Source organism: Labeo rohita, chromosome 9 (genome assembly GCF_022985175.1).
Source record: "Labeo rohita strain BAU-BD-2019 chromosome 9, IGBB_LRoh.1.0, whole genome shotgun sequence".
NCBI lineage: Eukaryota > Metazoa > Chordata > Actinopteri > Cypriniformes > Cyprinidae > Labeo > Labeo rohita.
Genome location: NC_066877.1, coordinates 1,491,258 through 1,635,436, shown reverse-complemented (window position 1 = coordinate 1,635,436; position 144,179 = coordinate 1,491,258). Strand labels below are relative to the sequence as shown.

Sequence of the window (144,179 nt, the reverse complement as noted above, 5' to 3'; positions counted from 1 at the left end):
AGAGTGCAGGTCAGTGGCCGCTCTGCACGTCAGTGAGGACCCCATGTCATCTGGTGACGATTCTCATGAACGGTACTTTCTCCTTCTATTCTTGCTCTCCTCAGCCTCAAGGCTATATTTACAGGCCTTACCCCTCAGCCCCTGCACTAAATCTACATAATCTCTCTTTATAAAAAAAAAATGCTTTGTTTATGGTTCCTCACTCAGCTGTGCTGTTGTGTGGGTTAGTCTAGGGGCCTCATTCTGGTCTCATTTCCCTATAAGGTCTCTGAAGTCATCTCTGATGCAACTCTGTCGTGTTGAACTAACTCCCCCTCGATTAAGCTGCTCTCCAGTGTGGGCTGAGCTAGCTGGGGCTTTAACCATCTCTGTATTTTTTTCTCCACTCTTCCTGTGGCAGCCGAGGGGTGGAGTGGACTGCACCAGGCAGGGGAGGACAGCCAGAGACTCCCAGCCCTGCAGCGTCGCACTCTGATCCACTCTGGGAACACAACAGGAGTCGGGATCAGGAAGACGAGGAGGGCTCCGCCACCCGTGGGCTTCTGAAACGGCGTGTAGAGACAAAGGAGCATCGGGAAGATCAGATCCGTCAGCAGGAGGCCGAACAGATCGACTTCAGAACCGTGCTTGGCCGCAAGGTCACCACTAAGAGCGTCTCTGAGGAAGACCTGAAGGAGATCACGGCCGAGCAGATGGACTTCAGGGGGAACCTCCAACGGCAGATCAAGCCCAAGACCCAGACAGAAGAGGAGCGCAAAGTCAACTCTCCACAGCAGTTGGACTTCAGAGCGGTGCTGGGAAAGAAAGGAAGCCAAGGCCTGAAACCTGGTCTTGGATCCTTAGTGAAAACGCAACCCAACAAAACCGAAGCTGTTGACTTCAGATCGGTGTTAGGCAACAAGAAAAAACAACCAACGGAGAGGAATGGAGAAACCCAAGGTGATAAAGACACCCGAGGAAAGGAAAATGATGTGAATTGTGTGGATGGAGGGATAAAAGAAAAAACAAAAGCAGTTGGAAAGAAAGAGCCCGTTTTTACGCAGAAACTGAGGGACGTGACGGTACTGGATGGGGAACGTTTGCATCTACACTGCCAACTTTCATCTGAATCTCCGACTAAAGTGACATGGACGCTTGATGGAAAACTCATCAAACCATCCAAATTCATCGTTATTGCGAACGAGGGTCAGTGTTGCATCTCACATTTGATATTGCGTAAAAGGACTAATTTGTTGACATCTATCATGGATGAAGTTTGGCATTGGGGCGTTTATCAGGGGCTCTATTAGTTTACATGGTTTTGTACATATGGTAAAGCATCAGCAGATCAGAAGTAATCACAGTATGACAGTTCTCTAAACAAAAATAATGAGTACCTGATATTTCAAACAGTTGACTTTCGGTTCACTAATGAAAATAGATCCAAACCTGGACCAACTTTGCTGCTGAGAAACACAACAGTTGGCTGGAATGCCACAGACACAGGCAAACACTCTTAGAACACCACATATCAGATATGAGTACCAGAACTGTTACATAACTGTCTTTAAGTAGTGGTCACATCACACTCTAGTGTCAGCCGTAGTAACATGGCAGCAGTGTAAGGATGTAAGCTTTCATGATGCAACATGATGTTTAAAATAACAAACTACTTTTGAAGAGAAAAGTAGTTTGTAGGTGTAGATTGAGAGCTGCATCTCTGTGGTTTGGACCCCTGTGTCATTAACAGCATTCTAACCCTTTTTCAAAAGGAATGTATGTTTCATAAAGACTTCATCTGACTCAAATATATCAATGTTGTGACCAATACAAGTAGACCTGTGACCTTGAAAAATATCTGATTGAACGTGCATGCAATCCATATTAATATTGGAGAAATGTTCTGCTTTGGGAACTGCTGACAGCATCTGTCATTTGCCCCATAGACATATAGAATAACCATTAAATGTGTTTGTGTATGTGTGTGAGCAGGTGGTAAGTGCTCGCTGACCATTGATAAAGCTCTACCTGAGGATGAAGGACAATATGTGTGCAGGGCGGAGACCAACGAGGGCAACACAGAGTGTTCCTGTATGGTCCTAGTGGATGGTGAGTGTATCTGAGTAAATGAGTTTACGGCATGCTTTTCCTGTATCCACTCTATGAAACTTAATAGGCTCTCTGAGAGATGGGGTGTACTGTCAAAAGTGTCAGAAATGTAGCTTTTTCAAGGTTTAGCAATTTTTTTAACATAAAAATTTTACATTTCAATTTAAATTCCCCCATCTAAAATAGACCACTATGTAAAATCTGGGCATTCTTTGAAAATATTATAGTTTCATTCTTTCCGTTTTGGGCTGGGCAGTGTGTTTGACCATCTCCCTAGAGTCTCTGTCTGAGCTCTGCATCTTCCGGTAATTACTGACCAGATCAACTTGCGTTATGTTGCTTGCATGTCCTAAGATCTCACTTTTTCACTTTGCATAACATATCTTTACAGCTGTCTTTTTGTCCCACATGACATGTTCTGACAGTCATCTCTGGATCTCTATTTAGCTTTACAGGCCATGTTCCCATGACGATCTCTAGATTTTTGTCCTGGACATGTCCCTACAGTTGTCTCTGTCTGTCTGTTCTGTTCTGTTTCTTTTCTTTTTTTTTAGGACTTTACAACTGTTAAATATTTTTGTTTCACTTTAGAGGATGTGTTTAGCTGTCTTTTGGATCTATTTATCCAACTTAACAAGGCATGTCTTGATTTACAGACATTTCCCCACAACTGTTTCTAGGTCCATTTGTCCAGGACAAAATATTATTACACTATTATTATACTATTATACTATTCTAATAGTCATCTCTGTTTCTGTTCTGCTTTGCAGGACATGTCCCAGCAATTATCTCTAGATCTGTCTGTCCCAACTGCAGGACATGTCCTTACAGCTGCTTATAGATCTATTTGTCCCGCTTTACAAGACTTGACTCTACAGCCATCCTGCATGAGATGTCCAGCATGTTATATGTAATGCATGTCTAGCTTATCCATCGATTGCAGATGTCTTTGCCCAGTTCATGACAACAGTCACCTGATCACTATGTCCTGCTTTGCAGGTCATATCCATGTGGTTGTCTGTAGATCACTCCATCTCTATAGCTACCTCTTTCTCTCAGTTCTGATTTCCAGGAGATGTCTTTACATCTGTTTATACAGTAGATCTTGTGTCTAGATTTCACAGTCCTGCTTTACTGGGCATGTGCCTACAGTTGTGTTTGGATATCTCTGTTCTGCTTAACAGGCCATGTCCCTGCAACCATCGCTAGATCTTTGTGTCCTGCTTTACAGTACATGTCCCTACAGCCATCAAACAATCTCTCTCTATCTCATTTTAAAAGACCTTAAATGTCTTTGCAGCTGTCTCTAGATGTATCTGCATAGCAGTGACAAATGAAAGACACCTTGACCTGGAAAAATCTATATTTTTAATGGAAGCATGTTGATATTATTTAATTTCTTTAATATTATTAGTTACATAAACACACAGCTTATCCTAAATAGGCGCTTACCGTTTTAACGGCAAAATTCAACTTTTTAACCTCAGGTTTTGGCCTTTGTTTTGTCTCTGCAGTAAGTGGCAATCATAAAATGGTAATAACCTCTCAAAATAATTATTGATGTAATCAGCCCAGATAGTTTGGGGACTTTTTTGGTTTGTAGAAGATGAAGATGAAGATGAATAATATACTGCTTTCATGATGGTCACATGAATTTGATTCTAGTTTTTTTGTTTTCTTTCTGTATTACTCTTTCTGTCTGTCTGTGTTCAGATCCCACTGTCTCCACACCAGCTGATAAGCGGAGCAGGAAGCCCTCTACCCCGACCACAGAGAGTGAGTTTCCAAAATATGTACTTCCTTTTTTATATCCCAATATGGAGTGGCGTGGGAGATGTGAACCTTTCCCACTGCAGAAAGTTTGCGCACACGCACACACATTGTTATGTTGCTTGTAGCTTTTATAGACGACATCACTAGGGATATATCACTGAGAATAATTACTTTTTAATTACTTTTTAAGTCCACAAGTTAAAGAAAAAACCTTTCTGCAAAGGTTTTCAATTATTTGAGATTATATTTAGTGGGTTGCTACTATTGTTTTTTGTACAAATATGCTTAAAATCAGATTAAAAACACAAACAAACAAGGACATCCGTCTGCATGTTGCCTCATTCGTAATTATCTGCAGATTCAAGGAAAGATGTAAACTTTAGTGAACAAAATAACGTTGTGGGCTGGATGGACTATTATCAATAAAGAGTTAGTCCTCGCAGTATTTGCTTTAGTTTTGTATAGTCCAGAAGTTGTAGTACTGTATAGTATAGTAGAGCATAGACTAGCATAGTATAAAGCAAACCCTAGAGGAGGACACTGCTTACTTTTAAACCAGTTGTTGACTTCTCACACTCTTCATCAGATGAGATGTTTGACAAGACTGCTGGAGAGCTGACTTTGACTTATTTTATGTGTTAAACAAACTCAATGAGCAAGAAGTAGACAGACAAAAATGAGGGGTGAACAAAGGTTAGTTTTAGAGATATAAAGAGAGAATATAACAGTGTTTCTGAAAGTGGAGAGAAAGAGAAAGAGAGAGAGAGATCATGACTCTTACTGCATGACTGCTTGGCAAAACCCACTTGGATTTCCATGTATGGGCTCAGTCAAGACTCTCACCCTCACTCCACAAGGAGTGTTGTATGAGTTTTCTAACATCAGTGTTTTTAGCATGCCTATCATTCTTCAGAATGTTTTGTGAAGGTTTTGTATACTAGTGAGTCTACTTTTCGCCTTCTCTCTAAGCAGACTGTTATGTTTTGCACTGTATGTTTTGAACTATATCTTCAGAAATGGCTGAAAATGAAACTGGTGAAAGTGATGATGTGTGCACTTATCCCAAAAGTGAAATCTCCCATATGTCTCAGGAATATTAATGATTGTTTATTCTTAAAAGAAAGAAGTGAGGCTTCAAATGAGTAATATTACACGAGTAGTAGAATAATATTTACTCAACAACAACAGCCATTATAAAAGTTGCTAGGCAATTCAGTCAAAAGAACAAAGTTTTTTTTTTTTTTTCAAATTCTTCAAATAGATGTTATCTTTATTAACAAACCACATATTTGTGGTCTTAACAAGTACATTCTCACCTATAAAACTCTTAAAACTACATTTCGTGACATAAAAACAGTATTGTTTATAAAATTATAGTGGATTTGGGCGTCTGCCAAGATACTCGCTTAGAGAAAGAGCGGTTGGAGTTCAGATATCACTGGAATATCGCAATCCTCTCAGCCAATCAGATTTGAGGACCAGAAAGAACTGCTGTATAAAGGTTCATATATTTCTAAAGGTTCATGTTGTAGCATGTACTACAGTCAAAGTCTATCATAATTATTTGTGAGTGTTTATTTGACTTGGACATTCTAGGGCTGTCTAATGTTTCAGATCAATTACTTAATCATTTGGATTAATATTCTGCCTTAAACATGTAGCTGTCTGCATAGACAGTACACAGCTACAACAGGAATACATACAGTAGTCGCATACATTTTTGCAGCTTCAATATAAGCTTAAATGTCACAGGGTCAGTCTTTAGGAGATAATGATTCATGTTTGATGCTTTGTTTCAGAGGGGCATTTTACTTACTAATTTAGAAACTATATTCAAAATAAAAAACTGTGCCAGAGTTATTTGGATATCTTGTGCTGAGAATAAACAAGCAAGAAATCGATGGCTGACAATAGAAGGCTGAGAGTGATTTTGTAGCATCTGAGGCTTCGGCAGGTCTTCCACCATAGAGGTTACATTCAGTCATTGAGTTGTTTGCAGTCCTGGAAAGTCTGTGATTAAAAATCACGAAGCTATAAAAATAAGCAATGGTGTCTTGGATGATGGAAAAATCTAACCTCCAAAGCACTTCTGAATCACTGGTGGATATTGAACCCAACTGGTGTCCTAAAGAACCTAGTGCTTTCATAACCTGTTCAGAAACAACCACTACTGAATTCTGCTGTGCACATCACGTTCGCTATGTTGTGTTATGGGCCTGTGCCAAAATGGCTTCATTCTGTTTCTCTCTGTTATTAGCTGTGCTTGTAACAAGCACAGGCAAACATTGCTATTACCGTTCCACCAAAATTCACGGTCATTTGAAACCCAACTAACTGTAGAATATGTTAAAATTCTTTGGCATGCATCACTCTGAAGAAGCAGAATGCATTTTTGTACATTTTTCCCAGATTATTCTGCTGAAGGAACTCCCTCTCTTGCTCATGTGTTCTACTATGTCAGATTTTATACAGAACTTTTAAATAAAAGTTCTCATTTCTATTATGTCTCACCGTACATCACCATGCAGAAGTTTCAGTGAAAACATTATGTGTTTATTTCTTTTTGTCTGTCTGGTTATTTTCAGAAGTGGTTGACAGTGTGGAGTGGTGTTATATTGGGTGATTTGTTGAAGCAGTGGAGGGCAGAGATTATCTGTTACTCTAAGTACCTTGAAGTTGTCAGGCAGATACGTTTGATCCTGTGACCCCAGACAATGTAGACTAAACATTATGAAACATGGAAGTGGGATGCTGCTGCTCTGTGTGTGTGCGCATTTGCTCTGACATTGCCTTTACTCACCGCCTCTGTATTTGTCTAATAAACCTGTGATTTACATTTATGTCTTAAACACCTAACCACAAAGCTTACTGGATTTAGTAGGATCTGTATGTTAACTGTTAGTGTTTGTCGGAGCATTGTGAACATGACATGTTATGTTACCAATGATCTAAATGTATCTAAATTTTATCATTTGTTGAAGTACAGTAAGAACCAACTTGAATGCTAAAACAGACAGGTTACAGATAGTATAATCAGCATGGAGAACAAAGTAAATGAGAAACATCTTCATTTGACATCATTATTACCTGCTACCACGTGCAATGACTTATATTTACTTTATTTATTAGGCTAACCTTATCATTAGCTCAGGCATGCGGAACAAGTAAGGAACATTTTCCTTTGCACATTTACGCATTGAGTTGAGATTGCATTTTTAATCTGATATGAGCAAAAACAAGGCAATTAAGGATTGAGGTACTGTTTGTTTAATAGGCTGTACAGTTTTAAGGCCTTGGGTCACATCTAAAGTGTACAAGTGCATTTTTTTTTTTTTTGTACACTGGAATTTTAGTTTTCTTGGCTGAGCACCCAGAAGTAGAATACAAGCAATTGAACGGGCTGTACTTCCAATTCTTGTAGCCTTATTGTGATTTCAAACTGTTTATCCCAAATAAGTAGTTTTGTTTATTAAGTTAACAATGGTGATTTGTTGCTTGTATATTTGTTGAATGTTTACATGAATAAGTACTGTTAACCACTTAGTATTGCTTCCCCTTCCTGTAGACACAAAAAAACAAGAATGTGAGAGCAAGTCTTTCGATAACTTTGCTTTAAAAAGTATTGAATATTCAGCCCTAATTTAATCTAATCTTTTTAATAATTTGGACAAACATTTGGACAAACTATTAAATGTATGGACACAATGACAGCATTAAAAATGTGAAATTATTTACATTTGCACAGCTTTACAAACACAAATTTTTGTCAATACTTCATATTATATTTATATTATAAATATATTCACATTTGTTGTGTCTGCTTAATGTGTTAAATAATGTTATTGGCATATGCAGTTATATATGCTGTGCAAACATACAACAATAACAATAACAAGCAAATAAATCTATGTGCATCATGTAACTAAAATGTCAAAACAATTTACCTTAAAGGGGTCATCGGATGCAAAATTCACTTTTACATGATGTTTAAAAATTAATGTGTTGGCAGGGTGTCTACACAACCACCCTATAATGCTAAAAATTTTTTCAAAACCCTCACTCCCGTCTTACCTTAGACCTGCCCTGAATGAGCTGAGTGAGCTGTAAAGGCCCCGATATACTTTAAACGAAGTTCGTTTTCGTTCTTTGTTTGGTGGCAAAAAGAAGTTTGAAAAAGCGACGGTGTACTGTATTCAAACATTCTGACACCCCCACATTGGTGTAGGCAGGGTGTAGATTAATGTAAAAATGTGTTGCGCTGCTTGCGCATATGCCCTAAACACAACAAAGATGCAATAATGAAGTCTATCTAGATTTGAGATGGCTACCAATGGTCAGAATATTATAGACAAAAGAATAATGATTAGCAGCAGTTCAGAGTCAACTTATCATGTTTGCAGTACAAAAGAACCTTCAATACAAAAGAGTCCTTGGGAAAACTTCAGCATGTTGTTTAAGGTGTGTTTTTCCACATCGCTTTGCATAACTAGTGCTTTGTTGCAATTTCTTTCTAGGATTTAAATGCCTTCTCTGAAACTTTAAAGTCTCTCCGCAAGCAATCGTACATGTGTGCGTACATTTCGACACTCCAGTGTATTCATATTGCTAGTAACTTTGTGTTGTTGTTATTGTTTTGGATGTTGTTCTCCCATCTGACCTCCATGGAATGAGTAATAAAACTGGGAAAAAAAAATCTCCCATTAAAGAAGGTGGAGTTCCAGAACACACCCACCGACTGCGTAATTGGCATGGACCAAAGATGTTTAGGAGCCAAAACGAACTCCCCCTGTAAGTTTGCTTTGGTGTGCTGTTTCGAACTGCCGAAACGAACTCAAAACGAACTTCGTTTCAGCCTGATTTTGTTCAAAATTACGTCATATCAGTTCGTTTTTCGATTTAGTTTGAAGTATATCGAGGCCTTAACAGTCCGCCATTGTTTCGAAGCTGGAGCAAGGGAAGACAAAAATGGCTCCTAAGCAATTGAGGTGTTCTGTTGGTGGATGTAATAGTGAACATAGTAGTCATCATTTACTCCCGACATCTGAGCAGCTGAGGACGCAGAGGATTAATGTTATTTTTATTTTTGAAGGAAATGCGCCGATCCCCAATCTGCCTAAATGCGTCAAAGTTTGCACAAATCATTCGTAATGCAGCTTCACCTACAGAAGAAGTGAGTGTAAGGGTTAAATGCGTCTAAAGTAGGGCTGTACAATTATGACAAAAATCATAATTGTCAATTATTCCCTTGAAATTGTAATTGCGATTATTAATTATGATTATCACAATTTACATTGAATGATGTTTTGAATAGCTTTGAAGCAAAGCTATTTTTTTATATTGCTTGAAGCAACTGCATGCCACATTTTTATATAGTTTTATCTCACACACATCTTAAGCAAGCAGAATAATGTATGTGGATTTTTTTTTTTTTTTTTGTAATTGCGCCTTTAAACGATTACATAATTGTGGCATCTGTAATTGTAATCACGATTAGAAATTTGATTAATTGTGCAGCCCTAGGCTAAAGTAAATATTACGGCTTGTCACCCCACAGAAGAGAGCAGGGCAGGGTGAGCAGAGCTCATTAGCATTTAAAGGAACATCTAAGACTTTTTCTATGTACACAAAAGGCCTATTTCTCTCAAATATTGTTCACAAATCTGTCTAAATCTGTGTTAGTGAGCACTTCTCCTTTGCCGAGATAATCCATCCACCTTACAGGTGTGGCATATCAAGATGCTGATTAAGACAGCATGATTATTGTACAGGTGTGCTTTAGGCTGGCCACAATAAAAGGTCACTCTAAAATGTGCAGTTTTGTCACAAAGCACAATGCCACAGATGTCGCAAGTTTTGAGGGAGCGTGCAATTGGCATGCTGACTGCAGGAATGTCCACCAGAGCTGTTGCCCGTGAGTTGAATATTCATTTCTTTACCATAAGCTGTCTCCTAAGGTGTTTCAGAGAATTTAGCAGTACATCCAACCGGCCTCACAACCGCAGACCACGTGGAACCACACCAGCCCAGGACCTCCACATCCAGCATCTTCACCTCCAAGATCGTCTGAGACCAGCCACCCGGACAGCTGCTGCAACAATCAGTTTGCATAACCAAAGAATTTCTGCACAAACTGTCAGAAACCATCTCAGGGAAGCTCATCTGCATGCTCGTCATCCTCATCGGGGTCTTGACCTGACTGCAGTTCATCGTCATAACTGACTTGAGTGGGCAAATGCTCGTCTGGCATCTGGCACTTTGGAGAGGTGTTCTCTTCACGGATGAATCCTGGTTTTCACTGTACAGGGCAGATGGCAGACAGCGTGTATGGTGTCGTGTGAGTGAGAGATTTGCTAAAGTCAATGTTGTGGATCAAGTGGCCCATGGTGGCGGTGGGGTTAATGTATGGGCAGGTGTATTTTATTGATGGCATTTTGAATGCCCAGAGATACCGTGACGAGATCCTGAGGCCCATTGTTGTGCCATTCATCCACGACCATCACCTCATGTTGCAGCATGATAATGCACGGCCCCATGTTGCAAGGATCTGTACACAATTCCTGGAAGCTTAAAACATCCCAGTTCTTGCATGGCCAGCATATTTACTGGACATATTTACCGGACATGTCACCCATTGAGCATGTTTGGGATGCTCTGGATCGGTGTATACGACAGCGTGTTCCAGTTCCTGCCAATATCCAGCAACTTCGCACAGCCATTGAAGAGGAGTGGACCAACATTCCACAGGCCACAGTCAACAACGTGATTAACTCTATGTGAAGGAGATGTGTTGCACTGCGTGAGGCAAATGGTGGTCACACCAGACTGGTTTTCGGACCCCACCTCCCCGAGCCCCGCTGGACCCCCCAATGTAGCAAGAACAAGTACACACACACACAACCTTAAGACCAATTATCTGTTCATGTGTTTCATGTGCCACTTTGATTTGATTTATGTATTGATATGTGTGTCTAATCCAATGTAAGTAAGACATTATAAGTGTGACTTGAATGTCCAAAAGTATCCAAATATGTTTGGTCCCACCGTACATGTGCTAAGACCCCATTGCCTCAGCATCCAAAATTTTGCAGTGAGTTGAATGTCTGAAGATTTTTATTATATTTGTTGTGCTGCAAATTATTTATTATTAAAGTAAGTTAGGGAGATCTGGTCAACTCCAGTATTATCTCTGTTTATAACTTCAGCTTGAGATCTGTTTTGTCCAAATTTTGGGGATTCAGGTGAAAGCTCACTGAAAGCCCATTTTGAGCCAGAAGCAAAAATAGTTTTGTATTGGAAAGAGGATGTTTTCATTTCCACGGCTATAGAGAAAAAGAGAGAGGAATGGGAGAATGGCCTCTCGGAGAGGGATGAGATTGGAATGTCTTACAACTGACAGAAAAACTCCTCCACAGTTTGACATTACTTTAGTTCAGAATAGCTTCATTGCCACCGCTGCAGCTCTAGGCTTGTGTTTGTTGGCTTTGCCATCACATTGTTTCATGACAGCGATCAGATGTAAAATAAATAGTGCCAAAAGCTATTTCCTGGATTCTAGTTGGAGATATTTTTAGTATGACCAAAAAAGGCAAAGAGCAAAGAACCTTAGCAGCTGATCTGTCCTAGTACATCCAGAGAAAAACATCTCTCCTTTCCTCTGATTCTGCCCTCCCTTCTTCCCGTTTTGTAAACGTGAGCGTGCATGTTGTCTCAAATACCCTACATTCTATGAGTATATCTACTGGTTGATGTTAACATGCATGTGTTTGTGTGACTTGAAACCTGAAGGTATATCAAATGCACAGTAATTAAGGATAAAGTACAGTCAGCTGGTCAACATCATGCTTACAACCATTCATAAACTAAGCAACAGCTCTACCATGTTTCAGCCTGCTGGACAGACTGCAGCTCTTTTCCAGCTAATGCTGATGTGATGTATATATATATATCCACAAATCTGACTTGTGATGCAGCCTGAAATGAATATCACATTGTGTTGGTTCATTTATGCCAGAAGAGAACTTGATTTGTTGGGTGATTCATGATCAGTTCTCTGGACTGAGATTATATGTTGATCTTATTTTATTTGTTATCTGTGATGTGATATCTGATCTGTGTTTATTTCTTGTGTTATTCACTACAGATGAAGCCAAAATAAAGAAACCCCCACCCAAAACGCTTCCTAAACAAGGTAGGGTCAAATCATCATCTGCAGAAGAATATTGAATATATTTGAAAGATAAATTCCCGGGTTAAGCAACTTTGTGTATATTTCTGTGACATCCACTTGATTACAACAGAAAAATAGGAAAAAAAAAAAAAAAAAAGAAAAAAAAACATCAATGGGGTAATAAAAATCATGTTTATGTTCAATAGTAAAAATACTTTCAGTACATTTTGGCCAATCACAGATGCTACTGAAAAATTTTATCCTGGAACAGTCCTTTTAGCATTTAAATCATTTAAGCCTTACATTTCCAAAAGTTGTGTATATAAGTGACGAAAAAAATAAAATAAAATGTATTTTAATTTGCTTTAGCTTGTTCGTCACACATGATTTGATATGTTGCATGAGCAGCACAGGTGATCTACTCACAACAGAACATACTTCAGATCTCACTGCTATGCCACAGTTTTTGTTTTTACACAATCTGCTGTGCATTTTTTCAATACGTTTCTGACTAGACAAATGGATCTTCAGCAAACTTACAGCCCGAACTGTCTGTGTAACTGGATTATGTGTGTCAGGTGCTCCTCCTCAGATCCAGCAGTTTCCTGACGATATGAAGATCCTGGCGGGTCAGGAGGTCAGTCTGCTGTGTAAGTTCACTGGAGCTCAGCCCATCAGCTGCACCTGGCTCAAGTTCCGCAAACCAGTAAGAGTCATTTCACCTTTTAACATGTGCAGAAACCCTAAGCAAAAGAGAAAGGCTGCTGAATGTTTTCATTCTTAAACACGCAGATGGCACATGAATTCACTCACCAGTCACTTTAAATACTTTAAACATTAAGTTGTTTTTGCTATTTAAACTGGACTTTAGACTGGGAGTGGCTGTCTGGGTAGGCAGCTCACAGCTTTTTAGAAATAGCCATCATCCTTAATGACCAAACACTGCAAGCACTTGCGTATCACTCTGTACACATGGCTCAGACACAAAATTTTAGTTGTAAATGTATGTTTTTACTCCCATTTATTCAAGTTAGTTGATTTTCCAATTGAAACTGAATATTTAGAGTAGCCTACCCTTACCAAAAAGAAGTATACTTCAAGTTTATTTCATTAAGTATACTTAAGTAAAGTTCAAGTATATGATTAAGTATACTTTATGTAGTAAGTAAACAATGTCAGTGCACTGGTAGTATACTTGCACTGGTAGTAAGTGTACTATTTCAATACTCCTTGGGACTAAATTGGCACATTTTCTAGTGTGTGTATGTATGTATATATATATATATATATATATATATATATATATATATGTATGTATGTATATATATATATATATATACACACACACACACACACATTTAAATATACTTTAAGTATAAACGTAGAAAACTTTGAGTACACAACTAGTTTTTATCTGTTTTAGTTTGTACTGCAACTATACTGAAAGTGAACTTATAGGTATACTGATAGTTTACTAATTAAATAGTTGTAGCAAGTATAGTCTCAGTAAACTTCTAGTTTAGTAGTTTTGTACTGCAAGTATACTCGTACATTTTCTTTAAGTGAACTTTACACCATACTTTAAGTATACTACTATGTCCCTATCATGAATAAATTTGTATATGTTTTGTTATATGAATATCTGAACATACAAAATATCAAAAGAAAGATCAGGGTATCTGCTTGTAAACAAAAACATTTTATTCTAGCTTTATGCATTCTTTTTTACATTCTTTTTTATAAACACTTGAATGTAGATAAGTTTCATAAATAATAATAAAAAAAGAAATAAATAATATTTTGAACACAAAGATGAAAAAAGACTATGAATTGGATTCAGAATGATAATCAAAACATAGATAGATCAACACCCCAAAGCTTGACAGTCATTATAACCTTTTCATGGGTCACATTTTATTTCATAACATTACAGTTTTGATGCTGTTTTGATAATTGATGATTGTGTTAAAAACGCGTGAAAGCATCTGTTGGTTTGGTTTCTTAGGTTTTGGAAATTCTGTACAGAAGATCTGTAATAGCACCCCCTACCATATAGCAATGAAAACATGGATTCTCAGAGAACAATATTGCTCAAATATATTTTAGACTTTTTCTAAGTCAAATATACTTAAATGTCATTTCAAGTATATTTCTGAGAAGTACATAAAAGCACATTTCTGATAAGTACATAAAAAGTAGACTGAAAGTATACTTTCCTATTTTTAGTTTAAAAGAAGTATACTAATAGCACACTTGAATAAACTTTTTTTTTTTCATAAGGGCATGTCTGCAGTAGCACATGTATTCATGTTGGTAATGCAGATCCTCTGCTCCTTCAGATTCAGGAAGATCAGGGCATTTCGATAGTGAGCACAGACACCAGCAGTCAGCTGACCATCACAGAAGGACAGCAGGAGCACTGCGGCTGCTACACTGTTGAGCTCAAGAACAGTTACGGCGTGAGACAGGCCGCCCTCAACCTCACTATAGTCGGTAAGTTCGAATGGTAGTTAGCACTTGAACATCTGGCCATATGCGTATGGGAGTCATTACATGAGTTTCACAATATTTGATAAAGCACAAAAATGTACTCTCAAATACCAATTAAAAGAAGGAGGTATTCAAACAGGACGGGTTATTGCATATCCAGCACATTTGCATGGAAAAACTATTGAAAAACAATGCATTTGTCAACAAGAATGTGTTCGACCCTAGATGAGGTTTGTTAGAAGGCCAGAGGGAGGGATATTTTATTGAAAATGTGATCAGCAAATTTTAATGTAGAAATACAGTGCAAATCATATAAAATGAACAGTGCGAATAGAGATAATAAAATAAATGTACAGGCCCCATGTGGCATTAAGATAAGCTGTTTATTTCAAAAACATTTCAGTGATCTATCTCAACAAATTTGTGAAGTATATCATCATGGCATGCACATTTTACATTTTACAAGGCTGCTTGCAGAGGTGAACGATACCCTACAGATACCTTAGTAAAATTATAAAGTACTAATTTTCAGTTTCGTTTGATTAAACATCCAAAAGTACTTGATAGTTAATATCGTTAAATATTAAAACTGAAAAGTCCTAGAACCACGTCCATTTACTCTAGTCAATAAAAAAGATTAGTGCAGACATTTAATGTCTCCACTAATCTTGTACTTTCATAATATTTATTTTATATGTATCAATTTACATTACTGATAATTAAAGTTTGCACAAAAAAAAAAAAAAAAACTGTAACAAAAAAAAAAAGAATTGTGTAAACATTTGGTGATAGGAAGAATAAATGTGTTAACAGGAACACTATGCAAACATACTAGTTTTATATCATTTGAAATTATAAGTGGAAATTGTGCTGCTGACTCGAAAAACAGTTGCAATCGTATCCAGATCGGGAACCGATTCAACCAATTCAAAGAAAGGTTCTTTCTTGCTTTTTCTTTCTTTCTTTCTTTCTTTCAAATGTAGTGTAGAAGTTTAAATACTCTGATAAAAATGTAAGGTAAATGTAAGGTAAATATACTTCATTACCAGTGTTGGGGGTAGTGCATTACATAATCAGATTACTTTTTTTTCTAAGTAAATAGTAAAGTAACTATACCCAGTACACTTCTCATTACTGTCCACTACTGACTGCTTACAGTCAGTAAAAAAGTGAAGTAGTGAAATGAAAGAGAAGCAACAGTGACTATAGATAATCTCACCTCGTATTGAGGCTAGCAGTAGCTTGTAAGACTGCATAATATAAACCTGGTTACTAACTTTAGCACTCTGATAAATCTGTAATGATTTTTATTTTTTAAATGTCAGTAGGAATACCCCTGCACCCCATCTATAACTGAAATTCACACTTTTGATCACCATTCACCATTGATGGTTTTGACTTTTGACCTTAGGCCTTGGCCTTGGTTTTGCATCTTTAAAGACTAAAATTACACTATACTTGTAGACAATTCACTGTTTCCTCTGTGACAACCACACAATCTGGGCTGAAATGCTGGCTACCATGTAGTCCACATGTAGATGATCTGACACTTTTTAGGACACAATGTTGAGACAGCTTTTTTTTATCTTGGTCTTCACAGATAAACCTGACCCCCCTGCCCGCGTCCCAGCAGCCTCAGACATCCGAAAGTCCAGTCTCACGCTGTCCTGGTATGGGCCGACATATGACGGCGGCAGCGCCGTCCAATCCTACAACCTGGAGATGTGGAACTCTGTGGGCATGAAGTGGACAGATCTGGCGTCCTGTAACAGCACCTCTTATAACGTGCAGAACCTTCTTCCAGAGAGACAGTACAAGTTTCGAGTGAGAGCAGTGAATATTTATGGTGTCGGAGAGCCTAGTGCAGAGTCTGAGCCCGTGCAGGTGGGGCAGGCTGAAGAGGGTGAGCACCACCTAGTGGATATCAGTAGTAATATTGGAGTTGCAAAGAATGGATTACAGTGTTAACTTTGGTTTAACAGTTTAAAATATGTTTTAACAACAATCTGTTGATTTTACAGAAAATAAGGAGGATGAAGTTGAGCATTCGGATGATGGTATGTCCCATGTTTGTGAAATTTAAGTTTTAAAATTGTAACTGTCAATTTTCTTAGTAGTGAATATAATGACATTGTGCATTTTAAACAGCTGCATAGTTCATATTGCTTTCATGTTTTTACTTTTATACATTTTATTGTCAGTTTTAAATCAATTATAGGCACTTTTCAAACCATTTACTTTATGAATATAATGTCAAGTAAATGTAAAAATTAATATATTTATATAATATAATTTTTTACAAAATGAATGACAGCTAGTTTTAGGGTCATCTTTTGAAAACACAGACATCTTCATGCTGATGTGTGTTTCTCTCATGCTAGTAATCGGACACATATAGGCCATAAAATGCATGTGCTTCTTTGTTTTGTGCTGTTAGAATGTGCAAAGACGGTTCATTCTGTACTTCAACTGCTTATTACTGATATTTTCTGATAATATCAAGTAATAGTGTCAGTAATTTATTACAGGTTTTCAAAAATGTTATCCACTGATGTTTTTCAAAGTTTCATTTTCAGTAAAAATGAAAAAAAATAAATAAATAAATAAAAATAAGGTAAATATTGCAATTTGACTGATTATAGACAATCCAGAATGACAGGGATCCATTTCCTCTCTTTTCACCACAGAATCAGAGAAGGAACCGGATTACAGAAATGTGACGATCAGGACAGACATAAAGGTGAAGGACCTGTATGATGTGGAAGACAGACTGGGCACGTGAGTATGACAGCAGATTAATGAAATGGCGTGAATGATTTCATATTATCATACTGTAAAGAAACCAGGAACAACATATCTACTTTTCTTTTGTTCTATAATCTGTCTAATCAAAAGTAAAACAAACATAAGTCTGTTCAACATTTTGAAAGAAAAACAGGATCTGAAAGATTGCATTTTTTCAGTATTATTTCTTTCTTGATTTTCTTTGTTTTGTTTTTTTTTTTCAGAGGGAAATTCGGGACTGTTTTCAAACTGATAGAAAAGTCCACAAAAAAGGTGTGGGCTGGGAAATTCATAAAAGCATATTCTGCCAAAGAAAAAGAAAATGTCAGACAGGAAATTGCAATCATGAATGACCTGCATCACCCAAAGCTTGTGCAGTGTGTTGATGCTTTTGAAGGAAAGACTGACATTGTAATGGTGCTGGAAATGTAAGTGTATATGTGTTTTATGACATTCAGTCATAGATTAGTGAATGTAAATGTAATAGTTTTCTAGTTACTTGACTTAAAAATGAATATATCAAGCCTTTTATCAACTCATCAGCTCCCAAACAAGAATGTTATTATATTAAAATCACCTTTAAAGTTGTCCAAATGAAGTTCTTAGCAATGCATATTACTAATCAAAAATTAAGTTTTGATATATTTACAGTAGGAAATTTACAAAATATCTTCATGCAACTTGATCTTTACTTAATATTTTGACCCATACAATGTATTTTTGGCTATTGCTACAAATATGCTACATAAGACTGGTTTTGTGGTCCAGGGTCAAAAATGTCTTGATCAAGGGCAGTTTATAGATCAACTTTTGTTTGTTACCTGCAGATCAACTATTAGACCACACCATCCTCACACTAAAAAAAAAAACACTTTCTGTTTTTATCAGTAAGTGAACAGTCTGTAAAATAAAAAAATCCTCTGCATGTTCATTTTATTCTGGTGAAGTCACTACAAGCACATCTTGTCATTTTGATTCCTGCACTCACTAGGATGAATTAAGGTTAAGAAGTCCCAGATAATTTCTAAATGAAGTCAAATAGCACATAAATTGAGTTTTATCAAGGATAATTACATTCTTGTTAGAGCTTGTCAATATTTTACTGGATGTCAGCAGTTTATACAGTATTTAATTGTGTCTGGTGTATTGGCTGAACGCTGGTGTTCTTCAGGGTCTCTGGAGGGGAACTGTTTGAGCGAATCATAGACGAGGACTTTGAGCTGACGGAGAGAGAGGTGATCAAATACATGCTTCAGATTGTGGATGGAGTAAATTTCATCCATAAGAAAGGCATCGTCCACCTGGACCTCAAACCTGAGAACATCATGTGTGTCAATAAGACCGGCAGCAAAATCAAACTCATTGACTTTGGACTGGCACGCAGACTGGGTCAGTAGAAACCCCTGTTTTTTATGGGGTTTTAGTATTTTGATGATGTAATTGAAAACATTTATTTATTTACTATTATATATATTATTTATATATTACATATTTATTTAGGTAAATTAGTATTTATCAATTATTTAACATAAAACAATTATGTATGTTTAGAATTGGTAATTTAAGATTTACTGATGGTAAGTCACAATAGGTATAGAATTTTGAAAATTAAAAAAAAAAAGAAAAAAAATCACTAATAATTTCAACTGAAAAGCCATTTGAAGTCACTTGTTTGTTTAACATATTATCTATAGTTTTAAAATTGATTGTTTTGTGTCTTTCGTATGGCTGTAGAGAATGCCGGCTCTCTGAAAGTCCTGTTTGGCACCCCAGAGTTTGTGGCTCCAGAGGTGATTAATTATGAGGCCATCAGTTACGCAACAGACATGTGGAGTATAGGAGTAATCTGCTACATCCTGTGAGTACACAACCATCATGAAGAGAAGTTTCTTTTATGACCAATGAATCATACCCAGATCCTTATGGATCTGCAGACTTAATCCCATTTTCTATACAATTCAGTTGTATAGAATGTATGCTGTATGCAATTGAATGCTGATACTGAGGCAAAATCTGCAAAATTATGTAAAATAAATGTAAACTTGAGCTGAGAGTACTACAGTCTTATTGGTAACTGGAAACCTAATGAAATTATTCAAAGAATTAATAAATAAATAAAATATATGGCAGCCCTGTAATTCATCCAAGAGTTCCCTTCCTACAACCAGAATGGGTCAAGCCTCATAATTGACGTTTTCTAGTTTGGTAAAAAAAAAAAAAATAAAAAAAAAAATATATATAGATATATATACTGAAAAAAAAGTGCTAATGTAATGTCTTTTGAGATTTTAAGTTTTGAACTGATATATAATTTCTTATTATTTCTAAAACGTGATAGGGAAGAAAGTTTTTAGTTCTGACAAAGGTCAGAACTCATGTTATGATGACAATTTTTTTGAAGTTGCACTCTTGACATATATTAATCTATTACTTTTCCTACATAATTTGTAACACAAAAAATATGGTAAAATATCTATTTAGGAATCTTAGACCTTTCCAACAATGTATAGTTTGTCATGATTAGATTAGGATTTATTTCTAATTATTAATATATTAATTTGTATACAGTAAATGTTAGTATATTTTAAAATGAACATCCTTTATATTATTTCAACAAACTGGACTGAAGCAACTTAGGTTCCTTAGGTTTTTTTTTTTTTTTTTTTTTTTTTTTAGAAAAAAGGTTCAATTGTAACGACCAAATATGATGTACATACAGTATATCAAATGTCAAATGTACTGCTATACTGTATGAGGTATAAACCTGATGGTTTTTTTTTTTTCATTCATTGTTTCTCTTTAGCGTCAGTGGTTTGTCTCCCTTCATGGGGGACAATGATAATGAGACACTGTCTAACGTGACTTCAGCCACGTGGGACTTTGAAGACGAGGCATTTGATGAGATCTCAGATGAGGCCAAAGACTTTATCAGTAACCTGCTGAAGAAAGACATGAAGTGAGTGCTTCACTTTTACAACGCCGGAGTCTTGATTCGGAAAAAAATAATAACTGTTGCCTTGCCCTTGAGTCATTTTGAATGTTTGATTGAATTGATTTCCTCCATCTTGCATCATGCATCGGTTCTCCCTGAGGTGCAGCAGTAAGGTTCAATTCTCTGTCAGAGATCATACATTTTCTTTTACAGTTTCGTCAGTTTATTTTTCTCAGAGCTCTTTCTCAAAGCAGTTGACACACAGTTACAGATCAGTGTTTGTGTGTTATTGTCTGCAGAGCTCGCCTGAGCTGCGATCAGTGTTTCCAACACCCCTGGCTCAAACAGGACACCACCAACATGGAGGCTAAGAAGCTTTCCAAAGAGAGGATGAAGAAATATATTCTGAGAAGAAAGTGGCAGGTCAGGAACTAGAATGATAACAATCTGACATGTTTCTGATGTGTTAGTGAGTAAAGCCATAACTAAACATTCTGCACACTGTTCTCCAGAAAACAGGACATGCGGTACGAGCTATTGGTCGACTGTCTAACATGGCATTGATGGCGGGCGTTCATGCCAAAAAGAGCTCCCCCACTGAAGGTGCACATCATTTCTGAGCTGTAATTGCAGATAATATTATATTGATTAAATAAAATTGCACTGAAGTGTAAAGTACACTTTCATGATGGTTTCTTAATGTTCTTAATATAACTTTTAAAAAGTGTGGTTTTAATAAAATAAAAACAATTCAAATTATTTTTTCTTATAGTACAATTTAAATCATTTTGTTTTAATAATCTTTTGACGTGCTCTAAAGAAGTACACTTATCTTGATGTGTTGACTCACATACTAAAGCATATGTGACACACTTATATAGTTTATTGTAATTATAATTTTAACTGAACAGAATTGTAACTGTAGTGTTATTCAATACTTAAAAATTATATTTGAAATGTATTTTATTATATTACATCATTACAGCTTAAATGTGTAATTACAAATATATTTGAATACATGACATAGAAGTTTTTTTAATACAAATTACATTAACTTATTTATATTTTAATTTATATTTTAGTTTACTTTAAATGCTTGCCAGCACTTTCATCACTGCACTTTAACCATATTTTAAAGAGATGTAATTATGAGACAAAAACAAGTTCTTAAGTCCTATTTAAATAAGTCCAAATACACATTATAAATTATATAATTGAATATTAGCTCTTAATATAAATTTATAATTATAATGTATTTTCATTGAATTGAAAACAACATGCAATGAATTGTCCGAAAGCATTACATCTAGTTCGAACTTACAGTAAGAATATTCTTTTAAAGTATTATTTTAAAGTACTACTACTTTTTCACAAGGGAGATGACATTGTTAACCTGGTTAGTACTGTTAAAACTACCCATCTTTATTTATTTATTTATTTATTTATTTTTAACATATGGATCAGTGAAGAGTTATCATACTGTATGTCTTGTGTTTTTCTGCACTCTTTTTGAGGTTTAAAACTTTATTACTGAAATTTAACATACAGATGAATATTATTAATATCCGAAATATTCCTTTCTGTCATAGCAGAGGATAAGAGTTTTCCTGCTGAATTGGAAAAGAAAACTCAAATGAAACCTACATTCAGCACTGTTATTAAAGACGTGGAAGTGGTGGAAGGCAGTGCTGCTCGATTCGACTGCAAAATTGAAGGTAAAATTAAACAACTAAGTACTCCCTGTAAACCCTAACATAACATAACATTTAATACTAACTCATGTCTCCCTATGATAATCTTGTGCAAACACACACACACACACACACGCACACACATACATCTTTACTTTTAATACTTAGATGTAAGGAAATGGCATTAAATTAAAATTAACTTTCATTTGGTAAATTCTGGCATTGCGTTTACAGTATATTACAGTTTTTTCCCTTGAAGTGATCCACTGGCAGCATGGTTGCCAGCTTATTACTGTTTTTCTACAGTTTGTTACCATAAATTAATTACAGTTTATTACTGTTAAATTACAGTTAATGCTGTTTTTTTTTTATCTGACATATTTAACCCTTTAAACCCCACAACAAAATCCTCAGTTTTAAATGAACTCTTACATGTGTCCACACTGCAGAATGTTTTAAAGTAGAGCAAGGTAAGAGATAATTAAGTGACGAATTAAGTGATGATTGTGCATTAGTGCATTAGGGCTGCTGACCCTTGACCTTTTACACTTTAACATTTCTTTGGTTGCCGTAACCATGTGTTTATAAACATATGTTTATATTGTGGCAAAAAAGCTTAGGAAAAAAAAACAGTGTTGTCGGTTATGTTTTGAAAATAACATATTGTTAAACACTTGGTTCACTGATTCACTTTGTTCAGTGTTTTTTTCTTTTATCAAAAATATTATACACATTATTTTATTTTACCCCTGTGATACTAGAGCATTAAGCAGTCTGTTATTAAAGATCGTTAAACACATCAGTTACAAAATAATTTATTCATGCTGCAATACATGCTAGTCATGGATGTTGTTGTACTATGTTTTGTACTATGCTGGTACCCAACATGCATTGCAGCATGAAGCTTTCAATTGTTGTTGTTGTTGAGATTCATATGCTGATTCTTGATGTCGTTCTGCCTTAATAATGTAGTGAAGGCGCAAAACTGTGCTTCATGAAGTGTTGAAACTTATGGAAATCAGTTGTTTTTAAATAGTGCTTAAGAGTGCATATCAAACTGCTAAAGTCATATGATTTCTGGTAATGAGGCATCAGTATGTCATAACTGTTTCAAAAATTTCAACGGTTTACCTTTGGGAGGCAATTTCTGTGGGTCATGCGAGTTCATTTAGAGAGGCAAACCGTATGGTTTTTACCTGATCTTGGATCAGTTTCATCAATTTGTAGACATTTTAACGAGACATTTCTTTAATTAAAAGTCTCTTACTGGTCTTTATATAGAAGCTGTCCATAAAACAAACTAAGCAAGCAAGCGAAAATTAATATAAAATATTTAAGAAAAACATACTTTACAGACACTTCCTATTTAATTGTATCTTTTTTTTTTTTTTTATTGCATTTAATGTACTATACTTTCAGTAAAAAACAAACAAACAAACAAACAAAAAAAATTGCAATGGGTTTTTAAAAGCTGTTTTTATGCATGTTTATACATAGCCCAAGTGTTTGATGCATTTACGCGTTTTTGACCAGTAGGCGTGACCACCAGCGAATCATTTTGTGAAACAATTGGTTCAGTTGATTCGAAGCTTCGAAAAGGTTTGTTTCTCCCATCACTAAAATGATGTAGCAGTACTTCAGGTTTTCCGAATTCACTACACTGACTTATTTCATAGAAATTAGACTCTGAATGAAATCAGTGAATCAGACCTGTAGATGTTACTTATGACCACTATAATATAACTATAACCAACATTATTTGCTCAACACCTTTTATGTCACAACAAAAGCATCTTAAACATGCAGGTAAAGTTCAGATCAAACTAATGTTCAGATTTCAAGGGTCAGGAGCCCAACTAAAGGAAACACTAATCTCCACAATGGTAACATCAAACGAAAATAAAATATGAACAATCTCTGTAATTCTCAGTAAGAACTTTTGTAGACGTCCGACAGAAATAAAGTCGATCTGGTAATAAGTGAAGCTGGTAATGCTGTTTGTGGACTTGTTTAAAACTTCAGGTGATTTTTTCCAAGGCTGTGGCTGGAAGTCAGTTATAGCTTGTGTGTTTGTTTCTGTTCTTGTTTCTCTTTTCCTCAATGACTCAGTTGTTCATCTGTGAGTCTGAATTCACTCTTTTGTTTTCATTTTCTCTGTCAGGTGGACTAAATTAATAAACTAATGTAGGGAATAGTGAATGAGGGTGTAAGGTGTGATTTAAAACTGCCTCTGGGTGTCGACTTTGTATATTGCAGTAGGCTATTTTCTTGAAAATGACAAATATTACCCAGCATGCACTGTTTTCAATGTATAGTACTGTTTTAATGGAAAACGGTATGTTACTGTCAAAATTTGGCCGTTTTTTACAGCAATATTTAAAAGTTTAACTATGTAAATGCCTTTTATTTAAAAAAATAAAATTGAATCTGTTAATATGATATTTTGTAATTACTCTACTCTTACTGTACTCTTAGGTTATCCTGACCCAGAGGTGGTGTGGTATAAGGACGACCAGCCGATAAAAGAGACACGGCATTTTCAGATTGATTATGATGAAGATGGAAATTGTAGTCTTGTCATTTCTGAGGTCAACGGTGATGATGACGCAAAGTACACCTGCAAGGCCATGAACAGCGTTGGAGAGGCCACCTGCACCGCTGAACTCATCGTGGAGGTGATGGGAGGAGAGGAAGAAGAAGAAGAAGAAGAAGAGTAGAAGACAACCTCTATTGTCATGTTTCTCTTTTTCACTTGGTGCTTTTATTCTCACTGTCTTTCGGACTTTCAGATGATGACAATGATGATGAGGATTATGAAGACCTCAGATCGCCTTTTGCTGCACTTCCTTCATTGCACTTTCAGTTTGTTCTTCTTGTATTTATGCAACAGCCAAAGTCAGATATCAGATTTATCACATAACAATATTACACACATTCCAGTGGTTGCTTGCTCTTCATTGTCGTGTTTTTCTCTACAAGTAGGTTACTTCCAAACAAACATTTCTAAACTCACATGTGTGTTTGTGTGATCATCGCACGTGACTGTGTGAACTGAGCAGCACTTCCTGTCTGTTAGGACAGCTTTATTTAAGCACTGTAAACTCATGTAAGGTTGTGTGTTTTTGTTTGGATACGTTTTCCTCCTTTCACCATCTGTCATATAGCAGCACTCAACAGATATTTGGAGACACATGTTTATTTTATTTTATTAGGAATGTCTGTAGATTATATTTCTTGAAATGTTTTTAGATATATACGCGTTGGATAAAGTGCAGGTTGCATTGTAATGAAAACACTACAAATGTCGTTATTCACTTTTAAAGAATAAATTTTGATCACAAACAATTTGTAAACTGTGTTCACTTAAAAAAAAAGTCACTGAGGTTGATGAGTCACTGAACGTTATTAAATATTTCTGTCATATTCCAGTACTGCTTTTATAAAATTAATGAAAATATTAAAGGACACAATTTTTCATTAAAACATGAATTATTTTACTAAGCAAATTCCAAAATAAATGAAGTACAAAAATTAAATGACTTCTTCCTATTAGAAGAAATAGACCCTGACATGTAATCTAAGTTACGCGTTATGTATTTATTATTATTATTATTATTTTTTACTATCCTTATACAACATAAATAATGTCCTGCATTTAGCATTAAATTACCTATAGCTGAAAAAAAAAATGCACTAGACCAACTTTCTCAACATTTTTTTTTCTATTGTTAGATATATTTTCTGGGATGAAAACATCCTGAAATATAGCCAGGGGCAATAAGTTCAACTTTGTCTCGACTCTATCGAGTGGGCAACTTAATTAAAACAGGCCCATCCTCTGAAGCAACTATAAGTACACTCTTCACCAGATGGCGCTGTGGTGTCACAACTTACTACTTTTTCCCCATTTGTTGTCTAAAGGATGTTTTGGACATAAAACAATTCTGCAATTCTGCAACAGTGTGACAAGACTTTAATCTACTCTATGATAATTTAAAAGGATTTAAGTTTCCTAACTGAAGAATCACCAATTAACCCAGTTCTGACAGGACATGTATTCAACAAAACATTTCAGGTCCCACTGTAGAGTTTGCTGTAAAATGAGAGACACTGAGCACAAGTGGGTTTGACTCCTGTCTGGGCCACAGCAAACATGGTTTAAAACGAGATGCATCCCTCTGCCACTCAATACAATGTGGTCTCTGTGTTTTGTCCCTGTATGGAGTATATGGAGTTTAAGAACATTGCTTCCTTCATCTGGCTCACAGACAAATTTAGCAACATCTGTCGTGCAACAGAGATTTTATTATTCCTCCTTTATTTTTGGCATTTTATAAGTCCTTGTAGTGCCTTTGGGCCTCTGAGGGTCTCCCTCAGCATCTTCGGTTTCAGCAGCTGTGGGCTGCCTGTGTCTCTTTTCTCTTTTGTATGAAGTCTGGTCTGTCCTACTGCATATAGAGTTCAACAATGCATTAGCACTCATGTGTCTGAAAGCACAGAAAGATTTTACTGCATCAATGTGACAGAGTTTTCCCAGCGTTTAACCATGCAGTATCAAACACAGTGCCATCACATGACTCATAATGGTGATTAATGAGGAAATGGATAGTTGTAAAGACATAAGTAAATTGCTAGCAAACGGTGTAGCCATATTTGAGTGCTAGGGTTGACTAAACTCACTTTTAACAAATATATATGTAAATATATACCCTTTCGGTCACACTTTATTTTAAGGCCCAGTTCTCATTATTAACAAACCATTAACTATGGCTTTTGCCTCAATAAACTCCTAATTTGCTGCTTATTAATAGTTAGTTAAGTTCAGGTATTAGATAGGATTAGGGATGTAGAATATGGTCATACAGAACAGGTGCTTTAAAAGTACTAATACACAGCCAAAATGTTAATAATAGATATACTAATAACTAACTAGTTAATAGTGAGAATTGGTTCCTATTCAAAAGTTTTACCAGACTTCTTATCTGGAAGACAAATCAGCACCGGATATTAAATGTTACATTGTGCAATACAAGTGACTAACTGTGAGATAAAGACACTATGAAAAGTCACAGTTACTATATTTTTAATATTATTTTATTTTATAAAAATACCTCTTTCCCAACAAGATTTTTAAATAGTTAAAAATTAAAATAAATTACAAAAATTTAGGCTACATCAATAAAAATAAATAAATAAGGCTACAAAATAAAATAAGGGTACAATGTAATAATTTTAGTATTCATAAAACAGTAATAATTTTAATAATTTTAGGGTACAATGCATAATGTTGCTTGTCTTTCCACAGGTGTCTCTTACTAACTTGCCTCAAGCTGTATATAGTTTAAATATTTGTGAGCTATATGTTTTAATTATTTATGCACCATATTTTGAAATGTGTCCTGTTTGTGCAAATTCAGTTTCTCCAGTTTCAGTTTTTTTTCTACTTTCCCCCCTGTTTGCAATCTATTCTGTTGCCTAATGTTTTTGTCCCCTGAAAAAAAGTAAAGAGAGCGAAGAGAGCTATTGACCTATATCTATTTTATTTGCGTATGTTGTAAATAGACTATAAATCAATAATTCAAAGGACTGTTGACAATGTTTTTTACGATGATTCAGTCAATCAGCTACGCCTCCCAAGATAATTTCATGTATTATTCATAAGCAAAGCCTTCGCCTTAGTAGGATTGGTAAATCTGCTTGCGGGGCGGAGTTGAAGCGCCAGCGCCTGTAGTTGTCCGCTGAAGTGCGTTTCAGAGTCTGAATCATGAAGAACAGAAGAGCTCAATGGGAGTGGTGCGGACATTGTGCAATATGCGAATAGGACACGTTATTTGCGCTCTTGTTGCTTGTGTGAAGTTATAATGCAGCTGCACACGGATCCTGCTGCTGCTGACCTCCATGAAGTGTTCAAGCTCAGATAAAGTCGGACAGATAGTGATAACGGATACCGGAGACATACAGGACAAACCCGCAGATTAAGAGTGTGACTGTGATACTGAAGGAGAGATGGGGAACGCAGGGAGCATGAACCAACACACTGACCCCAGAGGACACCACATGCCCCTCAAACTGCCCATGCCCGAGCCGGCCGAGCTGGAGGAGAGATTTGCGCTCGTTCTGGTCTGTAGTAATGATTTTAAAACTATCAGCCAAAGAACTAGAAAGAAATCTGCACTTTCTTTTGACTTTCTTTGTTGCACTTCTATTTTATTCGGTTCTACTCTATTCTATTCTTGGTAGTGCACATTAGTTCTTCTTTTATGTATTAACAAAGTATCTAGTTTGTAGATTTTTACGTTGCCATTTCACTTTTGGATGCAATTCTGCTCCATTCTGTTAACTTGGCAATAGTTGTTTTTTTTTTTTTTTATTTACATTTAAAAATATATATAAATTTGTTAGACATTTAAATAGATGTTTACTTTGCCATTGTACATTTTGCTGAAATTCTATTAACTTGGTAATAATTATTTCATTTATTTACATTCAAAAATAAGAATATAAAATGGTTTACTTTGCCATTTTACTTTATTCTATTCTATTCTATTCTATTCTATTCTATTCTATTCTATTCTATTCAGCTGGCCACTGTTCTGTTATTTACACTGGTCTGTTGAAAGTTTATAAATCAGTTTTGTGAATGTTTATTAGTCATATAACTGGCCGTGGACGGTCCCATGGTAGACGGTAACCGATGGTAGTACCAGTACTTCAGTATATACTATGGTATTGAATTTAATTATCATATTCATATGCCATAGTATTATTAACTGGTATTTCAAAGAATACAGTGGTACTGCCATGATACAATGTCCAAAATGCTGTGGTACTTTTTGTTTGAATTTCAGGTGTGTCTGTCTAGGGTTTGTGTTCAGAGATGTTTAGTAACCTTTTGTAAATAACTTCAGCTTGGATGAAATAACAAATGCAAATGAATTGCGTTCATTATTATTTCAGTTTAATGTAATTTTGTTCGTAAAGATATTAATAATGGTACTGGCTTTGAGCTGAAAGTGCTGCTAGATGAGTGAATGAAGTTTGCTTATTACAGACTTCCACAAAAGTTTTCTAGAGAATCAATTAACCATATGTCAGATACAGATTAGTTTGTCATTTAATATTGTTTATTATTTAATATCACCATTGTCAAGACATGTCATCACTGGTTTAAACTCTGGCATCATATGCCATTGTCTAGAACAGCTGTTTCCAAACATTCCCTACTTATCTGTTCTTTGTAGCTTAATGCTGACGTGAATATGGTAGAGGAAATGATGTCATGAAGTTGGAATCTACGATTCTTTGCCTCCGTGTGTGTCTGAAGAATGCAAGGAATGTGTTAGATTAGTATGCAGCTACCTGAAGTGTGCTGTGTGTTGAGTTCTGGCCGTCTGCTAGGCCTGGTTTTATGGGGACATATAAATGTAGGTCAGACCTAATGCTTCACTAGCACTAGACAAACCCTTTCAATTAACACACACTCACACAGACTATTCAGAGAGCTAGAGGTTTCTTCAAGGAAAGCGGCTAGTGGCAGAATGGGGGGAGTTCAGTCAGTCCCTAAGGAAATGGAGTTGGTTTGGTTCTCTTTCTTTCACAGACCCTAAGGCTGTGGTTATTTTACCAATTGAGGAGGCCAAACGAGTAGTTTCCATTCAATATCCTCAGGGAGAAAACACTCTCTTTCTCGCTTTTTTACTTTCTATTCATTTGGCCACCTTCTGTCTGTGAGTGTGTAACTTGCTGTCTTTATTTGTGGTCGTTTAATAGCAGTCACAGTGTTCTTGTTGTGGTAATTGCCCCGAGAAACAGGCAGATGAATCCTGGTCTGTCATGGCTGACGTCACTGTCTGGTTCGAGCAGATTGGAAGCTCTTATTCCTAATCTGTGTTTCGAGATCACCTGCCTCTTGATACACATCACACAGAGGACTGCTTGGAAACGTCATTGTCTTGACTTGCTATCATGATCTGCATCAGTGCCTTAACCATGTAAGCATTTTCGCATGTGAGACTAGTAACACAGTAGAATACTTTAGTTACTTTAGTTACTTAAATCTAAATGCTTAGGTGTGGCCAGTGTGATCAAAATTTTAACAATGCCAGTTAAAGGCATCAGTGATGCACATCAAATAGTAAATCAAAAGTTATAAACTGAACAAAAAACAATTTCATTTTTCATTTTGCCTTCCAGTTAATCTCAGTCAAACTGCAGTTGGGTTATTTTGATTAAGTAAAAATAACTAAAAAATATGGCTATCGAACAAAATAAAACAATAAAACTATGATAACATAATAAAAACACATGATTTTAGAAAAAAAATATCTAAAAAAATTAACTCTTCATATATTGCATAGAAAATCTCAACTGCTTGGTTGTTTATAATATTCCATAATTAAAACCATATTATTGACATTGTATTTCAAGTTGATATATTGTACATCTAACTTTACTTGCAGACGTATACTCATGTAAAGCAATATGTTTGCAAATTTCAGCTCTGTGTTTATATTATTGCAAGATTTAAACTATGTAGTTGTAAAGCACTATATGTAAAGTTGAATATATAAGTATATTCAACTTGAACCGCATACAGTATAGTTACATAAAGCTACGTAGTAAATCTCAACTGCTTAATTGTTTACATCATTTCACTACAGTGCATGATGATATTAAGATAGTAAATATTAAAGGGGTCATCGGATGCCCATTTTCCACAAGTTGATATGATTCTTTAGGGTCTTAATGAAAAGTCTGTAATACACTTTGGTTAAAAATTCTCAGTGGTTGTGTAAAACAACACCCTTTTTACCTTTACTTTGAGCTCTGCAAAAATCCCTCATCCCATTCTGAGGGATTGTTCCTTTAAATGCAAATGAGCTCTGCTCGACCCGCCCCTCTCTTCTCTCTGCTGCTCTGAGAGATTGTTTACTTTAGCCACATTTAGCACGTTTAGCCACAAACTTGCTAACTATCACGTTGTTAGAAAAGGTGATTGCAGAAATTCATAAAAAAAAACCTTATACTTCTGCTGTAGGTGAAGCTGGATCATGAATGATTTGTGTGAACATAGACGCATTTATGTAGATTGGGAGGCGCGTTCCCTTCACAAACAAATGTAATCCACTGCATCTTCTGCGGCTCAGATGTCAGGAGTAAATGACGACCACTATGTTCATTATTACATCCAGCAACACAACACCTCAATCGAAGATATTCTTGTCTAATTTACATCCCTGCTCCGGCATCAAAACAATGGAGTGGCGTGACGGCACACCGACAGGCATTGAAGAATGACTCGATTTGAAAAAGCGGTTATTATTTTTACAGATTAATTAAAAACCACTGTATGGATTTTTGTAATAATTGGGTAGATGTGTACATACACTGCCAACACACATTAATGTTCAAACAACATGTAAAAGTGAAGTTTGTATCCGATGACCCCTTTAACATGTCAGAAATCAAAACCTATTTATTAAAAGCGGTAATTATTTATTATTATTTTACATTAGTAAAATGATGAGTAACTGCTAATGACACACCAACAATTTTATTCCCAACACCTCCTAACTGATAATCCTAGTTCACATTTCTTTTTCCAATGATATTTACTCCTAGACTTTTATGCTTAAATGACTGTAAAGCAGCCTTCTGAAGAGCCCTTATGCAGAGTCTAAACTATCTGTAATACAGAGCACACGTCTCCCTGGGAGAAGTGTCCTGTCAGAGACTGGCGGGTGCTCACAGAGATGATGCCTTTTTTCTTGGCAGGCTGTGGTTGAGACATTAGGAACACTTTAGCACTGTAATCGCAGCTTTGAGTGGTATTTACTGCTATTAAAGCCCTGGTGCATGCCAACCCACTGCCCTTTTTCAGTAGTTGCCTTACTGAGTGAGAAAGATCCTTGTAACAGTCGACTTCTGCTTGAGTGCTGCTTTCATCCACGGGTCATTCAGAGAGGAAAATCTGATGAGTAGTAGATATAAAAAGAGGGTTTGATCTTTAAAGTCTAATATAAAGGTCTTGAACCTAAATTACTTAGGGGTCACAAGTCAAGTAGTGTAATCTTCACTGGGGTCAAGTTGGTCAGTTGCAACAAGCACATCTCTGAATTATGACAATTTGTGCAGTTATATAGATAGCTTAGTTCATCTGCACACAGACTCCGACCTAGGCTACAATTATAATTGCAACTTGAAAAAAATAAATGGGTCATCCCGTGTCAACTCAACCAGAGGTCCCAGGCTCAAATTTTTGATCTTGCTATTATTTATTCTGAAGAAAGATAGACATGCATAGTGATGCATGCAAACTTCAGAGAAAAACTTGAAAAGTGCTGTTTCTCCATTTTTGAATGGTCACCATTGGCACATAATGCAACAAATATTGCTGAAGTCAACAGATTTTACTAATAGAACTACTAATCTCTGTGTAAAAATAAAATAATTATGCTGCCATCTTTTTCAAGTCATTTTTGCCGCCCTGTATATTGCCATTTTGACCTCCCTCTACAAATTAGTGGATTACTCAGTAAATAATTATCCATGACATTTAATATTCTGGCTTTCATCACTATACATGTCTATCTTTTTTCAGAAAAAAAAAAATTAGCAAAATCAAAAATTTGAGCCGGGGGAAGTTTTTGAAATTTGGTTAATTTGACATGGAATGTTTACTGTTTAGCATTCTTTGAAGCTGACCTGTGTAGTATCATTAGCTTCATTGTCGTTCGTTTGGGCAGTAGAGGTGATATTTCTTAATCTGCTTTTATGATCTTGCTTGTTCTCAGACTTCATGAGTAGCCTTTGCCATGTTCTAACTTGTTTCGTGGTGATGGAAAGATGTTTTGAGTCCAACTGGGTCAGAATGATTTTCAGCTCATAATGTTTTGTGGAGTTGGCATTTTTTTTATTCCATTAGTTAGATCCTGACATTAAATGCTAGATTTTGAAGTCTCAGGGATTCTGTGTGTTTAGGGTTTTTTAGGTCATACTTTGGTTTTGGCTGAAAGTTGTAGAAAACATTGATTGTCCAATTTAGGAGATCAGACTTATTCTAAGTATATCATAATTCACAAATTTTATGAGAGTTTTGCAATTTTTACAACTTGACTTATTTAGTCTAAAATACAGATTTGACCCCAAATGTAATATATACTGTATGAAAATAGTAAAATAGGTAAATGGTTGAAAGTCAAGCTACATAGTTGATGATTTAGCCTTGTTGATTTTAATTTCCATTTTTTTTTTTTTCTTTGATAATTGGTATTTATTTAAAAAAAAAAAGTGCCATGGAACACAAAAGAGTGCAGTTTCATGTAAAGTGCCATAAGCCGCTCACCCTCAGTCAACATTATCATCTAATATATCTATTACTCATCTAATACAGTAAAGGGAGTGTCTTTTAAACTAATGTCCACTGTGAAAACCCTTTTATTCTTGTTGCATGTTTCATACTGCAGTACTATTCAGAAATCAGAGCTCACAGTAACACAATATGTGACCTCAGCCATGAAAATGAGGCTTTTTGCTATTTGACTTTGTGTGTAGTGTTTTTTGATGTTACCATGTTTTCTCTTATACCAGTTTATTCTGCAGAGACAAATATAACAGGTCTAGTGGAACAAAAAGATAGCCTTCACTTTTAAAAGCATCTAGTGTTAGAACTCTAAAGGTATTTTAAATCTGCTATTGGTTTGGATAAATAGGTAGTCCTTCTCTAAACTCACTGCAGTAGTTAGTTGGAAAGTTAAAAAAAGTGGTTTGATAGTGAAACAGTTTGGCTTACATATCACACATTATAGGAGAATATAGGAGGATATATTAAAATTACACACACTTCACTCTTTATCAGTTCAAACCATCTTATTTTAAGTTACATAGTTTTTTTTAACAGTTTCAATAATTGTACTGGTTAACCCGGTGTAGTATCTTGTTTTTTGTTGGTTGCTTGGTATCAGTTTCATTCGTTATCCAGCGGCCTTTTTTCTTTAGAGTAGCTTGGCAATATATATGTTTTTGGCTGGAATAGATTCAGCTGGAGAGTGGATATCTCTATTTAAATGTAGCCCCAGCCATGTTTGTGATTGAGCAAGGTCTCCCAGACTCAAAAGTGCAGCCGTGCATTAGAGTGGTTACCATAGCGGTCTCACGCTGCTGTTCACCATTTCTGCATGGTAAAGAACGACGGTGGGTTTCACTATGGCTTTAAAGAGGAATGTGTCTCACAATGCAGGTTTATTGCTTGTAAAAAGACAGTCAGGTTTGCCATGAGCAATTAATCTAAGAGACAACAGGTTAACCCTTGCTTCAAAACACAAGACTGACCTTGATGAAAACAAGTCATTTAGACTTTTAGGTGGAATTTAAGATTAAAAGGTGAAAGATAAAAATAATATTGTACAGATTCATTTTCACCCTTTAAAAATGACCTCATGAGCTTGACTAAAGCCATGCACAGATGGCTCCGTTTATAAGTGAATTGTGGTGTTTGTCTACCTCATCTTACCCACACATTATGCAATGTGTCGCTGAATCTACCATTGTAAAGTCAGACGTTAGATTTCCTATCAGCTAGAAAAATCTAGACCACCAAGCCCCCTAATATGAGTCACGTGTTGGCTTACTGTCTAAGATTTCTCGTTGGGCTGCAAGAAGGTGACTTATGTCTGTAAAAATGCAGTAGTTTTTCCATGAATCCCTCGATGGAAACGCTGCAGTAACACCCTCTCTTGCACTATACTGCCTCTTATAGGATTCTGCTGGAGTGAATAGGATTGTATTACTCATTTACAGTACACAGATCACTACACTGAAAGAGCTTGATTTAAGAAGTGGGTTAATAGGATATTTGTTCTTCTGTAATATTATGCCTTGAGTCTTTTTTGAGTCTGATTGTGAGGTTGTGTGTGAATATTACAGGGTTAAACATCCAAAGCAAAAGATTGCTTAACAATACTTTTAGCCTGATCGGAGTTACCCAAACTGGAATTTGTGAATCCCTGAGGGTTTGTGAGAGAAAAACTGTAGGGGGTCTGTGAGTTGATGAAAAGCTAATTATTAAAGTCAAATGTAATGTTTTTAAATGAAATAAAAAAGGGGGGTGCACAATAAATAAAAATAAAACTGAAATGGCAATGCAGCTTAGACGTTTTACCGTTAAGAAATTACTGTCAGGATTTACTAAAAATACAGAGTGAAAATTTAGCAATGAAAAGGCAGTCATTTTTGTGGTGGACCTTACTGAATATGCATTTTTAGGAGTTTTACTTTCAGATGCAAAATTTATGGGAGGAGAGTAAAGGAATCATGCAATATGATTTACTAAGGTTTGCGATAATCAGTGTACTGTATTTGCACCATCATAGAACACCCACAAAAAGCATCTTAAAGGACAAGTCCACTTCCAGAACAAAAATTAACAGATAACTTACTCACCCCCTTGTCATCCAAGATGTTCATGTCTTTCTTTCTTCAGTCAATAAAAAGCTATGTTTCTTGAGGAAAACATTTCAGGAATCTTCTCCATATAATGGACTTCAATGGTGTCCCCAAGTTTGAACTTCCAAAATGCAGTTTTGCACTATTGAAGTCCATTATATGGAGATAATTTCTATTTTTTTCCCTCAAGAAACAATTTCTTATCGACTAAAGAAAGACACAGACATCTTAGACAAGGTAGTGAGTAAATTATCTGTAAATTTTTGTTCTGGAAGTAAACTTGGCTAACATGGCTATGATTGTAGCTAATTCCCACTGATCTTGGTAAATTTCATTGGTAATTATAGAAATGATCCAGCTGTGTCTGTTTGCGTTGATCTTTGCATTGTCAGTAGATCACCAAATTTCCACTACCATCAGTGCTTTATGGGACAATCGGTCTCACGTTAGTTTGTGCTGTTTAGTAAATCTGGCCCTTGGTCTACTGTGCTGTGTATATGTTTCACAGTGAAGCACAGCACTGTTCACGTGAGCAGCTCACAATCCAGTCTTTTCAGCAACTCAGAGTATCTCAGTTCATGCAGTAAATGCAGCAAACTTCATCTCTGCATGTGCTATGAGTTTAAAGTGGTTGCCTCATCAACAAAAGTACCACTGCTAGTGACTGCTAGTGGGATCATTGCACACACAAAATGACATTTGCATTTGTCTGGATGTTTTGCAAGAGATGCAAATGATGCTTTTCTGAAGGCACTTTATTTAGATACAAGCAAACGTCAAATTATAGTGTAACCAAGAGCACGCACGGATTTTAAGGCCTATTCACACCAAGATCGACAGCTATAAAGATTTAGAGTCCACACCAGCATTCTGTTTATTATAAGCATGTGTTGCTGATATTTCATCTCCCACTTAAATGCTCAAGCTCGTTTCGGTTGAGTTTGAATTTTATTAGACATAAAAAGTGGCAATACAGCTGTATTACACTTCTTTGTCAAGGATAACACAATAAAGTACCAAGACATTTGATTCTTGCTATTAGAAGAAAACAAAACAAAACAAAAAAAATTCTAAAAGTGATTTCAACAATTTTATTCCTCATTATTGTTAACTTGTGGTGTGGATTCTGTTATTATAAAATTAGAACAAGTAATTAAATAATTAATTTTCTTAATAACATATTATTACATTATATTTAACGTTATCATCCTTGGCGTGAAAAGGGCAGTGTATGAATAGGTACTTTTTTTAGTTGCAGAAATGTAGGTAGAAGTATATATTTCCAATGAACCTGGGTGGAACAGATTACATAATTTTCTCTTGAAAGAATTCAGTGAGAAATGTTTGAGCTCATATTATGTTCTCTTCTGACTGCAGACTTTGGCAGATGTGAGCACAGTGTTGAGAAGTCTTGAGAAACCCATCTGAGATTAGTAAGGTCTTTTTCTCCATTTGCTCTCAAATTGATCTCATTATTGTCTAGAAGAAACAATTGAGATATTAAAGAGATCTAGTTTGTGATTGTCGTCTTTCTTTGAGTACACGTTGTACTGATTTTCGTATCATGGTTATCACAGTTACCTCATTCAACTGTGATTGTGGTTGATGCATTTGATCTCTCAGTTTGATTGTCTTCATGTTTAATCATCTGAAGAGAAGGAAAGGCCGTTTTTTTCGAGCGGTGTGCGGGCCACACAGAGTGAGCCGAGTCTTGAGCCCGGTATTAAAGGATCAGTCAGCGTGCTTTTGTTAGCCAGATGCTGTGAATTAAACACTGAGGCTGTTTTTCCTGTAAAGAGGGGGCGATTTCCCCCCTATACGGGCTTTACAGAATCCCCTCTGAGAATTTAGCTCTGGTTAAAAATAGAGAGAATGATCCTAATGAACAAAGAAACTTCACAGTCAAACTGAAGTTGTGTTTGCTGAGTTATGAAAAAAGTAAGAAGATTTTCAGACAATATCTCTATTTTTGCTTGAGTAACAAAAAAACGAGCAACGTTTGTGTAGGCTCCTACAGTAGCTTACAATCTTGACATCAAAAAAGCTATTGATAATTTTCCCCTTGGCATTTTCCACAACATGACAGAATAACAATGTATTGAGTGCTAAATAGTGGTTTTTCAGCAACACTGAAAGAGTTAACTGAAACAACCTTTATTTTTAATATGCTTTATACAGTATAAATAGCAGTTTCAAAGCAGCTTTGTATTAACAGAATCAATGATGCAAACCTCAACGTAACTTACAATGATATTAAACCACTGTTTTGACCAACAAAAAACATTATTTATCCGTTACAACATATAAAAACACACTGATCCAGCCACTGTTTAACCTCGTTCTAGGAACGCTGTGCATGGCTGACTCATGTCTGTGCGTAGGTTTAATCTTATTATGTTCACTTGTTATCCAACAGCTTCCCAAAAGTCTTGTGTTCCTATTATATTCTAATTTTAGTTTGGAGGACACAATTCATACACATTATTTTGAACATTTGACTCATAATCTTCTTCTGTGACACCCTTCCCAGTGTGATAACTAGCCCCATCTCCTTTATATGTAAATGCGTACTACTACTGTACTTAATGTCAATTGTTCAATTGAAGAATAAGGCCATTATATGTCAAACATGCTGTTGAACAACAATGGAGACGGGGAACATATGTACACGAAGCGTCAAGAGTGACCACTGGTGCAAGACAATACGTGGAAAACAGTAGATGACATCAGCAGAGTACATCATAATGAGCTCATAACTATGCCATAATACTGTAATATTTGTCATTTAACAATCTTCTTGTGCTTCAGACAACAACATTTACAGTGTTTGCAAAGCAGAATTGTATTAATATTCTAGTTATGGAGTTTGTTATAAAGCTGTAAGTCCATTAAATGATTTAAATCCACAACATGTCCAATTAAAGGATTAGTTCACTTCCAGAATAAAAATTTCCTGATAATGTACTCACCCCTATGTCATCCAAGATGTTCATGTCTTTCTTTCTTTAGTCAAAAAGAATTTAAGGTTTTTAAGGAAAACATTCAAGGATTTTTCTCCAGATAATTGGACTTCAATGGGAGTCAACGAGTTGAAGTTTCAGAGTAGCTTCAAATGCTCTTCATAAGAGTTTTATCTAGCAAAAGAATTGAAAAGTAAATTTATATACTTTTTAACCACGTAGGGTAGGGCGAAAAACTTCATCTCATTTTCTCCTCCAGCTTTAAAATTGTTCGACATTGTTATTTACTTTTTTTTGTAAAGAGCGTTTGACTTTCTTTGCACTTTCACTTTGTAAAAACAGGTCAGTACTTCCGCCTATGTCACACGTGCATGATTACGTAATGCATGAAATCAAGCTAGTGGAAGACGAGCATTTGTGGCTAAAAAAGTATGTAAATTTTAATATTGTTTTTAGAAAATGATGATGTTTTACCAGTTCAGACACTGATTCCTTGGCTGGCATCGTGTAGAGACCGTTTGAAGCTGCACTGAAACTGCAGTTTGGACCTTGGGCACCATTGAAGCCCACTATATGGAATCCTGAAAAATTCTGAAATGTTTTCCTCAAAAACATTAAATTCTTTTCGACTGAAGAAAGAAAAACATGAACATCTTGGATGACATGGGGGTGAGTAAATTAGCAGGAAATTTTTATTCTGAAAGTGAACTAATCCTTTAATTTAGTGGAAAGACTCCATTTAAAGTGTTCTGAAGATTATTTCAGTTTTAGGTGTACTTTTTGTATTTGTTTTTTGTAACCTTAATACTGAAATTTGAAAGCCTTCCACTGACTGAAATGATAAACATTGATGTCACTGTAGTAGGTAATTGAGAATTGAGAAACTGCATTTGCTAACTTAATTGTTTTGGCATTGGTATGAAAAAAAAATGTGTTTCCACAAAAATATAAAACAGCACTGTTTTCAACATTGATAATAATAACTGTGACCCTGGCCCACAAGACCAGTCATAAGTAGCATGGGTATATTTTTAGCAATTAGCAAATAGCAATATTTTGTAGATTTTTCTTTCATGCCAAAAATCATTAGGATATTAAGTAAAGATCATGTTCCACAAAAATATTTGGCAAATTTTCTACCTTAAATATATCAAAACTTGTATGCTTATGCATTGTTAAGAACTTCATTTGAACAACACAAAAGGCGATTTTCTCAATATTTTCTCAATGTCAGCTAAATTTCACTAAATTTAAAATAATTTACCCTTATGACTGGTTTTGTGGTCCGGGGTCACAAAGGGTTCTTAAGCAGCAAATCAGCATAGAATGATTTCTGAAGGTTCATGTGACTGAAGTAATGGTTACTGAAAATGAACAGTTCACTCTTCTCTGCTTTGCCAACACATATATTTGCTAGAATATACAAGTCTATTTTTGTAAATGTGATTTTTGCTTTTTTGTGTGATTTTTTTTTTTTTTTTTAGTTCAGTAAAGTATGAAAATCTATCAATGGATAGTTTACAGCATTTTCTACTGTTTAAGCAAAGTTGTGTTTGCCTGCTTTGTTTGTGTGATCAGTATTGTGGTCACAGCCCTGTTCTCCTGCTGACTCTTAATGAATCTAAATGAACAATAGCTGCTCACCCTTCAGCAGACGCTTGAAAACAGCTGTGGGTCCTGTGCAGCAGCCAGACAAACACACACTTTTTATTCACTCTCAGAGCTGAGCCTGGCACGAGCCTACAGTACCTTTCACTCCTCTCTTCTGTCTGTCCATCCATCCGTCCATCCATGGTCCCACAGGGTCGTTTAGGGTCTTTGAGGTCTTTGTGGCAGACTGTTCTCTGAGCTAATTAGCCGTAGCAGGGAAGAATATCAACTCTAGCTGGAGGGAAGAGAGAAAGGCCAGTGATTTTTGTTGAAGTACTAAAATAATTAAAAATAAAATTTAAGATATATATATATATATATATATATATATATATATATATATATATATATATTTTTTTTTTTTTTTTTTAATTTTTAAAAACCGAGTTATGTGTTTTTGTAAATAAACTCAAAAATGAAAACTGAAAAAATAAAAAAAGCTAATATACTGATACACATATACACATAATATTTAAAGAAGTATTAAAAACTATTGTCAAAAGTGTTATTAACTAAACTAGTATGAAATATAAAAACAAAAAAAAAAATGTTTTATTGTTTAATTGTTTTCATTAACTGATATAAAATAGAAATATTTAATGAAAAATTGTAAACAACCAAAAAAAAATGGAAGTGTTGCACTAGCAACTACATGAAATATAGCAATATTATAATTCATAAGTCTATGACATTCTGGGTTTTAGTATGACCAAAATGAGATGTAACTTGAGTTTCAAGTCCAACGCAAATATAAATGAAAGTGAAACAAGTTTTCATGAGGAAAAAAAAAATAATCATATGCATATCAATAAAAATGGTAGTATAAAAATAACATCTAAATTAACTTGTTTCGTGCAAGTTAAAAATATTTATTTAACATCGCAAAAACAACCTAAAGACTTTTTTCCAACAAAACACATTTTTGTGATTTCTAGTATAGTACCACCTCAGCAGCATTACAGCAGGTGTGTTGATTCCCGTCACCTTCTGATAACATCACACTCTCTGATAGCAAGCGGCAAACCTAAGAGACCTTATAAGACCTCATAAAATCTAAGGGTCCACTTCACCCCGTTTTACAGCTGTTTTATTGCCACGAAAGACCTGCGCGATCAGTAGACGTTATAAGTAACTGTGTACTGATTAACTCTAAGTGCCCCACATTGTCGACTGGCTCTATTGTCTCATGTATTATGTCACTTAGTGTTTTGAGCACGAGGAGATGATGTCACGGGCCGGTCTGGCATCTTCATTAGTGAACAGTGACTGCTCAGACTGGATGCTGGGCTTTCTGCCCTCATCATTGTCATGCAGTGCATTATGGGAGCTCTCAGGATGACGGCGTCGGCCAAGGTGACAGCTGCGAGAAACTCCAGCGTGGCCTGAGCTCCGTGCACAGATGGCGTGGAAGTGTGTGTGGGTGTTTTCTTTGGCCAGGCGATGTGTTTGTGAATCCAGATGTTACTCTGACTGTACAAAAGCATCGGAGTACTTAATTACTCTAAGAGAGAGGGATGAAGAAAAGAGGGAATACAATTGTTGAATAACTGGTTTGTATAGACCCAGCTTGACAAATGCAAGTTCCTGTTATCTGATCTTAGGGAGGTTTGTTTTTGTGCCGTTTCAGTACAGATATTTGGTGTCCTTGTTCTCACAATGCAGCATAAGAGAAACAAGGTTTGTCTGAGTTAGAAGTCTGCCTCACATTGCAGCTTATTCTGGTCAGGAACTGTCTACGTAGACAGCAAGAGACTGTCTGACGAACATGTAAAGCAAACAAAATGCAGTTTGCTTTTAAAAATGACAATTGACATACATGTGTGTCCAATGATACCTTGTTTAAAAGAAACTAAACTGATTTGACCTTTAGATCTTGACTCACATAGGGTTGCCAGACATGCAAATTTCTATGAAAAGTATTCTGTTTAAGAGTAAGTGTTTTCACAATACATGCTTCTCAATACAATTCAGCAAAACTGAAAAAGCGTACCTATACATATGAATTGCTGCAGTTTCCTGTTGAAATTAACACTAGAGGCAGTAAAACTCTGACAACTTCTATTCCTTTTCACACAAAGTATGATTTACAGGTCCACAGTTTTGATTAATAAAACCTAATATTCACACAATTACATGAAGAATATTATTATGTTATGACTTCAAAACAATTTTAACATGCTGCTAGTTTTGAAAACTGATACTTTTGATCGTTAGCTTCACAGATACAGCTTCACATGGGTTTTCTTGTATGTTTGCTTGGTAGCTCATGCAATACGGCACTGCACTTGAGTGATGAATAGCTCCGGTAGGGGAGAGTGGGGTAAGATGAGCCATTTTTTACTTATGTGGTCCTCAAGATATGGGACAATGAGGCAGAAGTACGATAAAAGTATCAATAGTATTTTCAGGATGTTTTCTATCATTTTAAATTATCAGAATGTATCTGTGACAAAACTCTATGGCAAAGGTTCTTGTAAATAAAATGTTCCTGTGGCTCAATTTGCCCCAGTTTAGGGGTGAGTTGACCCGAGTCAGTGAGTAAGATGAACCATCTGGGTAAAAACTGACCATCTGACTGAATCTAATTCAAACCCATGTGAAATTTGTGAAAGATATTTTACCTCTTTTTAAAACTGGCTTAATAATCAAATTTAATTTTACAAACAGTCATATTTCTTTTCTTAAAGCTAACCAAAACTAAATAAAACCAATCAAATTAAGTTTAATTTTCAGTCTTTATTTGTTTGGATTTCTGAAACAATGTGTTGAACACCAAAGTTTTAACCTTCCCAAAAACAGATTAGCAGAGTGTTTGTGGAGTAAAATTAAATAAAAACTGAATTAGAATGTCACTGAAAGTAATAAACATTTTAGTCAAAAGATTCTTGGAATTGTAGCTTTTCTGCAATGCCGAACAGACCATTAGGGACTACAGGTGGACAGATATATTTGATTATAATGTGATGAAAAGCGTTGTCTGGCTCTCAGAAAAGGATTTGGAACACTTGTACACTCTCCATAAATAAAATACAAATAATATGTATATATGATAAACTAAACCAGTTGTGTAAAGTCACATTAAAATACCAGTTTACACTTTATAAATTTGGTGGGGTAAGTTAAAGTGTTGGCTCAACTTACCCCACAGCATTTGGCTCACTTTGCCTCATAGCTGGCATTTTAGGGGGAAAAAAACCAGCTAGCTTACCAATTCAGGCTAATATTTAGCTAAATGATTTGCATGATTTTGCTAATCATTTTGCTAAATCACCTATATGCATCATAAAATATAGTTAGACCTGGATACATTTACTTTGATGTAACAGCCATTACATCTGTTATGCTAAAATTTTACTTTGACAAGCCAAAAACAGTTTTTAAAATAATGCCTTCCACTCCTCCCATGTGTTTCTCCTTTTCACAGTCTGGAGAAATTATGTGTGATTCCAAAATACATGGTCACATGACAGTAAAAGTGTACAGTTACCAAGATACAGGGGTTAGATCAATTTACCAGCTGGCTCAACTTACCCCACTCTCCCCTACTAATCCAGTCAATCTACAGTTTTAACAAAACAGTTCAAACCTGCATATAAGGAAGTTAAAATAACACAGTTTTTATATCTGTTTTGCATTTGTTAACACTATCGGGTAGGTTTAGAGTTGGGTTTTGAGTAGGGGATATTTCCAACATGATAGAGCATAATCTTTTAGCGTGCCAGGGTGATGTATTGAACCTGTGTTTTAGCACCACTGTCTGGATATTTCACCTTGAACCTTCTGTGAAACATGAAGTAAGGTCCATAAAAAAAGGTGTTGCAGAAATATTTAAAGGCACGTATTTCCAATGAGCCTGGGTTACACAATAGCAACATTTTATTAGCTGGTACTAGTAATTTACCAGTAATTTATACAGCAAATATTTGTGACTATTTATTTATTTATTGTCTATTGGCTTGTATTTAAACTACAATAATTAATGCAGTATCAGATGTCCTGTCCATTACTATGGTTCAAATTTCAATTCAAATTCAGTTTCACATTTAAACACTGTTGTCAATCCAGAAGTTTTTCCAGTGTGTGCTTGAAAAGTTTGATTTGAGTTGTTAATCTGTTATAGGTTTATACAGAACATGAAAAAAGAATAGTCCCTTTATAAACACTGAAGCTGTCAATCCAGTTTAGTTCTGCACTCTTGCAAAAACACTGCACAATAATGTCTTATTTACATTGCATTTTTTTTTTTTTTTTTTTTGTTATAATGCAAGAATTTGTGATCAAAGCATGGTTTGACTAACTAAGCAAATAAACTAGACTAGACATGTCTGTTATTGGCTACAATGCCCAGTGCTTTAATACATGTTGTAAATAGGAACATTTGATGCCCTTCACACAGTAATATGAAATGGAGCCGCACATTAGCACATATTAAATGGACTCAGTATTATTGGCTTTGCAGAAAGGCTTGTATCATTAAAAAAAAAAAAGAATTCACTACTGACACTACTGTAACGGTACTGGTTATGTCTACAACAGCAATATGAGTCAGTTAGAAATAAAATAGACTACTGTAAGCAGTAATATACAGTAAGATGTAATGTTATATAATACTGATATGTAATTACAGCTGTGAGAAGTGTATAACTTATTTCTGTGACATGGGTGACTGTGCAGGGTTGCAACAGTTTTGGAACCAGAAAAATGGCTTGTGGACCGAACTAGGAACTTTTAAACACTTTGTTTCCCAGCAGAGTGATAACCTGTGCGACACGAGTGTTCAAACTGCGTGCAGTCAGTCAGTCTGAGTAGATATGGCAATTTCAGACAGCTCTTGTCATTTTTGTGCACTGTATACTTCAGACAGTCCATCACCATGATGTCTAAGGCTGAGAATAGTTGATACACTTCTTACTGGAAAAATACACACATTAACCTTCAGATTTGCATTGCTTCAGCTGCTTTAATGATTTGGCTTACAAGACTCTTAAAATGTAATGAACCATGTCAGCATTTCAGAGTCATTTCACTTCTTATTCTTGTGATCTGTCCACGTCTGTTGTCTTGCTCAGATGAGTTTAGCCTGTGGCCGTTTCCGCCCCATGTTGTGACCCAGCAGGGGAGTTCAGCCGTCTCTGTGATGGACTCTCTGCAGTGCACGAAGGTGAACTTGCTGTCTTCACTGTTTGCACTTAATCTTTAGTGATGCTTAGACACTTAGCTTTTTGGATCCAACCCAAAGGAACTGTTTTTCCCAGTTCAAGTGCTTCACTAACATTCGTAGGTATCTTGAGCTAACAATAAACAATATTTTTTACAGCATTTATAAATCTACACTTCTGTTCAACGTTTTGGGTCAATAAGATATTTATATTAAAAAGAATAAAAAGACACTTTAAATTGATCAAAAGTGATATTAAAGACTTTACATTGTTAAAATAAATAAATATCAAATAATCCTGAACAAATGTATCATGGTTTCTTGAGCAGCAAATCGGCATATTATAATAATTTCTGAAGGATCATGTGACATTCAGATGTAATTGAACACAGTTATTTTCATTTGTAATAATATTTTAAAATATTACTATTTTACTGTATTAATGATCAAATAAATGTAGCCTTGGTGAGCATAAGGGACTTTTTGTCAAAAAAAAAAAAAAACACATAAAAAAATCGTATTGACCCCAAACTTTGGAACGGCTATGTAATTTAATACCAATTTCTAATTATACTTAAAATTAATTCTTTTTTTTTTTTTTATACATTTTTAACATTTCAATTTAACTGACAATAGTTACAAGTAAATTGACATTAGTTAATGTAATGAAAATAAATTGACTGTGAACAACAGCATGTTTATACATTTTTCTAATGTTAATTAATTAAGCGCTGTCTCTCTCTGTATCTTGTTGTGGTAGTGTCTGAGATCGCCTTTGTATGTCTTCCTGCATGTGTAATGGGTCAGATGGATGTGATGTGTCTGTCATGTGACCGGGTTAATGGGTCGTGAACGTGAATTAGCGGCGTGTTTTGCTCTGTCAGAGTGTGGCAGTCATATCTCAGGAGGATTTTGTGAAACCCTTTTCAGCACCCTCAAACTGCAGGGCCAGTCACTTGTCATGACTGATATTTGTCTCAGCAAGCGCAAAGAAGTGGCTGATGTTTTAGGTTGCCCAGCTGAATCATGTTAGAGTTTTAGTTGACATGTGACATACTTACCAACTGCTTATTACTGACATAAGAAAGCCAACATATTGAAATGTTCGTATAGAGCTAGCTATCTACCTATAAGAATGGTCTAGCAACACTCTGTAGAAAAATAAAATAAAATAAAATAAAATATGTAAAAAATAATAAAATAAAATTTTCTTAAGCCAACATCAACATTTTTCTTGTCTAGTTAATTATCATTGCAGTCTTCTTCGAGATTTCTGGCAGTGTCTGAAATTTTGGGTCACATTCCTGCAGTTTTGTTAAGCTCTTACAATGAGAAACAGCACAAACATTGTCAAAATTAGCTCAAGGGTTTGCGTTTATTTGAATGCCACCATTTCAGTTAATATATATATATATATTTTATTCTAAAAAAAAGACATTGGCTGTCTCACATTCTGCCGTGGGCGTTACTCAAGATTGAGGTCATATGGTGCGATCTGACAAACAGCATCTGTACAGGACAGCACAAATCACATGTGTACAGCCGACTCGGGACAGAAGCACAAGTCATTAAGTGCAGTAGTAAAAAAGTAACATGATTGGTTTTATATGACTGAAATCAGTTTATAATGTTTGTTCCCAGCCATGTTTTTGTTGTCTGTTGGTTTATAGTGTTTATGTTTGTGGTTGCTGTTAGTAATTGTGATGTTTTCATATTATTAGTGTGGTGGGACACTGGAGACTGAATGTTCATAATCCGCTACAGCCCACCCTTTTACAACTGGCTGCGCCCTTACCCACTACACATTTCCCTCTCGTTCTTACTTGTTCTGGACAGCAACAAAAACACATAGTGTGACTGGACAAATATGTCCATCTTTATATTGCAAATGCACCACAAAGAAGTTGCACAGACGGAGTGTTTTTTTTTGTTTGTTTGTTGTAAATATATTTAATCAGGAATTAAAATTACAAGACACTTGAACGCTGACTGCTGATTCTTATGAACAGCCAGAAGTCGTGGTTAGTGTTTTGGTTTAGTTCACTTACAACAGCGCTCCAGCACCACTTAAATAACAAATGAGCGCAGTAATACTGAATACTGGATAATTTGATTGACTTTATATTTCTCATGCTCTTAAAAATAAAGGTTCTTTATTGGCATCAATGGTTCCACAAAGAACCTTTACCATCCATGGAAACTTTTCATTCCACAAAAGGTTCTTTACAATGGAAAAAGGGTGTTTAGATTATCAAAATGTTCTTCACTCTAATAAAAAATGGTTCTTTTAAGAACTGTTCACTGAAAGGTTCTTTAGGGAACCAAAACTGGTTCTTCTGTGGCATCACTGTGAAAATCCCCTTTTGGAACCTTTATTTTTAAGACTGTGACTTAATTTTCGGCATAATTTTTGGCAAACAACAACGATTCATTCATTCCCGATGTACAAAATCTGATTCATTCTTGTTAGAGAAGCCTTTTTTGGAAATATGTCACAATTGGAGTGAAAAGACTTAAGTTTTAACTTCTGTTTTATGCTGACTTTCCTAGAATTAAGTTGCTCCCAACAATATTCACCTGCTCCCAACAATATTCACTCATTGCCTGTAAGTAATGCTTCGAAAGCAGATCTTCGCATAGCTGCATTAAGTTTCAAGCTGCGTCTAGTATTATCTATTTATGGATCTAATGACCACTTTAAGACAAACTGAACTCAACGTGCCTGTAGATGAGCTCAAGCTACCTACTTTTAATATGTGCAATAATTGAGACACAGTGAGTTGTATATTATGTTCAGATGGAAATTATGTTTTAATTTTCCAGCCTTCCGGCATAATTACCCCCAACCATAACAGCATAATTAAAACATCATTATCAACATCATTAAGGAAAATTGTACCGTCAGCCAGTCATTATAACAAAGTGAACCCAGCGGATTGATCAGGACCCCAACATGAAAGAAATGACCAAGAAATTACTCCACTTATTATTACTACTTGTCAAATGGATATGATATATTGATTGAAGGATAATGATTACAAAAGGGATACAAGATACATTAAACTAGTGCAGGTTTGTAGGACATTCATCGCCTCTGATTATTACATTATACAATTTGACTGCAGAATGACCAATCAGAAACACCTCGAAAAGGGAATAAGAGAAGTACAAATAAATAGGTTGCTCACCACCGCAGTCCTGTTTAGTTTTGGGTGGAAAAGGGAATAAATCAGCTTAACTGTACAGTATTTAAAGGATTACACTCTGATCACCCATCACAGATCAGCCACTGCTTTAACATGAATCTGCTGTAATCTTCTCAACGTAGTAGACACTGATAACTCTCGAAATGCGTGTTATTTGTGCACTGTAATCACTCAAGTTTCATCAGAAAGAATTGTCAGCATTATTTTAATTTGCAATAGCATTACTCCTACTTTTCCTTTTGTGACTCTTTAATTTGACTGAACAGCGATAGTTCACCCAAAAATGAAAATTCGGTCATCATTTACTCTCTACCTTCTTGTCGTTCCAAACCAATATACCATGTGGCTTTTTTTCTTCTGTGGAAGATAAAAGAAGATATTTTTAGAAACTTAGCATTTTTTTTTTTGTCTTTACAGTGGAAGTCAATGAACTCCCAACATCTTCTTTTGTGTTAAACACAGAAGAAAGACTTTCATACTTTCATACACAATTGAAAGTATGTGAGGGTTTAAATTATAATAGAATTTTCATTTTGGTGTGAACTATCCATTTTTCTCAAAATTATATTAACCCTGGAAAAAAAGCCTGACATGTAATAATAGCCAGAAAAATCTACTTTTTTGAAAATGAACAGTTTAATAAATCTTTAGACACAATATGTAAACAAAAAAAAATTGCTTTTATGACTATGACAGTCAGAATATGGAGCTCATACTCAAGGAGGGGGAAAAAAAACACCTTTATTTCCAAAATGAGGCCCAGACTGAGTAAAAAAAATGGTAATAGATTAGTATAGGGACCAATTCCCACTGTTAACTAGTTGCTTATTAGCATGGTTGTTATTAACATATTGACTGTTTATTAGTACTTATAAAGCACATATTCTGCATGACCATATTCTACATCCCTAATCCTACCCAATACCTGAACTTAACAAGTAATAAGCAGAGTAAATTAGTAGTTTACTGAGGCGAAAGTCATAGTTAATGGCTTGTTAATAGTGAGAACTGGACCTTAAAATAAAGTGTTACCAAAGAATTTGATCATGTTGATATTTTAGAATGTGTTTAAAAAAGAACACATATCATATATGATTACAGTGTTACAAATGCTAGATTTTAATTTACAAGATGATAACTGTACGCCACTGACATATGTGAGCCTGGATCACAAAACCAGTCACAAGGGTCAAATTTTCAAAATTTAGATTTATACATCACCTGAAAGCTGAATAAATAAGCTTTCCATTAATGTATAGTTTGTTAGGGCAATATTTGAGCGAAAAGAAAAGAAGAAAAATCAATAATTTTGACCCATACAATGTATTTTTGGCTACTGCTACAAATATACCCCAGTGACTTAAGACTGATTTTGTGGTCCAGGGTCACATATAACATGATCACAAGGTCATGTGATGAGCATTCTTGCAAATAATAATTGCAATTTTTAATAATAAAAAAATAAACAAAATGTAGCCAGTATATAGTAGGTACTATGTGGCATTCACTAAGTAGTAAGCTAGTTTTTCATTGTCTGTTTTGGGGTGGAGTGGACAGTGGGGGTCTGAGATTACACTACTAATCCGCTAGCAGACGGGGGACACCTGCATAGCCCTGCAGAATCGGCCGGATTACGGAAACATGTTGCGCTAATTAGGGGATGACACTCGCCACCTGGCTAAATCTGTGAGGAGCCGTTTGGTCTTTGGACAGAAAGACAGAGAGGAAGAAGACAGAAAAAGAGAAAATTTCCTGTGTGAGGTTTCGTCTATTTGCAATCACTGACTTCCATGCTGACAGATACTGAGTTTGCTCTTTCTACAGATGTTTCTGATACATACAATTGTGGACCAGTTTCTGTCTGAAAAAATCAATGAGGGACATCAAGTGTTTATGCAGGAATGCTTTTAGCCATTAATCTGTAAGTACGGATATCGTTTATTTAAGCCTGTAAAGAGCTGAAGGTCTTTCGTACCAGATGGTGACTTTCTGTGGCAAATTCTTGAAATACTGACCGATTTCCCCAAAAAAACTACTGACAAAACTGTCACTTTTTTTTTTTCTCTGTAGTTCGAAAATTTAACTTAATAAATTAATAATTTCTAGTTGGGATAAGTGCAAAGCTACTGTGATTTAGGTGATATTTATTATTATCAAAAACATTTTTTTCTGTCACTTTTAGTCTACAATCCAGACTAATAGGGTTTTTGGTCCAGTGGAAGAGACAGTCTGGACGCCACCAGACACAGGAAAATGTGAGAAAGAGTGATCACATGCCTGACTGAGAGGAAAGAGCAGAGAGATTTGAGTCTGTCTGAAAGAGCTGCTCTCTTCCTCTTTATGCTGCTGTGAGGAGAAACTCTTCGAATCCAAGACACACCAGACAAAGACTTTATGGTTGACAAATCCACTGTGATTCTGATCCAAAAACTGTGAACTGCCGTTCAGAGAATTTTTTTAGATGTGATGACACCTGTCAAGCCTCAGACGTTCACACACACCTCATAACTCTGAAGTGTAATTTTTAATGTGATTTCCATTATGCCAGTGCCCTGTTAAAGCCATATCAAACTCTACATTCAGTACAGATGAAGGTGAGTAATTAATGACAGAATTTTCATTTTTGGGTGAACTATTTTGTTAAGTTGGACTTAAAATATATAAATGCCACTGCATTAGGTATCAAACGAAAATGGGATTTACTTTAAAGAAAGCACACAATGTTTGTGAGGTAAAACTTGGTAATGAATCATGTCCATATTTAGTGTGGTTCTCTACACCTGTGGTTACTTTGCTGTGACCCTGAGGAGAATACATCCACTAAAAAAAACACCAAGACACCAGCTGATTACAAAACACTGAGCAAAAATTAATTTGAATCATTTTGACATTTGTGACTGAAGTCTCCAGATTAATTGAATATGAAAATTAAGCAATGAATCATGAAGTATGACAGTGTTATAAAGTAAGATATGAGGTACAGGTTATACAGTACAGTCTTTTTGAGCATCAGCCTGTTGTGAGATGTCATAATATACAATTCTCTTCATCATAATTTTGAAGCTTAATCTGAAAACAGCCCTCTGAAATGTATGGTCTGGTGCAGGGGTGTTCAGTCCTGTTCACAGAGGACCTCTAACCTGCAGAGTTTAGCTCCATTCGTAATTGAACCCTTCTGAACCAGCTAATAAAGGCCTTGAAGATTGCTAGAAATTTCCAGGCAGCTTTGTGTGGGAATGCTAGGGCTGAATTTAGAAGGACATTGCCCTCCAGAAGCAGGATTGGACACCCCTGATCTGGTGATTGTGTCTCTTCTTTGTTTGTAGACTAGTGTACTTGTGATTTTTTTAGCGTTCTACAATTAGACCAGAGATCAGGTCTAAACTGGGAGTAAAAGCAGAAGTAATTCTTACTTAGGAAACTTCATGCTCTGGTATAAGGCTTATTTATCCTTTTCGTGTGTCATATTATGACTCATATAATGACAAGCTAGAGATTCACCCCTCTTTCTTTAGGAAAATCTCATACGTTAATGCCTGTTATTGGATCGTAAAGTATTTCATTCTTGACATGTACTTTATCTCATTTGATTATTTTTTATCTCTATAGGGAACCTAATGTCTACAAACCAAAAGACACAATAATTCATGACAAAGCAAGACATAGTATTTCATCCATAGACATTATGGAATATGAGTACAAAATAAAAAAGCTATAAACGGTAAAGTTTATATTATACAACAGAATGTTCAGACTCTAAATTCTGTTTGGACAAGCCAAACCAATAGAAACAGCCCTGAATAACATGTTCTTCCTTGACTTGCACTGTAAAGAATTTACACCTTCACCTATATACGGCAGTTCTGCTGATAACCGTACAGATATCTACCATAGTATAGCAAAATTAGACATTTTCTACAGTTGCATGGTACATTACTTCATTTGAATTCGAAGGTTTTGTTCTTCTCATGTCATTTAGAGCAAATCTTACACACACTATGAAGTGATGATGATATCACCCTTTTTTATTCATGCTCAAGCTGTGGTAGTTCTGGGAGAGCTGTGTTTAGTGGTGTTTGGGTCAGGGCGGGGTGGATGTGTAGGTGCTTATTTGGATTTTTGAGCGGTCAGGATGTTTGAGATCGTCCCATCGGAGCCACTCAAACACAGGTGATCAAAGTACTGCCTGAACTCGGTTTCCAGGGTCAAACTGACAATTACTACAAGAAGACGTCAATGTGCTAACCAAGCAGTTGTTCCTGGAAACTTCTTTCCAATAAAAGTGGATTTTTACATCTTAGAGTCATATTCTTTGGTGGTAGATATGGTTGTAATGACTCAGAAGTGGTGGTATATTTAGTTTTTGACACTCTCCCACTTCTCCACATTTTACTGCAACTTAAGTTCAGATGCTGAAATATTTTTCTTTTGCAGTGTTTTTAAACAAATTGTTTTGCAGAGTTAGACTTTTTATTCTTAAAAATTTATTCTGGTCAGGAACTGCCTACCTACTAGGACAGGAATAGAACATCTTATTGCCATGTCAAAATCAATCAATATTTTTATGAAATGTTTAGAGAAATATAAATACAAAATCAATGGACCAATTCTCACTATTAACCAGAGGTTGTGCTGGACTTCAACATTGTCCGTCATTTTGACGGGCAAGGTCGTAAAAATTCTGTCATGATCTATTATTACCCGTCATTTTAATTTTCATAATTTAATTAAAATAACACATTTAATTGCTTTTATTTTTGTTCACATTTTCGTTTTTAATCATGAACATACAGTACGACAGCGCAGTGTTTAAAAACAACAAAATACACTAGGGCTGGGTAAAAAAAAATCGATTTCTCAATATTAATATATTCTCATTTTAATGAACCAATATCGATTCTAAAATCACAATCGATCTCTTGGTATATGCTGTTTTCAGCTAATGAACGAACAGTACATTACATAGTGCGTCTTCCTTCCAATAAATAGCAATAGGTTAGGATTTGTGTTACTTTTGATATGAAACAAAGTCTTTTGTGAAAGTGTTTTGGCGCTCTTTAATGTGGCGTGGTAGATCGTTGTAGCTTCTGTGTACTCGTCTGTGCGTAATCAAACGCATAGGAAAACATTTGTGATAATTTCATTTTTGTTCTGTATCCCGTGCTCTGCAGCCAGACTGAAGTGCGTTTGCCACCAACTGGACAGGGGTGGGAATTACAGCTACAATTTTACAATAGATCACCCTGTAATCTGTCAAAATGACGGACGGCCTTCAGATTTTTCCGTCACTGATAAAAAATTTCCGTCAATGACAGAGAATTTTCGGTTAACGTGACCTCTGCTATTAACTATGCCCTTTGCCAATGAACACCTAATTTACTGCTTGTTAATAGTTAGTAAGGTTGTTGTTGAGTTTAGGTATGGGGCGGATTAAGGGATCTAGAATATGGTCATGCAGAATAAGGCATTAATATATACTGTATAAGTACTAATAAACAGTCAATATTCTAATAATATGCAGGCTGGTTGTTAACTGGTTAATAGTGAGAACTGGTCGCGAAACTAATGTGGATTACAAGCAGACGTTGTAATCAGATTTTCTGTCCACTTAAACCTATAAATAGTGCTGAATATTTGACAGATATAAACACCTTTGTACCTTCTGAAAGACTGGAATTGGTGGTTTGAGCCCAGCTCTTGTTTTGGTGTGTAATATGCATCAGACGGTCAGTGAGCGGGCTGTGGGCGGTCTGTCTCAGACTATCTCTGCCTGGCTCTACTTGTCTAATTATCCATCTGCAGGCCTCAGAGGCTTCTACATTTGGAAATATAATTAGCTACATCAAGTCTAACAAATAATCTGCCCTGTCTGGAAATGTTGTTGTCACCAGGAATCCTTTAGAATCTTCCAATATGTGTCTCTGAAACATTAAAGATAGATCAAGGGTGTTACTCCTGTGTGGGTTGGGCTGGTTGTTTTGTAGAACTTGAACTTGACATGAACTGGCATGATTGACCAGCTCTGCAAGCCTGTGTATTTGTTCAGCATATGGCTTAATATTGGTCAAATATTGGTCTGTAGATCTGCAGATCCTTATTTCATTTGTCAGACATCTGGCCTTGCAGATTAGATTTAGGTTTCCCTGTTGTCATAGCGATATCATATTACGCAGCCTTCATCAGCATGTCTGTCCACAAGCACAGAACCAGAAACTTTCTGTTTTGCTGTTCAGAGAAAGATAAGGGGAAGCTGTTCTCTATTCTCGATGTTCTTTATTTTCTCTTGTGGCTGTGTCAACTTTCATTCTTCTAAAATAACATTGCATGTATCTGTGAAAAAGAAGTGTGCTTAATCATATTGAATGTGCACTTGTAGTGTACTATGAATCTTAAAAAATAAAGTATTTTAAAAATGTACTTGATAATAATTTAATTAATACAAAAAACTATAGTGTACCTAAAGAGGGCACACTTTTGTGTACCTCAAATTAACACATTTTAACATTTTACATTTAAAGTGTATATAAGGGTTCTTTTAGTGCATCTTAACCTAATAATGTGCTAGGTAGCAAGCTTTGCGGCTAAATGTGGCTAAAGTAAACGTTACGGCTCATCACCCAGTGGAAGAGAAGGGCGGGGTGAGCAGAGCTCAGTTGCATTTGAGGGCAGACCTGCCCTAAATCATCTGTAACAGTCCGACCGCCATTGTTTCGATGCCAGAGCAGGGATGTAAGTTAGACAAGAATATCTCAGATTGAGTGATTGAGGTGTTGTGTTGCTGGATGTAATAATGAACATAGTGGTCGTCATTTACTCCTGACATCTGAGCTGCTGAAGATGCAGTGGATTACGTTTGTTTGTGAAGGGAATGCACCTCCTGATCTACATAAATGCGTCTATGTTCGTGCAAATCATTCATGATCCAGCTTCACCTACAGCAGAAGTGAGTGTAAGGGTTTCTTTTTATGAATCTCTGCAATCACCTTTCCTAATAACGTGCTAGTTAGCAAGTTTCGTGACTAAACATGCTAAATGCAGCTAAAGTAAACAATCTCTCAGAGCACAGCTCGTCACTCCTCAGAGACAAGAGAGGGGCGGGGCGAGCAGATCTCATTTGCATTTAAAGGAACAATCCATCAGAATGGGTTGATTTTTGCAGAGCTTATTTTGACAAGGTAAAAAGGGTGTTGTTTTACACTATCATTGAGAATTAAAAGTTATGCTAAAGTGTATTTCTTTATCACAAGGGTTATTTTAAAGAGTGAATTTGGGTCATTTATTGTTCTCTTAGCCTGTGCTAGAAACGTTATGGACCAAACCTACAGTACCTTAGCAACTGTTTCCGCCCACCATATTATCAGACAAGCTTTTGCTCTGTTCTAATACAATCAGATCATATATAGTAAATCATATCACATGGTTAATCAATTTTACCTAATATTTGTGTGTGACATGAATCACACTGTTAGCTTAGCGTCCTGCTAATGGCAATCTCTATTGGAATCAGTCGTGATTAAATGCTTGTGAGGTTTGGTCTCAGTTAGGATGCTGCTTTAGTGGGCAGCTGTCTGGGCAGTAGACAGTAAGGCAGTTCAATTTAGGTTTTGTCTTCATATTAAAGAAGTGCTATTAAAAACAATGTTCAGAGCCATTACGATGGCTAGCCTTTGTGTGTATAGATCAGATTTGAAGTGTTGGGTTTCCCTCTGGCCAGCAGCTGCTGTGTTGAGGCTGGAAAACACAACATAGTCATCCGCTTTAAAGCGACTCCCTGGGTGCATAACACTGCTCTGGAAATCTACACAGAAAAAACAACAAGAGCAGCCCACGTCTACACACACAGATAAACAGTATGGCTCCTCTACCATAGGTTTTTCCAAATTAAGATGCCATTTAACAGCGCTGAATTAGTTTTCGCATCAGCAGACGGTTGGAGAGGGAATTATGTGTTTGTGTTCGGGTGGGTGGTGTACAGTTGACTCTGAAGGGTGGGGTACGGATGGGGCTCTGGTGACTGCAGTATTTTGGGGGAGTTCCATGCAGCAGATGTGTGAAAGTAGGGCAGACGTAGAGGACAGCGCTTGTGTAAGAGGTGGAGGTCTGATCTCAGCACATGTTTGGAGTTTGAGCACACACATGTGCAGATGGTCTGTATGTTCGAGCATAAACATCTCCACAGGCCAGCGCAAAGTTACTCCCTGTTGAAAAAGACAAAGCTAATAGCACATTAGTAAAACTGTTGTAATGAAAATGATCTCGATCGATTAAGTTACGTATTTTAATAAGCATAAAAAAGAGTTCATGAACCAAATGAGCGAGATTCTAGTATCTGGAAAGTGTTGTGATCAAACGAAAGCAGCAACTGGTCTTAAGTTATATATTATATTATATATCTAAGTATGACAGATTATTGAAAAAGAAAAAAATGTTGGACAAGCACTTGGTTCTATGTACTGGTTGTTGATTTGATTTTGAGATGTGGGTGTTGCATTTAAAAATGAAGGAGGATGAATGCTTGCAGGCGCATTGACTAAATTATTTAAAGTCCTGCTAATGCCCAAAAAAAACCAAATAAACCTTCAATATATAACTACGACAATATTGTACTTGTATGATCCATTGTCATAGCCGAAATTGCCTCTGTCACTTGTTCCCATGCCCACACTTCCTACTTTTCATTCTGATGTAATCGGCTTCTCAAGGAGAATTGTCTTCCCTGCAATATTTTCTTCAATGAGAATCTGCTGCTTTTGCCTATTGAAGCTTTTTTTCCCCTCCATGTCACATTAGGCAAATGCTTTCCAGATTCCAGCGTCCTTAAACTAACACATCTTGCAGCCTTTACATGTGAATGATTGTGGCTTGATACTTAAATAAAGGTTACAAAAAATATTTGGATTACGATTTGTCAGTATTGAATTTGCTGTATTACATTACTGTAATTTTATTCTTTAAAAGAAAAGAATAAAAGTTTTTCAGGAATTGCACTGGAATTTTTTCTTAACTTCTTTCTTAAGAAGATTTTTATCTGAGTCCACCCCCTGATTGCTTTTTCTTTCCACACTGATGGAAGTTTTATAGCAGTATTAATTCTTGAGTTGAGCGGCTCTTGCTGCTGTCTGTAGAGGAAGAAGATGCTGGCATAGCAGACATATATAGCCCCATGTGTCTCCTCTTCTTCTGCTGAACCTGCACATTTTACACACAGTCATTTTTTTTCTAATGCAGACACACAGCCATGGAAGTGAGTTTGTTATGAATGGGGTGAATTTATTTTTAAGCATTTAGACAAACACATATTCTTCAACTTCAGCTCATTTTTAACGCCTCTTTAAAACTGCCTTACATTTAAAGCAAATTGTACTTCCTAAATGTATGGTTTCTGTGAGATGTGCATTGCTATAAATCATTTCTTAATCTTTTGTAGTTTTTCCAGTACATATAGAAACACTCTTGTTTGTCTGATAGCTGTGGAAGTTACAGGACTTTAACTAACTTCACTCTCTCTCTGTGTCTTTACACAGAACTCAATGAACTTGCCTCCAGACAAAGCGAGATTACTACGGCAGTATGACAACGAGAAGAAATGGGAACTCATTTGTGACCAGGTAATGCATTCTCTCCTTCTATTATCACCTCCATTCTCACAATTTTTCATCTAAAGCAAAGTGCAGCTAGCAGCTAAAGAACTGAAGGTTTATGTAATCTCAGAGTGACTGGTAGGAAATGCTTAAAAGTTGAAGAAAGTTTGCAGGATTGAAACCTGCATGAGTTGATCCATAGACTAGAATCATAACCTCAAGATACTATAGGGGGATTGTCACCCTTGGTTCACCCCAAAATCAATTTTGTCATCATTTACTCACCCACATATCATTCCAAACATAACTTTCCAGTGTTATTTTGGACCCCTTTGACTTTTAGTGGATTTACAAAAACATCAAAATGTCTTCTTTTGTGCTCTGCAGAATAAACAAAGCCATAGAGTTTTGGAATAACATGAACTTGAGTAAATGATCACAGAATTTGCATTTATGGTTAAACTTTAACATGGTGCCACATGTTGTGCCCCAAGGAAATAAATTCCACCGGTCCCAGTCATGTATTTTAGATTTTACCACGCATTTCAGTGAGACAAGTGTAAGCAATCTGTATTACAGTGAGTCACTGTTTGTTCATCAGGTGACCTTGTGTCCCTGCAGACATAACATATTGTCTCAATCTTGTTCACATGAAGACAACACAACTGTTTGTTTTTTGTTTTCTATTCGTCCTCCACTGTGTTTGTCTCATCCAAGCAGTGATATAGACAGAAATGGTGGACTATACAGGCCATTATGTGACGCCTCTGATAATTATTCTATATGTTTAGATCACATGACCCGCCATTTTGACCATGTTGTTACTAGTATTCCTACTACTAAAAACAGTAATAACAGCAACAATATTAACCCTTTAACTGCCACTCCCATTTTTGAACACACATAAAAATGCACTATCCAGACTTAAATTTTTATAATTCATGAATGAAAACATTTTGTAATATTATTTTGATGTACATTTTCCATGGTAATGCAATGTCTGATTTTAAAATGCCTTTCAAAGGATAAATTTTGAGATCTTAAGTTTTGAACCGATATATAATTTCTTGTGATATCTAAAGCGTGATAGGGAAAAATATCTATTTTGGAGTCTTAGACCTTTCCAACGATGTATAGTTTGTCTTGATTAGATTAGGATTTATTGTAAAATGGTGAAGTAAACTTAGGCGTCCCACTGGGGGGGACGGTGACAGTTAAAGGGATAATAGGTTTGCATTATATAGCACTTTTGAACTTTTTTTAGTTTAGAAAATGAAAACGCTTGCAGTTTTTTTTTATACTAACATTAAAAAAATGCTTTACTGTCTCATACTTCTACCCTTTCTGTTCCGCGCAATGCATTCCACATTCTAAGAAGAAGCTTGTTCTTGTTTTACCTTTACTTACACAAACACACACCGGCCACATGTTAAATGTCAATATGATATCAGTGGCTGATGTGTTGTGAGTGTGCAGGGGCCTTGTGTTGTTTTGAAGGGAACTAGGTCTCTTCCTCTTTCCTGTTATGTGCTGCTGTTGATTGGCTGTTGCCAAGGAAAACATTCAAATTTGTGAGAGAACAAATACATGTTTGATATAGAATATAATTAAATTATTAGTATGTATAATTGTTATACATAAACTATTAATAATAATCATTAAAGATAATGTAATCAAAAATTAATAATAATAATTACTATTACTTAAATTCTCTAGCACTTTCTTTGTAAGGATGGGAATCCTTCCTAATGAGTCGATGATCTGAATTACTTGTGTTTGATTAAGGGGCTCCAGGAACAACCACTGCTCTAAAACACGACTGACAAGATTATGGACACATGGACAAACATGTGAACTTATTTTAATAAACCTGACCTGTGCAGTAATTAATACGAATATATTGAACCTCGGTTAAATTTTGATTTTAAGTGTGTAAGTCACTGTAGAAGATAAATAATAAGATAAGATAAGTAAAATACTGTTAAAAAGCAATGTTAGTGAGCAAAAATATATATTTGCTCGGTCCATAGTGTTTACAAAATGTATTTAGCATATATTTTAAATACATGCTGATTTGTTTGACTGAATGTCAGTATCCTCACACTGTTGGCTAGTTGATAGTAGTTCTAGTTCAGTCTGAATGCTGACTAATCTCTCTTGGGAGAATTTAGAGCAGTGTGCTTGTATTTATGTAAACCCTAACCCCAATCCCACACAGTATGTAATCTGCCAACAGTTACACATTAAAAACAAATGTTTTGGCACATAAATAAATAAATAACGCAGTTTGCATCAATCTTTTATGGTAACTTCTAATGAAATTGTTCAACCAATGAACTACACTGAGATGGAGAACATTAAATTTAGTGTAAACACAGTTTAGTACAGAGTTGATTACTCGTAAAAATAGTATAGTTTCGTCATAATTCACTCATTAATGGAGCGTTGGCTCGGGAGCCAATTAGTCAGTCAGTCAGATAGGATTAACAGATGGCATAGCATATGTTAAAGGTAACATTAGCATGTCATTTTAAAGAACATGTAAGGTATTACTTATCAGTGACATTGGTCATACATTGTACTCTGTACTTTCATGTATTGTATCCATCCACAATCTAACCACTCTTAAACACAAAGGTAACCACAAAAACTTAAACATAACAGAACCTTTTTACATGTCAAACATCACAGCATTAAACAGCAAGAAGTTTTTTGGTTCATTAGTTGACATTAGTTAACTACATTAGTTAATGCGAGCTAAGAGTGAACAATACTTCTATAGCATTCATTAATCTTAGTTAATGTAATTTCAACATATACTAATGCATTATTAAAATCACAAGTTGTTTGTTAACATTAGCCAATGCACTGTGAACTAACAAAGAAACAATGAACGATTGTATTTTATTAATTAACATTAACAAAGATTAATAGTGTAATAAATGTATTGTTCATTGTTGGTTCATGTTAACAAATGATACCTTATTGTAAAGTGTTACCAGTTTTGCTCTTTACTTAAAACGAACGAACAAACAAATAAATAAATAACACTTTAACCAATGCAAAGCATTCTGCAATCTAGAAATCCACTGCCCAGCTTCCAACGTTATCAAGACAATTTCAATAAGTTACTACAACTAAATCAATTAACACAGAAGTTTTAGTTTAAATTACATACAATATTAAGTTGTTTTAATAGTCAACATTATTATGTTAACTAAACTCATCAAAATAATGTTTGCAACTTACAATCTTGCAGTCATGCATTAAGTTGTGGTAATAGGTCACCTGAATTAATGTCTTTTATGTAGTGAAGAGATGGTCTGATCACACAGAGACTGATATTGTTCAAGGAATCAGTGTTTTGTTAAACTGTAATTGTTTGTGGAGCACCAGAGTGTTTTCTAATTGTATTCAGGATTTGTTCAGTCTGAAGAGGTGGTCCACATACTTTCAGTGTATGTGCAATGTGAAAAGTCTCTCTCATAATTTTATTATTGTCTCAAACAACACTACAGTACTTTGTTCATTGCAAAATTAGCAGTTAAGCTCATAAATAGGAACTGAACACAGCAGAGTCACACGTGGACCTCAGCACTCACTACAGGCATATTTTAATCATGTCACATTGCAAATACTTAGTAAACATCAGCATTAAATTGTTTAGCCATCTTTATTAATCTAGATTAATCTAGAACATTATGTGAATACTGAATGTAATTCAGATTTAGTGGTATCTGTGACTCAGAAAGACACACAAATTAGATAAACCCACACTCACACACCCACAACTAATATGAAAATTACTGACATTTATATTTTAAAATCAGTAAAATGATGAACACATCTTTGTTTTTCAGGAACGATTCCAGGTGAAGAATCCTCCTCACACGTACATCCACAAGTTGCAGAGTTATCTTGACCCGGCCGTGACCAGGAAGGTGAGTTCTGGTCTCATTCCCATCACTCCAGTGTGGAACGGCCTGTGTGTGTGTGTGTGTGTGTGTGTGTGTGTGTGTGTGCGCTAAGGCTGGGATGGATGACCTCAGATGAAAAATAGCTCCCGATAACTCAATTATCTTGACTAGAGTACTTGTCCTTATAACTACACTATGACAGCTGGGTATGGAGAGGAACAGCAGGCATTCTACATCCTGCTGGGGTAAACCTTACTTCCTGCTAGGACAAACTTGATTCCTGTGATAGAGATCAAATGTTACATCCTGCTTTACTACACTGGAAAGTGTCTAGCCTTAAAGGGGTCATATCATAGAGGAATTACATTTCCCAAGCTACATAACTCAGAACTTAATACTTCTTCCAAAACAACTGTTTATTGAAACTGAGCCATTCCAAACCTTTACAGTGTTTTGATGTAATGGATACAAGAACACATGACAGATCCATTAAACATTTTATTAATAAAACATACTATGTACAGGCAAGCTGATGAATCCACAATATGAACGCCAGTTCACTGTAAGCATTTTCTCATAGAAAGTTATTATACACAAAATGCTTAATGTCCTTTTTTTACTATCTTTTATGCCTGTATATAGTATGCAATAAGGCAATTTTCAAGTCAGTAAGGCTGAATTAGATTTTTTAATACTACTGTCTTATGGATTAGTGCACATTTTTCACGTTAAGGGTTTTAGAATGTCCCACATTTTTAGTGATTAAATAGTAAATTAAAATACTCTGGTGGGAGCTGTATGTGGATTGCAAGCGCCTAAAACTTGCTGTATATTTACCTCTTTAAAGAGTTTTTTGTTAAGAGTTTATCTAAATATTCATGGCTTGAACAGATGGAAAATTGACAGGCTTGTGTTGAAGTTCTGTAGATGTTTTGCCCTCCAGGTCTGCGCACCAATCACATGACTGAAAACTATGAATTACTCCTAAACATCAGACCAGCTAAAGATAAAAATTGGTACAGTGCACTAAACCTAGACTCAAGTAGACAGACTTCTAACTTGCACCATAAAGATTGCAGTTTATCCAGGCCAAGAACTGCCTACTTGGTCAAGAAGAGACTCTCTGATCAACAAGTAAAGTGACCAACCACAGCTTGTTTGGTTGTAGATGAACATGCAACATTTTAATTTATTCAAATGATGGTACAAAGTGCTTCAAATAAAGCTTTGATCTTGGATCTCAAATTATTTCCTCCCCAGAAGTGTTTTTAAAGGACACTTTAGTGTAGTTTTCTTGTATACAATTTACATACAATATATGCATATATGATCAGTGAACAAACTCAAACGGTCTGTGGCCTTGCTGTCAGAGGTTGAGAACAGCTGTATCTTGTATTTGCTTGGCTCTATGTTGGGAGTGTGTCCACTCTGCATGTCCTTCTGAAGACTCCTAACATAAGAAATGTGTGGATAATAATTTGTAACAAGCTCTTTCGGTAACGCTTTAGTATAGGAAGGAATTCTCACTATTAATTAGTTACTTATTAGCATGCTTATTATTAACATATTGGCTGTTTATTAGTACTTATAAAGCACCTATTCTGCATGACCATATTCTACATCCCTAATTCTACCCAGTACCTGACCTTAACAGCTAACTTACCTTAACTATTAAAAAGCAACAAATTAGGAGTTTGGAACTGGACCTTAAAGTAAAGTGTGACCAACCTTTCTGATCAGTTTCAGCAACACATTTCAGGATTTAATTTTTTTTTTTTTTTTTTTTTTTTTGTGATTCTTTGCAACATTGTTATTATTGCATAAGAGAGCAGTTAAAACTCTACTCAGGCTCATTGGAAAGCGTGCCTCTACCTACGTTTCTACAAAACTCAAAAATCGTACCTATACGTACAATTTGCTTCAGGTTCCAGTTGAAATGAACGCTAAAAACAGTAAAACTCTAACAACTTTAATTCCTTTTCACACAATTTATAATTTACAGGGACAGAGTTTTGGTTATGAAAGCCTAATTTCTACACAATTCCTTCCACAATGTTATGTTATGATCTCAAAACATTTACCATGCTGCAATATTTGAAATCTGATATTTTTGAATGGTAGTATTACATATGCATAACCCTATTGGGTAGGTTTAGGGTTGGATTTGGTGTAGAGGGTATGTTATTTTATAACACTCCTCAGACATTTGAATTTTAAACCGCCATACGTACTTGTAATGTAATACCTGCCTGTACCAACATAATAAAAATACGGGCATGGACACATACTGAATGCACGTTTTAGCATCACTCACTTGACATTTCACTTTGAAAATGCCATAAAATGTGCAATTTGGCACATAATATTGCTGTTCCAGAAACATCGCCACAGGCACGTATTTCCAGTGAACTGGGTTGTTAAATCAAGCAAAAGGGTGTTTCCATGTAAAAACAAGATTCGATCATTTGGCTCAAAACCTTGACTTAAGTGGGACCATGGTGAAATTCTGATAATATATTATGATATCACCCCTGAAAATAAGTCATAAAAACTTTAACCCCAAAAAAAGCTAATATATTAGACATGAGGAGATGAGAGGAAAAGTAAAGGGAGGAATGACAAGGACTTGGAAGAAGGGATAAGAGACCGGAAATAAATTGAAGACAGATGTGATTAAATATTAAAGGTCAGATATTATTGTGTTTATGTGATGTGGAATCTGAAGGTGTTCTTGAGCTGATCTCATGGGCGTTACACGCCGACGGCTGACATCATGTCCCTAAGCTGACAGAAAGACAGAACAAGAAAGAAATAAAACAGACACCATGGGAAGGGGCGATTATTAGGAGATGTGGTGAAAGAGAAAAGAAGCACGGAAAACCAGGGGAAACAGAAAGTCCCAGAGAAAGTAGAGGATGAATATAATGAAAGTGGGAAACAGGCAGAGAGGGAGAGAGAGTTATGGCTGTACGTTCTGGCAGTGGCTCTTTTCTGCAGACGTGAACAATTGTTACTTTGTGTGCGCTGAGAGCTTTACATACGGTGCATTCCACACGCAGCTCTCGGCCAATGGGATCGCAGCAGGAAGAGGGTCATTCCAGAGGGTCCTGAAGAATGTCTGTACCATTGATTCCATTCCAGGATGACCTCTCTGGAGAACTGCTTTCTTTTTCCCATTCTCTTTCCCCCTCTCGCTCGCTCTTTCTCCGCAGCTGGGAATGCTTAAAGTCGAGGTGGGAGCATGAGCTCCGCACACACACTCAAAACACACACTGCACTCCCCATGTGCCAAACACACCCACGCTGGGAACAACAGAGCACACACTCCCCTCTTTTTCTCTATACTCACCATTTCAGTTGGTTTTATGCATCTGTCTCTTTTACTTTGTTCCTCTCTGCCACAGTTTGCATGATATCCATCCTAAATATTATTTAGAATTATAATTAATGTGTAACATATTACAGTATAGTAAAATAGTAAGTCAGAGGTGCTCAAATTTTACAGATTATCAAGCAGATTTTTTTTTTTTATTATGATTGTTTGTGATTGTCTCAACCTTTTATAAATGTATGATGTTAACTGAAAGTATAATCAACTTTAAAAGTCAGTTTGAAATGACATTTACTACACATTTTATTTCTGTAATCTGACATATTCTCAAAGAAACTGGATATTCAGTGAGGGAAAAATGTAGGATGGGATTTTATTTTATACAGTAATTGATTGGATGGTGAAAATGTGTCTCTGTGGCAGTTTGTTGGAGAGGAGTGATTAAAATATGCTGACCATACGTCCTTTTTTCCTGGCCAGGATTTCTAAATTGTCTAGGTTTTGGCTTTGTTTTCTTACAGATGTGCTTTCTACAGTCCTCATGCATTAAATGTTTGCATTATTTTTTTTCATTGCTTTGACCATTATTTGTAGATCCCACGTACTCTCACACCATGATTGGTTGATTGTGTACAATAACCTACAGCAAGCATGAAAACAACAGTAAAACAAAGTCAAAACTAGAACATTTTAGACAAATTAGAAATCCCAACCTGATAAAGTGAGGTACAGTCACCTAGTTTGTGTATGTCAGTGATAACATGTGATGTCATTATATTTTCATTAAAAAATTACAAAGACAAAGACTTTTTCTTTGGAATAGAATAAAACCAGGAGCGTGTATTAGATGCTAATTTGTAAACATCAACAGTATGCAACAAATGGATGTGTGTTATCAAGGCATAGTTTATGGCAAAGTTATATAATATCTTCCAACAGTGGGGTATTATTTTGTTTATCTATGTACATTTCTGTCACCACCTAAATGCACATTTAATGCAAATTAAGTGTTTTAATACATCTTCGTCACTCTATCTGTTGCTGGCTGCATCCCTCCTTCTTTTTCACTGTCACTCCCTCTCTAACACCCTTTGATGCAATCATTTCAGTGTCTGACATCAGTGAATCAGATTGATTATTAATGCCTGGCCTGCCACTCATCGTCATGGCTGCCGTCTAATTAGTGCTACAGAGCTGCAGCAGCAGTTTCGAGTTAAGATTTGGCAGCATATCTCGTGCAGCTGATGAAAGCAGTGTGTCTCTCTCATTGGACGGTGGTTTCACATGCATTTCACCTGACACGTGATTGGGCCGGCCACAAAGCCACTGTAACCATGGCTACAGAGAACAAAACTGGGCCCACAGTTCGGACTCAACACTGTTATGAGACCAACTAGAGAAAACAACCAAAAACACTTGTTACTTTGAACTTTTTCAGTCCTTTAGCTTTTTATGATTCCAGAGTTTTTAGTAGAGTGAAGTATGTTTGAGTACTGAGATCTTATGATTGCAATTTTTTTTTATTTCTCCATAAAACTCTACATTAAAAAGTAAAATGAGTGGGTGATGTATTAAAATGTAGCATTTTTATATTTGTCCAGTTTTAGGTCGTTTTAGTTTGTCTAAAAATATTTTGTTTAAATAACGTGCAGAACACACACAGGATAGCTTTACATGGATAGTATAGGATAGTATTTTCTATATTACAGATAATTTAGCTTTTATTTAAAGTAAAAGTAAGTCGTAAAATAATATATATATATATATATATATATATATATATATATATTAGTTTGTTTGAATGTTTTAGTCTTTGGGATTATATATATATTTTTTAATCATTTTAAAGTAATATTAAATGTGACCCTGGACCACAAAACCAGCATGGCTAATTTGTAGCAATAGCCAAAAATAAATAGTATTGGTTAAAATTATAATTTTTTCTTTTATGCCAAAAATTATTAGGATATTAAGTAAAGGTCATGTTCCATGAAGATATTTTGTAAATTTCCTACCGTAAATATATCAAAAATTAAATGAAAATTAATTAAATGCATTGCTAAGAATTTTCATTGGAAAGCCTTTTTATTCAGCTTTCAGCTTTCATGAATCATCATGAAATCATTGGTCCAAAGTTTTTTTTTTTCTTTTTCTGATGACTTTTGTCTTTTTCTCCCTTAATCCCGTTGTTGTCTATGCAAAAATACTGCAATATTAAAATAGATTTCCTTATCATTGTTATTATGCCTAATGATTAATTTCTTCTTTCCTCTGCAGAAGTTCAGGAGGAGAGTGCAGGAGTCGACGCAGGTCCTGCGGGAGCTGGAAATCTCATTACGGACCAATCACATCGGGTGAGTTCATCTGTGTGTATGCGTGTTCATTAAATACTGCTCACACAGGGGCTGTGATCACTGCTCTGAGTAACACGGACACACTCCAAAAGCCCTCATGTAAGATGAATTGTTGCTGAAATAATGATCTCTTGTGTGAGGCAACGCATGTAACAGCCAAATGCTCCTGACTGGACTTGTATTTCTGCACAGTGGAATTCTGATAGAATGCCAACCGACCAGGTTTTTGTTTTGGGAATCCATACACAACCTAATCAGTGCAGAGAAATGCTGGGGGGTTCTGAGATTTTGTGAGAGCTGAAAATCACACACCCAGTTGCATGCTGGGGACTAGGATTGACCGGATGTGGAAAGGCTGACGGAACTCGGCTAGGTCAGGAAAATATCACAACAGGAAAACGGGAAGATGTGATATTCCAGTACCGACCAGCACACACTCTTCCCTCTTCATCCCACAAATGAGTGTTATTATAGTTTTATTATTTCAAGGCCAGTTCAGACTAGACAAACATACACCCAGAAACCCAAGCTGCTAGACAACCTGTACAGAGAATTAGCTGCCGTATGGCACTCAACTAGATTACATAAATGATCTAGCTAATCTAGATGAGATAAGGCAGTATTATCTGCTCACGGAGGGTTCGACAAACACAAAACAACTGTGTGGTACCTCAAATTGTGTCTCTAGAGTCTCAGACGTGTTCCTTCTTTTCCAAACAATCTTCTCCCATTTGTACATTGTGTTAAAGTTATATTTTAAAGGAGAAGTTCACTTCCAGAACAAAAATTAACAGATAATTTAGTCACCACCTTGTCATCCAGGATGTTCATGTCTTTCTTACTTTAGTTGTAAAGCAATTATGTTTTTTGAGAAAAACATTTCAGGATTTCTCTCCATATAGTGGACGTTTATGGTGCTCACTTTTATGGTGGCTTTAAATGATCCCAGCTGAGGAACAAGGGCAAAATGATCGGTTATTTTCTAAAAAAAATTGACAGTTTATATATGTCGAAAAACTCCCATCTTATTTTCTCCTCCAAGTTCAAAATCGTCCTACATCGGTGCAGAAGTACCGACCCAGTGTTTACAAAGTGAATGCACAAGGAGGGTTAAATACTCTTTACAAAAAAAGGTAAAACAGCCATGTAGGAGGCTATTGAAGTTGGAGGAGAAAACGAGATGGGAGTTTTTCGACCTACCCTAACTGTCATGAACTGGAATGCACAAAGTTCAGGCAGAGCTATATAAGCATGAGCATTTGAGGTTAAAAAGTGTGTAAATTGTCTTTTTTTTTTTAGAAAATAACCAATCGTTTCACTAGATAAGATCCTTATTCCTCAGCTGGGATCGTTTAGAGCCATTTGAAGCTGCTTTTAAACTGCATTTTGAAAGTTCAAATTCATGGGTACCATTGAAGTGGTAAAGAGAAATCCTGAAATGTTTTCCTCAGAAAACATAATTTCTTTACAAATGAAGGAAAAAAAACATATTGGATGACAAGTGGGTGAGTAAATTATCTGTACATTTTTGTTCTGGAAGTGAACTTCTACTTTAAGGGGTAATTTACAGTCAGCTGGTCATTTATGCAAAATAAGCCCATTCAAAATAATACAGACGGCAGTATTTGGCTTTAAAGGCTATTGAATTAATTATTTCAGGACTCATGTAATACAAGTGTGTACAGACTTAACAGTTTGCTCATATGAGACTAGTTCCATATTCCATAGTTCCCTCATAATGCTCTTATAAAATATTTCTCATATTAGTTAAGCTGCTCATTAGAAAATCAAAAGAAATAGAGTCATAACTCCTTTTTCTTTCAGAACTCCAGTCACAACAAGTAAGGTTTTCAGGTGTTGACCTGACAGGTGTTACTTTTCACTGCTAAGAAAAGGTGAAACCAGCTTTTGATCATTTCTGGGATCCTTGCGGTCTTTGTCAATGTGAATGTGTGTGTGTGTGTGGTATTCTGGGATGTCTCTGCCGTGTCTTTGAAGTATCTCTCATTGCTGTTGCTCTGAGGGAGAAATCCAGCTACATGAAACCTTTGCTTTCAATCTCCGAACTGCGTCGAAGCTGTTTTTTTAAGCTACTGAGACGCCGTTCCATGATACATATTTCATGGTGTCTGTCTCCATATGGAAGTGCAGTTTCTAAAATGCTGGGACACACTGTGAGCTCTGTGGAGTCTCTTGGATTATCCAGTCTAACTACTGCATGCTTACTAGTGGTTTAATTAGTGATGTAACACTATAATGTAGTAATGATACAGCATATCAAAGTAATACAGTAGTGCACAGAAATGTTTGATCGACATTTTTTTTTGTAATGGTCTTTGTTTCTCTCTCTCTCTTGTTTAGGTGGGTGCGGGAGTTTCTGAATGAGGAGAATAAGGGTTTGGATGTGTTGGTGGAGTATCTTTCGTTTGCACAGTATGCTGTCACGTAAGTCACCCGTGATTGTACCGAACATGAACACAATGAACACAATGGCTCCTTTCACCCAGAGTGCCGCTGTATTTTTGTGCGCCTCTGACTACATGCCTTGCTACTGCTCGGAGAGGACCCGTGCGTGCGTGTGTGTGTTCACTGAGATCAGATGAAGTCACAAGATCTCATTTACAAACAATAGCATTTTGTAACCTGATTAGTAATTAACATGTTTTATTGCGGGGTAAAAGGCTGTTATTGGGGGTAAAAGACTGTTATCACACAATGTGTTGAAATTGCTTGAAAGTCTTCTAACTTAAATTCATTAAATCTACACTGGAAAAGTCATAATATGAAATGTTATTACAATTCTTCTCTGTATTAATATTTTATTTTATATTTTAGCATCATTATTACTCCAGTCTTCATCATCATTTGATCTTGAAATTATTCATCAATATGCTGATTTGCTGATTAAGAAACATTTTTGATTATTATCAATGGCCGTTGTTTACTATTTAATATTTAAGCAGTTGTGTAACATTTCTGCGGAAACTATGATTAATTTTTTCAAGATTAGTTGATTAATAGAAAATCAAAAATAACTTTTTTTTTGGTAATAATCTACACATATTTATTTTTGCTTTTGATCAATTTATTAGTTTTAAAACTTATAAACAGTAGTGTAACGAGCCAATTCAGTAGGCATGATCATGATTTATTCATTTATGTATGTGTATATATGTATATATGTTATTTACTTATATATTTATATTAAGTAACAAAAAACAACAACAACACATTTATTTTCAAAAATGTGTTCATGCGATAAACATATGTAAACAAAACATATGTGACCATGTGAAAAAGTTTGCATCTTAAAAAATCAGTCATTGCAGTCATATATATAAAAAAAGAATCTTTAATATCATTGTGTTACCATATGTGTAAGTATTTTAATGAAAGTATCAATACATGTTTCTTAAAGGAATTAGGGTTATGATTATTTGTTTTTAGTGCAAATAAGCAAATGTCCCATGGCTACAGGGGACCATATGGCTATAAAATAAAATAAAATAAAATAAAATAAAATAAAATAAAATAAAATAAAATAAAATAAAATAAAATAAAATAAAATAAAATAAAATAAAATAAAATAAAATAAAATAAAATAAAATAAAATAAAATAAAATAAAATAAAATAAAATAAAATAAAATAAAATAAAATAAAATAAAATAATGGTCACACTTTATTTTAAGGTCCAATTGTCTATATCAACAAACCATTAACTACAAATTTTGCCGTAGCAGACTGATTTGCTGCTAGTTAATAGTTAGTGAGGTAGTTGTTAAGTTTAGGTCTTGGGTAGGATTAGGGATGTAGAATATGGTCATGCAGAATATGTGCTTTATAAGCACATATTAGACAGCCAATATATTAGTAATAGGCATGTTAATAATAGCTAGTTAACAGTGTAAATTGGTCCCCAAACTAAAGTATTACCATAACAATAATAATAATTATAATATTCTCATTTTGGTAATCCTGAGCACTTGTTTTTTTGTTTTTGACAGGTATGATGGTGACAGTTTTGAGAACAGCACAGAAAACTCGGTGGATAAATCTAAACCCTGGAATCGATCGATTGAAGATCTGCATGGAGGAAACAACCTCTCATCATCTGTCACAGGCAACAACATCTCCAGAGCCAGCAGACATTCAACAATAAGGTGTGGACACACAAACAGATTTTTTTTTTGTTATTACAGAGGAATCGTAGCAAACAAGACACTGATATTATCTAATGGATCTAATCTAAACGCGATATGGTTTGTCCGACTGCAGAGTGTGTACGGACTTCATGTGATTTCTGAAAGGCTCTTTTGTATAGTCATGAGGCCTGTAAGACTTTAAATGGCTTAGGAAACAGTGCACCATGTCAGAGCACAGTCGACGTGTGTCTGTCTGTCTGGCCGCTGACTCACAAAACTGTCTTAGATGGTTTTATTCTGATGAAGAATGGACAACTGACACATCACCATCATATGAGTATTAATACAGGAGCTTCCCTGTCTGTTATTGAGCAGACTGATGACGGGATAGAAGTATTTACACATAGCCTGAGGGGATCTGTTTGAATGGGTTCAATATGTTAAACCCCCTGTCACTTGAATTGGATTAGGGTTTAACCCCTATGTGGTAGTCAGAAATTTCCAGATTCTAATTTTGGAATTTTCCTTGGTTGTTTCTTCTGGGTCACATCAAAATATATGACAAATATGTAGAAACATGCACTTTCAACAGTGAGTAAGACAAAGCAAAGCCCCTGTAGTATAATCACCAAAGTCTCAACCTAAATAAGCAAGTTTTATTAAGAAATGAATGTGGTATTTTTTGTTTATATTTTACTGGCCAAATATTACATGGTCTTAGAATTAATGCTGACATCACAGCAGCTTGGTTTCAGCATTACCACATACTCATGTCAGTATGAATTGCAGAAATAGTATTCATAATGCAGGTCACCTATGCTATATTTATGAGTAGGTGTAGCCTTAAAAGCGCATTCACAAGGACGATAACTATATCTACAGTGGGTATGGAAAGTATTCAGACCCCCTTAAATTTTTCACTCTTTGTTATATTGCAGCCATTTGCTAAAATCATTTAAGTTCATTTTTTTTCCTCATTAATGTACACACAGTACCCCATATTGACAGAAAAACACAGAATTGTTGACATTTTTGCAGATTTATTAAAAAAGAAGAACTGAAATATCACATGGTCCTAAGTATTCAGACCCTTTGCTGTGACACTCATATATTTAACTCAGGTGCTGTCCATTTCTTCTGATCATCCTTAAGATGGTTCTACACCTTCATTTGAGTCCAGCTGTGTTTGATTATACTGATTGGACTTGATTAGGAAAGCCACACACCTGTCTATATAAGACCTTACAGCTCACAGTGCATGTCAGAGCAAATGAGAATCATGAGGTCAAAGGAACTGCCTGAAGAGCTCAGAGACAGAATTGTGGCAAGGCACAGATCTGGCCAAGGTTGCAAAAAATTTCTGCTGCACTTAAGGTTCCTAAGAGCACAGTGGCCTCCATAATCCTTAAATGGAAGACGTTTGGGATGACCAGAACCCTTCCTAGAGCTGGCCGTCCGGCCAAACTGAGCTATCGGGGGAGAAGAGCCTTGGTGAGAGAGGTAAAGAAGAACCCAAAGATCACTGTGGCTGAGCTCCAGAGATGCAGTCGGGAGATGGGAGAAAGTTGTAGAAAGTCAGCCATCACTGCAGCCCTCCAGTTTTTCAGCTGCAGGGACAGGACGACTGGTTGCAATCGAGGGAAAGATGAATGCGGCCAAGTACAGGGATATCCTGGACGAAAACCTTCTCCAGAGTGCTCAGGACCTCAGACTGGGCCGAAGGTTTACCTTCCAACAAGACAATGACCCTAAGCACACAGCTAAAATAACGAAGGAGCGGCTTCACAACAACTCTGTGACTGTTCTTGAGTGGCCCAGCCAGAGCCCTGACTTAAACCCAATTGAGCATCTCTGGAGAGACCTAAAAATGGCTGTCCACCAACGTTTACCATCCAACCTGACAGAACTGGAGAGGATCTGCAAGGAGGAATGGCAGAGGATCCCCAAATCCAGGTGTGAAAAACTTGTTGCATCTTTCCCAAAAAGGCTCATGGCTGTATTAGATCAAAAGGGTGCTTCTACTAAATACTGAGCAAAGGGTCTGAATACTTAGGACCATGTGATATTTCAGTTTTTCTTTTTTAATAAATCTGCAAAAATGTCAACAATTCTGTGTTTTTCTGTCAATATGGGGTCTGTGTGTACATTAATGAGGAAAAAAATGAACTTAAATGATTTTAGCAAATGGCTGCAATATAACAAAAAGTGAAAAATGTAAAGGGGTCTGAATACTTTCCATACCCACTGTATATGTAATTAACTATAAATAATCATTCGTTTTAATAATCATTCTAGTCCTATGAGAACAGGGAAGTCCATACCAAAGCAATCAACGCTGTGTTGCAGTTTTCGTAATTTTGTTGTGTGTTTTTGTCATTTGTATTATTTTTAAAATATATATTTATTTATTTATTTATTTTTAGTTATTTTAGTACAATGAAATGAAAATGAATAAAAAATGTTTTGCAACTAGCTGAAATAAAATAGATGTAAATTTAAAAAAAATGTTTATTTCATTTCATGTAACAATTTTTTGTTTTAGGGATAGTTTAGGGTTAGTTAGACTTTTTTTATTATTTCTTATTTATTTATCTTTTTAAGGTTTGTTTATTTTATTATTTATGTATTTATTTAAGAGCTGCAGAAGATATAACTGTAACACAGGCTTATAAGAAACAGAATTTGGTGTGGATGCCAGTGTAGTTATCATTTTATAGTTATTGTTATGGTTATCTTTCTTGGTGTGAATGGGCCTTTATGAAAACTAACACATTCTATTCATATGTACTATTAATTTCTTAAATTCTGAGTACCTTTAAATGAATAATACACACTTCGCTTTGATCGTTTTACTAGAATTCTGAGCTGTGTCACAGGTTCTGTTACATTAATCTGTGTAATTAATGCAGTTGTCACTCTGTCTACAGTTTCCTGTTGTGTGTTCCCATCTGCACCACAAGGCATGTTATTTTTGTCCTTCAGATAGAGCGTCCTTTCCTCTCCTCTCCCCTCCATGTCTTTCTAACAGGCTGAATTATGGAGGTTAGATTAGCAGAGTGAGTTCAGCTGCTAAGTAGCTAGCTGTGGACCTGCGGCCTCAGATGTAACTTGCCCTTATGTCCTCTGTCAGGCTTGATCTCTCACTTGTTGCTTTAGGCTGTTTATTGCTGCTGTGCGATGGATTTATGAATTGACTTCATCATTTTTCACCACTGTAAACTCTAAATCCAGTGGTGATTGTATAGATTCTGCCCGCATGCAGTAGTTTTGTTCCCATGCTTTTCCTCAGCTCTTAGTAATTTGTGGGCTTAAAGTGTGTACTGTATTTAATAATTCTCAAATTTTCCAACGCCCTCCTGAAGAACACAGACTCATCTACAATGCCAAAAGTGCTCAGAGAAACAAGGGTACGTCTGCTGCGTTTACTGTTTTGGTTTCACTCAAAGCTTTGTACATTTTTATAGAATCCTGTGGACATGAAATAAAATAGTTTAGTGCTAGACTTCAGAGTTATTGAGTTGACTATTGGTACTTACTGTTTATAATACAACTTCATGGTAACACTTTCAGTTCAAACATGTATTTATAATCCATTACAATGGCATTTTTAAGGCATTATAATGCATGCATTGTATAAATACTTTATAATATGTTGCATCATCTCATAAATAATTGTAAAAATAGTAATAATACATTATAATACGTAGATCTACATAGTTGTCGTTAAATATGTAACATGATTTATAACATGGTGAGCACAATATTATATCCATGGATTATATTTTCCAGACTTATAAATTTAAAAAAGTCTTGAATCTTGACATTTCCAGCAATGCAATTTTAAAACACGTATGTCATAAAACACGTTTATGATATCTTAGAGCTGAATGATTTAAAACAGACAAAGGCCACATTATATAGCCTTTTGTACTGTATGTTTACAAGAAGAATTTGTATCACTTATAAAATGTAGTAGGATATTATGTAGATTTTAAACCATGCCAAGATATGAGACTTATAATACATTATAACTATGGGAAATAAAAATCCATTATATTTTAAATGGATTTACTGTAGGTAGGTATTATAATGTTTGTTATGATTATTCATGAGATGATAAGATATTTTATAAGGCACTTTGCATCCATAATGCATTAAGAATAAGCGCAATAATACATTATAGGTACAGGCTTCATAGAAAGTGTTACAGAAGTTAAGGTTTTATCAAAAATATCTGTGACAAAGTCAGTTACCAAATAAAATGTGGGCTCATCCCTCAATTTATAATAATAAAGGAGCACTCATTCATAGTGATGCACTTCCAGCTGAAGTTTATGTGGCAAAATACTGCACCAGGATATGCATTAAGTACACACTGTTTGGAAAGGGTAGCCACAAGATTACTCAGTACTCAGCATGTGATGTGTGTGATAATGTATTCCACAGAATACTGTTAGCACAGATCAAACTCCACTGATAGGAATTACATCTGTAGCACGTAATCAGAGATTCAGCTATGCTACTAAAAGGATGATTTGGACACTTACGATAAAGTCAAGTCATGTCATGTTTTTTATGTAGCGCTTTATACAATACAAATCGCTTCAAAGCAGCTTTACAGTAATAAACAGTGTCAATTTCACAAAATTAGGAAACAATAAATAACTTCAATTTTAATTATAAAGCATCTGTACAGAGACAGACAATATATTGGGATTATTGAGTTAAATTAAATTTAATTATTCAGCGATCTTATTTGATAGTTTCAAGTGCAGTTAAATCAACACATTTTAACACATTTAGAGCCTTAAAAGCTCAAATAACATTTGTTCAGATGAATTATTATAATTCTTTAACAAAGCTTCACATTTCATATAAGCATCGCAGTTCTAAACCCCAAATATCTCAAATACAACAGTCATAATTGTATGTTCTTTACAAACTGACAGATGAGACTAAATTATTTTCAGTTCTCTTATCATAAAATGTAGCTTGGAGCATTAACTTTTGCAACTGGACGTGTTTAAGCGTGTGTGCTTGTGAAATCACCTGACAGATACGAGTCAGAAATATTGTGTTCTGGATGAGCACAGTCATACATCCGGATGTAAAGTATGACAAAGATATTACACACACATGCGATTCAGTGCTCTCTGCAAGGGCTTCTAGGTCTTTGTGATGTTCTGGACAAAAGAGATCAGAAGGTGGAGTTCACAAGAGATCACAAGTGAGATTTTAACAGACAACCACTTTGTGAACACATTCACACATATTCTCACTCACATCCGAGTTGAAAGACAAACCACATCACAGCAGTGACGCAGCTGTGAAATTCTTCTAGTAATCAGTGCTGACCAATGTTGTGTCATATTGACGAAAATTTTGTTGATAGTGATAGTTCAGTATTTCACTGAGTGTGTTTTTGTGCTGGTATATTGGCTGTTTTAAAATTGTTGTGGACATTTGACTCCCAAAACTTTTCATATCCTTTATATTCTTTGTGGTGGTCAATTTTCAGTATGATAAAATATTAAAGTTTTAAAAAATAATATTTTTAATATTGAAATATGAATATACCTTGAAGTAGGTGGCAATTCACTGTCAATAATGGGGATTGCTTCAGAAACGAAGCAATCAACTTTCTTTATGAATGGATCAATGAATAATTGATTCATTCAAAAATGCTAATTCATTCAGAAATAAAACACCACAGTTTGACGCACAACAGCTCTGTTGCAGCTTTGTTTGGAATGATTTTCATTGCCGAAATAGAGCAAAAATCGGATTAACTTCTAAAAAATCCATATTAGCTGTATTAGCACTGCTTGTTTATTGAACTGTTGTATAAAATCACGATCACATTTGTGACCCTGGACCACAACCAGTCATACGGGTCAGTTTTTTTTTAAATTAAGATTTATACATCATCTGAAAGCTTATCTGAATAAATAAGCTTTCCATTGATGTATGGTTTGTTAGGATAGGACAATATTTGGCCGAGATACAATTGTTTTAAAAACTGGAATCTGAGGGTGCAAAAAAAATCTAAATATTGACAAAATCGCCTTTAAATTTGTCTAAATGAAGTTCTTAGCAATGCATATTACTAATCAAAAATTATGTTTTGATATATTTGCGGTAGGAAATACATAAAATATCACAATTTTTACTTAATATTAACAATTTTGACCCATTGTTGGCTGTGTCTACAAATATACCTGTGCTATTTACGACTGGTTTTGTGGTCCAGGGTCACATTTGCAATCATGCTGATACTCAGAAAAAACAGCACACTTGCTTCTGGTTACTGTGTTGTTTTACTATATCATATATTGTAAGATATATGAACTGAGTTATATGAACTGTTTTCTGTCAGCCTACTTCAAACAAACAAAAAAAAAAATGTATTCTTGTTTGTTTTTGCAAGCGAATGACTAAATTAAGCTTCTGTATTGTTAAAACAACAATTACAATAATATCATAGAAGATACATGTCATGCACCTCTAGTGCAGACATGAGTGCGTTCGTGTTCTGAATGAGTTCAGCATTGAGCACAAACTGTTCCCCCAGGCACTGCTGCTGACATATTGCATTATGTGTGTGTTTGTGTGTGTGTGTGTTTGTGTTTTCAGAAAATCACGCCCAGCTCATCTTGTGACAGTCTTGAAAAGAACTGTGTGCCCTTTGTGTTAGTTTGTGTGTGTAAACCTTCTGTAGTCTTGTTTGTGAGCCTATTTAGATTCCTCTGTTTTTTTTTTTTTTTGTGCTTGATTTTGTCTTGTATATCCTTAGTAAGTGTTAGTAAAATGTGTATCTTTTTTTATACCTGTTTGTGTGTGTGTATGTGTTCTTTGTGTGCATCTGTTGCTGTGCGTCTCTGTTCTCACACATAAAAGCCTTTGGCTTGGGCCCGATGGCTGGCATGCATGTCAATGACACTGCTGTTGTGTTGTGGAGGTGATATGTGTGCACAGAGCACTTTAACTGCTCTAAGACAATGCAAATCCTCGCACATCACACACGGCAGTCGTCAATCACACAGATGCTCCTGACAGACCTAAACACAGCACTAGTAGCATTTAAATAAATGTTTTCAAAATGAGAATACTTCCTGTGCTCCTCATTCCTCTGCCTTGATTCAGATCTGTGAATCTACATCAGGATATGACTCTACATTTGTGTTTACGAGATGATGATGCATATTTTTCATGCTTATAATCATTTTAAACATTTTAAGAAGTAGTTGTACCTTTAAATTAATGGTTTGCCTTTTTAAAAAAGAACTACCTTTCTGGGTCGGTAAGATTTTTTTTTAAAGAAATTAATAGTTTTATTCAACAAGGATACTTTAAATTGACATTAAATGGACATCAGATTTCATATAAATGCTGTTCCTTTTAACTTTCAGTTCATCAAAGAATCCTGAAAAAAGTATCACAGTTTACACAAAACCTTTAAGCAGCACAACTTTTTAACTTTGACAATAATGACACTAAAGGCTGAAGTAATGGCTGCCATTTTGCCATCACGGGATTAACATTTAGAACTGTTTTTACTGTATTTTTTTATCAAATAGACTTCTTTTAAAAACATTAAACAAATCTTACCGACCCCAAACTTGATTGCTAGTGTGTGTTATAGTTAGAACATCATTCTTATGTTGTTCCAAACCTGTGCAACTTTGTTTCTTCTGTGGAAAATAAAAGAAGACATTTTACAGAATGTCCAAGCTGCATTTTACCATGCAATGAAAGTGAATGTGAACAGCTCAGACATTCTGCCAAACATCTACTGTGTTCCACATCAGAACTAGTCAGATGGGTTTGGAACAACATGATGGTGACTAAATGATGACTGTATTTTCATATGTTGGATGAAGTTTTGATTTTATTGGTTAGTAAACTTCTTGTTGTTTTGATCTCAGGTCTAACACGTTACCGAGTCGGAGGACATTGAAGAATTCCAGATTAGTATGTAAGAAAGACGACGTTCATGTGTGCATTATGTGCCTACGAGCCATCATGAACTACCAGGTAAAATACACAGACTTTTGAATCTATGTTAGTAGAGACTCTAAGCAGTAACTGGTTGTCTAACCACTAAGCAGTCATAAAAAGCGCATTAGTACTTCAAGTTATTGACAAGTTCGTGTGATAAACAAACATGTATGATGTTAAAATGAGTTATTAAATACAAAGACTATACAGTATTTTGTTTTATCTTTGATGTATTGGACTGGTTCTCATACTACGTCAATGATATTTGGTATATCCAGCCTCTAACACTCACACAAACCTGTTGACAGTATTAAAATAAATAAATAAATAAAACATCACAAACAGTGAAACAGTGAAAACCAATACACACACACAGACACACACACACACAGTGATTCATGAAAAGCTGTTTGGCATTTATCATGTTTTATGTTTAGATAATAAATCTTGAAGATCCTGCCATGTTTACTAATTAGTCCTCTCTCTGTCCTTCTCTCAGTATGGCTTCAACATGGTCATGTCTCACCCTCATGCTGTGAATGAAATTGCACTAAGTCTGAACAATAAGAATCCCAGGTAACCTATTGAGCTGGAGTAAATGTGTGTGTGTATCTCTGAAAGAGAGGGTACTTTCCCAGAATCCACAGCTTTAATTCATGCGGGTTGTGACTCCTCTTTCAGAGTCATAAATACTGGCAGCTATAACAACAGACCCCTTAATCTCAGTGTGCGGCTGGACGGGTTCTTTACTCCTTCTGTGTAAATGGGAGATGATTATTTAGCTGTTTTTTTGTGGTCAGTAAGCTCACTAAAGCTGTATTGATTTGATCAAAAATACAGTGAAAACATCAATATTGTAAAATATTTTTGCTATTTAAATGAACTGTTTTCTATTTGAACATATTTTAAAATGTAATTTATTCCTGTGATGCAAAGCTGAATTTTCAGCATCATTACTCTAGTCTTCAGTATCACATGATCCTTCAAAGTTCATTCTAATATGATAATTTGCTGCTTTTCTGACTATTGTTTTCTGGCCTCAAACCTTTGAACCCTTGTGTAAATCTTCTGTATCTCCAAAGGGTTGCAGAAGAGAAAGTTTTCTGCCAAAATGTGCAGTAATAGCCTGCGTAATCATGACAAAATGGATGTAATATGTGTGATATTGCTCTGCTGGTGCAGGACTAAAGCTCTGGTGCTGGAGCTGCTGGCCGCCGTGTGTCTGGTTCGAGGGGGTCATGAGATCATTCTCTCCGCCTTTGATCATTTTAAAGAGGTACATGCACACTAATGCAGTATTTGTAACACCAAAAATTACCATTAACTCAACACTGCTTCAAATAATAGAATTACAGAAGCACTGTTTTCAGTTTTAAAGCTGTAGATATGATAGATATGATCCATGATAACATATGACTGAACACAGTGTGTGGAGTTTCAGGCAGACAGTCCTGTAGAGTAAGTTGGTTTAGACACACACCTGCTAGACACATTGTTCTTTATTTGTTTAGTAGGAGGATTAAAGCAGCTTCTGAATTTATTCATATCTCTCAGGTTTGGGGAGGAGAGATCAAGCTAGTATTATTTGCTAAGGGGATGATTTAAGAAAAAAAAAAAAGAACAACTGCATCAGGGCGTTTTTGAAATGTCAAAAGATCTTATTAGAGGCAAAAAGAGATTCAGCTGCCATCAAAATCTCATTTTCATATTCTCTGGCCATTATTTTAATGCTTTCTCTAACTGCATAATATATGTTTTATTGCTTTGCAGGTGTGTTCAGAAGATCAGCGATTTGAGAAACTCATGGAGCATTTCAAGAATGAAGATAATAACATCGACTTCATGGTTTGTGTTAGACCAGCATCTAAATTTTCATGCTTTTTTTTTTAATTTTGCAATGCTGACTATTAATACTCTAAAATAATACAAAACACAGAACCATTGATTGACACATTAAGCTGTAAGATACAACTATTAAAACAAATAGCTTATTGCAGAAGAGACTCATAACCTACCTAAGAGCTTCATTAGGCTGTACTAGAAGAAAATAACATTATATAATATGAATTATAGTAGCATTTAACATATTATAGATGCGTGATAAAATGGATTTTGCCACAATATAAATCAAGCAGCTTATACGTGCAATACGTGTGCAGTGAATGTCTGCAAACACAGAAATCTGTAAAGCTTTCTATAGACTTTTGTTGCATGCCAGTTTTATTTAATTTTATTTATATATCCCCTTGAACAATCCACAACTGTAAATAAAAATAATAAACAGTAATAATAGGATTTCTGTATCTATATATTTAGCATTTATACAGTTTTCTTCATCAATAAATCAATTAAAAGTCTGCTTTTACTGGGTTGAAATTTAGTATGGTGTATATTGTTTTGCAGGTTGCCTGCATGCAATTCATAAATATTGTGGTTCATTCTGTGGAAGACATGAATTTCAGAGTGCACTTACAGTATGACTTCACAAAGCTGGGTCTGGACGAATATCTGGACGTGAGTAATCTCCAGTGATGAGTCTTCTGATGCTAATGTATCACTCTAACCGTTAAGTGAAATGCAAAAGATCCATCATTCTCTCTCTTTCTCTCTGTTGTTCTCTGTGAGTAGAAACTGAAGCACACCGAAAGTGATAAACTGCATGTGCAGATTCAAGCGTACCTGGATAACGTGTTTGATGTCGGGGCTCTGTTAGAGGATGCAGAGACTAAGAACGCAGCGCTGGAGAGAGTGGAGGAACTGGAGGAGAACATGTCTCATGTTAGTACTGTTTTTACAGCTACACTCATTATAAACTTCCAATAAATTCCAGAAAAAACAATCATTTAAGTGCCATGTTCAAGAGTGCTTTCCATTTAAGGCCTCTAGTTTAACAATGCACCACCTGCCCAACAACATGACCTTACATGACCAGTACTGAGTTCAGCTGAAAGCCTTTAATGATAATGAAACGTGATCAGACCCCATCGTACATGTAGTTTGACCTTAGACCTTTTGTGACAGTTGGGCCATCTGGCCAAAGGATGACTTCCTGACCAGAGGTAATTTCTTGCACTGCATAGTCAAGAATTAATCAGTGATAATATTAAAGTGATAATTAAGGTGAATCTGAAGTTACATATTTATGCAAACGTGGAAGGACTTTTTTGAGATTTTAGTGTTCTGTCTCAGCATGACTTAATTGTGATTGTGTCTTATTTCTTGTTGATTCTTGTTTGTGGTTTTCTAGCTGACGGAGAAGTTGCAGGACACAGAGAATGAGGCGATGGCAAAAATTGTTGAGCTGGAGAAACAACTGATGCATAAAAATAAAGAGCTGGAATCTATTCGGGTAAATGATGCATACTTACATCACTTCCTCTTAAGTTCTTGAGTTGACTATATGGTTTGTTACATTATAAGTTCTTCGAGCGTATGTATTCTGAAAGATTATTTCACAATATCTATAGAATCTTCCCTTTAAAGTCAACACAAAATCCAAATGTACTTTTGTACCACTGTTTTCTGTACTTTCTAAAAAACACATACAGTGCTCATCAGTGTACATTATTCCAACAAAGAAACAAAGTTTGTCTTCATAGTCAAAAATGTCAAAACTGTCTCTAAAACAGCTTTTCTACTGATGTCACCTAAGCCTTATTAGCTGTTAATGTGAATCAATATTAGTGCTGCTTTCAAGTAGTTGACAAAGTAATTAATGTAATAAAGTTTATGTCAATAATATCAGATATTAATAGATCTGAAAATAATTATTACATTCACCTCTGGCTTTATTCTAATGGAATACCCATTTTTAATCATCTATTCTTGTTTAATCGTCTGTCTTGTTTTATTTTAAAATATGTTATTTAATGTTGCTTTGAAAACTAAATCCTGTTAACATTTCAGTGTCAAGAAAAACTTGCACTTGCTCCCTTATTTTGATAAATGGTTTTGCATTATTACAGATAATATAATCAGCAAAACTGCAGCTTTTGGTAATTAGTTTTACTTCTATTAATTGTGCAGCCCCATGATTTAATTAATTAGCCATTTGTCAACTCACAAACCCCCTGCAGTTCCCACAAGAACCCCCAGGAGTTTGCAAACCCCAAAACTCAGTTTGCTTTAACTCAAGACTCATGTTTTCTTTGGTTACAGGAGGTGTATAAAGACGCCAGTACTCAGGTGCACACCCTGCGGCGGATGGTGAAGGAGAAGGATGAGGCCATTCAGAAGCAAAGCAACCTGGAGAAGAAGATCCACGAGCTGGAGAAACAGGGAACCATCAAGATCCAGAAGAAAGCGGACGGGGACATTGCCATCCTGACGTCCCCTCCACAGGGGAACGGGCATCTACCAGGGACACAGGGCGTGGTTGGGGTGTCTGGTGAGGGCATGGTCAGTCACACAGGTGTGGCTAATGGGGGGGCACATGGCATGACCATTTCTGATCCTCCTCAACCCCCTCTCCCTCCTCCTATGCCAGCGACACGTAAGTGACCGCTCCTGATTCTCAATACTGGACAAGTTTAATGAAAATTATTGTCATTTTTTTAACACTGTTTGGAAGAAAATCTTCTGCTGATTATTATTACTTGTATCACTATATTGGCTTGAGGCAAAAATGCGACCAAAGTGAACAAAACTGCTCCCAAAATTCAGGAAGGGTGGCAAAAAATACCAGTGCACAGTGCAGTTGAACTAAATCTGTTACTACTGTTACATTTTTGCTAATATTAAAATTGTATTGGTAGCAGCCAATTACATTGTGATTGATTAGACCTGGGGTGTTCGCACTTGGTCCTGGAGGGCCACTGTCCTGCAAAGTTTACCTCCAACCCCATTTAAACACACCTGAACCAGCTAATCAAGGTCTTACTAGACATACTAGAAACTTCCAGGCAGATGTGTTGAGGCAAGTTGGAGCTAAATTCAGCAGGACATCCAGGAGCGAGTTTGGACACCCCTGGATTAGACTGACTGAATTAGCTGAACAAATGCAAGTATTTGACATAAAAGGCAACACAGACAGATTTAAATAAGGAAATTCTTAAAATTCGCTTACTATGTTTTTTTAAGCATTAAAAATACATTTCTGACCCTGGCAGCCAGTCAGACTTTTGACTGAATCCCTGACAATTTTCAAGCAACAGCTCAAAACTGAAATCTGAAATCTGTTTTGTCAAAATTTGACTGCATCCTAAAAAACAAAAAACAACAAAAAAAAAAAACTTTGCTTTCTCTTTTCCTTAACCCCCCCTGTCTACCTTGTACAAATCTGAACAATGTCTGAAACTTTGTATTACAAGCACTTCCTGTGTTTATTTGCCTGTTCATTGGACATTAATTGTAAGTCACTTTGGATAAAATGTCTCCTAAATAAATGATGACTCTCAGCACAAGGCCTGATCTGTATTGCAGCGTAATCTGGTGAAAAAAAAATGCCCATTTAGACAGGAAGAGAACATCTAATGTAGCCAATATACAGTCAAACCAAAATGTATTCAAACACCTTCAACATTTCTCACATTATCACAGTTTATTCGCTAGAGTTTAGAAAATGGTAATAACATATGACAAGAACTCAGAGTTAAACTGTGTCAGAACAAATTCATCTTGATAATGTCAGATAACTTTGATTGGGGGTAACGCATTACAAGTAACGTAATCAGATTACTTTTTTCAAGTAACTAGTAAAGGTACTTTAAAAAATAAGTTTTGATGTATTTACTGTAGGAAATGTACAAAATATCTTTATGGAGCATGATCTTTACTTAATATCCTAAGGATTTTTGGCATAAAAGAAAAATCGATCATTCTGACCAATGCAATGCTTTTTTGGCTATTGCTGCAAATATACCTGTGCTACTTCGAAACGTGCTACTTTTTGTGCTCCAGGGTCACATTTGTTAATTGAAAGCTCTTCTGTCCCCATGTTGACAGAAATCGGGTGTAAGATGTGAAATGTGAACATTCATTAATTCACTTTACTAAAAAACAGATTCAGTATTCTTCAAAATAAATAAGTGAAACAGTGAAATGCAACTCAGAATATGATGCAAACCTGCAATAATTAAATGTTAAATAATACAAATATCCTTTTTTGCATTTAATCCCATTTTATTAACCAGTGTCTTTGTCTCTGACCTTCAATGATCCAACTCAACCATATGGTTAACTGATTTTTAATTTTTATTTTTATAGCTTTCTTCTTCTGTGTTCTACTGTACAGACGTGAATTTACTTTTCCTTCAGCCTGAGGCTTTTGGTGTAAAAGGGCTTTTACATTTGATAAAAATAGAACTTTTTAGATTAAACACAAAAAAGCAAGCCCTGCCCAGATTTAAAAAGTAACGCAAAAGTAACTTAACACATTACTTTCCATTAAAAGTAACTAAGTAACTTAATTAGTTACTTTTTAAGGGAGTAATGCAATATTGTAATGCATTACTTTTGAAAGTAACTTTCCCCAACACTGTTGAAAGGTATGTAATGGATTACAATCAACCAAAAATTCAGACAACTGTTAGTATGACAATATTTACACAACTATCAATACTTTGTTGACCAATTACTATGCAATGCTTAATTTTGTTCAGTCTGTGGTTTAAAAAGGTAGCATTAGCAATGAAGAAAAAAACATTTAAGCAAAACATGGTCAGGTCAAAGTGTCTGAAAAATTTTTGGTCCCAAATTTTTATCAATTTTACTGGTAGTCCACTGTATGAAGAATTATTGGGTAGAATGTGTCACAGTATACTTTATTTTGCTATCCTCACTTATAGAAATGAACTATAGTGTCCTGCACTCACTAGTAAAAAAAAAAAAAAAAGAATAGTTTTTGGTTTGACTGTATAAAGAGACACCAACAGTTTGTGATGTATGTGACGTTTAGGGGCGATAACTCTGAAATTAGATATTAAATATATTAGATAGAAATTAGAATTAGATATATTAAGGAAAGTGTCATATACCTGTATGCTCAGGAATATCTTGGTTATTTAGGTCAATCTCACAAAGCCTATTTTTTAAAATCAATCAGATAAATAAATAGCTAATGGAACCTACTTTCTCCCTCTTTCCAGTACCAAACGGTCCATCTGCTGCTCCGGCACCAGCTCCTCCTCCTCCTCCTCCTCCTCCCCCTCCTCCCCCTCCTCTTCCAGGCCCCGCTGTCGATATATCTGCCCCTATGCCCCCTCCACCGCCCCCCATGGCTCCTCCACTTCCAGGCTGTGGATCTCCTACCGTCATCATGAACTCAGGACTGGCAGGTAACGGAACTTGCTTGACACTAAAGACAAAACCATAACAATCATGTACAGCCATTATCACACGCTCAGACTATGATACAGTATGCCAAAACAGTGACATGAGTGGAGGAAAATCTCAGTGATTTAAACTCAGATATGCCGCAAACTTCTTAAGAAGCCTGAAGTATGCATTAGTTCGTGTTTAAAATTCACGCATCAGTTGAGAACGACTGCGGGTCTCTGGAGCTGCTGTCACACTGTCTTCTCTCACAGACCAATGATAACAATCATTACAGCTCAAGCATTTTGTTTCCCGTAAAAGGTTTAATGTCTGAACAAGCTCAAGTGAATCACTTCTGTTCTGCTGAAGCCTGAAACTCTTTGACTGTTCAGTACGCCAGATAAAAATAACATGAGATTAAAAATAAATAGTAGTAATTTTCTTTATTATTTTATTAATCTGATTTAATCTCTAATACAGTTTGTGTAAAGTTTCATATTGATTTTAATGGAGCAAACACTTATGTCCATTGGACAAGATGTACAAATTTGTGTTAGAAATAGATAAAGGCTTTCATGAGCAATATTGCAGACTCTAAAAATATTACAGAAATGTGCACATAAAAACATTTGGATATCATTGTTCAAATTCTAGCTTTGCAAATTCTCAAGACTTGGAAGACTTACACTGCGTTTGAGAAGATATTTTTGAAAAATATTTTAGAATCATTTCAAAAGTCTCTTATGCACACTAAGGCTACATTTATTTGATTAAAAACACAGTAAAAAAATAGTAATATTGTGAAACATTATAACAATTAAAAATTACATTTTTAAATATATATTTTAGAATGTCATTTATTTCTGAAATTTCTGCATCATTACTTCAGTCTTCAGTGTCACATGATCCTTTAGAAATCATTCTAATATGCTGATTTGCTGTTTAAGAAACATTTCTTATTATTGTCAATACTGAAAACTGTTATGCTGCTTCATATTTTGCAGGAAACTGATATTTTCTTTCTCAAGAAAAAAAGTTCATAAATTACCCTAATTTATGTGTTTATTTACCTTTTTTGCAACATTATAAATGCATATCACTTGATCAATTTAATGCATCCTTGCTGAATAAAATACTCATTTACTTCAGGAAAAAAAAAAAAAAAAACTTGCTGACCACAAACGGCAGTACACATACTGCAAAGTAAGCTTTTCCTAATTCAAGTCTATACTTGCTTTTTATTATAAAAAACTGTGCAAGTAACTTCTCTCTCAAATTGATCTTTATCATTCCTTATGAAACAATCTGTATTTAGGATTCAGTGGTAATGCACACTGTAGGAAAGGGCCGATCAGAACTTTGGAATCAGAGGTTGTGTTTTGTTTGCTCTTTAACCAGCTCTTTCTCTCTGCTTATTTTTGCTCTACCTGTTGCGCCGCCATAGAGGGACCCATCAAACTGTACTGTAGGTTTGCTGTGTCATGTCGTGTGTGTGCTCAGTCTTAATATGTGTTTGGTCATGGTATTTTTGTCTCTAAGAAAACACACTCAGTTCCTCTGTAATCTTGATCTGACAATGACAATAAAGCTGCATTGCTGGTTGTTCCTTTTGAAACTGAGCATGAAATTGGACGCTTTTGCAGAACTTTTCCTTACCGTTTAAAAACCAGAGAGAAACATTCTTTAGACCTTGCTTACAAAGTTCAGCAAATAACAGGACTCTAATGCCAACCTATGAGACCACATGTTCCATGAGATGTAAGCTCTTATTTCTACACTCCACAGTGGACAAAATCCTTCTTTCCATAGCTCAAGCCATGAACCGCAACCTCATGGAAAACAAAACTACAATTCACATCAGCTCCACATCTACAGATCTATTTGTCATTAAGTTGCCATTAAGAACTGCAGAACTCCAGTAAACACAAACGCAACTAGCAGTCCAAGCGCAGTTTCGTCTACAACACAACTTATAACTCAAATACATATTGCATTCTCATACAGTAACATACAGTAACATGTATTCTACAGTTGCATCAGTAATCTGTAGGACTGCATAACGCAAATAAAAAAACATGATATGGCTTAGTACAGTTATTACAGCCAAAATTAAAGCTTGATGGTTTAGCATGTTAGTACTGTAATTTTACAGTTGTACTGTACAAATAATATTATTATATTATTATAGTATTATAATATTATTACAGTATTTTTTTTTTTTATTTTGCTTAATTTTTTTTTATATAAAAATATAAAGTAATAACAATCAAAAGTAGAATTGTTCAACCCTAAAAGGTCTTCAAAATGTTCATTACTATAAAAATGTATATTATTATTCAAAATTCATTATTATACAGATGCATTTTAGAAACTAAAATGATTTTATTGTTATTGAGTTACTGAAGTAATGTGGTGAAAATTTCTTTTTTCATACTGCAGTAAAACAAGTTTTTTTTTTTTTATGAGTCTGAAAGGAATCTTGCTGAGACAGCTAGTTAGTTAAATATTCATTTAAAGTTATTTACCTGATTAACAGAATATTATAAGGTGATTCTATCGCCCCCTCAAGGACTAAAGCTTGTTTCTGTCACAGTAACACAAAAACTTGAAAGTATGGACAGCATTCACTTTTATTCATGCAGTTCTGTAGAATATGTTTCTGACTTCAAGTCACTCTTACAAATGCCTTAATGTCATTGCAATGAAAGTAAAATATGAAAGCAAGTGGCATTTGCCAATAAATAAATAAATAACTTCATTTACAGCAGCAATTTATGCAGTTGCTTTTAATCGACTGGTGTGAAATTACCACATTTAACATTTTTGTGTTTTATATAAATAAATGTACATCATAAGGCAGGAAGACTAAAAATACCATGTCCGCAGTGTGAGTAAGTGTTTGATTGTGTTGTGTTTGCATGTTGAAACAGTGTGCCGTGCCGTTACAGGCGACTGATCGTCAGATAAGGCGATAGTTGCGTAAATTCAGGAATGTTTTACACACTGAGAGTTTATTCTCGCTTTTCTGGCCACACTTTCTGCATGGCCTAATATCACACCATCATATTACCCATAACCCTCAGCTGCACTGAAAAGTGCTCTCATTCCCTCCTTGTAGCATTTGATCAGAGATTAGTATTGTTGGATTTTGATTCAGCCTTAATCGAGCATGTTGAAATCTGTGTTTGCTGTGTCTGAGTCAGATTCAGTCATTAAGTGGATTATTTTGAAAGTTTTTGTAGATTATGAGTCTGCGTAAATGAAGGAAAACCAACATTTGACTCATTCTCATAACGAGACACTGTTTGAGTCACATCCTCATATGGAAACCCAAGAACAGCCATGAGCGTCTGTCTCATTGCCTAAACACACGTTTTCCGTTATGTTTCATAACCAAAATAAACACAAATAAAACTGTTGTTAACATAAGAATATAGAGCCATAAAATGAATATGAAAAGCTCAGATCATTTTCTTGGAATCATTTGATATTTTGAAAAATCTGAGCACAGTTTGAGACATTGTTGAGGTCTTATTTGAAACTCACATAAATGAATTTTTCACAGGAGAAACATCTGAGAAGTCTCCATCTAAGCAAATCTCCATTTATTCTTTATTTAATTTCATTGTTCTCGAGGAGAAACAATTGAGATCTCATTTGCGCTTTCTCTGGGAGTTTTTAATTCTGCAGTCTCTTAATATTATAAAATCTTCTCATGTGTGATTTAGGATCACAGTAACCTTCCAACACAATCACATTCCTCAGGATATGAGAGACTACAGCTCTTGTAGGCTGAGAGGGGTAATGCTTACAGTATCACAGGTCTCATGTTCACACATTTCCTCCTCACGTTCTCTTATAAATGTGCACCGGACACGTTCAGATCTGTGCCTGCTGTTCACAAACCAGCTCCACATCACTCAGTAGACCAAAATGCATGCTTTGTGTTTGTGTAACTGGCATGATGTTTTTGACATGTTTTTTTCTGTCATCTTGTGTAGCTGTGAAGATCAAGAAACCTATCAAGACTAAGTTCCGTATGCCAGTGTTTAACTGGGTGGCGCTGAAACCCAATCAGATCAACGGCACCGTGTTCAACGAGATTGATGACGAAAGAATATTGGAGGTGAGACAATTTTTTTGTGATTATTTTTTTTTATTTGAACTTATGACATTACAGAGCTTGAATGACAGTGTAAATACCCAGAAAAAAATCACACACACACAAAAACACAAGTACAGTGATTAATACTTCATGGTACTTCAAAGCATAATACATATAAACCATGGCAGGAAATTACCACACAGAACAATGCATCTTCAATTTAAAGCAATTCTTGTAAAACTTGGGCTATATTACTCCGATAGGTAAAAGTTTGTATTCTAGCCCCATTAATCCTTGCAGTACTGTGTTCTAAACAAACAAAAAAAAAAAAAGAAAGCAGCCAGAATCTTCTGAGATTCAAGGTGAGACGCAGTTTTAAAAATTTTAAAAAGTTGTCAAACTTGGGAAAAACGTTTGTTTTGTTACAGTACAAAAGAAAGCAAAGGCATCAGCTAATAATTTTTGTCACTTACACAATACATGCAGTAGCTTTTATTATAAAGCAGTATAATACAATTATTGTAATAATTAATAAACTTAACATTAAACAATAAACATTAATGTACCAGATGTCTTGATGGCAATACATTCTGTGTTGTATGTACATATGATGCAATATGAAGGCATTATAGTGTATATTACAGTGTATAATTCCTGCATAATATGTTGCTGTATAATACATTATTATGATCAACACCTAGTTCCTGTATGCTGTAATGGTATAATGTTCTCTACAGGAGTATCTGTGAATTTTTCTTATGTCAGAGGTTGCAATTATGAAAATTATGCACTAGCATATGTACTCTGGGTAAGAATCTATATATATATTTTAAAGCATTTATATACAGTACACTACCGTTCAATTAAGTTAAATTAACTTAATGCAAGGGCGGATACAATTTGTCAAAAATGACAGTAAAGACTGTAGTAAAGACAGTAAAGATATTAAGCAGTACAACAAGTTTCAAGTTTAAACATGAATAAAAAATGGTAAATCTACAATAAAAATTATTATTTCTGAAAAAACATGTGACACTGAAGGCTCAAGCAAAAAGCCTAGAGAAAATTCAGTTTTGCATCACAGGAATAAGTTAAATAAATGTACAATTATATTAAAAAATATTTTAAAATAGAAAAAAATATTTTTAATTGTAATAACTTCCACTACTGTATTTGTCATTATCAATATTATCATTATCATTGCTATTATTTTTGAGCAGCCTTTATTAGAATGAAGTACTTCTTTTAAAAGCATTAAAAACTTACCAAAAATTTTGAGTGGTAGTGTATATAGTACAGTTATTTACATCAGTGTTGAATGACATGATGTGAAGGGATTGTGTAAGTTTGGCCCTAGTCTTGCGTAGCCAGACCCTCAGACTGACGGCCAACGTTCCGTGGGCATGACATATGAGGCTGAGACTAATTTGGCCCTGACTGTATTAAATACAGTAAAATTTGTTTGTTTTACAGTACTTTATAAACTTAATTGTTGGCTTATACTTCAGTTCCATGTTGATATGCTTTAGGGATTCCAGGCTGGCTGTTATAATTTGACAGTGTTAGATATAAGGATCAGTGAATTTAATAATGAACAGTGACTGTGGTCTGTTGTTTCAGGATCTGAATGTGGATGAGTTTGAAGAGATGTTTAAGACGAAAGCACAGGGTCCTGCCATAGACATCACCTCCAGCAAACAGAAGACCTCTCAGAAATTACCAAATAAAATCTCACTGCTGGACTCCAACAGAGCTAAAAACCTGGCCATCACACTCAGAAAAGTGGGCAAGACATCAGAGGAGATCTGCAGAGCCATTCAAATGTAATTCATGTATAAACAGTTGAAATTATTACCGACATCTCTTGATAACTGCCCTAGAAATAGAATGTTTCTTCATTATAAATGTCTTTTTCATGATTAACCAAACAGGACTGAAAACTACAAATATGAGAACAAAGACAAGGTCATCAGATTAATGAGGATAATGCTTTGATGTGTGTGTGTGTAAGGTTTGACCTGCGGACGTTGCCGGTGGATTTCGTGGAGTGTTTGATGAGGTTCATTCCAACAGAAGCGGAGCTGAAAGTTCTCCGGCAGTATGAGAAGGAACGCAAACCACTGGAGAACCTAACAGATGAGGATCGCTTCATGATCCAGTTCAGCAAGATCGAGCGTCTCATGCAGAAGATGACCATCATGGCATTTGTTGGCAATTTCACAGAGAGCATTCAGATGCTCACACCGGTAAATAACTCAAACCCAGAGCTGCTCTACCACAATGACTGCACATTTGATCAAGAATTAAAAAAGGATTTTCCCGTATTCACTCCTAATCTCCCAAGCAAATTTAGAGAACTAATCTAGACATACCCATGGATTTTTCCAATTCGCATTACTTTCCCTTTCACAGACTCTTGAATTCTTTCATAACCCTTCTTTACATGATGCTATCTATGAATAGAGTGCAAAACCATGTTTTTTTACAACTCAAAATTTGTTTTAAAACTTTTTAATAAGGTAAAAAAAACAAAAAAAAAAAAACGTTATCTTCAGAAAATGCTGATTGTTCACCTCTAAGGTCAAAATAGTCTATTACTTTTACCAAAATTTGCTAAATACACTTGAAAACACTTCCATTGTTTTAGTGATTTTATTGTTCTAGCATTAAACAGTGAGTAAAAAAATACATTTACATTTATTTTAATATTTATTTAAGATGAAGCTGGTTTGGGATGAGAAATATTGGTTAACTTACATTACTCATAAATTAAAGGTAAATACTACTACTGTTCAATGACAGGGATAAACGAATGAGCTTGACAAGTGACAAGTCAATACTACAATATGTGAAAAAAAAAAAAATGAGTAAAAAATTATTTGCTTCTAGCAAACAGTTGAATTGGTGCATGCGATCGCTTTGGATGTTTCTTAATTTGTGGTAACACTTTACAATTTTTTAATGCCTTAACAACTAGAAATGCATTTGTTACAGAACATATTGATTTTAATAATGTTAGCTAATAAAAATACAACTGTTGATTGTTAGTTTATGGTAACTCATGTCCATGAAATAATATTAACAGATATAACATTTTAATTATGTATTAGTAATACTTTATTAGTGTTGAAATTAACATTAACTCTAAGATTAATTAACATTAATAAAGATTAATAAATGCTATAGAAGTATTTTATGTATGTGTAAAGTGTTACCCAAATGTTTAACCTTAAAGCATTAAAAAAAGCTAGTTGTAATTAACTATTAATTGTAATTAAATATTATATTCAGCTGGACATTTTCTATTATTGTCTTTTGTTTTTTGTTTTTCTCAACAGCAACTTCATGCTGTTATTGCAGCATCCGTCTCCATCAAGTCCTCACAAAAACTCAAGAAGATTCTGGAAGTAAGTGTTTCACTTCTGCTGTGATTCATTGTTCTCCAGACTGTGTCTTTATTGAGCATATGTTTCTCTCTCAGATCATCTTGGCTCTGGGAAACTACATGAACAGCAGTAAAAGAGGAGCAGTGTATGGCTTCAAACTGCAGAGCTTAGACCTGGTACAATTTACATTGTATTTTTGGATTCACTCAAATATTGGCTCCTAAAAATTAAATCCTTCTGATTATAAATGCACAACACTAAAACACCCCTCATTTTTTACAATGCTAATTGTTATTTATAGTATGCAGGGTGTGGTATAACATTCGAACCACCCTGATAGATTATGAACTTTATCCATAATCCTACAACTGTCATTATTCATTTATAATTGTATTATTTTTATTTGAATAACACCGATTTAAAGATGCACCAAGAACTTCTGGAATATTTAAAAATCTTCTTTCATTCTTATTCTGAAGTAAAAAAACACATTCAAATATTTTCTTCATTTGTGATTTAATAATTAATCCAGATGAGGGTTCAAATGTTCTGAGGGTTTGCATACTTTCCTTTTCCAGTTATTAGACACTAAATCAACAGACCGCAAGATCACCCTTCTGCACTATATCGCAAATGTAGTAAAGGAAAAATACCAGCAGGTGTCGCTCTTCTATAATGAGCTGAACTATGTGGAGAAAGCTGCAGCAGGTATGAAGCATGTCATACGTAAATGTGATTATATTTACAATAAACAGGGCAGATCATATTTGCTCACACATCAAGGCTTGACAGAACATGTTTCTGTTAAAGATCTCGACTAAATGAATTCTCTCTGTCTATTCCTCAGTCTCTCTGGAGAATGTCTTATTAGACGTCAAGGAGCTTCAGAGGGGGATGGATCTGACCAGGAGAGAGTATAGCATGCACGGCCACAACACACTACTCAAAGATTTCATACAGCAAAATGAGAATAAACTCAAAAAACTTCAGGATGATGCCAAGATCGCTCAGGTACCGTGAACACAGGACACACGTCACCCCCACAGCTCAATAAACTATCAGTTTAAAAGGGTCACATCATCTTTACCTTTATATTTTAAAATTAAAGAGTTTGTTTTATCATAAAACTCAGAACTCAACACTTTCTCCCCAGTTCAAACAGAGCACGTGCTATATTAAAAATGAGCAGCCAAATGACTGATTTGAGCTTCCGTCACATCGATTAATGTTTAGCCTAAATTATATGTGTTCATCATGGTAAGCAATTATGTCTCTTCAGAAGACTTGGATTAGACATCTTGATTCATATGAAAGGGAAATAATATTATATGTATTATATGACATGTATTAAAAATGTGTCTTTTTAAGATTTAGTAATTGTATTTCAGGTGATTCTGAATGTTGTTTATCTCTGTCTTTCCATATCTCATTGTCTCAGGATGCCTTTGATGAAGTGGTGAAATTCTTTGGAGAAAATTCCAAAACAACACCTCCGTCTGTGTTTTTCCCAGTGTTTGTGCGCTTTGTGAAAGCATACAGGGTAAAGTGATCAATCACCTGCCTCCCCTCATCCAATCACAGCATTACATCATCTGCTTCACCTCCTTCAGCCATATGAACCGTAACTGCATGGATCAGTCATGTTACATAACTCCCAAATGCCTCACTGATGGGTATTTTTTCTCTGTCAGCAAGCAGAGGAGGATAATGAACAGAGGAAAAGACAGGAGCAAATGATGATGGAGAAGCTGATTGAGCAAGAAGCTATGATGGAGCAAGAGGATCAGAAGGTACTGTCTGTGTGTGTGTCAAGGAATTGGGTTGCTTAACTATAGTTTAAAATTAAGATTAAGATTAAGATTAAAATAAAGACCAGTTTATTTTCTTGCTTATTTGCAATTGGCAAAAAGATGGCAAAAACCCTGTGTGTGCATGTACCTATCTACAATACTTTGCAAAAGTTTTCATACCCCTTCATTTTTTTCACATTTTATGTTGCAGCTTTATGTTAAACTGCTTTAAATTATATTTTTTTCCACATAAATCTACACTCCATACACTATAATGACAAAGCACAAAACAGATTTGTGACAACTTTGCAAATTTCTTAAAAATTAAACCTTGAAATAAGTACATTGCATAAGTATTCATACCCTTAACCTTTATGGCCCCAAGTCTTTTTTGATATAATGCCACAAGTTTTATTCATCTGTATTTGCCAATAATCTGCCATTCTTCGCCTCACCGCTTCACCTCTCAAGCTCTCTCAGCTTGGATGGGGGCTGGCAGACATTTTCAGGTTTCTCTAGAAATGTTTGATTGTGTTAATGCCTACATTTGTGGTTTGTCATTATGGTGTATGGAGTGTAGATTGATGTGGGAAAAAAAGTAATTTAAACCATTTTAAAATAAGGTTGCAACGCAACAAAACATAAAAAAATGAGGGGGTATGAATACTTTCGCAATGCACTGTACCTGGTTAGAGGAGCATTTATAGATGTTTGTAGATTAAAGAAAGCCCGTTCCGCATTAATTGTGAGTCTGTGACGTTATTATGTATGTGTGTGTCTGTGTGTTCAGTCTCCATCTCATAAGAATAAGCGGCAGCAGCAGGAGTTGATTGCGGAGTTGAGGAAAAAGCAGGTGAAGGACAGCAGACATGTATATGAGGGTAAAGACGGAGCCATTGAGGACATCATCACAGGTAAAACACACACGCTCTGTGTTCAGCTGTTGGGGTCTGCATGCAAAGGGCTGTAAAACATAAAAACGTGCAACATGTTAGTTTGAGCCACTAACCAGCTCTTTGTGACTGGTGGGAAGCTTTACTGCTCAATAACAATTTACTGACCAGTGTCATTACAGGCTGAATGTGCGCATACTGTTACTGCTTACAGCTGTGAGCTGGAGTACAGCTACTAAACAGTGTGTGGTTAGTGTTTAGTGTTAGTCCTGAAGGGGTCATATCATACATTTCTTTTCTTTCTTTCCTAAGGTAAAGTTTTCGGAAAATCACAATGTTAATGTTTATAATATCTTAATATTTTCATGCCTTCGAAGTCGTATTTAGTAGATTAGAGATGTGCAATAATAGAGTTTACATTTTTTAACTATTCAAGCCATCAGGCAGTTGAGATATCCTATATAGTACATACTAATTTACATGACTGTACTCTATGTATGTGGATAAACTTATACATAAATATATATAGTGGAAGTCAAAAGTTTATGTACACCTTGCAGAATCTGCAATGTTAATTATTTTACAAAATAAACAAGAGGGATCATATGAAGTGTTTTATTACAAACAAAATTATATTTTACATACACAATTTTTATTTAGTACTGACCTGAAAAAGATATTTCACGTAAAGATGTTTACATATAGTCCACACGAGAAAATAATAGTTAGGGGGGGTGTAAACTTTTGAACACAATGAAGATGTGTACACTTGCACTGTGAGCATTTGAACCTTCTGTAATAGTTGCATATGAGTCCCTCAGTTGTCCTCAGTGTGAAAAGATGGATCTCGAAATTATTTTTGGAAAGGGTTCAAATACACAAAAATGCTGAAAAACTAAAAATTTGTGGGATCTGAAGGATTTTTCTGAAGAACAGCAGGCAGTTTAAAAAATTCTTTAGGACAAACAAGGGAATGAACAATTATCACAAAAAAAAAAAAAAAAAAAGATCATTCAGGTAACAATACAGTATTAAAAATCAAGTGTATGTAATGTTTGATCAGGGTCATTTTTATAAATTCAACTATTATTTTCTCTTGTGGACTCTATGTAAATGTCTTTTATGTGAAATATCCTATTCAGGTCAATACTAAATAAACAATAACATGCACTTTGTATGATCCCTCTTATTTTGGTAAACTAATTAACATTTTGCAGATTCTGCAAGGTGTATGTAAACTTTTGACTTCAACTGCATCTGGCTGTTTCTGTATTTATAAGCTCTATTTCTATTAAAATTTCATTTGAATTCAATGATATGACCCCTTAATAGAATTTCTTAGTTAAATTCTAACCATGACAAAACAATCTGTGTAATCAGCAAATTTATTTTATATTAATTTTTTTTTTTTTTTTTTTTTAGTATAAATGTGTTTTTGTACCTTTTGTGCAATTCTCTTGTCAGCTACATTATTTTTTAGGCATGCATGTAATCCATATTGAAATAGCGATAGCTTTTATAGTACCATGTGATTATTAGTGTGTGCTGTCGTGTGTAGAAAGTGCTAACATTGTGCTTGTTGCTCTGGCAGTTAAACCCTGTGTTGTTTGTATGTGTGTGTGTTTCGTCTGGACGCAGTGCTGAAGACTGCCCCCTTTACTGCGCGCACGGCCAAACGCAGCTCGCGTTACTTCAACGAGGAGCTCCACTTCTAAAGCTTAGACTCTCTCTCTTTTAAAGGTCGCTGGATAAAGCTGCTCTCTTTCATTCTCTGTGTGTGTGTGCGCACCCCTTCACACTTCACATTCCTGGTTTTATTTCCCTGTGGGGCCGACCCCTCTGAATGTGGGCCGGCGTATGGATATGATGTCATGGGCGTGTTCATTTTTCCTTTCTTTTCCAACTAAACTCCTGCATGAAAGGGGGGTTTGGGGAGGGAAGCATATGTTGTCACCACAGTTTTCTTTTGCATGGAGTGTGTCATAAATTCATATTCATCATTGTAACATGAATTTAATAAGAGGAAATATGATGTCACAAAAACCCAAACACGTCAGAGTTTAGAATTCTCTCTTAATTATCTGTATATTTCAGCTGTGTTGGTTTATGCGGATGTGTCAGTACTATTGGTTGACTCAGAGCGCCCTCTGCAGTTTCAGAATGAGCTAAGTTTTTACCCTTAAAATAAAACAAAAAAGAAAAAGTTAAAAGTTAATTTGTCATTGGTGTTATAATAGCATATTTTCTTTATAATACCAAATACTCATACACAAATTAAAGAATGATCCATTACTCAAATAGTGTTTCACATATTGCAAACAGGCAGAAACTGTCATGTTTGTAGTGCTGGCGTGTTGGGCATGGTTTGTGGCATTATAGTTGGCTCATGTGTTCATTTGTCCATGTCATTGTGAGTATATATAATATTTAATGTCATTGAATTTTGGAACCATTTGCATTATGCTGGTTTTCTGCATTTTTTCATTCTTCCTTCATCGCATCCTGCTCTGATGGGAAATTTCTAATATCACATGACTTCACGTGTTCCACATGTGTTTAACTTGTTGCATGTTGGGATGTTTTTCTCTTATAACCGCGTTCTGTTCATTTGCTTTACTGACTGTATGCATTTGCAGGGGGTGAATGAAATTTGTCATTCAAATGTACTTCTGTAGCCAAATTTAGGGTTACATCTCACCAAAACATCCTTGAGGGGTTGAAAACAAACAAACAAAACAAAAAAAACATAAGAATAGTAATTTTTCAGTGGAGCTTGTTTTTAGCACCATCAGTTTTTTCCTCTGCATTTTCATTTCATTTTAACACATTTCTTTTTAATGTATAATGGGGGGGAAAATGCAAATAACATTAATAATAAATCATAATTGTATGGCACCTTTCAAACATCAAAAATTGACATTAGATGCAAAAATGTAAATATTACAAAAAGAAAAAAATAATGAGACAAATATGCATTGTGCTTGTCATAAAAAGGTTAACTTGCAAAAAAAAAAAAAAATCTCAATGGTACTAATTACAGGCTTCTTCCTCTTTTTGTAAAATACCTTTTATTATTACCATTATGAAATCTGACTGGGAGGATGTTTTGGTGAGATACATTGTTGTAGCATTGCTTTTAGTTTTTAGCATGCACCATGACTGCTTGAGCTTAACTTACTGTACATCCTGGCCTATAACAATGCACTTTTGGGAGGCTTGACACATTGTCATTGGTTTCACTGTTTGAACATGAAGTGACCATAAAGATGTCACTTTGTTGTATCTGGACGCTGGAGCCATTGTGCAGAGCAGCTTGAGTCAATGAGTTCATTACCGCAGTATCAGCAGAGCTTCAGTAACACCCTCCAGCGCCTGCCTGTGGCCTTTGACCTTTCCTCTTTGAGCCCTGGGCAGCTTGGCTCCCTGTGCCGCGACTTGCATCCGGTCCGGTCTGCTCCAGTCTAACCTCCATTTTTGTTTCCTCTCCACTCAGCCTTAAAGAAGAATAATATTACTAAATTTCCCAATGTGCACTGGAGGGTAAGGAACTCTTCCAGTAGTACCCCAGTGGATGCTACTCAGACCTGGCAAGCATCTCTCTCTTTATTATTATTTGTCTTTCATTCTTTTCCATCCATTGTAGATCAGTTGCTTTTGACACTGAATACAAAAGCCATCTTTTTGTGTTCTCTTTCTATCTGTCGTTCTACTTAACACACATCAGGCCTATTGAGTTCTGACCTTCGAGGTCTCCAGGTACTCATGTACATCACCCTGTTGAACTGATTTCATTTGGAAATTAGTTTGATTAGGTGATGCCGTGACCTGAGACACAGAGACGCTGCCTGCATAGTCTCACGTTGAACTGACCAACACTTAGAAATAGCCGAGTCTTCATTAATGCCATTAAAACCTTGAGTTAAGCTTCTGTAGTAGGTACACTGACCCCAAAATGAATTAAACATGTCAATGTCATTGCATTAAATGTAAATTTACTGAAAGAAACATAAAACTGAGTGTCTATTTACACTAAGTGCAAATAGCCCGCCTTGTTGGCAGAGGCTATTTACACTAACTTTGCCTACCAATGTGTGATTGGGCTCATCGACACTACTAAAGATGATTGTCAAACAATAGCTCCAGTGGCGTAGATGGTAAAGCGCATATCATAGTGTTTTTGAAACGATCGACATGAATCCACCTTTTTTCAAATCTCATATCACATCGCAAAGGAAATTATTTTCAATTAAAATGAAGGAAATAACCAAAAAGCTGAAAATAAAGTATCGGTTAGGATAGGTGTAGGTGTAGGGGAGGGCTTTATTGTCTCGATAAAGTGGCTTCCATTGAACAATCTGAATTTAAATTATAATTTACACCCAATACGTTATTTTTGCATGCTGTTTTATAATGTACTACAACACTGAGGTGCAGATAATTGCCACTATTTTGAATAAGTAGTATAAATAGAAGAAAACTATTTACAATAGTGTAAATATAATTTATAGCTATTTGCACTTAGTGTAAATAGCATATCACTATAAAAATACTGCTATTTTCACTTAACATAAATAGAATCTATTGCTATTTGCACTTAGTGTAACTAGCATGCATCGCTATTTGCACTTTGTACAGAAAATATGCTATTTTCACAGTGTAAATAGCATTGAATTGCTATTTGTATTTAGTGTAAATAGCCTCTACACTGCCAATATAAAATATTTAAAAAATATATTTGTTTTGGGTTTGAAATAATAAAGATACTGCTGCTGCATTAATAGTTAAACATAAAATCTGCAGCAGATCTAGACAGGTGGAGCTGGGGGAGGTGGAGGGTTTTCTCATATCACACTGCAGGACCACTTTACAGTGAACAATGAACCTAATATTACTATTTAAATGTTGAGCAAGCAATCTTATTGGTTTCAGAACAAGCAAAGACCAGTCAGTTTGTGGCATGTAGTAAATTATTTGTATATACAGGACTATGTAAAACCAGCCTTCGCCATCTAGATTTTTCTGACTGAACTAGATGTACTGTAAATAAAGACACTGAAGTATGGTTTTACAAAACAAAGACATTTGGACATTTAATCATTGCAAGTCTATAAATGCAAATGCTTTTTGCTACAAGAACTCAATTTGTGGATCAGCATGTTCTAAAAGGCAAACGGCCATTAAAAGTAGCCATGCATTCTGATTAAATAATATATATATATATATATATATATATATATACATATATATATATACATATATATTATAATATATACAAAACCACATTTATACTAGCATGTTCCAGACAAACTGAAATCACTCATTCTGCAAGTTTACACCTGTAAGTGGTGACAAGGGTCGTCATACGTGAGTCATTGAATCATTGATTGAAACAATTTGTTCAAAAACAAAACAAAACTGATTCATTTAGACACAGTACTGTGTGTTGCTCAGAGCAACAAGATCCTGTTACAGTTTTAAACTATTTTTGTTGACAAAACGTTGGTCAGTATTACATCTAAAATTTGAATTATTCAAAATTCACTTTTTGTTTACTGAACTGCTGTGTTTTTGGCAGTCACCATTAGTACAGTTGTGATTACCTGCAGCCAAATGAGAGCCTTTATCCTTTAGTAGTATAGCTTAAATATTACATTAATTTATATTACAAGAAATGTTTACATTGCAGAACACTTGCAGTTAATTGATTCTGTGGTTATCTGCTAAGAATTGACTTATGCTTTAAGCTGACATTTTTATCCAAAATTACTTAGATTGCATTTAAGGAATTGATTTTATCAGTTCGTGCCTTCCCTGGGAATCAAACACTATGACCTTGGCGGTGGTAGAGCCACGCTACTGTTTGAGATACAGGAATACTGTACATCTATTAAAACTTTGAGAACACAAGCTATTGTCAACAAAACTGATCAACTTTCTGCAGCTCCTGCAGTGTTTGAGCACAAGAGAACACTTGATATTTTGTCATATAATGCAGTGACATTCAGACATTTTACATGTGGTTTAAGAGTTCAAACACATTGTGGGGCCACTGTGAGTGTTTTCCCAACAACGTTGTTGAAAACAAGTTTCTAAAAAGAGGCAAACACCATAGTTACCATTCCCATTAAATTCAGAAGCTGAAATAAAATAAAGTACTTAGTCCAAACTCAAGCTGCTTTGCCCAGTTGGACACCAGCATGTCCAGAGGATCTAAACTCAAAAACTGACATTTTATTCTGTTCCTCCTGCATCAGATCTGAGAAACCAGCCTTACAGGCGTGCTGACGCCGTCAGGAGGAGCGTTCGAAGACGTTTTGATGATCAGAATTTGCGACCAATCAACAATGCAGAGATGGTCATGTGACGAGGGCAGAGTGGATGTGATTGGATGGGCTGGAGGAGTGGAGGAGGAGCTAACTGCTCCTAAACAGGATAATGAAGGACTGATAAAGATGACAGCAGGTCTGAAAGCCAAGTGCCTACGTTTAACATCTGTCCCATCAGGTGTTGAATCATACATGTGTTGTAGTCAATGTCTTTTGTCTGTGAATTTTTATATGACAAACGGTGTCTTGATCTGTCTTTTATCTATGGCGCTTAAACTGTAGGCGAGATCAGTGTTTTTCTCGAGAAAGTGTCAGAATGTAAAACTCTTCCAACACTTTATGTATCATGAATCTGTACAAAGGCCTCTTAACATTCCAGTGCTTTCACCACAGATCAAAAGCTGATGGTGAGTGGTGAGTTCCCCAAATCTACTGGTTGGTCTTAAGAAAGCCATGTATTCCTGTGTTAAAAACTAGACAGACAGAGCCCAGTGGACTGGAATACAGGCTGAGAAGCATTATGAAAACTTTTTTAAAAGTTGTATAATGCAGTGTTGATGGCTTGAGATGCTGCAGGGCGTCACAGGGGCCAAAGATGAAAATAATAAGAACATTCCTCACTTAAGGTGATTTGATGTTTGATAATAACGATATTTAAATGCATTGTTGTCAATACCCACATTTGTTGTCTCGGCTACTCAAGAGCATGTGCACTCAACAGGAAGACTGTCCCAGGTCTGAAAAATGCCAAAGCCTTGTGTCCTTAATGCACATTAAATCCACAGCTAAGCTATCTTTAAATAGACATTACATATAATTTGGTATTAAAACAATGTCACACATTTTATCGCAGAGATAAGAATGTATATTTTGTAAAACATTATAACCACAATTATATTGTCATCTGTTACATAGTAACAGAAGTTTATTATTGCAGTACTGAACATCAGAATGTGTAAATAAAGCTCTGTAAAAACCTAACTTACATTTTTTTATAAAATTGTTCCGTAAGTGTGTTCCATTGGGTAATCAAACATTCCACACATGGACACACTTGAGACCTGCGGTCTTCACTCTCACTTGAACACTTAAAATACAGGAAATATTTCATGTAAGTACACAAAAGTGCTCACAAAGACTGCAAGTGTGGGTATTGGGACAGGCCCTGTAAAAATCTTTATAAACGAACAGACTAGTCAATCAGCTGTTGGACTACTTGACATCATGATCCAACTCTAATCAAAAGGTGTCGATCGCAGTCGTGGTGGGGTTACTGCAGGGGGCCGCGAGCGGATGTTGTACTATTGGTCCACAGAATCAGATGAAGAAGGAGTTCAGTTAAGTAGGAGAAGGAGTAAGGAAAGGCGTTGTAGAAAGATTTGATGTTAAGTACATGGGACAAAGGCAAATGTGAAATATAAAGCAAAGGCAGGAGAACTCGTGTACCTCATGTTTTGAAAGACTGTTGACAAGTCTTAATTAAAATGCTACACAAGCAAGACTGCATGTAGGTTTTGGTCCTCAAACTGTAGGTTAAACCAAAGTGGAGATGTGAAGCCTTTACAAATTATGGACAAAGGAGTCGAGCATTTTCACAAGGTCATTGACTAATAATGTTCCATTTTCAATACGGGAGAAGCTCTGTGCTCAGCAAACATCTTGTTTACATTAAAGCACTTCAAATGAAAGTTTATGGGGCAAGGAATAAATGTTAAAATACAGTTTTTAAACTAGAAACTCAAGACTTAATACGTTTACTTGACTATTGTGATAGAATCAGTTACTTCTTGTGTTTTAAAACCAGTATTTTCTATAGCACTCCTGTCAAGACCATGTAATTGGGTTACTTTATCAGAATTTACCAGTTACATTAAATATGAGCTTTGCAGTACATGTATGCTTTTAAACTCTAGTACACTTGCCCCGCAGATTTTCATTGGAAGTGCATTGAGGTAAATGTAATATTGACTGAATATAATCGACAGATGCTGTCTATTTTTGAAAATAGAATGTTCCTTTTATTTTAAACACTTGCCACTACTTACTGCGTTTGTGACGTACGGCTGCTAAGCATTACCGCAAACCTCTTCCCCTGTGGCACTTGTTCTTCACTACACAAGATCAGGTTCCTCATAGAACTCAGTTGCTGTAACTGGGCTTGTTTCATGCGTTCTAGGTCAGATGATGGAAAATAAGGCCTGAAATGTGTGTGGTTCTATACTGACCTGCACAAATTTACATTTGTGATGTGTAATTCTATTTAAAAACAAAAATATAAAAATCACACAAAAAGCGTTTGTTAAATGTACAGATATTTTGCTATAAAATTGTTGCATCTTTTTAACTTTTTAATCTTCTAATATTGTACATAATGTTTAAAAACAATATTGTTTAAAAATCATTCTGTACTACAACATTTAAATATTTTAACTTATAGTTTTCTCTTTTTTTCCTGCATTTTGTATATTTAATAAAACTGAATACCTGAACAAGGTCTTTTAGACATGCAGCAACATCACACTAGAACGTCTCGTCTACACTATAACATGTCAGAAATCGGATGCAGTTGTAGCATTAGAACCATTACAAAAGTCTGTCTCACCTCTCTACATTCCACTCATAAAAACTGGATTAAACTGGCATTTTGTTTTGTCGATGTATCTTAGGCATTGTATGCTTACAGTACTGCAAAAAAAAGATCTGTTCTCAGAAAGTTAGATGATTTCTCAGTGTCCAATTAAACTATTTACACAATTCTGGTCTTCTGTGTTGTTTTTGAATACGAGTACGAGTAGGATGTTGCCCTCTAAAATGGCCTGGTGCTGAAATTTAAGGCAAAGATCCAGGCTGCAATGCAAATACAGCAGATCAAGTCAATGTATCTTCATATATAAAGCTATTAGACTTGAGGCCTGTTGCACAAAGCCCATTTCCGTGGCTTCCAGAGTAAGTTTGAGTTCAGCTAAATACATAATTGCTCCAAATTAAAGAAGGTCACAGTGAAAGAATTTCAGCGAATTTCATCTAACTTTGCATGGTCATTTCCACATTTAAATTCAGTTATTAAGAAATCAATAGAATCATAATTCTTGAGGAAAAGAATCTGACTTTAGTTCAGGAGTCAGAACCCACTTCAAGCTTATTGTGAACCTATTCACATTATGAAGTTAAGTTGCGTTGACATTTTCTTTCAGCTCCCTTCTAAAGGTTCAATGGCAATTGCCTGATGTTTCTTCTTGCAGCATGCATCAGAAGTTACTGAAGGGAATATGATCAACAAAGACGAAAATGAGTAGGTCTTTATGTGCTTTGGCTGATAAATGTAAGAACTGAGCAACAAAAAGCATTGTTTTTATAGTTTATTTGTCAAAATTGAAATTGAAAACAATGCTGCAGACATTTTTCATACTGATAACATTGTTTTCCAAAAATGGCTTTTACAGACAATCTTACAGATTCATCTGAAGTTGAATAATATGTGTTTTATGCAGGCCTGTTCATTTTTTCCATATTATCAGCAATGTTTAAAACTATTGGCAATAACAAATATACAACTACCTAAAAAAAGGTACTGCAGTTAAAGGCAACGTAACACTTGCAGCCTCTGAAAATAATCGTACAAAATCAAACATGCCGCCCAGATCAAGACGAGTGCTGATGTTCAGACAATACTGCCTCTCAGAGAGACGACATGACAGTCAGTGAATTCACAGCCAAATATCCAACACTCAGATGCTCATCAATTTTCTGTCAGGGATGCAAAACACATTACAGGAATGCAAGTGAGAGAGACGGACAAACTGACAGTGAGTGATTTATGGGGCGTCTAGCTGCTCCAGAAGAGTGCGCCTCCTCTTTTCCAGCTCTCCTTCACTCAGTTCACTTCCAGACGTATCCCATCCACCCTGAGAGAGACAGACAGAGGGATTTAGATCACATCTGGATGCAGGTAAATGAGAGTCTTCAGATGCCGTCTCTGATATGATCACTTACCTCTTCTTTTGTACTCTTTCTTTTGGGGGATTTCTGCTTGGATTCTCCACGAGACTTCCCTCTGGATTTGTCATTCTCTTTATCCTTCTCTTTCTCTCTTCCTTTCCGCTCTTTCTCTCCTTCAGACTCAGGGGAGGCCTGCAAAAACGTGTAATGTTTCTCATACTGCTCATTATCCTACACTAGCCATTTAGAGTTATAAACTTAATAAAACAATATTATTTATTAATTGTGAGTAAACACAATACATAATTGAACTGAGCATAATCTGAGGAGAAGTTTCCGGGTATTTAATGAACACTCGTATTCAATACACTACATTCATTCCCACAGCCAGACACTTATCGATAGATAATAGAGATAGCCCTTCATTAACAGATATTGTACTTCAACTGAAGTAATTTGGGACCTTTATAAAGGCAAGATTTAAATATAACAAATATAAAACATCCCTTATTTCTAAGAAAGGAAATATGCTTAAACATACTAAACAAAACAGCTGCTAATAGTACTACCCAGTGGCTTTAGGTAAACCGCAAACAGTGGGCAATATGCTTTTAAAGTGGTTAATATAGGAGGAATCAATCATTCAAAGTCATTTATAACTATAACTATTACTGATTATTGGCATGTAAATATGTTCAGGCCAGGAGTTTTATCAAACATAAGTTTGGTGCAGATTGAACATGGTATGTTTGAGTCAGTGTAAAACATGACATTTCCTGTTGCCAGCAGGTGGTGCTGTGATTATAACTGAATATTGACCTGTAGATGTTTTTAGGGCAGAACCTTTATTGAACACGTGAAGTCTGGTGCAGATTGGATACTGCAGTCCTGTTGCCAGCAGGTGGCACTATACTGATAACAATATTGTCATGTAGATGTCTTAAGGCCAGGACTCTAATCAAACAAGAAATTTAGGCCAGACTATTTAGGCCAGACTATTTAGTGTAAAACATGACATTTTCTGCTGCCAGCAGGTAGTGCTGTGATTACAACGGAATATTAATGTGTAGATGTTTTCAGGGCAGAACTTTTATCAAACATGAAGTTTGATGCAGATTGGAGATTGTATTACAACATCTTTTTCCATGTCGAAAGATCGAAATTTGTCAGGCCGCCATGGACACACCCTTTAAAGAAAACTCGAGATCTTTGCAATTTAATATGGCAATGACCTTTAGATTTGACTGACCAAATAAAATGTTGATGTCATTTTATCTCTAGGAGGAATTTGTTTCAGCTTAAAACACATCACATTGTTACAGCTTTTAGCACAATGACTATAACTGAATATGGGAATGTGCTCAGGACCGGACTCTTATCAAACATGTGAAGTTTAGGGCAGATCAGACATCGTATACCTGCGTAATAGCAATTTGTCAGGCCGCCACGGACACGCCCTTCAGCGAAAACTCAAGATCATTGCATTTTAACTTCACAAAGGGTTTTAGACTGTGTTGATCTGAATAAATCTCTAGGAGGAGTTTGTTAAAGTAAGATGCCAGAAAATGACAAAAAGTGCAGCGAAAATTCTAAGTAACTGACATCCTGTTTGGTTTTGGATTTTACTCCAAGAGACTTTTTTGTAGGTAATGGTGTTACATGTGCATACCGATTTTCAAACACGTATGTAAAATGTATTAACAACGCTACATTACAGAGAAATCTTTACAGAAAATCAAAAAGATACGTTTTCACTTACATATCTCCCAATAATATATCTTAGTAAAATATTGAATGAGATATCAAAAAACAAAGCTCTGTAGTTTTTATTGTGGGGGTTGAAAATATAATGCAATATAATAAAATAATGATTGAGAGATGAACAAATTAGCATCCCTTCAAAAGATATCCTATGAAGTGTGATTGAGATTTTATATTTTGGAAATTACTTTGTTACATGAAAGCTTGCAAAGGCATTGAGATGCTGAATCATATTAACACGGACATTAAAATATGATTGATCTAAAAACAAGCAAGACTCATGTTTGTCTGTGTGAGGGTTATTTAGCAAGTCAGATTCCTCATCAATTGAGTCAAGTCACTGAATGCACAAATAAAAGGTATAAAAGTGGTTCAGTTGTTCGATACTCACTGATTTGTGTCGTCTTTTCTTTCCCTTCTTCTTGTGCTTCTTAGATTTCTTGTAACTCCTCTCTGTAAAGATCAAGATAACATGATGATCACTGAGTCTCTGCCTGCTGTTAAACAGTCATGATGTATTCAGTATTGACGTGTTGTGCAGGACACTGATATCGATCCTAAACGACACTGACCAGATTCCCCAGAGGACGAGTGCTCGGATGGAGATTTAGAAGCTGAACGTTTCTTCTTCTTGGAGTGATACTCATCATCCTCTGACTCCGAGCCCTTCCGTAAAAAAAAAAAAAAAAAAACACAGAGAACACGGTTTAGGAGGATGAATGATAATGTGTCTTGAGTAAATGCGTACCTCAAATCTCCAGACCGGATTATAACACAAATAATACTCATTATTAGGCATACTTTTTACATTCTTCTAAATTTGACTGGAATCAGCAGTTGAAATCTTTTCAGAAAATTCTGATATTAGAATAAAACTACACATATTACAGTTCAAATATTGCAAGACAAAAACAAAGTTTGGAAAATAAACCTTACATTTCAGCCTTCAAAACATTATCTAACAGAAGGAATGATTCAAAAGGTTTATAGGTCTGATATAACCGGTCTGAACCAGATGAGCGCAAAACCTGAACCAAATTGAGTTGGATGATGAAACTACTGTCTTCTGTAGAAGACCATTTTTTAACAATCGAATGTGTTTCATAACTGACAAATTCCGAAACACTGCTGTTGATCCAAATTGAATCAACATTGAACTGACTGAGCGAAGTAACAACATTGTTGCCTTCTATAGAGCTGCTAAAAGCTTAATTGAATGTTTCATAATTGATGAACTTTTTACACTGTTATTGAACAAGCTCTTGAACTGAATCAACACCGAACTGCCTGCAGCTGAATAATGACACCATTGTCTTCTTAGAGCTGCTTTAGAGCATAATTTGGATTTGTCTCATATGTAATGAAGTTTGCATCATTGATTCTTTTCTTCTCCAGTTTATTACTGTGAAAATGCAAATTCATTCTGCGACAGAAGGTGCAGCATATGGGAAAGCAGAAATACAGCCATTCTCCCGGATAACTCTGAACGTAAAGCTGTGCTGCACTGCATTAGGCATTATACAAGAAAATGCATAATACATAGAAAATGCCACTGAAACTTTTCTGGAGACTGTCAGTTCTCTTCACAAATACATTTATATGAAGCCATGTGCATGGCCATTTCAATGTCAGAATGGCAAATTTCAGCAAAGGTGGTGAGTTTACAGGTATGAAATGAGATGGCTAAAGGCAGTACTCACTGATCGAGATCGGGAACGTTTTCTGTGGTGTTTCTTGGATTTCTTGGAGTGTTTTTTAGTTTTTGAATGATGATGCTGACACTCATGCTGTAGAGAGAAAGATCACAGACATATCCATTGCATTACTGAATTCCTGATTAATTTACAAGATTAATTTACTTTTAAAAGACATGTACAAATGTGTCACAAGACAAACTATACATTTGGTAAGTGTGGTATAAAAGGAAAAATCTAGACTGTTGAATTACTGAAAGTAAGTAATTCAGTAAATTATTTTAAATATGAATCTGGTTGCTTTCAAAAGTCTTGTAAAAACGTTTAGAATCCTTTCATACCTCTAGCACATGCATGAAGTCTTTAAATATCCTCTTCCTCTCTGACTCCAGCGTGATATCCTCAAACGCAGGCTCTTTTAGGAACCGCTCTCGTACCTGAGTTAGCATGAACACACATCAATTACACCAGATCAGTAGAAAAAGACAATATGTCAATGACCCAGTCTAGCTAATAGATTATGTAATGTTTAATATATTTATTGTAAAAGCATGACATACTCCCTCCCATGTGGCCTCAGGCTCTAGAGGGGGTGTGGCCTGTTTCAGCATGCTCTTAAATGCTGCCTCCTTCCTCTTCATCTTCCTAGCCTCCTCCTTCTCTCTCTCCCTCTCACGTGCTTCAGCCTTCTCCAGCAACTAAAACACAGAATCGACACAAAGACATCAAACAAGTCAAAAAAAAATTATCTGGTAATTAATCAGTAAACAAACTAAACACACGGAGCGCTCTGCTCTAAAATCTATCATTTCTGAAGTCCACACAGTAGTCAGAATCCAAGCAGAAATGTCATAAGCGACTGATTTGAATGGTTATACAAAATCAGCAACTCACACAGAGTATCTTTTGATTACTCTATTTTACATTTGAGTGATTTTAATTCTTCCAATCTTCCTTTGTTTTTAACTTTCAGTTTCATAATTTGAGGTATGTTTAAAATTTTATGCATCCATGAAAAAAATAATGTCTATGAGATATACATGTGAATGTATCATTTTAAAAGCATAAAGGAATAATTAAGATTTTTTTTTTTAAATATATCTAAAAGAAGTCTCCTCTTTCAACTGTTAGTAATGTTATCATTAATGGTAATATGCTGAAAACATGTTCAAAAGAACAGCATTTATTTAAAAAACATTTTTTAAACATGTATTTACTGTAATTTTTAATCATTTTTAAACCATTTAATACATTGTTGCAGAACAAAAGTATTCCAAACCCTTAAACTTTTGAATGGTATTTTCATAAACATATATTAAGCAGCACTTCTGTTTTAAACATTGGTACTAATAAGAAATGCCTTATGCAGCAATGCAGCAAATCAGCATATTAGAATATAAGAATTAGAACGTTTGTAAAGGATCATGACACTGAAGACTGGAGTAACAATGCTGAAAATTCAGCTTTGCACCACAGAAATAAATTGCATTTTAAGATATTTTTAAATAGACAATAGTTTAGTGTTTGCAAGTTTGCATTTTCAACAATTAGATATCCCAGTCTTTGATTTAATCTACCATATTTTACATTTTAATCTGCCATATTAATTTTTTTTTGTTATTGATGTTTGTGTTTTTTCACTACATTGGTACAGCTTTCACATCAAATGAAAAGCAAAATGCTTTTTTGCATTTTATGCTTTTGATGCTTTTATATGTAGGCAATTCATTACATTTTGGAACAGATGTCATTTGAATAAAAGTAAAAACAACATCAAGGCAACATGCTTACACTGTTGAAGGCCAGTTTGATATTTCCTGCATCCAGTGTGGTGGCACGTTTATCAGAACTGATCACAGAGCCAAACTCCTCAAAGCCTGTGTTGATCTCCACCAGGAAGCCCTTATCCTGCACAAACACACACGCACTTTATCAAGGGCTTCAGCACTGATCTGATGAGAAACACTGATCGTCACAGTCTCTCACTCACCTTAAGTATGTCTTTAATGATTCTCTTCTCATCATGATAACGAGCTTTCAGATCCTCCACATAAAACTTGAATAAGTCCAGAGGGGTGGAGCCTAAAAAACAAAGCACAACACGACTGAGCAACTTGTTTTTAAAAAATAAAAAAATAAAAAAAAATATCCAAACAGCAATACATCAAATAATTCTGGTGTACAATAAACAACTATTGTAAGTAATGTAGTCTTAATCATAGGATTTTTATTTGTCGTTCAATTTGATTTTTTTGTGTTTTAGATGGCCCAAAATAAGAAATTCTCAATTTTTTAAGTGCTGATGTATCAAAGTCATGTGGAGTTCACAGACTGTACTGGTGAAATGGAGACACAGTCTGAAATGAGGACAGGACCCTTTTACATGTATTATTCATCAGCATCAAAGCTTGCCACGCTCTGAGTGTTTGTGCGAGAGAGAGAGAGACCTGGCTGGCCCAGCATGTTGTTGAAGCGGATATCAGCGCTGACGGTTGGGTACATCTCCATCCAGGCAGACATTGAGTGCAGCTGCCCATGATCGTGAAGCTCATCCAGGAATTTCTGAAAAACACACATAACACTTCACAAACATGCCAGTGCTCTTGTACCTTACCTTTCAGTCAGTTTGGTTTAGCAGTTCTCATGATCTCAGAGTGCAAAGCATTAATAATGATAATGTTTTTAGCAAAAAAGTCTGCAATGGTGTCAGCAGACATGGGAGATTTAAACAGTAAATTCTCATTCAAAAACATTAATTAGGCACATTTCAGTGTAAGTTGATGTTGTATTCAGTTTAATTAAAATCTAACACACAACAGTTATCAATAAATTGCATTAAGCCTGTCGAGTGATGCTTTCGTATTCTGGCTCACTCACTGCAAAATGATCTGCAGTACCCTAAACTCGGTCAAAGAGATCATCTGTCATCACAGACATCAGCTCATATTCCAGCATCAAGTTCCAATTAATCAAGGTGAGAGCTTTTTATATTAAAAAGCTGAGCACGTGGTGCAGCGGACAAACCAGGACAGAGTCACGTGTGGGTGTGTGTGTGTGTGTGTCACCTGGAAGGCCTCTCTGTTCTTGCGCTGTCTGCGTCTCTCCCGCAGCAGTGTTTTCTGTTTCTCTTCCTCCTCTTCTTTCTCAAGAGCACGGATGTGTTCCTCGAAACAGATCAGCGCATCTTCCTTGTCCATGTCTAACCCACACACACAGACACAAAGGAAGATAAAAGCTTTCTCTATATCAAACAAACTCGCTCTTATTATGCGGGTTAAAAGCATCATCATGTGGAGATGGCAGTGCAGTGTGTGTTTGTGTATGTGTGTGTGTGTTCGTACTCTGTAGCTCCTCATCTTCAGCAAAGGTAGGGTTATCCAGTAGGTACTGCTGTGCCTCAGACCATGTAGTTCTATATGTCACATTGGCCATATTGTCCAAAATGTTCTTCAGCGCCTCCCAGTTCCTCTTTCGCAATTGCTTGGCTTGTTCCTGAAACAAATCATCATGTCACGATCATGCAACGTCAGTGACCAGACAGGATATTAGCAAGCATATATACAGGCATATGTATGTATGTATATATAATTTTATTGAACAAGTATTCATTCATTACTTAAAAAAAAAAAAAAAAATGAAGCACAACACTGATACAACTTCAAATTCTGATCGGATCATTCATGTTTTAAGTTTTGGTTTTTATATGCATTGCCACTCAAAAGTTCAGGATAAGTAAGACTTTTTAAAGAAGTCTCTTATGCTCATCAAGGCTGCATTTATTAGATCAAAAATACAGAAAAAAATATTACATATACACACACACACACACATATTTTTTCTGTATTTTTGATCAAATAAATGCAGCCTTGATGAGCATAAGAGACTTCTTTAAAAAGTCTTACTTATCCTGTGTGTATTTTATATATATATATATATATATATATATATAAAAACATTTGTATATTGTAATAAGATTTTGCAATATTTTTTCTGTATTTTTGATCACATAAATGCAGCCTTGATGAGCATAAGAGACTTCTTTAAAAAAAACATTATAAGTCTTACTAATCCCAAACTTTTGAGCAGCAGTGTACGTATATAAAAATCAAGCTGATTTTAAGAGCATGACGATTTTCAATACTGTTTATACTGGCCATTGAAACTTCACATATAAAGGCATTATCAGTTGTACGGGGTTGGCATATGTAAACAGCTAGAGTTAAATTACTTGGAAGAATTATTTAATGATTTTTTTTCCTAATAAATGGAATTACTTCTAGACAGTGTGTATTACAGTTGCTAAAGTTTTAGAATTATAATAAGCCACTGTGTTAATGATTTTATGATGCATCCCACCTCCCACCCTTAATCACTGTAACGCACAGCCACATCTGGCTTATTGCTTTATAATTAAAGTTTGCATATTAAAATCTATCCAAATGAAAGTGATATCAGTATTTAAATTGTTAAATAGAAAACAACTAATTATCAGGTTATTAGATTATTGATGTAACAATGTATAAGACAGAGCAGTGATAAACAGAACCAGCCAATCAAACCTTCTCTTTCTTTGCTAAATAAAACAGCACATCTTCATAGATCTCCAGCCTGTCTCGCTCAGGAACACACGACCACACCTCCTGATCAGCAAACATCTGTTCCGCTTTCCTACACAAGACAAGACAAATTTACTAACAAACAACCAATGTTTTAAAAACAACCACGGACTTAGAGTATGAAAGTTGCTGCAGTTCACAAGTTAGTCAATAGGGGGCAGTGGTATTACAGGGCATTAACATCCTAGAACTACTAATTAATAACAGAGTATCTCTGAGACCTAATGACACAGTGCAGACAGGAACTCACAAAAAACAACACTGCTATTTAAAGCCTGATTACAGGTGAGATTTACACCAATAACATCATTTACCTTAGTGACATCACCAACATGTCACCATGACAACACCGCTGATGTGAATTTAATCATCTAAGTAAGTGGGGGAGTAAAGTTCAACTGCTCTGAATCAATGACAGACAAAGAGAGCTGAAAAATCATTAACCTTGTTTATAGCAATACCGGATTAAAAATGAGAGTGGTGCTTGTGCATGCAAAACTCATGCATTCAAGGTGTTTCGAATGTTTTTTTATTGTGTTGCTATAGAGCTTCTAAGATGTTCTAAGCCAAAGTACGTAGTATAAATTTGGATTTTTGGCACTTGTTAAAGTTGTCATCAAAACGACTTTACTTGTATCGTGTGGTTGAGGTCATCTTCTCGTGATTCTCCAGGAAGCGCTGGAAAGTCTCTTTAGACTCCTTGTATTTGATTCTGGCTTCTTCCTTTTCCTCTTTCTCTGTCTGGACTTTATAAGCGTTGAACGCCTGTTTCTTTTCACTCAGCTTGGGCAGAGCACTGCGCACACACACAGAAAGAGACGTGAGCGGTTCAGTGAAAAACAGCAGGGACACATTTAACTGTGCACAGGATGTAAATGCTAATAAATGTCATTAATGCTGCATGCAGTATTTGGATACCTGTAACGAGGGTCGTTAATTATCAGCTTCATTGCCTGCTCCCATGATGCATTGGAGGAAACGCCCTATAGTCACATGGAGTGAGAGAGATGCACATTTACTCTTCTGAAGCTACAGCATACTCTTGTTACTCATACTTGTTATAATGCATGTTCGGGGGAAAAAAAGCTCCAAATGGCATCAAAGGAGAAAAAAAGGTTCACGTTTAAAAATAGTAGTAATAGTACATTACTGCAAACTTCCTAGGAGGAAGGCAGCACAAGTTTATTTAGATTTGCTAAAGAACCTAATTAGTAATCAAGACATTTTTCAAGAGTTGAAATATATTGAATGATTTTAATTTGACTGAATAGATCATTTGATTTCTTGTGTCACTGTTGAGAGGGTGCCCACTGAGAGGGGCAGAAAATAACAGAACAGAGTAACGGAAAGCTTTGGAGTAGGAGATCTCCATGTTGACATCACAAAAGAGTAAGTTCTTCATCCATTATGAGCGTGTCTTTCTGAAAGGCAGTCAGGGGTCTGTGAAGCGTGCAATTCCACCGTCTTCTGTTTCACTCACTCCAGTCTAATCACACTCACAGCAATTAAACAGCCGCGGCTCTCACAGGAGCACTTTGTGTGCCAAATTAAAACACACTAAATTTAGAAAGACCCAGCCGGAATATCAACACCTCCCTCCTCACTACAGGAGGGAGGGAGAGAGAGAGAGAGAGAGAGAGAGAAAAAAATACCTTTTCTTTCAGCAGTTCTTTAAATGCCTGCTTTGCCTCCTCTTTTGTGTTCCACTTGTAAACTTTCTTCACCAGCTCAGGTCTCTCCTCTTTAGAAACATCATTACTGCAATAAATAAAATATTATTGCACAACAACTATATGAATCTACCTTTTAAGGAATCTTATTTGGTGTAAAACAATTTACAACACTTTCATAACTAACATTTTCAAGTGAATTAGAAATTTCAGCTAGAAATAATGTAGAACAATAAAGTAAAATCTAATGTAGTGAAAAGTTTAAGGGAGGTAATTTTTTTCTCTTATGCTCGCCAAGGCTACATTTATTTGATCAAAAACAACAATGAAATAACACAATGTAATATTTTTGTTCAGAACAAATTTACATGAAATTCATTTAAAATCTTTTACATTATAAATGACTTTACTACCAATTATGATCAATTTAATGCATCCTTGTTGAATAAAGCATAATAGTTGAATAAAGTAAGTAAAAATAAAACGATCATAAACAGAGTACTTAATGTAATTTGTTCTTCACTGTGTACAATTATTGTTTCGGCCAGTGAATCGTGTGAGATGTAGTTTGATTGATTCAGACCCACATGGGATGTTTAGAGGAAGGCATGCTCTTGGTGTTTATTGTACTGAATGTGTTGAGAGTATGTGGGATCATTACCTGGGTTGTGTCTCTACGCTGGGCATTTCCTCGGTGGAGTTAACAGTGACATCACTGCTGACCTCAGCAACCTGCGCAGGCACGTGAGACGGCTGTTCCTCTGTGGTGCCTGTCGCCATGGTAGCCTCTGTCTCAGCAACTGCCGCCACGGTAACAGAGGACTCGCTCTGAGATGTAAGAGCAGGGGTGGTACCAGGAGCCACAACATCAGCCGTCCTTCAACATGCACACAGATTGAAAAAAAAAAAGTATAAGTTAAATTTATATACTTAATCATTTACTTTAGTAGTTAGCCATTAATTTGTGTACACTGATGCCACTGGTTGTGAACCTGCACCAACCTTTGCCAACAATGGACAGATTTTTTTTCCACTAATAGTAAAGCATTTTGAAACCTAAAACTGATTTCTGTAAATATAACGGTACATTAAAAGGATAATTCAACCAAAAATGTTTATTCTGTCCTGAATTAATAACAGTGTCAAAGCAAGCAAGTTTGTGCTTCCATTTACCACATTTGATGAGCTCAATGTATGTGGGTTGATCAATGTTTATATGTGGAGAAAAAGCCTAAATTAAACGATTTAATCACTTAATTCTTATTGATAAAAGAGACATAAGAGTTTGGAATGGCATGACGATAAGCAAATTAATTTTGGGTGAAGTAACTCTTCACGGTTTTAGTAAATAAAGCTGATGCTTACCCGTTTTCTTCTGCCTTAATCATTGCTGGAAAAAAAAAAAAAAAAAAAAAAAAAAGAGAAAAAAAGTGAATACATTTTCTGACATGAGATTTCTGGATATGTGGGGCTATTTATTCATACTGACCTTCCAGGTCCTCCAGCTCTTTGGGTTTAGTCCAGCGAGACTCTTTGGTCTGTGAGTTATAGTAATACGGCTTGCCGGTGTCTGACTTATACTCTTTCCACGGGCATTTGGACAACATTTGCTGCAAAACACAGACTTTTATTTTGTTTCAAAATACACAAATGAGACACTTTGGAACAGAAACAACAGATACCACCATTTTGTTTTTTTTTTGTTTTTTGTTTTTTTATTATTTTATTTTTAAAAAAATAAAATACTGACAACACCAAAAAATGTAAATAAAGATCAGCGTTTTTCCCCCTAAACATACCCACAAGACAGATTAATGCAACATTACTTTTTATTTATTTAACAATAAATAAATAAAAATCACTAAGATCTCCTCCCTGCAAGAATCTTTTTTTTGGCACTTGGTATAAATAAAGTTGCAATTAGTTTCACTATCCATATGAATAAGCTGCAATTTAAAACTCTGTCAAGCATATCGGTAGTACTGTGTTATTTATAGGCATTAGACTTTCAAACGCAGAATATGCCTAATGGTGTGACCTCCTGAATGAACAGTAATTGGCAGATGAAACATGACTGTGTAAGCAAGAACGGTGTGTTGACCTTTTTTTACCTCTGCAGGTGATTTGAGTTCATCTGGTTTCTCCCAGGTGGATTGTTTGGTCTCTGTGTTGTAGTAATATGTTTTTCCATCCAGTGATTTGTGCTCGGTCCATACTGACTTCTGCAGGAGACATTATGAACACTTCGCTCATTACATCATCAGTGACTAGGCATCGCTAGTCATTTCTTCAGCTACAACCTACAGTCGCTAGTTAAGCTGTATAAAACCAGTACATAACCAGTGAATAGCAAGACCTGGATAATTACAACCATAGCTAAATTCTTATTGTTCCCTCCTCTGTACGGATGGAAACCGTAAAGAATTTAATTACTAATTGTGCTTCTAAATCTCATTTAAAGGGATAGTTCAGAAGGGGAAAAAAATTGTTCCAAACTTACATGAGTTTGCTTTTTTGAACAATAATAAAGATATTTTGAAGAATGTTGGTAATCAAACAGCTGCTGGTAGCCACTGACTTCCATATTATGAAGAAAAAAAAACTACTATGGAAGTTAACGGAGACCACAAACTGCTTGGTTACCAACATTCTCCAAAATCTCATCTTGTGTGTTCAACAGAAGAAATAAATTCAATGTAATTTCAGGTGTATATAGTATTTTATGACCGATAATAATAACTTGTGTCTTGCCTTTTTCGGCTGTTCATCAGGTGAAGACTCAGTTGATGTGGTGCTCTAGGAGGAAAAAAAAATACATGAGAAAAGTATTGTGTCTTCAAGACAGGAAAGTTATTTAAATTAAAATATTCTCAAGTTCAAATTTTTGAACAATTAGTTTCAATCAGATTTGAAATTATTATTTACAATTTGCACAATAACTAAATGCACATGGCTTTATAAAAACCGATCGGCTAATTCTCAGTGAAATTGTCAAATTCTTCACAACTTCTAAGGATTCTTTCATTGTGTGAGCCATCACATGCAAAATTATCCATTCATTTAGCAAAATCTGTCAGATGTGTGTGTGTATACAGTAGTCGACGACTGAAGTGGATCCAACAAAATTCAAAGCTATCCTAACACAAGAACAGGTATTGCTTTGGTTTTAGGACAACTTTGATGAAAGGTTTTGATCCACTTCAAATGTTGACTAGTGTATACCATAAATATCTGATATGGAAAGTTGTAATGTCCGCTAAGTTGGCAGATGTCTTTGCCATTAGGGCTGCAAAGGGGCGAAAAAATTTCAGTTAAATTTCCGGAAACTTTACAGAATATTTGAAAGCCTAAAAAAAATTGTCAATTTTCAGAAACTTTTGGAAAGTTTTCAGACATCGTCCACCCCTTTGCAACCCTACATGCCATTATAATGAAGTAGGAAGCACAATCTTGCCAATAAATCAAAGCTTGTAAGCATATAATATGAAGCTTGCCCACCACAATTACTACCATTTTTTTTTTAACAAGGAGGAACATCACAACCCTAAACAGCAACAGCTACAGCAGTAGGGTATAAATACTTATAAATAATTTACATTTGTACAGTACATTTATCTGTAGAAATATGTTACATGTAAATATTCACAATTATTTCTTGTGGAAGAGGAATACGAAGATACGTAAAAATGTGTGATGGTGATGTTAGGTGAAGACAACAGAGTGTGCAAAAATTGACAAGCAATGGTGAGAAGCACATTTCTACAAAAAATAAATGTTCATTGTATTCAGTGTGTGCTATAGTAATGACTTATACATATGCTATAGTAATGAAGAAATACATATTTAAACATTAGATAAAAATGTATCTAAAATGCTCATTGTGATACACAAAACTGATATTCTTGTATAGTATAGACAGCAGTCTGACAAAAAAAGGCATATAACAAATACTTCCATGGCGAAAAAATAATCTAAACATTTTGACCAGTGTGTCTCACACAATAACAAAAACACTTTTTATTTTGGTGGCACTGGCCAAGTCACTGACACAATTTTTATGTTTAAAGCATGAATTAAATGCTCTGGATGAGTAACTACATTTTGCAAATATGCAATATAATTCTGATGTTGCAGCAAACAGATGTGAGAATTGCACTTACTGTTTAGAGAATGTTAATACTATTTTGAAAAATGTGCCAAAGAAAAACTGTAACAATAATATGATGTTTGTTCTTACTGTTGTTCCAGGAGCAGCCGGTGCTGAAATAGAACAAAACCACTGATTACATTTAGAAATAATAAATCAACAATATGTTTTTACCAAAACTATTTAATCTCTCACCTGCAGACTCCACTGGACTCACACCAGGCTGAGAAAGACATAAAAAAGTGTTACATTACAAACCACTCAATAGAACGAGCTGATTTATGTGTGATATCTTCTAAATGACTTGAAACTTCATATTATCCAAGAAAGTCCTGTCAATAATTGTCGGAATTAAATTAATCCAGGAGCAGATCTAAAGATATCAGAGATAACTTCATTAGCAGCCTCCTCACCCCAAATTACAGGAAAGGGAAATGACATCCTGACTGACAGGGCAGTTTGACTGACAGCTCCTGGAGCTTCAATTGGTTTCTGCATCAGATCAGATGTCTTCATCTACAGCTCAAAGCCTGGCACTAATTATTACTGATGCTATCAATGTTTAATATGGTTAACCAATGACAGGCTGTTTGATGCTTAATATAGCTGATTAAATGAAAGCAGATCTTAATCACCACTGTTCAAAATAAAGAACTGCACATGAATGGTTTGTTTGTTCTTATATATACAGTGAACTGGAACATTGTCCTTTCATCCATATTCATTAGTGGTGTAGTGTTTTGAAAGGCAAATGAAGTAAGCCACTCTAATTGAACTTGTCTGTTTTATGTTATTGATCAGACATGACTCCAATTTCCACACATTTCTCTCTATATACATTATATGCAATCAAACTAAGAACTAGTCATTGCTAATGTAGGTACTTCCTTTCTTTTAAGGAAATACATAAGCAATCCAGACATTAAGTGGTTCATATCATATATTTAAATATTTAATTTTGTAATGTAACGTAGATGTGACGTTTGTAATTTCTAGCTGAAGACTGTCAGATTTGAATATCGCTTTTAACTGCCCTATCAATCAGTTAACAAATAAAATAAGTGCATTTAAGCATATCTAACAAATGTTCTTGTGGACTGAGTTATGAAAGTTACAGTATGATTGATTCCTGATTATCCCTTTATGGGCGGTCCACTTTTATAAATTGTAAACAAGAGTTACATTGTGGTTTTTTTTATAAATTCCCATCCTTTGTGAGAGGCTGCTGAATACTCTCAATATGGATGTTTGAGCTCATGACTGTGGTATCAATCATGATGATTTCTGAATGCTGTTTTTGTGGTTTAGTTTCCGACGTTCTGTGTAGACTATCCATGTTATGATGCCTTTATTAAAGTCTTAAACTAAAATTAAATAGTAAAAAAAAGTGTGCTAATGCAGGGAATGAGATGTACAGCATCATACACTGAAATAAATTAGCAGAACAAGCTGATCTCTTCCGCTACTATCACTCATGTCACGTGGATGAGTGCTATAAAAAATGGTGTTGATTCTAAATTGGTACATTTTCCCACTTTGCAGTGTGTTCATTAGGGTTATTCTGACACTGCTGACAGCATGTGAGGGTCTATATTTAACCGGCGCTGGTGGAGTAGTGTGATATACAGGCTAGTTTACCGGTCCTGTAGGCTGGATTGATGCAGCTGGCATACGAGGGGGCATCATCATTCCTGGCATCATTGGTGGCATCATGGCTGGCATCTAAGAAAAGAGTTTCATGAAAAATTCATGTGAACTGCTAATTTCCCTCCTACACTGCACAGGGGAAAGCAAGGTGTGAGTTGAAGGGTGTAAGGCACATCTTGTGCTGTGTAGTCTACAGTCCCTCATTACTGTCTGATTCTCACACTCACAGCCAAAAACATACACTGACAAGTCATTCACCTCATCTCACACACAGAGCATCAGGTCCAACACTGCAGCAATCATATTAAAGAAGTCTACTTCCAAAACAAAGATTCACATATAATGTACTCACCCCCTTGTCATCCAAGATGTTCATGTCTGTCTTTCTTTAGTCGTGAAGAAATTATGTTTTTTGAGGAAAACATTTCTGCATTTTTCTCCATATAATGGACTGATATGGTGCCCCGACTTTGAACTTCCAAAAGGCAGTTTAAATGCGGCTTCAAACTTTTTTTAAAACTTTTTTTTTTTTTTTTTAAATACTTTAAAATTTAAATACTTTTTAAATCTCAAATGCTTGTCTTGCTCTCTCTGAACTCTGTGTATTCTGGCTCAAGACAGTTAGGGTATGTCGAAAAACTCCAATCGTATTTTCTCTCTCAACCTCAAAAATCATTTCAGAATCATCCTGCATTGCTGCAGAAGTACCGACCCACTCTTTGCAAAGTGAACATGCAAAAAAAGAGCAAACACCCTTAACAAAAAAGGTAAAACAGCAATACAGGACGGTTTTGAAGTTGAGGGAGAACATGAGATAGGAGTTTTTCGATATACCCTAACTGTCACGAACCAGAAACAAAAACAGTCCAGGCACAGTAAGACAAGACGAGCGTTTGGCATTAAAAAGTATATAAATTGTAATATTTTTATGAAAATAACAGATCGTTTCACTAGATAAGACCCTTCCTCCTTGGCTAGGATTATTTACAGCCGCATTCGGGATCGCGTGAAGCCGCATTTAAACAGCATTTTGGAAGTTCAAACTCGAGGCACCATATCAGTCCATTATATGGAGAAAAATGCTTAAATGTTTTCCTCAAAAAACAATTTCTTTACGACTAAAGAAAGAAAGACATGAACATCTTGGATGACAAGGGGGTGAGTACATTATTTGTAAACTGTTGTTCTGGAAGTGGAGTTCTCCTTTAACGATTTTACGTGTATATATTTATGTTCAAGTGCATGCATTTCTCATCTCCGGATTAGGGTGAATTGCATGAAAACTTCCCAGAAATGTTCCAAACCCTTAAATTGTGTCTTTAAATATAACAAGAACATTTATTCGTGGGACTATAATAACTATAAATGCTAACGTTTATGGAGTCTTATGGCCCACTCACACCAAGAATGACAACTATATCTACAGGGTGGGCCATTTATATGGATACACCTTAATAAAATGGGAATGGTTGGTGATATTAACGTCCTGTTTGTGGCACATTATAAGTGGTCAGAAACTTGTAAATAACTTTATTTTTTCATGAGTTATGTTAAAACCAAGCACACCATTGTTTTTCTTGTGAAATTCCCAATAAGTTTGATGTGTGATGTATCCATATAAATGGCCCACCCTGTATATTAGCATTCACAACAATGGATGACAATATTGTTTATCATAAAGGTACATTGCAGTTATATCACCAAGCTTTCTAAAGTGGATTTTGATTGGCTGTCAGTGTTTTTATTGTTCATCAGTTGGAACTAACAGTATTGTTCCACACTGTCAATATTGTTATAGCAGTGGTGAGGATTTTTCTATTCTCACTGAATCAGAATGATTCTTTTTTTGGCACTAGCAGTGAATTTTATCACTGGCAGGACATTTATCTTTGACATTGTGCTTTCGGGGAACTGAAACTGGATTACTGAGTATGAAATTGGCTTTACAAACATCATGTCTTTTCTTGTCTAATCAAACACACACTGTGTTGAAATTTAGGAGAAAAAATACTGGACATTTCAAAAATGTGCAATGTGAGCAGTTATGTCTGATTTGTGAATATATGACCAAACATTTTCCATCATTTAGCAAATTTGTAAATACAACATTGCTTTCTGTCATGTTGACAGATAGCCAAAAATAAAGTATCTGGTCTATTCATTTAGTAATATTGTCAATGTAAAGAATGCGAACAGAGATTTAAAAAAAAAGAATAGCTAATATAAATAATTACAAGCCCCGGCAGAAACACCTAAATAGGGACATAAAAACAACAGATTCTACATATTCTAAGTGCAGTAAGGCTGTCACTAAGGATTATTTTGGTAATTGAGTCATCGGTCGATTATTCTGATGATTAAACGAGTAATTGGATAATTATAGGCTATATACTATAGGCTATTTTTTGTGGTAATTAAAACAGACCTAAGTGAACAATAGCCTTTAAAATTATTTAAAATACAAATAAAATAGCAATGAGGCAATAATAATAAGTTCAAAGGATGGTTTTGTTGAACAAAACGGTTTAACTACATAATGTATTATAAACAATAGAACTAATATACATTTCGCATTATATGAAATGACTGCAAAAAGCGCCAACGGCCTGACGATTGTTTTTACACTTTACTGCGCTATTCAATTCTTGTTTAATTGACTAAACAACACTGAATTCAAATGTTCACTTAATTTTTGGCCATTTCTTTACTACAGAAATGCTACAACCACTGTAATTCATTGAATACTGTATGTGGACATCAAAACGTCTAACTCAGAATAAGGATTTGAGCTTTTATTTTGAAATCACGATTAACAGTTAGTATATTGAGAAACATACTAATGTATTCTCCTGGCTTTGCATAAACTTATAAAAATATATTATTTACACTACAAATCTACAAAACGCTCCACATGTGTAAATGAGAACAGTTCGTGTGGAACGCATATATTAAACCTGCAATGCATATATATATTTAATTGTAGTGTTTGTAAAATCAATAGCATTATCCTGTATTTTTATTTTTAAATGGACATGATACATCATGTATAGTCTTGGAAAATGGTCTAATAATGCATTTCATGTATTCTCATCCCTTAAATGCACCACTTGTGGTATTTTGCCAATTACTCAACACTTCTGAGTGTCAAATTTAGCACTGAAATGATTCCTCGGGTAACTCAAATAAAAAAATATATATATATCATCGAGGCAAAGGCTTTGTTTAGTCCATTTACTGTAACTACACACGGAACACTGCGTTTCCCCACGGACCATTATTACTGACGCACAACCCGATAAAAGCTAGACATATTTAAGACCGTAAATTAATGGTGGTTAGTTATGATGTCCCTAAGTTATCTATGTTTTGTGAAAGACAAGAAGTTAATATTAAGAGACTTACATTTTAGACAGCATATTGCCTGTTTTTGCTCTATTTTGCCAACAAATAACCATTCTAAACACAGCCACAGAACCGTTTTGCGTCTTTGAGCAACATGACGGTGTAAAATTGAGTACTCTAATTGAATCGAAGAATTGTGACAGCCATAAAGTACAGTGCAATAATTTGTGAAGTAATTGTGCAATTTGTGAAAAATCAAATGACCAGAAATCAAACAGCAGTATCTACTTTGTATCTTTTAGTATCTATATTTTCTATAAAACAACACTTGGTAAGGCTAAAAAGGTAAATTAATTAACAATCAGTACTATCCTATACACACTTAAAATTACAAAACTACTGACAGGTTATTGCCCATGTGACAGTTCTTACATAAAATTTGTCTCAGTCTCAGAATATGTACTGCATTTGATGAAAAACTTACTTTAGGACAATATTATGAATACAATCCAGTCATAGTAAATCCACCTGACTGGCTCCGCCATGTGACTTCTTACTATGACGTCTTACTAATGTTCATACAGGTAGGCTATTTTTGCATGTGTGAATTACCATATCGATAAGATACCATGTAAAACCCTGACTTAAAAACACTGCATCCTTTCAAAATAAAATCTGACTGCCATAAGCGGTGTTCGCTCTTAGCTCTTACCTGTCCCATGGGTGGAGCACCCATCGGCGGTATCATGGGGGGCATTATTCCCGGTGGCATGGGAGCCATGCTGGGCGGCCTCTGGCCCATGGGTGGCATTCCCATTGGAGGGAAATGAGGCGGGATTCCTGGTGGCCCCATCTTTGAAAACACAAAAAAAAAAAAAAATTCAAGGCATGAATGAAGGTGAACACAACCAAGCATTCACAAAGAGAGAGAGAGATGGCTTTACAGTAAAGGCTTTCCAACACCAACTTACAAAGGGCGGGGGGATTCCTGAAGGTGGTACACCAGGAAAAGGTGGTGCTTGACTGGGGCCACTATTAGCATCAGTCGAGGACTGTTATGAACAAGAGAGTCCATTACAGTAACCACTACAGCTCTGATAAAGATGCTGCACATCACTGATCTAAAGTATTATGATATTTTCCCCAAGTCTGATCTAAAGACAGAGCCAACCAATGCATCCAAGCTTATGCGAACAGAACTATCCGTGTCAGATATTTCCTAAATATTTCACTCAAACCAACTAGCATAACTTCAAGGCTATTATTATACAGACTTTTATAACAAACACATGATTTCAGACCACCCTACTTCCCTTAACAAACCAAGCAACTAAGAACGCAAACTACCACTCAGACTTCATTAGCTCAATATAGCTTTATCAGAGTGTGACAAATCAAAAGTTCCGTCTCACTTTCACCAGAAATATCAATAAAAACTCAGTTTATCATACTATCATACAAGTCAGTGTGGAGTTTACATCCTCTAGTCTAACAGAGTATCAACATCAGTGCAGTCTGTTTAAGGAAACAGATAACTAACCATAAACAAACTGCTTACAAACATAAATGTTTCACACAATCAGATATATAACACGTCTAACGCATGTGCTTTAATAATCACAAAAATAAATCCAAACTCTCATTCAAACGCTCGTTAGCTTTAGCTTTAGCTTTAGCATCAGTCACTCATTTACATTAGCTAACAAGCTAACCAACATTTATTTTGGTTTGTAAAATACCCATTTCTTCACTTCAAATGTTTAACCCAAGCGAATAAACCATTCGTTGTTTATATGTGTCATATGTAAATGCTAGAATGCGCCAAGTGTTGTGTTTATGTGAATAAACTGTCTATTTTTTGGACTCACCATGATGAGTGAACATGCAGCGGCCCTCCGCGAGACAAAAACTTACACTCTGATTGGCTGCTGCACGCCGGGTTCAAACTACAGGAGATGTGTTTCAGTGCAACAACACTTGGTAGGAAGTGCGCATATACCAGTTCGAAGCGCAGGAAATAAAAACACCGGAGAGCTGCGCAAGAAATACGCATATCTGAAGCCTGCGTACAAGTGACATTACAGTAGAGAGAACAAAAATGAGCTGACCTGTTAATTTCGTGATGAACAACAGAGGTGTAATAAGGTAAATAAACAATTAAAACGTATTAGTTAAAGAAATGTTATAAAACATACATGTAATATTGTAATGATTAATTAATTTGTTTCTATTTCAGTACCTAATGCAGTGAAAACCTCTGAATTTATAGGGTATTCTGTGAAAACAATACAATACATTTATTTACAGTAAATGAATACATAATAATTACTTAAATTACTTGAATTACTTTTAATACAGTATACTGTTAGGTCAAAAGTTTGCATTCCTCTTTTAGAAAAAAAATATATATATTTTAACAAAATAAGAGGGATCATACAAAATGCATGTTATTACTGACCTTAATAAGATATTTCAAATAAAAATGTGTACATATAGTCCACAAGAGAAAATAATAGTTGAATTTCTAAAACTGACCCGGTTCAAAAGTTTACATCCCCTGTAATACTGTGTTGTTACCTGAATGATCCACAGCTGTGTTTTTTGTTTAGTGATAGTTGTTCATGAGTCCCTTGTTTTTTCCTGAACAGGTAAACTAGTCGGTGTTCAGAAAATCCTTCAGGTCCCACAAATTCTTTGGATTTCCAGCATTTTGGTGTATTTAAACCCTTTTAAAACAATGACTATATGATTTTGGAATCAATCTTTTCACACTGACAACAACCGAGGGGCAACTATAACAGAAGGTTCAAAAGCCGGGGGATGAAAACATTTAAACAGAATGTGGATGTGTGCATTTTTATTTATTTATTTTTGCCTAAATAACTTTGTTTTGTTTTGTTTTTTTGTAGTACTGCCCTTTAGAAGCTACAGAAAATACTTACATGTTTCCCAGAAGACAAAATAACTTAAATTTACCCTGATCTTACCCCGATCAAATTCAAAAAGTTTTCACCTTAATGCATTATTTGCTTCTGGAGCATCAGTTAGCATTTGAACCTTCTGTAATAGTTGCATATGAGTCCCTCAGTTGTTCAGGACAAACAAGGGAGTCATGAACAACTATCACTTAACAAAAAACACAGCTGTGGATCGTTCAGGTAACAACACAGTATTAAGAATCAAGGGGATGTAAACTTTTTTAACTTTTAAGCTTTTAGGTGAAATATCTTATTCAGGTCAGTATTAAATAAACAAAAACATGATTTTTGTATGATCCCTCTTATTTTGGTACAATAATTAACATTTTTAATGATTCTAACAGGGGGATGCAGACTTTTGACCTCAACTACACATTCATTTAACTCATACATCTAAATGCCCACAATAGGATGGCATCCTAGTAATGGCACTGCAAAGACTACACATTTAAATGAACGTTTGTGTTGAAATTTAAAAGTTGGCTAGTAGGCTATAGAGTGCTGCAGGGATGATGTACCTGGAAATGCTTTGACATTTTATCACTTCAGTTCCATCGCTCTGAAGTCAAAGAGTTTTAAGTTAGTTAAATCCCTGTGATTTTCTAAATCTTTTATTTGTCTTGAAAAAGGTGATTCCTAAATGTAGCTAAATGTGGCTAAACATAACTACAGAAATTATTACATTGAACAGGCAAACTCATCTACTCACTAGTTTAGAACCGTGCTCTTGCAAACTATTCTAACACAAAACTTTCAGAGAAATGTCTTAAAAAAAACTGAAAGAGTTGTCAGATACTTAATAGCAGTGAAGTTGAAGTCATGCCTCATTCATTTATAGCTTATGTTTTGCTTTTCACTTCTGAAAAAAAAAAAGTTGTGATCATTTGCAAAGATTATCATAATGAAATGTCTAAGAAATCAATCTAAAAAAAAAAATCTGTTGGGTTTTTGCTGAGGAAACCAGGTTGATGTAAACTTTTGGGCTGGCCTACAAACTACAGCACTCTATATAGATGACCTCAAACCAGACAGACCTGACTAGAAGCTAATATATACAAACATGACTGTCCAACACTAGCTCTATCTATTCTAATTCTTTTTATATACCTTTTATTTTTTCTATTTATTATTTAAAAAAAAAAAAACTTGCAACTAGTCTACTGCGTTAGACTAACCAGGATTTGTCACATCCTCAGCAATTATATATCGTTGCTCTTATATATGTACTCAGTGAAGAATCGTCCGAAGAATGGCATCTACGCTAATATTAGTCTGTTTCTTTCTTATTCCAGGTCACCTTAACCACCAGATCCAGTCCGTATCCAGATCAGATGGTCATTGCATTCCTCCGGATCCAGTCCGTACCCAGCCCAGACGGTGGATCAGTACCGGTGGATCAATATTGTGTATCTTCACACAATATTGTATTTTATTTTGTTGTGTTTGATTAACTACCTTTACCTGAGTGTTTACTGTTGCCCTTTGCACTGTTGATGTACTATTTCCTATTTAATACTGTACAGCCGCCTTGTCACAATTCTGTATTGTTAAAGGCGGTATATATCGATAAAGGTGATTTGATTTGATTTGATTATATATGGGTCATTCCACAAAATCAGTGCCTTTTGCGTCCCTAAGAAATAATCAAACATAGATTTAATATAACAACAAATAAATGTGCAATTTAAAAACATAACAATATGCTTTCATCAGTATTACATCAAAAAAAGGTCAATTAAATGTTATTTTAAATAATTTAAATAGCATTTATGCTGGTATGGGTAAGGTTTTTGGCCTGTCCCTCACTATGATTTTCTTTTTCAGAAATCAGGACTTTTAGGACTTTTGCCAAATTAAGGCAAAATGACATAAAAATCACATTTGCATATTGTTGTAAATATATATTCCATTTAAAATGTTTTTGGCATTAGTATGCATTTTTTCTACAAAACATAAATCATTTTATTTGTGTCCCCTGATTTCGCGTCAGCCCTGTTACCCTCATCAAAAAAACCTTGTAAAATAATGTACATTGGAGTGACATCACTTCTAGGAGGCTACATCATCTCTCAACCAAAATTCCAACACTTAAAACACAAAAATGCTTCTCTCACTCCTCTATAATGTTCTGTTTTTGATTATTTATGAGGCTTGACTGAGGGGGGACCATCATGCAATGTCAATCCTGCTACCATTTTTAAAATGTTAATTTAAACAATTATTTCAATATGTACGAGTAAAATCTTTTCAAAGTGTACAATATGTGCTTCTGTGAACTTCACTATTAGCTAGTAATTAGCAAATTTGTTTGAAATCATTAAACCTGTTTTAAAAACATGAAAACATGAAAACATGAGGTAGAAAAATAGTCATAAAATAATAAATTACATAGCCTGAGATGGCACAATACAACTTCTTGTCATTTTAAGGTGTCTTCATTTCATGGATAATTAAAAAATATTGATTAAACTTATTATATTTTTCAATTTTTCCAAGTGGAAAGGCACCGATTTCATGGAATGACCCATATATAGCCTAGCTGTAGAAATTGTTGTTTCAGATTTTTTGTATCGTTGGCTTTATGTTGAACTGAAATAGATTTGACTGATGAGACTGAACCACTGAAGTAAGAATCTGCCGTGCATCCTTCATTTTTATGTATTATAAACAAATAATAGGCTGATTTACTCTTCTAACACATTTAATCCATCATACTCTTAAACTATTTATTCTCTGGATGACAGTAATTGCCAAAGCCATGTAAGCAGAGTTGCTGAAGATGTATTTGACCTTTTATCAACTAATAGCTTGTACAGCAGGCCCAAATGCAGAACATTTCATTGTACATTTGTGAATAAATTAAATAATAATAATTGGTTAATTAAGGATCGCATTAGGCAGAGACCTTTAATAAATGCTAATACACAAATGTCACTGATCAGCAATAGACCTTAATGCACTAGAGAGCTCCTGACATTTAGCTCAGTCATTAATAGGAGCTCCCTTAAATTTGAGGTGCATTAAGTCTACAAACAGAGTGCGTCATGAGGAATATTTCACAAGTAAAACTTTTGCAGGATAAGGGGCTTAAATCAATGCAGCCGCCCACCATGCTCAGGAAACAATAGTCTCTCTGACACATGCTCTATTTCTAAACTCTCCACAGGTAGTCAGGGAACTCGGCCTGTCGTCTCAGCGCCACGGTCATCCGTCATGCTGCTTTAATTGGCCGCTTGTTCCCATTTACCGTAACATTTATTTTCTCGAGCCCGGGGGAGGAAGATGCAATTTTGAGACTGAAACATGTTAGACCCTGATAAAAGCCCAGCTGACTCATAGTTTATGAAATAATTCACCTGTGTCTGAGCAGTGAATATTTGATCGGAGAGGTTTTAAATGCATGGAACTGGTGTCTGTCATGCTGGATGCTGAGACATCTCTTTCACAGCATTTTAATCAACAAAGAAAGAAAGAAAGAAAGAAAAATGGTGTATACTTTAAATAACTTTCATTCAGAAATTGCTTCTAAATTTCGCAAATAATTCCAAAGAAACTGATCACTCATTTATTTAATTCGCTATGACTATTACATTTATGTATGTATTTATTTATTTAGTAAAATGTACTCCAATATTCTTTTTGTGTGTTCTGTGTACAGTGAAATAATATTGACATGTTTGTTGAAAGTGGTTCTGAAAATGAAAAGTACAAATGGAATATAAAAAAAAGGGAAAGTTACAAGTCAACATTTGGCAGTTTCTTTAGGGCTAAATATGCACACTGAAGAAAAGAGAAAAAAAAAATAAAAATGGAAAAAGCCATTTGGTTTTGACTTTTCCAGTACAAATATTTAATCATTCTTAAATCAACATTTTTTGAGAATTCACCTAGAGAAGTCATGTGACCTTTTATAGCAATTTGTACTTTATACAATTTGATTGATACAAAGCAGCTTCACAGTAAACAATAAAATAACAGAATCATCAAATATGTATATAATAATCATATGAGACCAATTCTAAATTCGACTGTGAAGCAGTTATAAAAAGTCAGTAGTGTCATTGCTGAGCTCAAAACCATTCAGCATTGATTCAGTTCAAGTAAATAACCATAAAGTTAATAATTTATTACATTTATTTAATTAAATGGTAAGCAACTCTACAGGAGACAATAGTGTCTATATTGAGCTCAGGTCCATTCAGTGCTGATTCAGTTCAAGAAAATAACTTAAAAGTTCATCATTTATGAAATCTGTTCAAATAAATGGTAAGCAACTCTACAGAAGGCAACAGTGCCATTTGTAAACTCAATTAATGTTGATTCAGTTCAGTTCAATAAGAGTGCTGATATTGCAAAATCCGTCAATTATGAAAGCAGCTCAGACGACAATAGTGTTATCATACAGCTCAATTCATTTCACGTTTTGTTCTCTTCCAACAGTATCAGTGCCATCAGATTGATAATATCTATAAAATGTATCTTGATTTAAGAATGTTTAAAATGTAATTTGTACTGGAAAAGACAAAAACACAATATTTTAGAAAATAAATACAAAAATAAAAATAAATCAAGAAAGAAAGTCTGCAGTCCAGCCCTGTTACTTGCAGACCCGTTATGTATTTTATTTGATTCATTTTATTTGAATTTTTATTATTAGTAGTAGTATTATGATTATTACTTTTTTCATATTACATTCACATGACATCATTCACATCAAGGTAGATTTCGTCTGAAGTACAAAGCATCCATTAACATATCAAACTGCTTTTTCTACCATTTCAAACAGCAAGCCATAGCAGTTTTCTTGGAGAAAAAATGTTTCATCATATTTGGTGTTCGCAGACATCAGTACGAGATAGGGACACAGAGATCATTTAGGGAACAGGGAGCAATTTTCATGTAATTGGGTGTCATCAGTGGATCCTGGAGGTAAAGCCGACTTCAAAGCCATTGGAAAATCAACTGGGTGGGTGTAGAGAGACTCACCGCTGCTGCGGCCATGACGCCAGCTGCCACACACTGGACATCTGCAACACACACACACACACACACACAATCTGCCATTCATTAGAGCAGGGTCACACACACACAACACGTGCTTATTAACATGTGGACAGCTTCAGACATCAGCATTTGACCCACTCTATGACATTCTCAAAAGTGAACATGGCATCAAGACTGACACATTTGTCTCTGTATAGTGAGCTACAGGATGATTTATAAAAAAGTAAAATCTCTTGGTAAAAAAAAAAAAAAAAAAAAAAAATCATAAAATCTTTATTACCAGATGTTGTGCAAGAATGTTCAAACACTTATGTCAGATAGTTCTGACTCTCTCACAGAAACAGATGTATGGCGAAATGCACTCTCATGAACAAAATCACATTAACATACATGCACAAACACACACACACACACACACACACACACACACACACACTGATGCTCTGCTTTATTTATAAATAGAGTGTGTTATCTCTCACCTGAGCCCCTGATGGTAATGAGGAGGAGATTTCACAGTCTGTCTGAGAAGAGAGATATAATCAGCTCATCAGATCCCCAAAAAACATAATGGAATGTGTACAGGGTTCCTTTTTTGTACTATAATTTGGAACCAATTGCAAAGGATTTCCTGTGCATTTTTAGAGGATTTCAAGAGTAAACAATAATATTTTAAAACACAAAGCTTCAATAGGATTAATATAATCACCAAAAGAATACTTTCACATGAAAAGAAGTTTAACATGAAAAGAAGTTTAAAGATTTCAATCCTCCTATGGTTCATCTTGTGATTGTCTAGTATCAAGATTTTATTGCCAAACTAAACAATGTTTAAATAAAGATTTTATTACTGACCGAAAATTATGATTCCAATTAGAATCCTGTACTTTTCTTTTGACAGAATATTTCAAAAGGTCATTTACTAAATACTTTACAATGTATGTCTCACAGGACTGTCAGTTTAACGCAGCTGAATTCATAACACAGCCATTTTGTGAAAACTTGTACTAAGTAACCTTAACTAGTTTTACTAGTAGTCCAAAATTTTCCAGGTTTCAGTGTCACATGATCCTTCAGAAAACATTCTAATATGCTGGTTATTATCAGTATTGCAAACAGTTGTGCTGGGTAATATTTTTTGAAACCTGTGATACTTTTTTCAGGATTTATTGATGTATACAAAATGTTAAAAATAACAACATTTATTCAAAACATAAATCATTTCTAGAAAAATACTAGTGTAATGTTTCATTTCCAATGATTACTTCATTAACAATGTTAGAGGTGTTAAAGTGTGACTGTCCAATTCCTCATTTTAATATCTCTTTTATCTCATGCCTGTATGTCTGTTCTCTGTAAAACACAAGTGTGGTTGGACGTACCTAAATACGTCTTTCTGATTGTGTCTCTGTATGCTGTGATTTCAGCTCATTCAACCCCAACACAAAGAACCTGATTACTGAGGAGAGAGACAGACAGACTCCCTACCTCTGCCTCTCTAAAGATGCCTGATTTCATGAATATAAATCAGTAAGTGTACTATCTCTCTTTGCCTGTGTCTCACATTATGTCTCTTTATGACAGAATCAAGAGGTAGTTTTTATTATCATTGATGTATGCTAAGTCTGTTATTGCTCTTATGCAGCAATAGCTAACCTTTCTAAACTGCAGCATGGAAATTGCTTTTATCTTTCAGACATGTATGATACCTCAAATCATGGGGCTTGTTAAGGAGGGGTGTGCTATTTCAGTTCATAGTTGAATATACAGTGTTTACCTACCAGAGTTAGAAACAACAACCCTAGCAACCGATTGCATCACCCAAGCAACTGTCTAGAAAACCTTAGCAACGACCCCATTCAACATCCTAGCAACAGCCCCTATGCAACATCCATCTAGGAAAGAAAACACCCTGTACAGGTTGTTGAAAACAGAAACTACTGTGGGCAAGAGAGCTAAATGTACGGCAACTTAAGAAAATACATGCAAATAGAAAAAGTACCAGCAAATTAAGAACATATCATCATCAGTTTAACAACACATCAGAAATGTGCTGCAAATACTTATAACACAACCAAATACATAAACGTGCTGCAAATACTCACAATGCAACCAAATACAGAAACGCACTGCAAATACTCAAAACACAATCAAATACAGATATGCGTTGCAAATACTCTGCAACCAAATAAAGAAATACACTGCAAATACTCACAATGCAACCAAATATAGAAACACACTGCACATACTCACAACACAATCAAATACAGAATTGAGCTGCAAATACTCACAACACAACCAAACAGAAACATGCTACAAATACTCACAATGCAGCCACACAAAGAAATGTGTTGCAAACACTCACAACTGTATCAAATACAGAAACGCGATGCAAATACCTACAAATCCAGAAAAGCACTGCAAATACAACACAACCAAACAGAAACAGGTTGCAAATACTCTCAACCAAACCAAAACACAGAAACATGCTGCAAATACTCATAACGCAATCAAAATACAAAAATGCTTTGCAAATACTCACAACGCAACCAAATTCAGCAACGTGCTACAAATGCTCACAACGCCATCAAATACAAAAATATGTTGCAGATACTCACAATGCAACCAAATACAGAAATGCACTGCAAATACAACACAACCAAACAGAAATGAGCTGCAAATACTCACAACACAGCCAAATACAGGAACATGCTGCAAATACTCATAACGCAATCAAAATACAGAAATGTGCTGCAAATACAGCACAGCCAAACAGAAACAAGCTGCAAACACTCACAATGCAACCAAATACAGAAACGTGCTGCAAATACTCACAATGCTATCAAATACAGAAACATGCTGCAAATACTCATAATGCAATCAAAATACAGAAATGTGCTGCAAATACAACACAACCAAACAGAAACAAGCTGCAAATACTCACAATGCAACCAAATACAGAAACGTGCTGCAAATACTTACAATGCAGTCAAATACAGAAACATGCTGCAAATACTCACAATGCAACTGTATCAAATACAGAAACATACTGCAAATACTCACAACACAACCAAACAGAAACAAGCTGCAAATACTCACAACACAACCAAAAACAGAAACAAGCTGCAAATACTCACAATACAACCAAATACAGAAACATGCTGCAAATACTCATAACACAATCAAATACAGAAATGCACTGCAAATACAACACAACCAAACAGAACCAAGCTGCAAATACTCACAATGCAACCAAATACAGAAACACACTGAAACAAATGCTATCAATGCAAAATGCAACCAAAATGCACAAACATGCTGCCGATACTCACAATGCAATCAAATACAGAATTGCACTGCAAATACAACACAACGAAACAGAAACAAGCTGCAAATACTCACAACGAAAACAAATACAATAATGCAATTACAGTGCTACAATTACACACAATGCAACCAAATATAGAAATGTGTGCAATTACACACAATGCAACCAAATACAGAGAAACGTTGCAAGTAGCACAGACGGAAATGTTGTGGTCTGTGCCAGACCCCAACAAGGGGACCCCAACAGCCCTTACGAAAATTAAAAAGTGTAGTAACCATGTGTTTGGCATTATAATAGGATTTGTATTGGTTTTAATGGAAACTGTAATGGACTCTATGGATTTCTATGGGTAATTGGTCACCAAATGATAAAGATATTTTTTATTTTTTGCGTATTTGTTTTTTGTGTTTTTTTTTTTCATTTGCAGCACCACCATAAGAAGACTATTTTTACTACGCTGATAACATAACAGGAGTCACAAAAAAACACAAAAGCATGTTTAAATTATTTAAACATGAATACTTGAATGAATGAATGAATGAATGAATGAATGAATAAATGAATAGAAACAAATAGTGCTCACAAACAGCTACTGAGATTCTTACTTGAAACAAAGTACAGCTTTGGACCTGGAAACAGTATTTGGTATGTCGATTTAACAGGCGCAATCCAATCTATGTGCATGCGACAGGATAAGTGCATAACCCAGGCCTGAAACTTGCTGAAGTTCAGTGCCCTTAGCACACATTAAATCCACACCATCTCTAATATTGCTTTGGAGTGGTATTTGAGGCTAAGTATATTACATTATTCATTTGGTGCAAAAACTCATGTGCACTGAAATCACATGATGTTGAGAAAATATGAATTACACATTAAAATGAATCATATATTAAATAATATAAAACATAATCTATCTAAAACGACCACAGTACACTGCAGAATTTCTGTAATTATATCTATAATCCCTCCTTAACCCACACTTAAACCTAACCATACCTCCAAACCTGCCCCACATTTTGACCTGCATTCCACCTTAACGGCAGAAAAAAAATTGGTTTGCAATACAATACTACAATAAGTACATTATAATATAAAAATATTTTAAAATATTAAATAATTAATATAACATATAATATAGGGACCATTAAACTTATTTTAAAGCATTAAACGTAAGCACTGAAACTGAAAAATGTGTGAAATAAAAACTTTAGGTAACAGTTAAGATTAGAGAACACATGTTCACTATTAACGAGTCTTCCCCCAATAAATGCCAAATTTGCTGTAGTTACTAATAGTTACTAAGGTAGCTGTTGAGTTTAGGGTTTTTTTTTTTAAGGGATCTAGAATATGGTCATGCAGAATAAATAGTTAATAGTGAGAACTGGTCCTTAAAATAAAGTGTTACCAAACTTGACTTGCATTTTTGTAACACAGCATCCCACTGGCTAAACAAAATCAAACCACAGTTCTACAAGCTATGACCACTACTATACTCTCTGAAGAGAACAAACAAACAAACAAACACCTACCACCCTGTTTTGTTTTGTTTTTGTTTCTTTGTTGTTTTTGTTTTTTTTTTTCCTACAAAGGCAATGTCATAAAGCCCCTTACTGATGCTGTAATTTGATGATGTCCAATTAGTCTCTTTTTTTCTTTCTAGTAGGTGTAACATGTAGTAGTAAAGAGTAACTTGTAGGAGCGTGCAGTACTGCGGGATGCAGACAATGGCTATCCAACTATGCATACTAGGTGAAAATCAGTATGTTAAAAGAGTAGTCCAATTTCACAAGCAAACAATACCCACTGGATAACCTACTACTTTAGACAAGATTCTGAAGTATGCATCCTAAGGACATTTTTCTATTTCATAAGACCACGGAAAAGGATTTGTGAATGGCAGTGATGCGACACCAATGACACTGTCACATCACATGGCAATCACATGTTGTTTGATGATAATGATAATGAAATGCTGACATTGTGAAAGTACAATAGGTGTGTGCTGCTCTTGTGCTGCACAATGGGTGTGCTGAAGAGTATGGCATGCTCTCTGTCTTCACTGTGGAGCTTTCTTTTTCCCCCAGAGGAAGACAAGGCATCTTTTAAAGGAACAAAAATACAACATATGTGCATTGGGACTGGTGGCTTGCAGTTACTGTGGTACAAAACAACTGCAATGATATCCCTCATAAAATGCATTACTTACTTGTTGGTCAGTTGAAATGTCTGGATAATGGAAGCCACGGTTGACCGTCTGAGACTAAGCCTCTCTCATTGATAGACCATGGTTTATAACATAGTCTATGATGGTGGCTTTTACTCTCCTTTGAGCAGTGCCTCACATTCTCACTCCACTTTCTCTACATCTATTTCTCTCTTGCTCTGCTCCAGCTACTCCTCTCGCTCATTCAGGCATTATTATTTTGCTTTCTCTGAATGTCTGCTTTGTTCTGTACTCACACTGAACAAAACCAATCCAAAGAGTACATTTTACTGTGTCCAAAAAACTTAAACACCTGGCTATGTCTCATTGTGACTAAAATAAGCTATTTCTTATTATTTATATTAATAATAAGAAATCAATATTATCTGCTTTTAAGCTGCTGTTGTTCTTGAAGTAGAGGCTTTCTACTGTGTTTGTAAATTAGACAAGCTTGTATATAAAGAAACTTTAAGCATTTTAGAAATGTGTTACTTGACTGCATATTGTGTGAAAACAACATGAATTGTGTTAACAGTGTGGTCACAACAGACAGATGTTGTGCTAATTGTGAGAGTTTTGAAAATGTGACTACAGTTTGGACAAAAGGAATCCAGCAATAACTTAAAAAAAAAAAAAAAATCTGTAAGCAGAGAACCTAGCAACTATCAACAAATTTTAAGGACCAAGCATCTTGTATTAGTATAAACTAATGACAGAATATCAAATATATCGCATGTTGGAATGTGTAGGATGATTATGCTTGCCAACAGAGACTGTATATCACGGCTTTAGGGCTGCTCATAAAAACCTGTCACACGGTCAAACATACACACACACACACACACACACACACACACACGTCTGGTTTATTATCTTTGTGGGGACTCTCCATAGGCGCAATGGTTTGTATACTGTCCATTCATACTGTATTTTCTATCCCCTTACCCTAACCCTACCCCTAAACCTAACCCTTACAGAAAACTTTCTGCATTTTTACTTTCTCAAAAAATCTCATTCTGTATGATTTATAAGCTTTTGTACCCATGGGGACCTCAAGCCGGTCCCCACAATGTCAAAAATTTCAGGTTTTACTATCCTTGTGGGGACATTTGGTCCCCACAATGTAGCAAAAACAAGTATACACACACACACACACATGTTGTGTTTCCATGTTTTATGGGGACATTCCATAGGCGTAATGGTTTTTATACAAACCGTACTTTCTATCGCCCTACACCTACCCTACACCTAAACCTAGCCCTCAAAGGAGACTGTGCACACTTTTACTTTCATAAAAAAACTCATTCTGCATGATTTATGAGCCTGTTTCCTCATGGGGACCTCACAAATGTCCCCACAAGGTTTAAATTTACTGCTATTACTATCCTTGTGGGGACATTTGATCCCCATAACCTGATAAATACCAGGTACGCACATACACACACACACACACATGTCCTGATATGTCACAAAAACACATGCGCACACACACGCCAAATTCATGATGTTCATTTCATTATCGTGCAAGTTCATAGCAAATCTGAACTGATTGGTTGTATATCATCACAAAATGTCTATATTATCACTTTATCATATAAAGTTGGATATACAAATATGTACAACTTATCTACATACACACATTTCATCAGTATACTCGCATAGGATAATATTCGCTGCAAATCTCAGCTGCTTGATAACTTGTATTGTATTGATTGCTTGTATGCGCAAACCAGTTGTATCAAATAGATTGCACAGATGGTTTGTTGAATGGTGTGTTGAATGTTGATATCAATGGTGAATGAAACAATTTTATAGGCAGAGGAGAAAGAGAGCAAGTACTCTTCCTCCTCTGCTTTTAAGACTTTCCATCAAGAGGTGGTGGACGAGGAAAAAGAGGATGAGGACAAGGAATATCAAGGAGTGCAGTGTTGCCTTATGAGCAATTATGGGCGTTTGCAGTATGCAAATATGAGTATACAGGCATTCAATTTTTTGAGGAAGTGTCTAATTCATGATCTGTAGTGTTTATATAGTATCTATATAGTGTTATATAGTGTTTATGTAGTGTTTTTTTGTTTTGTTTTGTTTTGTTTTATTTTGCCAGAAGAGTCAGGGGTTTTGTTAGTGAAGTTTTTGTTTTGTTCTTGATCACAGGTGTTATTATTTCAATTTTATTACCATTCACAAAAGGGGACAACTTGGGAATCATTGTGTATGTGAACATGAACCATGTATTATACTGTATACTGCAGTTAGTTTTATGAGTGACAAAATGTGCTTGTTTGGTAACAACCTAGTGTTATAGAAGATTTGATTTCAGACATGTATTTGTGCATTTTGGATGTAATATTTACTGCTGTGGGAAGCTGAAAGTTAGTAAGAATAACTTTGTGAAAACATGACCTAAATATTGAGAAATGTGCCTTTGTCAAACACAGTAGCATCATGATTTTCTGTTAAGTGGCTTTGAAATAATGTGTATTTTAAAAAGCCCCATACAAACAAAATTGTCTTGACTTGAATGATCTCTTAATTATTATGTAATCTATCTATCATTCTCTCTCATTCTCTACTTGATCTAATTTGATTTAGTTCAAAGCACTTTACTGACATGTGTAATGAATATTATTTCACCAAACCTGGTAATTTTTGTGACAGTCACACAAACTATTCAAAGTGAACATGAAACAGAATATGCTGAAAGAACTACATAATATTATTGTAACTGAACCGATAGTGAAGACCAAATTAAACCTCTCACTCCGTCTGGATATCAAGGCTGTCCAGTCAGTATAAGACTGATGAGTGACTAAATGTGCCCTCTCTCTCTCTCTCTCTCTCTCTCTCTCCCTCCCTCCCTTTTGAAATTGGGACACCCTAAAACACTGACTGGGGCCTCGAGAGGAAAAAACAAATGGCCTCCATCATTTGCTTTGGCAGAAAGCATCCATAATTGATTAATGAGGGTGACAGTATCTGGATGTTTCGCTGTTTGAGCTGAAGAAGAGGAGCAGGGATCTAAATTGATCTGAAAGCGTAATGGTGGCTTTAAAATCTGTGATTCCAATGTGTTTTAAATAAGTAGATAAACTATATTTATTTCCACCTATTTATTCATGTTTGTTTTGTTTCTAGACTGACTTTATGGATTCGTGTTTGGGATTCTGAGGCTGATGTCTCATTTCAGCATGTGTCCTGAAAGCTGCTATCAGTCTCTGTCCAGCTGGGGGCAGTAATTGGCCTGTGTGGACGTTATACAGGACTGCAACTGGATGAGCACATGTGAAAACCCACAACAGGTGCTTTAAAATGTGACAGATACAAACTATAACAGGAACGTAAAGATACAGTTTAAAATATTCCAGAACTGTCACATTTGAGCTTATTACCAATATTATAAAATCAATGCAATTTTTATCATAACCTTGAAGATTGTGGTGTCACTGAAAGTGATAATCAAAAGAATTTGCTTAGCAACTGTGTTTAGACCTTGTATTTGTTAAAGGATATGCAGACTGCAACTGTAATGGAGGGTGAGGGAAACAAAGAGAGGTGGACCAGAATACGGTTTTAAACTTTATTAAGAAAGATGAGAATTCAGTGGAACACAACAGCTTCATCCATACAAAGACAACACTGCAAAGGGCAGAACAAACTGAGGGCATATAAACACATGATAATTAGGAACATAACACAGAACAGGTGCAACATAATTAATAACTATGGAAACAAGTGACAATCAAAAACTGAGGCATCATCCATAATATTGCTTTGTAATGAAAACGTCATCTCATTTGAATCAGGAGAGAAATGTGCAGAGATCAAGCACTATTTACGATCCAAAACTGTCTGAAACAGTTCTAAACAAATGTGTTTGTGCATTTTTATGTGAGGAGACAACAGGGGATGGACTTTTTCCACGGATTATGGACGTGTATTTTGTCCATATAAGTGATGTTATAAAACTAAAACGCTGTAAGAATCAATTTGTCTTTTACAAACACACAACTTTTCACTCCACAAGACGTTAATTGTGATGTGTTTATCAGCTGTTTGGACTCTCATTCTGATGGCATGCAGAGGATCCATTGGTAAGCAAGTGATGTATTTCTACAAATCTGTTCAGATGAGGAAACAAACTCATCTACATCTTGGATGGCCTAAGTGGTCTAAGTCACATTTAAATTTTTGGTTGAACTCTTCTTTGCAGACAAGAGTTTTGAAAATCACTATATGACTTATTTCGTTCAAACATTTCCTGGCATAACTTCCTCAAGAGGAATTAGCTAATGCTGTTCCTTAGTTGTTTTTTCATCTCTGCTCCTCATACAAATAAAGTCCAGCACGGAGATGGTCCGTTGCTAAATGTTTCAGGGCGGTTATGTAAAACTTTTAATGGGATCTGAGCGGACTAGCTTCTCCTGTGATTT

The 144,179-nt window shown here is 35.4% G+C and overlaps 3 protein-coding genes across 11 annotated transcripts in view; 2 read left to right on the top strand and 1 right to left on the bottom strand.

Moving 5' to 3' along the window:
- Window positions 1-24,832, top strand: part of mylka (myosin, light chain kinase a) — a 79,807-nt gene extending 54,975 nt beyond the window's left edge. The window contains exons 15-32 of one of the 2 annotated variants that reach the window (XM_051119251.1): window positions 1-72; window positions 401-1,185; window positions 1,972-2,088; window positions 3,802-3,864; window positions 12,002-12,049; window positions 12,607-12,734; window positions 14,368-14,521; window positions 16,119-16,421; window positions 16,540-16,575; window positions 17,206-17,296; window positions 17,527-17,730; window positions 18,474-18,691; window positions 19,037-19,160; window positions 20,106-20,258; window positions 20,534-20,657; window positions 20,747-20,837; window positions 21,827-21,949; window positions 24,401-24,832. The exon at window positions 1-72 is cut by the window's left edge and continues 12 nt beyond it. In XM_051119251.1, coding sequence (XP_050975208.1) covers window positions 1-72; window positions 401-1,185; window positions 1,972-2,088; window positions 3,802-3,864; window positions 12,002-12,049; window positions 12,607-12,734; window positions 14,368-14,521; window positions 16,119-16,421; window positions 16,540-16,575; window positions 17,206-17,296; window positions 17,527-17,730; window positions 18,474-18,691; window positions 19,037-19,160; window positions 20,106-20,258; window positions 20,534-20,657; window positions 20,747-20,837; window positions 21,827-21,949; window positions 24,401-24,642 — 3,076 coding nt within the window. In that variant the 3' untranslated portion in view covers window positions 24,643-24,832. Of the gene's footprint in view, window positions 73-400; window positions 1,186-1,971; window positions 2,089-3,801; window positions 3,865-12,001; window positions 12,050-12,606; window positions 12,735-14,367; window positions 14,522-16,118; window positions 16,422-16,539; window positions 16,576-17,205; window positions 17,297-17,526; window positions 17,731-18,473; window positions 18,692-19,036; window positions 19,161-20,105; window positions 20,259-20,533; window positions 20,658-20,746; window positions 20,838-21,823; window positions 21,950-24,400 lie in introns of both variants that reach the window. The other variant, XM_051119250.1, reaches the window with a different exon arrangement.
- A 2,819-nt stretch (window positions 24,833-27,651) lies between these two features.
- On the top strand, window positions 27,652-106,174 carry fmnl2a (formin-like 2a). Of its 7 annotated transcripts, none has more exons than XM_051119253.1 (28): window positions 27,652-28,045; window positions 57,867-57,950; window positions 61,784-61,864; window positions 67,449-67,525; window positions 69,887-69,970; window positions 71,531-71,686; window positions 79,594-79,702; window positions 80,166-80,242; window positions 80,849-80,942; window positions 81,437-81,511; window positions 82,070-82,180; window positions 82,295-82,444; window positions 82,914-83,015; window positions 83,825-84,158; window positions 86,752-86,940; window positions 88,365-88,385; window positions 90,922-91,046; window positions 92,646-92,848; window positions 93,037-93,271; window positions 94,364-94,432; window positions 94,507-94,587; window positions 94,990-95,119; window positions 95,259-95,422; window positions 95,850-95,951; window positions 96,103-96,201; window positions 96,992-97,115; window positions 100,588-100,681; window positions 103,349-106,174. In XM_051119253.1, coding segments are annotated over exons 1-28 (3,285 nt in total). In that variant the 5' UTR covers window positions 27,652-27,931; the 3' UTR covers window positions 103,350-106,174. The 7 variants fall into 7 exon arrangements, with proteins under 7 accessions (XP_050975210.1, XP_050975212.1, XP_050975213.1 ...); XM_051119255.1 differs by lacking the exon at window positions 100,588-100,681 and adding an exon at window positions 98,733-98,834; XM_051119256.1 differs by lacking the exon at window positions 103,349-106,174 and adding an exon at window positions 98,733-98,834.
- Window positions 106,175-106,766: 592 nt separating this feature from the next.
- Window positions 106,767-128,238, bottom strand: prpf40a (PRP40 pre-mRNA processing factor 40 homolog A). 2 transcript variants are annotated; one of them, XM_051119259.1, is made up of 27 exons: window positions 128,105-128,195; window positions 127,208-127,288; window positions 126,949-127,089; window positions 122,886-122,969; window positions 121,443-121,470; window positions 121,338-121,360; window positions 119,852-119,896; window positions 119,212-119,322; window positions 118,590-118,710; window positions 118,466-118,490; window positions 117,762-117,977; window positions 117,083-117,188; window positions 116,349-116,413; window positions 116,062-116,226; window positions 115,374-115,482; window positions 114,156-114,306; window positions 113,880-114,013; window positions 113,262-113,376; window positions 112,805-112,896; window positions 112,606-112,722; window positions 111,375-111,512; window positions 111,156-111,251; window positions 110,821-110,907; window positions 109,693-109,786; window positions 109,512-109,573; window positions 107,414-107,551; window positions 106,767-107,325 (listed from the first exon to the last, which is right to left on the bottom strand). In XM_051119259.1, the coding sequence occupies exons 1-27, from the start codon at window positions 128,105-128,107 to the stop codon at window positions 107,236-107,238; spliced, it is 2,637 nt and encodes an 878-aa protein (XP_050975216.1). In that variant the 5' UTR covers window positions 128,108-128,195; the 3' UTR covers window positions 106,767-107,235. The 2 variants fall into 2 exon arrangements, with proteins under 2 accessions (XP_050975216.1, XP_050975217.1); XM_051119260.1 differs by lacking the exon at window positions 127,208-127,288 and having other exon boundaries at window positions 128,105-128,238.
- Between the last annotated feature and the right edge of the window lie 15,941 nt (window positions 128,239-144,179).

Excerpts from the sequence above, each read along its gene's own strand:
- prpf40a (XM_051119259.1), bottom strand. Across the intron at positions 118,711-119,211 it reads AACTCAAATCACCTGCAGAG|CAAATGTTGTCCAAATGCCC; the intron begins GTAAAAAAAGGT and ends TGTGTTTTGCAG. Across the intron at positions 112,723-112,804 it reads TCATTAAAGACATACTTAAG|GATAAGGGCTTCCTGGTGGA; the intron begins GTGAGTGAGAGA and ends GTGTTTGTGCAG.
- fmnl2a (XM_051119252.1), top strand. The coding sequence starts at position 27,932 with ATGGGGAACGCAGGGAGCATGAACCAACACACTGACCCCAGAGGACAC. Across the intron at positions 61,865-67,448 it reads ACCCGGCCGTGACCAGGAAG|AAGTTCAGGAGGAGAGTGCA; the intron begins GTGAGTTCTGGT and ends TTTCCTCTGCAG. Across the intron at positions 80,943-81,436 it reads CCTTTGATCATTTTAAAGAG|GTGTGTTCAGAAGATCAGCG; the intron begins GTACATGCACAC and ends ATTGCTTTGCAG.